This window comes from Pygocentrus nattereri, chromosome 11 (assembly GCF_015220715.1).
Source record: "Pygocentrus nattereri isolate fPygNat1 chromosome 11, fPygNat1.pri, whole genome shotgun sequence".
Classification (NCBI taxonomy): Eukaryota; Metazoa; Chordata; class Actinopteri; order Characiformes; family Serrasalmidae; genus Pygocentrus; species Pygocentrus nattereri.
In genome coordinates, this window is record NC_051221.1 from 6,098,586 (window position 1) to 6,242,764 (window position 144,179).

At 40.6% G+C, this 144,179-nt stretch overlaps 4 protein-coding genes and 1 non-coding gene across 7 annotated transcripts; 2 read left to right on the plus strand and 3 right to left on the minus strand.

Annotated features, from left to right (window-relative positions):
- Positions 1-9,935: 9,935 nt before the first annotated feature.
- On the minus strand, positions 9,936-12,292 carry LOC119264343. The gene is made up of 3 exons (XM_037542808.1): positions 11,762-12,292; positions 11,209-11,310; positions 9,936-10,862 (listed from the first exon to the last, which is right to left on the minus strand). Exons 1-3 carry the CDS (start codon positions 12,290-12,292, stop codon positions 9,936-9,938), a joined length of 1,560 nt encoding a protein of 519 aa, XP_037398705.1.
- On the plus strand, positions 12,124-17,434 carry LOC119264268. Its single transcript, XM_037542491.1, has 8 exons — positions 12,124-12,930; positions 13,424-13,548; positions 14,116-14,535; positions 14,971-15,199; positions 15,274-15,533; positions 15,632-15,779; positions 16,098-16,207; positions 16,573-17,434. The coding sequence occupies exons 1-8, from the start codon at positions 12,882-12,884 to the stop codon at positions 16,882-16,884; spliced, it is 1,653 nt and encodes a 550-aa protein (XP_037398388.1). The 5' UTR covers positions 12,124-12,881; the 3' UTR covers positions 16,885-17,434.
- A 27,321-nt stretch (positions 17,435-44,755) lies between these two features.
- LOC108412065 lies at positions 44,756-77,197 on the plus strand. Its single transcript, XM_037542809.1, has 14 exons — positions 44,756-44,847; positions 46,869-46,920; positions 47,001-47,360; positions 47,574-47,612; positions 49,136-49,186; positions 49,779-50,120; positions 64,284-64,361; positions 64,447-64,785; positions 65,508-65,549; positions 66,383-66,463; positions 72,977-73,045; positions 73,468-73,809; positions 74,447-74,491; positions 76,407-77,197. Exons 7-14 carry the CDS (start codon positions 64,292-64,294, stop codon positions 76,493-76,495), a joined length of 1,077 nt encoding a protein of 358 aa, XP_037398706.1. The 5' UTR covers positions 44,756-44,847; positions 46,869-46,920; positions 47,001-47,360; positions 47,574-47,612; positions 49,136-49,186; positions 49,779-50,120; positions 64,284-64,291; the 3' UTR covers positions 76,496-77,197.
- LOC119264510 lies at positions 72,650-72,784 on the minus strand. The gene has a single exon (XR_005131081.1). It is a non-coding gene; the product is annotated as a U11 spliceosomal RNA (small nuclear RNA).
- Positions 77,198-81,014: 3,817 nt separating the features above from the next.
- LOC108412066 lies at positions 81,015-98,249 on the minus strand. Of its 3 annotated transcripts, XM_017683935.2 has the most exons (8): positions 97,856-98,249; positions 97,514-97,752; positions 94,975-95,053; positions 94,541-94,668; positions 89,049-89,408; positions 86,625-86,780; positions 81,348-81,382; positions 81,015-81,216 (listed from the first exon to the last, which is right to left on the minus strand). In XM_017683935.2, the coding sequence occupies exons 3-8, from the start codon at positions 94,995-94,997 to the stop codon at positions 81,043-81,045; spliced, it is 876 nt and encodes a 291-aa protein (XP_017539424.2). In that variant the 5' UTR covers positions 94,998-95,053; positions 97,514-97,752; positions 97,856-98,249; the 3' UTR covers positions 81,015-81,042. The 3 variants fall into 3 exon arrangements, with proteins under 3 accessions (XP_017539424.2, XP_037398332.1, XP_037398331.1); XM_037542435.1 differs by having other exon boundaries at positions 81,319-81,382; positions 97,514-98,249; XM_037542434.1 differs by lacking the exons at positions 97,514-97,752; positions 97,856-98,249 and having other exon boundaries at positions 94,975-97,123.
- Between the last annotated feature and the right edge of the window lie 45,930 nt (positions 98,250-144,179).

The following is a 144,179-nucleotide window of genomic DNA, read 5'->3' on the forward strand; positions in this document are numbered from 1 at the left end:
CACCGTCCTTCTCATCCTGTTACTTGCTTGCTGTGCTGGTGAGTTGGACAAACTACTGACAGTTTCTATAAAATAATTACGTTCTAAAAGGAGCTAAAATTACTCCACATTGTCCTTTTTCCCACAGGCTCTCTCTCTGCACAGTCTAGGATCTACATATCTGTTAAAGCTGGTTCCTCAGCTGTTCTTCCGTGTGATTGGAGGAATAAAACCCAGTCGCCTGGTGAAAAACCCCACATTGAGTGGCGCACTCCTTCCGAAACTGTGTTTGAGCGACAGGGTGGGGATCAGTATGAGGGTGAGGGGTATGAACATCGTGTGGACGTTCCTGAAGATAAGCTGCTCGGTGGGGATTGTTCCCTGGTGTTGAAGGATGTCAGACTAAATGATTCAGGTCCATATGAGAGCTACCTGCTGGAGAGACGAAGGAGGAGGTCCCTCCACTCTAAACGGGTTTTCATCCAGGCTGTGGAGCTCTCAGTGGAGGGTAAGGAGATTTAACTACATCGGTCTCATCAACCGCTTCCCTGACCAGGTGTTTACAAAATTACACTGAACAAAAATATAAATGTACAATCAGCTTTTTCCTGAAAGATTTTACTGAACCCTGCACAGAGCAGGACCGTGAAACCAGGTGAAACCAAGAAAACAAGAGTTACCAGCATAGTATCTGGTGTGGCCTGTAGCATCGCTAGGAAAAAAGTCCTGATTTTTTGTGTTAAACTTTGCAAAGACGGAGCAAAACCACAAGTGAATTCAGAACCATCTCATCTAATAACTTTCTTTGAGGGAGCTTCGGGCAGTCGTGGGCTGGAGGTTAGGGATCCAGCCTCGTGACCGGAAGGTCACCGGTTCGATCCCCAGAGCCGACAGCACGTGACTGAGGTGTCCTTGAGCAAGACACCTAACCCCCAACTGCTCCCCAGGCGTCGTGGACAGGGCTGCCCACTGCTCCGGGCAAGTGTGCTCACTGCCCTGTAGTGTGTGTGTGGTGTTTCACTTCACGGATGGGTTAAATGCAGAGGTGGAATTTCCCCGTTGTGGGACTAAAAGGGTAACTTACTTTTAGAGGGGGACGTCTGGTTCCTGTCACCACCACTGTGAACAGCTCTGCCTCAGTAAGTTTCTCTAGAACAGAGGATATCACGCCAAACCGCTCTGAACGACTCTGTTTACATCTTAACCACTATTTATGGGAGTTTTTGTAAAAGTGGACATAAAAGTGTTATCATATGAAAATGCTGAGGAAAGTGGAAGCTGAAAGTTCTTTGAGATTAGATCAGCTCAGCTCAGCTCGTTGACTTTCCCTGGTATCAAAGGTGATTTCCCTATCAAACACTGTGGTTTAGCAGTCATGTGATTGGAAGATTATCATTTAGCCTGAAAGTGAAATTCAAAGAAAAGATCTTTTTTAAAGTTTTACATTTTTTCCCGTAGAATTACCAGCGTAGTATCTGGTGTGGCCTGTAGCGTCTTGGGAGCAAAACCAAAAGTGTCTCAGTAGTAAAAGATTATCCAATAAACCATTGAATAAAGAAATAGTCATTTTCACCTTTTTAAAATTTCCAATAAACTACAGCCCCTACATGAATGGATGTGCTTATCATTCAAGTTGAGGAACATTTTTCTGCTTCTGCTAGATAGACCTACTAAAAATGGTTGTGCTGGAACGAGTGGATCAGACATGGCAGTGCTGCTGGAGTTCTTAAACACTGTGTCCACTCACTGTCCACTCTATTCGACACTCCTACCTTGTCAGTCCACCCTGTAGATGTAAAGCCAGAGACGACAGCTCATCTGCTGCTGCACGGTTTGTGTTGGTCATCCTTCATCAGTGGTCACAGGATGTTGCCCACAGGACACTAACACACCACCACCATGTCAGTGTTACTGCAGTGCTGAGAATGATCTAACACCCAAACAGTACCTGCTCTGTGAGGGTCCATGGGGGTCCTGACCACTGAAGAACAGGGTAACAGAGTGTTATGCCTGATCAGTGTATATCTGAGTGTATTCAGATATATGCACACATATGAAGGTTAAACATATGAAATGGTGTCAGTTTTTAATACATATATGTCAGATATGTATAAATATATATCTGAATTATGTCGACACCTTTTATTAGCACACTTATTTTGAATATGGGGTTATTTGTTGATATTTCACCACAAATTAGGGTGTCTTTGAAAATGAAATGATCTTAAATCTGGTTGATAATTGTAATATTTCTCTTGTTGAGATGTTAAGATTATAAGCTTATTTAACTCATTTCTAGGTATTTTAACTAGTTTCAAGTAATTTTATCAAGTAAATTAATCTCACTATGTTGGCAGAAACTTTCTTTGTTCATAACAATCTCTAATTCACCTACAACAGTCTCATAACATCAGAAATATTAGATATATTGACTAGATTTAAGATCCTTTGACTTTCTGAAGCAGCATTCTCTGCAACAGTCTGTGTTTGGTATGTTTATTGTCAGTTAATGTCAAAATATAATGGCAAAATTTTCATCTCTACTGGTGACAGAATGTGCATCACACTCTGTAAGAGTGCACTGAGAGATCAGTTGTGATGTGAAAGCAGTGCACTGCTCTGAAGGGTCACTTCTTTTTTCTCTTCTGTCCAAAGACGCACCTGAGGAAGCTGCAGCAGCAGGTTAGTGACCATAGACCCACTAGTCTAGTCCAGTAGAGCCACTAGTCTAGTCTAATAGACCCACTAGTCTAGTCTAATAGAGCCACTAGTCTAGTCTAATAAAAGCCATTCTTCTTGTATTTTCCAATCCAACAGTTATTATAAACATTTTCTCTGGTTATAGTGCAGATTGTATGGATATTCATACAGATTCTTATTTCTAACTAATATTAAGAATCACTTCTTCTTTTCTACAGAATCAATAGAGGAGCTTTCACTTTTAAAGAAATCTGCATCCAGTAAGCAAACTCTTATTTATTTTCATAGAAAGTTTGAAACTTGAACCAGTTCTGTAAAAGTGAACCTGAAAGAGAACCTGCTGCAAAAGACCTCGCTGCTTCACAGTGTCAGCGAGTTTTTAAGAGGTTTTCTTTCTGGTCATTTATAGCACCAATGAGATCTCAGGCACTTCTTGTTTGATGCCATTGGGGCATGAAAGTGTAAAAGATCGTAAACAGGCTTTATCCTGTAGTACCTTAGATGATCTTTGGTGGTCGTTTATCCAGTGGTGTGCTGGAAGACGGTGGCTGTTTGAGCCTTAAGGTCTTTACCGTAAAGCAAAGCATCAAGGCTGTTTTCACAATGCAGGAATCAACTGGACCTCAAGACAAACTACGAACAAACCATACTGAGATCTGGCGATTTGGAGATATATTATTGCTACTGTTAGGGCTGCACGATATGGCTGTAACATGTGATGATCACAATGATGAAATGAGTTTTTCTCGGACTGAATGTGATGCAAGTAGTTTTTTTTTTTTTTTTTGGTTTTGTTATATAAACAGAAATCTAACTAAACTCTCCCTTAAGAAAATCGCAAGAAAATACAAGATCACCATTTAGTATTGTGCAAAATAAAAATAATAGTCTCGCTCCCTCTGTGTGTATATGTATATATATAATGGTAACTTTACAGGAGAAGAAAAAAACATACTGTACTTTTAATGTAAGTCAATAGAACAAGAGATTTTTCCAGGTCGTTTTGGGCCGTTTCTTTTGGTCCATCCTTCATGAAATTTAAACTCAATGTAAAGGACAACAGGCATTTTTAAATTACGCCAAAAACTGAAAAACAACAAAAATGGAGATATGAGGTTTTGTTTTCCGACAACTCATATACACTGCTCAAAAAAATAAAGGAAACCCTTAAACAACACAATATAACTCCAAGTAAATCAAACTTCTGTGAAATCAAACTGTCCACTTAGGAAGCAACACTGATTGACAATCAATTTCACAGCTGTTGTGCAAATGGAATAAACAACAGGTGGAAATTATTGGCAATTAGCAAGACACACTCAATAAAGGAGAGGTTCTGCAGGTGGGACCACAGACCACTTCTCACTACCTTTCTGCTTTCTGGCTGATGTTTTGGTCACTTTTGAATGTTGGTGGTGCTTTCACACTCGTGGTAGCATGAGACGGACTCTACAACCCACACAAGTGGCTCAGGTAGTGCAGCTCATCCAGGATAGCACATCAATGCGAGCTGTGGCAAGAAGGTTTGCTGTGTCTGTCAGCGTCGTGTCCAGAGCCTGGAGGCGCTACCAGGAGACAGGCCAGTACACCAGGAGACATGGAGGAGGCCGTAGGAGGGCAACAACCCAGCAGCAGGACCGCTACCTCCGCCTTTGCAAGTAGGAACAGGAGGAGCACTGCCAGAGCAAAATGACCTCCAGCAGGCCACAAATGTGCATGTGTCTGCACAAACGCTTAGAAACCGACTCCAGAGTCTGGAGACGCCCTGGAGAGCGATCTGCTGCCTGCAACATCCTTCAGCATGACCGGTTTGGCAGTGGGTCAGTAATGGTGTGGGGTGGCATTTCTTTGGAGGGACGCACAGCCCTCCATGTGCTCGCCAGAGGTAGCCTGACTGCCATTAGGTACCAAGATGAGATCCTCAGACCCCTTGTGAGACCATATGCTGGTACTGTTGGCCCTGGGTTCCTCCTAATGCAGGACAATGCTAGACCTCATGTGGCTGGAGTGTGTCAGCAGTTCCTGCAAGATAAAGGCATTGAAGCTATGGACCGGCCCGCCCGTTCCCCAGACCTGAATCCGATTGAGCACATCTGGGACATCATGTCTCGCTCCATCCACCCACGCCACGTTGCACCACAGACGGCGGATGCTTTAGTCCAGGTCTGGGAGGAGATCCCTCAGGAGACCATCCGCCACCTCATCAGGAGCTGCCCAGGCGTTGTAGGGAGGTCATACAGGCACGTGGAGGCCACACACAATACTGAGCCTTATTTTGACTTGTTTTAAGGACATCACATCAAAGTTGGATCAGCCTGTCGTGTGTTTTTCCACTTTAATTTTGTGTGTAACTCCAAATCCAGGCCTGCACTGGTTAATACATTTGATTTCCATTGAATTTTGTGTGATTTTGTTGTCAGCACATTCAACTTTGTACAGAACAAAGTATTCAATGAGAATATTTCATTCATTCAGATCTAGGATGTGTTATTTGAGTGTTCCCTTTATTTTTTTTGAGCAGTGTATATATATTTTATATATATATATATATATATATATATATAGCTCTGAGTAGTTTTAAGCTGTGCCTCTATGTGGGACAGATGTAATGATAAATAAGCATTTTGTTTATCTTCCTCTTTAGATGTAATCTCATACTGAGAGTACAGTTTGTTCAAATGTCATTTGTGGGAATAGCAGAAAATAAACAGGATTTCCTGTAAACCCCAACCCCATTTTCTAGAACTCTGTGCACTTTTAACATCCAGAGTATAACTACTTTTCAGCCATGCTGGCTTCCACTCATACCACTGAGGACAGGCTTGTTGACACTTGGACTACTTCCAGCTCTGGCTTCATGAGATGTTGGGTTGGCTTAGAAGTTTCAAACATCCAGCGTTTCAGACTATATTACTAACCAGTGTAAAAAAAAAATAATAATAATTTAATCTGAAAATTCCAGTTACGGGTTGGGTTCCTTTCTTATGTGGTACTCTAATATAATGTACACATGTTCAAAAAGGTCATATAGGTGTGATGGCTAGATGTCCACATAGCTTTGGTCGTAAAGTCTACATACTGATAAACTAAAGCTAACACGTCTTGTGCTATAGCTTCTGCACACACCAGACAATATATTTCTTTTTTATGCAATAACATTTTGTGCTAAACACAACAGAAGACATAACATTACACACAAAGCAACTCTGTAGATTATTATGCTGCACTAGAGGGGGAACTTCACTGGATTTCCGTGGGACCTGCCACAATACCCTGTGGAGCGTGACTAGTTTTCAGTGTTGTGCACAGGAGTGGGTGGGTAATCAGCCCACTGGAGGCAGGAGCGGGCTAAAGCATGCATGAAGAGAAATCTTGCAAATTACAGAATAAACAAATTAAAGTAGAACCATCACTAAATCATATATAAACAATATAAAATGATAAATTAAAGAACTGAAGGTATTCTAAAGAATTTTGAAGCAGCTGATCACATGAACAACATAGCCTTAGCTCCCAGGTACCCAGCAAAACACCAAAAAACCACCGCTCTGCGGTTTAGTTCCTGCTCTGTGTTTACAGGGAATAAGTGGTGTTTTGTGCAGTTGCTTCACAGTGGGCCTGCTGACCGATAATGTGTTTGACTGTGTCAGATATGTCAGTTCATCTTGTGCGGGTGGGAGCGGGACAAAACGTTTCAGTGGCAGGTGGGAGCAGGAAAAATGCTTCAGATTTTCTGCAGGGGAATGTTTAAGCTCCTGATTTCTGTTTACCAGTGCATGGGATGTAGTTTTTGAATACATCATTATTTTCCCCACTGTGAAAAACAACTGTGACTCATTCCTTGTAACTGTCTCCTCAAGGCTTTCTCTAGATATGTAGTCTTTAGGTGATCACATCTGGTCCCACAAGACTTTTATTTTATAGCACAAGAGTCACCAACTAAGAGAAAGAGAATGGGAGGTTCTGCCCACATAATGACAGCACAGCCAGTTAAACCCAGCTACAGAGAAACAGCCCACAAAGCTGCACAAACAACACATACTACAAAATAAAACTACTGTAAATCGCCAGATATCTCACTCACTGTAAAGAAAGAACAAGTGATGTATCACATGTAACGAATCTGTCCAACATGTAATTGTTTTATATTTGTCTTATAGGGTTCAAATCTCATTAAATTTCCTCTCTGTCTCTACAGGCAATGCCGAAGTGATCCATTCTCCCTTACTGATCATCATGTTTATCCTTCTTCCAAGCATATTCTTCGGAGGATAAAGGTTTGTACCTTCTTGAGAAATCCTGTCATGAACCAGTCATACCTGTTGAGAACCGGCAGCAGAGGAGTCAGGACGGGGGGAGTACAGAACAGATTAAGCTTGTTGGCCCCGTCCACGCTGACCTCTACTCCTGTGTTGTTACTGGACCTGAAGCTGGTGATGGTCCTCATTCCATTAAAGATCTCCCTCATGTTGTTCTGCAGGTGTTTCCACTCCAGCTTCCTCCTGTATTTGTCCTTCGCCTCCTTGATAGCTGTCTTCAGTTCTCTCTGGATCATTCTTACCTCCACTCTGTCTCCAGCTCTGAAGGCCTTCTTCTTCTTGTTGAGGAGAGCTTTAATGTCCTTTGTTACCCACGGCTTGTCGTGACCTTGTTCTGTCCTGGAGTTAATGATGTCTGTCTGTGTGTGTGTGTGTGTGTGTGTGTGTATGTATGTATGTATGTATGTATGTATGTGTGTGTGTGTATATATATATATATATATATATATATATATATATATATATATATATATATATATATATATGTGTGTGTGTAAGTCAATGTAATCAGAGATTTTTCTAAGAAATTTTGGACTATTCACCATGAAATTTAAATACAATGTGAAGAGCACCATTTTTCAGGCAAATTATACACTGCAAAAAATGAAATCTTAACAAGACAAAAAATCTTGAAAATCAATAATAAGTCTTGTTTTTTTCATTTAAGAATAATTTACTTGACTAGATTTGTATGTATAAGATACATTTTCTAGTTTTTAGAAACCTTGTCTATGATTATCTTATTAAGATTGTTTTTCTAGTTATAAGGACTTCCTAAAATGAAATAAGAAATTCTACTGATATTGCTGAAAGTGTTTGAGGCTCTCAGCTATAAAATAAGAATTTCAAGACAACTTTACTTAATTTAAGAATACAATGTTCTTAAAACTTGTACAAGACTAAAAATACTTAAGACTTAAAAAGATTTAGCATATTTTCCAATAAAACTGATGACACTTTATGTGACTGAAAAGTAATTTATTATTTTGTTTTCAATGCATTGCTTCTATAACAAACAGAGCAAATGACATTAGTACAGTGTAAAACAATTCTGTATAAACATATGTATTATCTTCAGAACATTTTTTACAAACATTGACCAGCCACTTCATTAAAAACCACCTCCTACACACACTTTATATCTTTTCAGCTCTACTGAGCATACAGAAGTACTTTGTAGATCAATAATTCCAGAGTGTAGTCTGGATCAGCACTGCAGTGACACTGACAGGGTGATATAGTATACAGAGCTGAAAATATAAACAATGAATGTAGAAATGAAATTTCATGTAAATTGGCCAGTCATTGTATTAAGGCTGTGTATTTGCAAGAACTTGTCGATACAAAACATCACATTACAGGGGCTACAATTCAATAAACTGCCATAGTATAAAAACACAACATCATATGTATAAAGTAAGGTTTTTATGCTGTCCTAGCAGTGGGATCTAACACGAGTACAACACTGCTATACAGTGGTCTGGGTTTAAACACAACACTAAATAAACCACTGTCTGACACCAATCTTCACGTGTAAACAATAAATTAAAAATGTAAACTGTATTTTTGGGCCCAACAACCCTACATTGTATCCCTTTATACAAAAGCACATACATACATTCTTTATGTAATGAAAAACTGGATGAAATAAATAATGCAACAGAACAGAATAGTTATTTTTTTTCAAAAACTCACTTGTTTTTTTCTCATAACTTACTTGCATTCAGTAGTGCATCTGTGTATGCCAATCACATCACAGAGATAATATTTCAGAGGAATGTAAGTGTGGTTCTTAAAGCCAATGGCGTAATAAGATGTGTAGTCAACAATCTTATCAGCATCAACAAACTCAGTAGCTTGAGCAAGATTTGGTACTTCAATTTCATAGCAAAGAAAATCACGGTTGAAAGCTACAGTGTCATACACTTGACATTCAAAGCAATACAATAAAGAATCTGCAATGAATATGTTTTTTATAAGTCCAAATACAGGGGAACCTTCTACTTCATTAATAATAATCACTGACTTCTGGCAGACAAACTTATTGCCGTTCAGCTCGAGCCATTTTACAGACACAATATGGTGCACCTTTTCTACACCCAAAAAATCCTTCAGTTTACCCTGTACATATTGTGCATCTGTCACACCAGACACTGGACCCATTACCGCCTCTTTTGAAAAAATTGGGTGTTCCATGCTGCTGACATTTTGACAGCTTTCATACATCTGGTTGTGCTTTACCAGAGACTTGCATACGTTCTTGAAATTTAATTTTGATGACCACTGTTTGAAAAAGCAGTGTTTGGATTCAAATCTCATGCACATATGTCTTATCATTGGACCTAAAGCTTTAATCTGTGCTGGAATGTGCACCAGATAATGCTGTTTTGGCGTTATATTGTTCTCAGGAAACAATTGCTTCATGTTAACTAAGTGCTGCTTGATAAGTGTTTTGAGGTTTGATATGGTTGCAAGAGAAATTACTGGTGCGAACAAAATTTGTACTATCTGTATTAATTCAGTAAGGGCTTGAATGTATGCACTTCTTTCACAATTGTCCAATACAAATGGTAAAATCTTGAGGAGGACAAGCATTTGACCAGAAGATTGCTTCAATTTGTTGTCATTTGATGACAGTGTTGTAACAGTTATAGGAGATGGTTTGTCTCTGACATCAAAAGAGTACGGGTATCCTAGTACAGCGCTATTGAATGTGTCTAGGTCAAGCTGTCCTAACAGGACCAGATGTTTCAACACACTTTTTATTTCAAGTGGTGCTACTCCCTCAAGTATTACATGCATGATATCTTGCGGAGTTTGCTTAATTAGATCAAATGATGGAAAATCTACTAATTTGCTTTTCCTGTTAATTCCATATGTGGTTTTCAAACTGTTTCTTAAAAAATCAGTAGGGGCCCTCTCAATTTCATTACATTGTCAGATGTGCCAACCTAATGTCCGTTGAACAAAGCTGTCCTCATCAAAGTAAAGCTGCATGTCTTCAAAACTGCACTCGCAGTGTCTGCATTTACAGAATGAAAATCCAACTCCCTCTTTAAACCCTGTAACCTCATGCTGAGCCAAGGTGTCACCGCAAAATGAGACTAATGCTCCATATACAACTCTCTCATCCGCCACTGTTTTGATTCTCACACCATTGTACAGCAAAATCAGATCTTCCAGTATTCTATTCAGTATCACATCAACGCTACACTGAGCAATATCCGTTGCTTTTGCAATAGCAAGTAGACGGATAGCAGCCAGCTTAGACCTATATTTAGGATGTATATTCCCTAAAGTATAGTACACCATTAGAAGTTTGTTTTTTGAGGCATGTGACCCCAGAGGATTACACAGTTCTATTTCGTCAGTATACAGTATCAGCTGTAGGGCATTGGGTCTAACAGAGAACAATGGATGTGATTTCAAAATATCACCATCAATGATGTCCTTTAAAAATCCAGCCCTACATGTCTCTACACCTTTGTCAAACATTGATAGAACCACAGGATGTGAAAGTAATTGTTCCAAACTTTTGATCAAAGGTATGTAGTAAATGCACTCAGATCTAATAGCAAGAGCACGAGAGGGTCCTTGTCCTTTATAACATGCAGACCGGGCAATCTCAATTTCTTGTGCTTCCACTACTCCAAACAGCTCCTTGACGGTTGAGTCATGCATATATGTAGTGGAAACTCTGGCAAATGGGTCTTCAAAACTATCAAAAATGTCCATTGACTCACTAAGCAGCTGATCTGTAACTTCTGAATGTCTCTGGAATACCCGTGCCATCTGATTTTTCAAACTGTCCAGCAGTGAAGCTTGGTAGTTCTGCACTCCAGCTACAATATCATTGACTGCACTCTGGGGGAAAAACAAAAAATGCCTTATTCATTATCAGCATCTGAAATTATTCAAATTGTGCAGTATCTGTATCAGTCAGTCCATAATTTAACTGTATGGTTGCTTCATTATGTATATGTAATGCTTGACATTAAATACACAACATAATTTAGTTGGTTCAAAAAATACCAAATTTGGTTGGTAACTTTCAATATAATAGCAATCATTAATTCAGTGAACCTAATAGCTTAAACACACATCTTTTCACACTTATTACTGCATAATTATATCACATTAACAGTAACGGACTGACAAGAGCCAGTTGCAGTGTTTATGTACAGTATATAGTTACAACACATTAACTTACCTGTGATAAACGGTGTTTCTCTTTAGCAGAGAGCACAAAGGCAGTGGCATGTTTCTTCAGTAGATCCACATTAGTCTCTTCATGTATAGCACTTTCTCCTAGCTAGAGATAAAAAGAGACATCTCATCTTTAATATTTAATCAATATTATGATATCAACATATTAACCATTTCACGAGTATATATGCTGAATACGGCAGTTAAATCCACTTCACTTGAACAACGAAAAAATATTAAATGATATAGCAGTGATTAAACTCTGTTGCGCGCATCCCACGCACCGTCAGATAAGCACCTGAGTGAACTTATCTGAAAGAACAACGAGTCGATTCCACGTCAACATGCAGTCATTGGTCGAATCGACACCGACTCATTTGAAGAATCGATTCAATATTAATCGACTCATTAGTAAAAGAGGACAGACTGGTACAGACAGCTGAAACTTACGGGCGAAGGTTGTTTTTTTGTTTGTTTTTTTTTTTTTTACTTGGACAGAATTAACAGATAAGCTGCACAGATACTCTGCTAGCTGAAACACTTTATAGGTAACTTACTTGTGTAGATTCGGGTAGTACTTCATCCTGTTCCGCCTGGGCTGTAAGCGCTGTGTCTTCAGTAGAAGCTGGCGGAGCGCCATCCGGAGCTGGAGCGGCGTGACCTCGGGCATTTTCGGTGGTGGAGCAGCCAACGTCACTAACAACACCTGTTGGTGTGCTTGCTGTAGTGGGTTCGTGTGCCTCTAGTGCTGACTGAATGCTAGGTACATCAAAATTCTCCAAACATCTTTCTCTCGGTTGCATTGGAACATATCTGGCTGTACACAGCCCTGCACTGTCCTCCGCGGCTTTACCCGCCGTTCGGTCTCCACTGGGCCTCATACACTTGCGGCTGAGGAGATGCGAGGCATGGCTCCGTTTGACGTGGTAGTAAAAAGAGTTGTACACTCTGTATTCCTGAGTGCAGCCGTCAATGCCGCAGATGACACGGAAATTCGGACTACGGCTGTGTACCGTATTGATGTGGTTCAGCAATGCTCTTAATGTCACTGCCACAAAAAGGCAGCAGATGAAACAACGCCAAATCATTTTACTGTGTAAAGACACCCTCATAACAGCCCTAACCGAGGCCTCGACCCCACAGCAGACCGCGAAAAGGATCGTTGTAGTGGCGGAAGGTTACATCAATAGGAAAGGGTGGTACGCTGTAAATCATTTGAAGTTGGTAATGCTTTAAATATATACAACTCAAAATAAGGTGTTTAGGATGTAAGACTATTGTAATTGTCTTAAATTTCAAAGTTTGTTAGTAATTTTTAATAAATGTTATAGCCCATTATTTGAACAGCGGATGTAGACACTACAGACGTAGTACTGCGGTTCGAGTAGCGCCCTTCTTCCTCCGAGAAAAGCGGGAACGGCTGTTAACAGACTGGAGAATGGAGCTGCACTGTTAGCTCACCGCTAGCTATCTGGATTGGCTAGCAGTTAGCTAACTAAAGTTTTTTTCTGTGTACCGTTAGCCTGAAGATGAACCTTGCTCACTAATATCAAATCTCCTTGTAAGCCCTGCTGCCTTTGTGAGCTAGCTAAAAGTAAGATATCTGACTTTTGCTGGGACACCCTTGGAGACCTTAGCTAGCTAACTAAGCTACATATCTGGAACCCACTCCCTCAGATGTCCGTTATGGAAAAACTGGACGCAGTATCAGCGGCTACCTTACAAGGTAAAATATCATTTAAGTTAAGCATGTGCTGCTGCCCCTTCGTGTAAATTGTGGTGAAAAATAACTGTTTCATATTCAGAGTTGAGCAGGTGTGTAGGTTATATCATATGTTTCTTACTGATTCTTACAGTAAGCTTATTTTTGCATGATTATTGTTTTCCTGTCTCACAATTATTATGAATTAAACACTGATGCATTTATATAGTATAATTTATAGAATGTGTCAAAAATAATTATATTAAGACCACAAAAGAGAAAACATGGGAATTAGGCTTATACATGACCCCTGGACAGTGTAAGCCTTTGTTAGTTGATTTATTATTTTTTTTATCTGTTGACATGCTTTGTGTAGCACTGCAAGTACTAGAAATGTACAAATAATGTTCAGGGAAAGTGAATGATAAGTTAAAAGTATTTGCATATATATATATATATATATATATATATATATATATATATATATATATATATATATATTTTTTTTTTTTTTTAGCTGCAAACATCAGTGAAGCCTTGTTACCAACCCTGTCCCGTGAAGACATACGTGATCTTTTTCCTGGACCTGAACATTTTCTTAGGAGAAAAGCCATATGGAACCTGTTTCACACAGATCAAGAGGTACAGAGTAATTTAAGTCACAAGTCACTCACGTTTGAATGCACATTCACGATCCGCATTCAGTCAGTTTTAACAACTAATTTAAATAAATTTTAATAAATAATCTTCTTTTAATTGATTCATCACTATATACAGATCTATATGTGTGTGTATATATATACATATATATATATATATATATATATGGGTGTGTCTCAAAACCTAGTGAGCTGTGTAAGTAGGCACTGACTACGTAGGCAGCTGCTTAAGTAGCAGCGTTCTATCTGACATCTCTCCTCATAAATCACATTATTGAGACGCTTTAGCTAGAGAGCAACTGCGTCACGGCTTGTTACCGCCCACTGCAGCACGCCACCAGTGTTTTAGCTGGTTGCTAAGTTACCAGCCAGCATCCAAAACAATAGCCCAAGGCTTAAAAATCCGCTAGCATAAATGCTAATGGCTTCAGTATAAAACTGCAAAATGATCAATATGAAAACTGTTGTAGTTAAAATTGCATGTTAAATTTGTGATTACCAGCCAAGTGTTTCAGTTTATGAATTGTAATATTAGCTTAATGTTCTTCAGCAGGGGCAGCAGGCAGCATCCCCCAATCAAGAGAATGGTTCGAATGGCAGAGGGCTGGCCACTGTACAAGTCAACCCTTGTGTTTCAGAAACTCCTCGGTCTCCTGATGTGCAAGAGACTCCGAGAACCTGGCAGCTACCCAACCCTGAGTATGTTGTGTATACTGACAGTGAGCTGGAACATATTAGAAAGCAGTATTTTGAAATGCAGCTTGTTGGCCAAGAAGGTGGATGCACTCTTTCAAAAGAACTTCGCTGCCGATTAGTGAGGAACACGGTGACCAACATGGTGTCCATCATCAGAGCAACTACTACTGAATTTATGTATCCATCCAAAAATGATTTCCAGGCTATGGCAAAGCGGCTTGTGGAGTATTATCCAATGCTTCGTGATAACTCTGTGAACTGCAGACACCCTTGGGTAAGTGTTTGTTCCATTTGTGAACCAACTTTTCATTAATATCACACTGTAAAGTTTCACTGATGAAAAACACAGTACACCATCCATGATAGATCATGAAAACTGAACTTATATTTTTGTAAATATAGTATAATGTATAAATGTCTGCATACTTTCCGGCAGGTAAAATATTTCATATTTTGATTTAGTGCTGGGCAGTACTGTAAAAATATGTGTAATTTAATCTCATTTAATTCTGTTTTCATGAAATCAGCCTCATGCTGGCTAAATTATTTATTAATTGTAGTTTTTTTTTACACAATTTGCACTAGTTAGGATCTAGAATACATGGTTTACAAAAATGACCCCATAGTAAAACAAAATGTGCAGTCTAAATATTTAGTTGTAAATTGTGAAATTAAATGAGTGCATTACTTTAATGTCTTTCACATACAGGAATTGCTTTTTAAGCAATTACTGAAAAGACTCCACAACATAAAGACACCAAAAAAGCGTCAGGGACCTACACCACAAAGACAGAGGAAACGAAGACGACTGAATTTGGAGTGTTCAGATGATTCAAGCACATCAGTCTCCGAGTCACCAGGAAGCACGGCATCAACTGTACTCTTAGACAGAACAAGAAGCAGCGCATCATCTTTGGATGGCATGAATTCACCTGCTGGTAAGTGTGATTTATTGTGATTCTTTTATTATAGATTATATTTGTAAAAAACTGACTGCTTTGTTTTTAAACAGAAATTGTTGACCAGAGAGGAGAAGCTACTGAAGATCTAGGAGTCCATTCTGGCACTGAAAGTCAGCAAAGTCAAGCAAGACATTACCATACCCTGCAAGAGATGTATAAAAGGCCGAAACCTAACAAGGAGGCAGTTGCTCAGCTGCTTGACCTTGAGTTTGATGCTCGTAGAGCCTTTATCAACTCTGACACCTTGAGAGACCAGGACAGGCCAGCTAACATACTACAAGCATACCCCTGTTTCAGAGAAGTAGATCATGTAAGCAAATGTATTTATTTCTTGTACGCCCCTAACTAGAACTTGAACATGTGTTAAATCTTTCTGTATGGTTGTGTGTTCTCATTTATTTGCACCAGGTTATGGACGAACTTCGCCGTATTCTTGACAGATCTAACCCTGACTTTATTTCTGACCTGAAGACCCGCTGGGAGAGCTTTAATAGCAAAGCTCAGTTCTATGGGGTATTTAAAAAGGTTCTGGGACCGCCAACAACACAGGACAAAGGTTAGAAACTTTTCAGGATTTTTTTAAACAGCTGCTTATACACTTAAGCTTAGACATCAGGGGCTGCAGATCTTCATATTGGGTGCTGGGAATTGAAACAGATCCAGAATGGTGTTGTGCTACTCCAGAACATATTGGAGGTCCTCTAGCTAGACCTGAGCTTGATGTTTAAAACAAAATGTGTGAACATTAATTTGTAAATTCATTAATACAGACTACACACTACCCTATCACACTGATTTAAACACAAATAATGGTAATCAAATGGTCAACACAAAAAAGTATATTAAATAATTAATCTATTTATGTCTGGAACAGTGACACGCTCTGTAGCCATGATGAAGGCTCTGCCTGAGATGTTCCCTTCACCTGTGGCCCTACCCAAGAAGTTGGGACATGCAAGTGAGGCGATGGTGCATGTTCTTGAGGTAAGAAATGCCTTGTATGTGAAATTTATCTAAGACAAAATTAGGAGATTGTGAATGCCTTTTGGAATACTTTTGTTTGTGGTCTGCAAATGATATAATAAAACTTGCCTTGCATGAGTAGTGCAATGAACCCTTGTGTGGAGGGCCAAGGTTGTGTGCTCTATCCTGTGTAACGGTGAATTCACCATTCCATTTCAATTTTTATTTTCATCATCAGGTTCCAGATTTCTCCTTGAAAGTAGTTTGATTGCAGTTTGTATTCTAAACTTCATAATCATTAGAAACCAAATTTAGATTATAACTTTGATTTAAATGAATGTTTCAGACAGCATATTCTATACTCATATTGATTTTCTTTGTTACAGCCCACAGAAAACCCAACCACCTACCTTCAGAGAAGACCAGTCTTCAGTCCAGTTCTGATCGTTTGTGATAACAACTGCATGCTGGCCATTGGGTCTACACCTGTGACAACTTTTCCAAAAGAAAACATAGACACAGGTGTGCTCTATCTTTTAGCGTACTACTACGCATTTCATCTGACTTATCCAAAGTGCATTGCAACACTCCTGTCAATACTTCAGACAGAAGTTCTGCAGGATGCCATTCATGATCGGGATGCAACTTCATCCTACAAAAAAACTTTGTCAGAGTGGAAAAAGTTCATTCGGGAGTAGAGAAAGTACCCTATGGCCATGCAGCAGTTGCTATCATTACGGGTATTTGTTACACCCCTACTGATAATGTGATTTGATTTGTATTACATACATCATTATTTGGTCAGTCAAACAATTCAGATGAAAAAATGTAATTGGGTTTATCCATATTTTTGCTATTAGTGGTGGTATGTGGTGCATGGCAGACTTTGGTTGAGGAAAAATCAGTTCTGATTGTTTAAGATGTTTGATGTGTAAATAATAGAGCTGGTTGTTTACTATGTTTGTGTTTAAATAACAAAGCTGCGTTAGGTATCTTAGTTCATAAAAATGCTCTTTCTCAGAGAAGTTTAATTGTTAAAAATAAAACACCATAACAAACTCAGGAACATGGTGTTCTTTTGTTTATCTAAGCCAAAAGAGACATGTGTCTTTTGTTGTAAGTTTTAAAATGAGGTTGAGTTACCACCACCATACTGCACACTTGTTAAATTCTATGTAGCCTCATTGGAACTATTTTTGTAAGTACATATTTCATGTCTCTGGAATTAATAAAAAAAGATTGACCATACTGGATGTGGTTGTTTTTACTGTTCTTCATTTAGAGTACAATATTACTGCATGTGTCTTATTATAAGAATTACAGTCTTAAATTAGAAAAAAATAAATTAATAAAGGATTCTAATTTTAAGATTTTTGTGACCAAATGAGGTTTTGTGAAAATTCTCAAAACAAGATTAATATGCTAGTTTTGGCATTTTATAGATCATTTTTATGATGTTTGATCAAGCGGGTCTTGCTTAAATCTAGTCATAATGTCTTATATTAGTTAATTTTTACTGTTTTTTGAGATTACAAGATAATTTACACTGCAAGATTTTTTTTCTTGTTTCAAGAATTCTTAACAAGCTAAATTTTCTCACTATACTGGCAGATAATTTTGCTTGATTCAAGATTTTTTTTCTTATTTTGTTTTTATTTTTCTTATTTTTTGACACTGATTTTTTGCAGTGTATGTAGAAAGAGAGCGAGAGTTTTTTTTATTATTATTATTTTGATTACACAATTTAACTCTCATTATATTAATGTAAATGAAATGTTTTTTTTTTCCATTCTCTTGTAGACTACCATTTCTGTGGGTGTGTATATAACCAACATTTTTTGCTATGTTTTGTATTATACATACATGTAATTTTTACATTACATATATTTGTCTTAATAAAATAAACATAATTAAGAGGCAAGATCACTCAAAGCAGAAGTTCAGCCTGAAGTCCAAGTCTGAAGTCCTAGAAAGATACATATACCATACAAATCTAAGTGCTTGTGTAAATGTGTATAATACATGTGTAATTCTGCGTGTCTGATTCTGTTTATTATGAAATAAAGAGCTTCTCGTCCATGTTTCTATGCTGGGCTTTGCTCTGTGATCTTGTTACTGGATTGTAGGCAGTTGGGAGCAGACTGGGTTCATTAGTACTCTAGTATTAGAACTCTGACCATCCAATCTGAGAGCAGACGCTTTTCTGAAGACACTGACGCTGAAATGATTGGACTTTATTGGCCAACCTGCCCACAGATCTATGAGAACTTATTCAAAGCACATTTTCTGAAAGAAAAATGTTTTAACCTATTCACTTTACCAGTTTTCTTACATAACTGTAATTTTCTCATGTAACAGTTTTGCTGTAGAATAAAGTGGCACATTATTTATTAAAAGAAAACATTATTTTCTACCTTGTGACCTGTAGCCTTGTTTTACAGCCGTCTGTGGACAGCTTAACAAAATGTTCAGCATTGGTCATTAATGATAAATCCCCATTATTGATAAATCCCCTATGTGCTGATTTCATGTTGTGGTGAAGACACAGCATTAGTGCTAATTCTTTGTACAGGTGGATCCAATAGGTGGTTTAACTAGTCTACAGACACCAAAGTGTAGAGGGAAGACAGCAGGATGGGTTACATTTCTTTGAGACTTCTGTAAACATATGTCAACAGGAAGGTTTGAGGCTTTTACACAAAGGAAGAGAGTGAAATTTTAGATGTTACACAACACAGCCGCTCGGTTACTGGCATCACACAGGAATGTACACAAACCTGGGCAAACACCCGTATTTCCTTATGTACACATGAGCTATTTGGATTCCTACACATGCACAAACTGTGTATAAGCTCTGTGGGACTCTGGGCCAGTCCTAAACCTTCAACATTAAAGCATTACATAGTGAAGAATGGAGCTTGGTGGAAGGCCTGAAGATGGTAAACCACCAACTTTACACACTTTAAAGGACAGATTTAAAAAGAAATTCTTCGATTTTCATCTATATTTCTGTCTTAGAAGAACTATGATACAAAAGTTGATTTTAAACTCTTTTTAAATCATAGAAAAATTGTATTTAAATTATGAATGAAAATTAAAGGTCATCACTGACCCACTTCTAAAGCATCAGTCTGAGTTCTGTGCAAATCTGGTGATCATTTAATCCTGGAATCAATGTAAAATGTCTTACTCCGACTAAGAAGACTGTTTCAAATGAAAGTAGTACACAGAATGCACTAACTAACTAACTTAAGTACATATGGACAAATACATTTGAAGATACAAGAAAAAGGGTCACTAATCCAAATGTTATGGTCTTAATTGTATGTAACACTTTTATGGATGAGTATCACTGAAATCTTCAACACTGATGGTTTTAGGTGATGCCTTACCTGTGAACTCATCAAACGATTGTATCTCCTTCACTGGCGGCCAAGAGAACAGCTTTACTTTTGTGAAAAGAGCCATTAATTCTTTGAACTGAGATCACACCCTAGAACGTACCTTGGGAGTTTCCTGGTGAGCAAAGTTCAAAGTACAGGACAATACAGAAGAGGAAACCAGGCGCCAGGAAAGACAAACGCAGGCATTGTTCTGGACAAGTTCAGGTACCAAGATACACCCAAAAACAAATGCTTTCCTACTGCACACTGATTCTCAGAAGCAGTGCTCCTGGATTATCCAGTACAGAATTCAAATGAGCGTAGAACTTTGGACTGTAAAGTATGGATGAGGGACGACACATGCAGTTCACCCTTGCTTCTTTATTGTTAACATGCCTCTCTCCGTACATGCGTGAGTTTCAAAACTACGGGTGCCCCTTAGGTACATAATATGTGACATCCCCACACTTGAAGTCTTTTTTTGCTTTGAACAGGCATATAACGTACTTTCTTTGGGCTGTACAGAACCAAACGTCGACAACGTTAATACAAACAATTTCAGAATAAAATGCTCTCCAAACATAATAAGGGAAGCATGAGATATGAAGTCTCTATGTTTGCTAATGTAGCCCTCTTTTGCTGCAGAGGGGGTGGATAATTACTTACCCCGAGTTCGTGGGTATGGTTCTCACCTGTTAAGTTCACTGTATGGCCAAGGAAACTTAACCACCCAACTCTAACTTGGTGTAATAAGCAGCAACAATATACCCAGTGAATGGAGCCAGACAACGAGTATGAAAAAGGTAGAAAATGCATTATAAAAATAAATGGGTTTTTAACTTGTACAACCGAGGAGAATGGCAAAACAGAAATCAACTTGTATTTTACGTGTAGTTTTAAAGTATTGACAATTACAGTTGGGACCACCTTTTTATATGCACAGATCAATTACTTTCCTTTTAAACCACTTAACACAATTTCTGAGATGACGCGTCACTCATTATAATAAAAATACCCCTTACACAGCCGGCAAACTCAAAAGAACAAAATAATAACATTGCAGGCCTGTTCAAACTTGTTGCTGCATAAAGTGGATCCGTATTTTTAAGGGAAAAGTTGGCTTACGGTTCCAGTTTTAATGTTGTGTGTCCAACTCTCACCAACGTTACCAGCGCGCGCTCACAGCCGTCCACAGGTCTCTCTCTCGAGATGCAGGCAGGTGCTCCCAGCGATGGCTAACCCGCGGAACCTCGAGCGACTCCGGCAGCGTAAATGTTCCTCGTACACAGACTTCACCACTGTGCAGTCCAGTACACACAAAACTCCTCTCTACTACTGACCCAGTAAAAGTGCTTAAGCTAGCGGCTAAAGCTAACGGGCATTTCCAGGATACGAGCACTGCAGCATACCGTAGTAGCTAACGGCTAATGCTAATTCTCCCACTTCTGAGCAGTGGTAATTTACACAATATATCACTCACGCAATTCTGCACTGTAACTGGTGACTTTACATGGTCCTACATGGTCCTGCATGGTCCTGCATGGTCCCCCCCCCTCATACCTGACCCCGCCTCCGGGCCATTCTAATAGGAGGAGAACAATGATAGACACTCTCTCTGTCCTATAGCATTTCCTTAAACGCTGACAATAAATCTGGGTTGTGCAAGCACATGGAATTCCAGAACGTTCCACTCAAACGCGGCATATTATAAGAGATAGCCGTTCATCTGCGCATGCGTGCACATTAATTAACACAGACTACCGTATTCACATTGAATTGGAAATGAAAAATATTTGAAAATATCAAAATAAGAGCAGTATTTTAGCCCAGGGCTACACTAACTACATGAACTGTACAAGAATAGCTTAACTTTGCATGATACCCTGAACAGTTCTGCGATGCATATATGACGGTAAGTTTCAATCCAGTCAGCTGATTGACAGTAACTTAAACTGTGTCCTGTGTATGTGTGTGTCTGAGATTCAGTCCTTGTATCTCGCTGGCGTTTTCACTTGTCTTCCAGACCTTGTGAAGTATTCCTCTCTTGAATGTTTCTCAGTTAAATCAGATTGTTCTGCAATACCGGCTTCAGCAGGTGAACCGGATTCAATGACCTGCGGCTCGAAACAGGAATCAACAACATTGGGTGAGGCTGATTCAGCTCTTTTGAGGAGGTGTTTTTGGTTTCTCCTATATGTTCTTCCATCTGGCGTCTAATTGAATGAATGATCTTGGCTGCTCTTGCTTGCCGATCACAATAGCAGGTTGCCAATGTTGCCTTCTCTGAATTCTCACCTTGTCTCCTGTGTATATGCTTGGCAGGCTCTTTGTCTGTCTGTCATAAAAGGTCTTCTGCTTGAGTTGTCTCCTCTCCAGCTTGTCCTGAATCTGAATTTTGCTGTCATGTGTTAATAGAACATTGGAGATAGGGAGTTTGGATTTCAATCGATGGCCCATCAGTAGCTGTGCTGGTGAGTAACATATGCCCTTTAGTGGCGTGTTATGATATTCCAACAGTGCAATGTGTGGATCACCTTTACCATCTTGAGCTGTCTTGGGTAGATTCCTGATGGTCTGCACGGTTCTTTCTGCTTGGCCGTTTGACTGTGCATGTCCCGGACTTGACGTTATGTATTTGAACTCCCAGTCTCTTGCAAAGTTGCTGAATTCTGCACTGGCATATTGTGGACCATTATGAGACACAACGTCTGGTATGCCATGCCTGGTGAACACTGATCTTAGAGACATGATGACGCCTTGAGCAGTTGTGTTGGAAAATTTGCTGATCTCAGGGAACTTGGAATAGTAATCTACACACAGGAGGTACTCTGCTCCATTGTAGTGGAACAGGTCAGTTCCTACCTTGGACCATGGTCTTCCTGGCAGTGAATGGGACAGTAGATGTTCTCTTGGATTGCTGTTTCTGTTGGCATTGCACACAGCACATTGTGGCACAAAGTCCTCTGTTTGAGCTGACATGCCAGGCCAGTACATCTCGTCTCTTTCTTTGCTGCAGTCTTGCAGATTTGCAGCCACAGAGAGCAGAGGTGATTCTCATAACCTTTGGGGACCCAAGGCTATCACCCTCAACCCCAGGCCTGTTCAAATAACTGTGCTAAGGCTAAGTTCTCAAAAGATGTCAAAAAGGAAAGTTTTCAGACGCTGAGTTTGTGGAAGATGAAAAAGGGCTTCTTCTTTATTTCAGCATCAAGTGACACAGGGTCTCGAGAGACCCCAACTGCGCAAGTACAGTGTGCCAAACAACAGTTTATACCATTTATCTGGGGTAGTTTGATATCCCCCCACCATCCTTCTCAAATTTAGATATTAGCTCATCCTATAATAAGTGCATCTCCTCCTCCATCAATTTGGCCATCACATGATGAACTCACTCCTAAAAACTGGCTTCAGTCGGTTTTTACCTTTCAAGGCAGACTTGCCTCTCTCTTCACTGGATCAGTAGGTACACACAGGCCTCTCTGTGTGTCTAGAATCTCCTGCACTGTAGCCTATGCAGACACACTAAGGCCTTCCCTCTGTGAGAGGATTAATATCCTGTTATTTGGTTATTGATTACAATCTGATTACTGATTAAGGGAATATTTATTAGAAATCTCTGCCACGACCCAGAACTGTTCAGTGGTGGTGATAGGAACCAGACATCCACCTCTAAAAGCTCCCTCACAGAAAGTCATTACAACTGGTTAGGAGTTCAACGACTGATATTGATTGTATCTATTGTTTTACAATAAGGTTTACAAGTATGAAGTATGAGGCCAATTTGAGATTCTAAAGTATGAGTCTGAAGTTTTTCCATCACCATCACTGTAAAAAAATAGCAAGAGAAAAGAGCTATGTGTAATTATACCTGTTACAGCCAGGGGAATATAAAGTGATCCACGGCGCAAAAGAGGCTCGTAATCACAGTGAAGATGACATCGTAATATGCCCACATTGTAAAATAAAGCAATATCTATGCCTTATGACCTAATTATAGTAATCAGTCTGAGCACTGTATGTTAGTGAACTTTCACTTTCACTTTTGTGCACCAGTTCACTGGTGTTTCCCCTGAAATGGGAATAAATAAATCTTTCAGGGAAAAAGAAAGAACTTTCCCATGTCAGGAAAGTCCCTCAGCATATGCTTGATGGACTACAGATACCAAATGGAAACATATTTAGGCTGCTATAAATATGTAAAATATAAATGTATTAAAATTAAATCAGCAAATAAACAGTATATCAAATCAATTCTGATTTAATCAAATCATTATTTTATTTCATTTTTGTTTATGATAGGAAGACCAGAGAAGCTACAGACTGATGACATTGCAGTGACCTATGTAAAAGCTACAAGTTTTTGCCAAACGTTTGTGGACAGCTGACCATCACACCTACATCAGCTTGTTAGACGTTCATTTCCAAAACCATGGGCATTACAGTTTTAACAGCCTCCACACTTCTGGAAAGCTTTAAACACGATTCTCTATTGTGTCTGTGGGAATTTGTGTCCATTCAGTCAAAAGTGCATTTGTGAGGTCAGACTCTGATGGATGGTTGGTTAGTGTAGTGGGTAACACCTTTGCCTTCTACACTGTAGACTGGGGTTCAATCCCCACCTGGGCAAACACCCTACACTGTACCAATAAGAGTCCTTGGGCAAGACTCCTAACATTTTTTTCCACCTGTTTTCAGACCTCAGTGTAAGACATTTTCCCTTCATTCCCACACACTCTTTCCAGCCCTATTAGCACAAAACCCCTGTATAAATAAATGAATAAATAATTAAATGAAAATGACAACTTTACACTTGTATAAGCTTTTATCTGATCACACAAGCAACCTCAACCCATACTGAAATCCCTCCTGAGTGATAAAGCAGCAGCATGTGACAAGAATATGACTCAGACATTTTATGAGCCTTCAAAGTTCAGTTGATTCGTTTAACAGTAGAAACTCCAGGAAGGAAGGAAATCAGAGCATAAAACTCTGATCATATCACTGTGTTCATCTGCTATATGATATATTTAACTGAAATTGCTGATCCGAACAACCAATGCTTTATAAAGGCAAATCATGAAAATTATCAGTGGTGCCCAAACTTTTGCATACCACTGTATATATATATATATATATATATATATATATATATATTGTTTTCTGAATAATGCAACATTTAAAAACTAAAGTGAAAGAAAAAGACAGAATTTCAAAATGAAAATAAAAGAAAAGAACAGAGTGAAAGTAAAAGAGTAGAGGAGATATAGTCTGATAAATGAGGGGACCTGTCTGATGCTATTTATAACTCCAGGCTCTGAGGTTCCAGCTGCTACTATATTTATATTTATATTTTATAGTTATATGATCTGCTTCTAAGGGTGGCACGGTGGCATGGTGGGTAGCGCTGTCGCCTCACAGTGAAGAGTGCCTGGTTTCGATTCGGCCGGGTTTTCCCCGTGTCTGCGTGGGTTTCCTCCGGGTTCTCCGGTTTCCTCCCACAGTCCAAACACATGCAGTCAGGCCAATTGGACATGCTACATTGCCCATGGGTGTGAGTGACTGTCTGTGTCTGTCTGTCTGCCCTGCGATGGACTGGCGACCTGTCCAGGGTGTATCCTGCCTTCCGCCCGAAGACTGCTGGGATAGGCTCCAGCACCCCCCCGCGACCCTGACGGAGAAGCGGCTTAGAGGATGGATGGATGGGATCTGCTTCTATCCACCTACATGAGTAAAGGCTAAACTGGCACAAGAACAAAAACTGAAACTGCTTCTGTACTGAAACGGGTCGGTTTTGGACTTTTTGCCAGAAAAGATCCAAACAAGCCTCAGGGGAGGGTCAGGGTCACTGGTCGAGGTAAACAAATTAATTCAGGTTTGATGTAAAAGCGTTTTAGCTTCTAAACTACTGTCATGCCTTCGACGGTCTCGGGGGAAAAGACGGAACTCAATCTCCCAGAATGCCATGGGAGATCACATGTCTGAGTCAGGAGTTTCTGATGCTGGCTCAGCAGACTCCAACCCCCAGAATCCTGCACCGGATCACATGACGCCACCACGGTCCTATCAGAGATCGCAATCCCCGGAATATTGAGGATTCACACCTGTACCTACTTTCTTTGATTAGGAAGTAGGATACAGGGGTGATAGTGGGAAAAATTCCTGAGCCTGAACTTTTTTTCTCTGCTCGGGAGGTGAGCTGGGTGGGGGTGCTATGTATGCGACACACTTAACACAGATATATATCTATGTATAACCCTGATCTTCATTACTGTCAGAATTTTTGCTTTTGAATTAGTCCCTTCAATGATAGATTGTGTTGAATTTTGTTGTAGGAATTAGTAGCCTAACCACTGACTAAATGACATGAACAAGGACACATTCATATCTGAATCGTAATATCACAAACGTCCGGTATTTAGGTTCGGTTCGCTTGACTGACATGTCGGCGTCGTCACCCCCCCCCCATTCACCAGAGTGAGACACGACGCAGACACGTTGGTACGCCGGAATTCCGGCGTGGCGCCTGAAAACTATCAGGCCTGAGGATATATAAACTCAGTCTGAACTCTCCTACTTCGCGAAGTATTGTTATGCAATCACTGAGCGTTCTTCTTATGATTTACTTGTCTCCCATGTATCGACCTGATTTCCTGTTTTTCTCTACTTGGATTTTTGCCTGACCCTTTTGTACCTTTCTTTATTCGAGCTTCACTGTGTTTGACTACTCTTGCCTGGAATTCAACTTTGATTTGTGGATTGCCCTTTCTGGATATTAAAACCTTTTTTTTTTTATCCGCAAGCGTCTGGTAGTCTGTCATTGCGTCAAAACTACATTGAATACAACAATTTTATATTTCTTGCAAACCAGTGAACTGTGTGTTATTGGAGTATTATAAATGTTATTAAGTAAACAGATAAACTATAAATACTGAAAAGTAAATTGAAAATATAAAAACACAGATAATGATCTACTGCGGTCACTCAGACTTTCAGTTTTGGTTTTGTGGGTTTCTGTCTGAGTGTCTGAGGTTTGGTGTCTGGTGGTACATTAAAGTGTCTGGTATCCACTTCCAAACTCTCACATTAATCACCTGCTGTTTGCTGAGTGATAATGAGAAACATGAGTGAACAAACAGCTGATTTCACAATTCTGAAAAAGCATTTCAACACAGAGCATCATGCTTTCATTCCATTCTTCACACATCAAACAGACCACAAGCAAAAGGAATTCCAAGCTCAGCAACAGTCATTTGGTATTCATTTCTATGCTTTTTCTGGACCACTACAGAGCAAAATGGGACAGACCACCAGCCTTGATTTAACCAGAAATTCTCTCATGTGATTGATTATTAGGAGATGTTTCTGAGGATGTAAGATACAATACAGCCCTCTTGGGTAGCACTTTATTTGGACAGTCCAGTTTAGGGGCTTTGTAGATACTTAATTTAATCTCAAGTTACATTCAACTAAATATCTACTAGATTGACCATCATTTCACCATTCCAGTCTGCTTTCCTGATAGTGGTTCTCTCAATATTCTCCTTCTCCTCGACTTATGTGCAGCATTTCATACTGTTAATCACGATGTTCTCATTTCTCGTTTTTTCTCTATTGGTATCACTGACACAGCCTTACAGTGGTTCAGGTCATATCATACAGACAGACACCAGTTTATTACACTAGGCCCACAGAAGTCCTCCGCCTCTCCTGTTGATGTGGTGTCCCACAGGGATCAGTTCTTGGACTCCTACTTTTCTTAATTTACATTTCACCACTTGGGCAGATTATTCCCAGCCATGGCCTAAACTTCCATTGTTATGCTGATGATATTCAGTTATATCTCAGTACACACACACCCTCAGATTCCCCTCCCAGTACACTAATTGATTATTTGATTTCTGATTTAAAGCTCTTGATGCTTAATAACTTTAGCATGCTAAACACTGCTAAAACTGAAGTCTTACAGGTTGGCCCTAAACCTCTACTATCAAAATCATCCAATTTTAAGTTAGTATTGATGGCCTGCTCATTAAGCCTGCACCTGTCGTTAGAAATCTTGGTGTTTTACTCGACTCATCACTCAGTTTTGATCTGCATATCAAACTCCTCACCAAGACTGCATTCTTTCACTTACGTAACATTGCTCGTCTCCGACTGTTCCTGACTGATTAAGATGCCAAAACTTTGGTTCATGCCTTCATTATGTCCCGTATGGACTACTGTAACTCCCTCTTTGTTGGTCTCCCTGGAAAGTCTATCCAAAAGCTACAGTACATTCAGAACTCTGCAGCTAGAGTTCTCACCTATACTCAGCGTTCAAATCAAATCAAATCAAATTTATTTGTGTAGCGCTTTTTACAATGGATGTTGTCACAAAGCAGCTTTACAGAATTTCGGAAAAGACAAAGTTTCAACAAGACTGTAAGAATGTACAGAAACTCCCGGTGGGCAAGCCAGGGGCAAGAGTGGCAAGGAAAAACTCCCTCAGAATTGAGAAAGAAACCTTGGGAGGAACCAGGCTCACCAGGGGGGACCCATCCTCCTCTGGTTCAGCTCATATCACCCCCGTTCTCTCACAGCTACACTGGCTACCAGTCCCGTCCTGTATAAAGTTTAAAATCTTACTTCTCACTTTCAAAGCTTTGCATAACCTTGCTCCCCCCCCCCCACCTCAGAGAACTGCTGACCTCTTACACTCCCTCTCGCTCTCTCAGGTCTTCTTGCAATAACTTATTTGCTGTTCCACGCACCAGACTTTCCACCTTGGGAGGGAGGTCCTTCAGTGCCCCAGACCCCAAACTCTGGAATTCTCTTCCTCAATCCTTCAGGGAGGCTCTTCTCTTTCCTCTTTTAAATCTGACTTAAAGACTTTTCTGTTTAATGCAGTTTAATGCACACTTCCTCCTGTGCATAGTTTTTTTTTCTCCTGCCCATGCTATGTGAAGAGACCTTGGGTTTGTGAAAGGCGCTATATAAATGTCATTTATTGTTATTATTATTATATCTCTGAAATGGGGACTTCACAGGAAACTGCCCGCTCAGTTTTAGTGCAAGGTAAAGTAAGAAGGTTGTATTGTAAGTCATTTTGGATCAATTCTGTTGGTTCTTTCATCATCAAATGTTCAGATGGTATAAAAACAGCAGCTGGAGTTTGAGATTAAACTGAGTGGGAGATTAAAACAATGAAATGTGAGGTTTTGATCTGACAGAGAGGAAATGTTTTCCTGCTTAATCGGAGCGACTCAGGAACCTCAGACCCTCAGCACAGTACAGTGTGTAATGAACACCATGCTGTTTCCACATTACTGTGGGCGTCGTTGATGTGAACTCCATACTGCAGTGATGTTAAACTGAATTGAACCTTGTGAAACTTGGGAGTCGGTCTGTTTTTAAAGCTAGTCTTAGTGCATTTCAGCGAAACAGAAAAATCTGAAACCACTGAAAAAAGTGCCCATGTTTAATAATTGCAGCATCATAACATAATAATACCATTAAAAGGCACATATAATGAAGTGGTTGGTTAGTGTAGTGGGTAACGTCTATGCTGTAGACTGAGGTTCAATCCCCACCTGGGTAAACCCCCTACACTACACCAGTCCTACAAGAGTCCTCTGGCAACAGTCCTAACACCACCTTCACCTCCTTGTGTAAGATGATCAAACTGTAAGTCGTTCTGGATAAGCGCATCAGCCAAATGCTGTAAAGGTAAATACATCCCCAATTCCAATGAAGTTGGGATGTTGTGTAAAACAGAATATGATGATTTGCAAGGCCTTTTCAACCTATATTCAATTGAATACACTTCTATAGTGTCATCCAATACCACATGTGGATTGCCTTCCATTTATAAACATATTACAATTCCAACAATCTGTGTTACCCACTTCTGCTTAAAATTGATTGACTGATTACAGCATCAGGAGACTCACTTTCAGTTCTCTAATAAACCTGTAGGGATGTTTTCCACACCAAAGTTCAGTCTTAGAAGCTGGTTGATGATTTTCTGAAGTAATCAAACCCATTCCGTGGTGCTGAGGTCTGGACTCTGCGGTGGTCAGTCCATTCTTCAGCTTCTTTGTTTGATGTGTCCGTCTCCTTTTCTCAGTGAGGTTCTTCTTGATCAGCTACACATCCTTTCAGACCCACAGCGCTGAGTGGTCTTCTCACAGTGGAAGGATGGACAGAAACCCCTGTGGATGTTTGAATCTGAAGCAGCTTGATTTTCTCCTCCCTCTCAAAGATGAAAGCTTTAAGTGCTGTTTATCTAATGGGGGCAGTGTTAATGTCTACCAGGTCTTCCTAGGAATTTTCTTTGTAGCTCTTAATCAGAACTCCAGTTTTGGAAATTCGTGACTTTCTCCTTCTTTATGCCAGTGGATTATCTTATATCTAAGCTCCTCTCTTACTTAATGGCTATTTTGCCGTGTACTCTGTGAGGAGGCTGTAGTGAGGCAATGACTTCCTGACTTTATATATATACACAACCCCAATTCCAGTGAAGTTGGGACGTTGTGTAAAACATAAATAAAAACTGAATACGATGATGTGCAAATCCTTTTCAACCTATATTCAACTGAATACACTACAAAGACGAGATATTTAATGTTCAAACGGATAAACTTTGTTGTTTTTTTGCAAATATTCAGTCATTTTGAATTTGATGTCTGCAACATGTTCCAAAGAAGTTGGGACAGGGGCAACAAAAGACTGGGAAAGTTCAGGAATGCTCAAAAAACACCTGTTTGGAACATTCACAGGTGAACAGGTTAACTGGAAACAGGTGAGTGTCATGATTGGGTATAAAGAGAGTGTAACGGGTGTGCATCTAAACTTTACAGTGGTCCGGAGTGTCCATCCGCACTCCCGTTAACCCATGAATACTCTGCGTTGTGTTCTGGGGGATGTGTGATGCATGAAGGAAAGACTCGCTATTCACAGAGTCAGTTAATTTAAATATTCTCTAAATTATATGGGCACACTTGCGTTTGTACAATAATGAGTTACACATGAAAATAAAATGAAAAGAAATATGAATTTGTCATAGTGACAAAAACCAGCTCTATGTAAATACAGTTATCAAAGACACTGTAACTTAATAAATGCATTTATTAAAACAGTGAACAGATATAACTGGGGAACTACATACCTGTATAAACAGATAGATAAGCTCTTAAAGCTCTGGAGTGAACATACAGCTCAGGAGTGAACACACAGCTCAGGAGTGAACACACACACTGCTCTCTCTCTCTCTCTCTCTCTCTCTCTCTCTCTCTCTCTCTCTCTCTCTCTCTCTCTCTCATACACGCAGGTTCTCAGCCTCCTGTTAGCAGAAACGCACATGGGGGCATGAAGCCATAGAGCACGTGTGTCAGTTATAACTCGGCATAGAAGACAATTTATAAAGTTCACTTTCAAGCTACTACACATTTACACGCTCTCAGCCCGTTTAACACTGATTACTGCCCATTTTATGTTGTTTTACACAGAACAATATGTGTTTTAAGCACGACCACCAGAGCTACGTACCTCCTCTCAGCGAGCTATTCACAGAGTGAGATAGCTACGGCGATGGCGCCAAGCAAAGCTGCGTCTCTTAAAGGGACAGTACACAATTAACCAACTCTTTAAAATAAAAGGTTCCCCAGTACAAATATGAAATACATAGAACACAAAAACAGATATTTATACAAAAATCAGGATTTGGTGGAATTTTAACAACAAAAACCAATAAGCATTTTTTAACCTTGTTACAAGAGCATCCCTCAAAGGCTCAGTCATTCACAAGCAATGATGGAGTGAGGTTCACCACTTAGTGAACAACTGCGTGAGCAAATAGTCCAACAGTTTAAGAACAACGTTTCTCAACATGCAATTGCAAGGAATTTAGGGATTTCATCATCTACAGTCCATAATATCATCAAAAGTTTCAGAGAATCTGGAGAAATCTCTGCAAGTAAGCAGCAAGGCAGAAAACCAACACTGAATGCCCGTGACCTTCATACTGTTTTTGGAAATCATGGACGTCGTTTCCTCCGGGAGTGTAACGTCTGGACCGCACGTGTAATTACCGGCCTTTCAAAGGAGGAATCTTGGTGGTGACTCCTGTCATGGGGTGACCGTGTGTGTTTGTTTTGGTCATCACGGTGACCTTGCATTAAAAACAAAGAAACAGAACTGACCCACAGGACCAAGACAAAGCTCCTGACTTTTCACAGTGCTTTTTACAAAAACTCCTTGCTTCATGTCTGAAAACTGAAAGAACAAATTCAATTCTGTTTGATTCCTGAGTCTTACAGGCATACTGGACCATATTAGTATTACAGGTAGGTATAAAACTATTTATATGTAATATGTCCCATATGGTGTCCATGTATTACATATGTATTTATATGTAATAACAATGTCACTTTCATATTAAAGATACACTTGATTATCTCTGTCATAATAATATTCCCTGTATATGTGTATACACACACACACACACACTCACACACACATATATATATATATATATATATATATATATATATATATATATATATATATATTATATCACTACTGTCTCAACAAAACAAATCAAAACTTTATAGGAGATTAAGAAACTTCATCTTGATATCTGCAGGTTTTCAAACTGTAGACCACCTAGCTCAAATCTTCCCTTCATAACAGACTCGGGAAAACACTGTGGCACAACAACTAAGTTCCTATTTGCATTGCATGGAAGAAGGGATTCCACCAGATGTCAGCAAGTTCTTGAAGCAGATATGACACAGTAATGAAACTGAAGCTATAAAGAGGCAAGATGCTACAGCATGACCACATTTTATTATATTATTATTTTAAATTTAATTGTCCTTCAAGTTAGTGTTTTTTGTGATTTAGTTTTTTTTTGCTTTCATACTCATATATATATAGAGTTGGATACAGAGGTTCTGCTTTGTTTTGGTTTCAGCTCTGCTAAAATGACACGTTTTGTTCTAAGTGAAAATAAGTAAACACGTTTGAATATACCAGCTTTCTGACTTAGTACAGCCCACAACATTTTATGTTATAAACATTTTATGTCCTCCAATATGTTAATTTCAGAAACTAAATACTGTGCATGCAAATGTACAGAGGTTTCTAGAGGATGCGTTATTTACACTTAGAAAATCAACACATGCACATTTTCAGATTTATTGTCATATTTCATTCAAATCTCAGTTTTTTCTCTTTATTTGCGTTTGTGTTTGTAACTGTTTATTGTTTTGCATTTGTTCATCTTCATTTCTGATGTACAACTTCAAAAATCACAGCGGTGAAAGGTCCACTGGTGCACTGTGGGTATGTTTGGGTCATGATGTCCAGAGCAGACTCTTTGGGTCCTTCAGAAGCTCCTGTGGTCACTGCTGTGTGGTGAGGACCAGACTGCAGGACTTCCTGAGGAGACAAAGACCATCAGAACAGCTACAGCAGTTTAAATGATGATGGAACTAATGGAGACCATAGAGAACAGCTCTGCTGCCACCTACTGGACCTCACCAGCAGCTTATCACTAGAGTTTCTGATACCTTCTCAGTGGAGGGCAGGTCACTGCAGCGCTCGCCTGAAAGAGAAGAAAATATTTCACAAAAACACACAGACACAGAAAAATATGCTAGAAATGCAATAAAGAGTAAAAAACAACATTTTTCTTTTCTACACTGTAAATTCACTATAAATGTACAGCAGCTTATAGGCAGAATTGCCAGATACTGTAATTAATATGTACAGCACTAATACTGTAATGTTTGTTTAGCTTAACAATATATTGTACTTTATTTTTAAAATGCAGCTTGTATTGACAACAGCACAGCAACGATTGGTGCATTTTTTATTTAAAGTAAGGAACCTGGTTGACTTTACATTTTGAGAGGAATAATTGTGTTTTACATGTGTTAACATATCATTAGGATTTCATGTAAGTTAACCAGGTGCATTCATTTACGTTTGTACTTTCGTTTTTTAATTGTAGAAACTACAGATGTCCTTTGCAGTGTAAACACAGTCTATGGCTCAGAACTGCACTGTAACCAAAAAACGTAAAGTCCAAAATTAACAAGAGGGTAAATACAGTAGTGTCCCTTATGACACATGGTAAAACGTGTTAGAGATCCTTGTGTGTGAATAAAAATAGTGTTACTGCAAAGTTTTATGCTCTTAATGTCACACTAAATCTGAATATGCGCTGTTGGAATCTGTCCCTCATCATTTGTTATGTCTGTTGGTAAAATGAGGGTATACAAATATATATACACACACACACACGCACACACACGCACACACACACACACACACGGATACATACATGTTGCGGCCTTTTGCTAAAATAAAAACAAATCTTTTTTCCCCATCATTCTGAACTGAGTACTGCATAACGAGTGAAAACATATATTTTTTATATTCGTTGCACATTTTTTGAAAAGGAAAAACTACAGTATTGCATAAGTATTCAGGTCCTTTACTTTGTGCTTAGTTAAAGCATCTCTGGCAGCCATTACAGCCTCCAGTCTTCTTGGGTTTGATTCCACAAGATTTGCACATCTGGATTGGTTTGGGGATTTTTGACATTCTTCTCTGCAGATCCTGTCAAGCTCTGTGAGGTTGGATGGCACCTGTGGGCAGACATTTTTAGGTCTCTTCAGAGATGTTTGATTGGGCTCAAGTCAGGGCTCTGGCTGGGCCACTCAAGGACATTCACAGAGTCGTCCCTAAGCCACTCCTGTGTTGACTTGGCTGTGGGCTTAGGGTCACTGTCTTGTTTGAATGTGAACCTTTGGTCCAGTCTGAGGTCCCAAACGCTCTGGATTGGGTTTTCATTAAGAATATATCTGTACTTTGCTGCGGTCTACTTTCCCTCAACCCTGACCAGTCTCCTGTCCCGGCTGCTGAAAAACCACCCCACAGCATGATGCTGCCACCATCATGCTTCACTGTAGGGATGGTATCAGGCAGGTGATGAGCACTGCCTGATTTTCTCCAGACATGATGCTTACAATTGTTCTGTCTTGGTTTTATCAGACCAGAGAATCTTGTAACTCACAGTCTGAGAGTCCTTAAGGAAAGGTAAGCTTTCATGTGTCTTTTCCTGAGGAGAGGCTTCTGTCTGGCCACTCTGCCATAAAGCCCAGATTGGTGGAGTGCTGCACTTGGGTTCTTTGTCACCTCTCCTACCAAGGTCCTGATTACTTAGTTTGGTGAGACGGTCAGCTCTAGCAGGAGTCCTGTTTGTTCCAAACTTCTTCCATTTAAGAATTCTGGAGGCCACTGAGCTCTTGGGAACGTTCAGTGCAGCAGAAATGATTTGTAATCTTCTCGAGATCTGTGCCTCCACACAATCCTGTCTCTGAGTTCTACAGACAGCTCTTTGTTCCTTACGGCTTGTTTTTTGCTCTGGCATGCATTGTCAGCTGTGAGACCTTATATAGACAGGTGTGTCTTTCCAAATCATGTCCAATCTGCTGAATTTACCACAGGTGGACTCCAATCAAGGTGTAGAAACATCTCAAAGATGATCACGAGAAACAGGAGGCCCCCAGAGCTAAACTTCAAGTGTCATAGCAAATGGTCTGAATACTCTGAAGTTTTTAATACATTTTCAAAACCACTTTCCTTTTATGGGCTATTGAGTGCAGAGTGATGGGGAAAAAAAAACTTGTACAGATTTACATATACACAATTTGTTAGTCTGAGGTAGATAAATGAGATGCAGGGTACACAGGAGATAGAATATTGATATTTATATTCTAGATTATATAATCTACCATACAAGATGTCAATCTATGTGTGCAGGGATATATTTGCTAGACTAAAGTTGCAGTAAGACCACAGTAAGTCTGTTTGAAGTGTGGATTGTCTATGGAGACTTTCGTGATGAAGATTCAGAGGTGTAGTGACGATATTTTGTGATGTAGTGATTAGTATTGGAACAACATGAGAAGCAAGAGTTTAACAGTCTTTTTCATCGTTGTCTATATCATTCTCTGTCTCATCAGTAAGATCAGTCATAACAATAAAACCAGCAGCTTAGAGATGAGAGGTTTGTTTTGACTGGCTCTCTGGGAGCTTAGTCCTTTGTAAATGAACCACAGTCAGTTCTGTTAAAGTGACCCAGCTGTAAATGACCTCAGTGCTTTTAGTTCATTGTGTAAGTCAGCTTTAAAGGGACTTGGTTCTCTTTCACTCTTTAGCACTGATAAGATCTCAGACCACAATCTCAGCCAGGGTAAAATAACCTGGGCTCTTGTGGCTTATAGCTTTAATAAGCTGGTGCTGCTGTCTCTCTCTGTGAAGCTGTGGCTGTGTTTGTGCAGTTAGTCTCGAGATTCTTTAACCATGAAACAAAACGTGAAGCGGACTGTTTTATTTCCACAGTGCACAAATCGGTCAGACCATAAAATGAACTATGAACAGTTGGCCCAGTTCTCACGTATGAACCGTGACTTGATGCTGTAAAACCACTTGAAATGGTTAAATAAAACCAAATCCTGCATGAAGCAGAATGTGAGTCATGTAAATTATATGTAAATGAGGGATATTGTGGTTTCTTTTTTATGCAGATATGTAAATAAGGTTAGCCTGGAGATTAGGGAACTGGCCCTGTGACTGGAAGGTTGCTGGTTCGATCCCCAGCACCAGGGACTAATAAGGATCACTTAACTTAAGCTGATTCGTCGTTGCCCTTAATGAACACTTGCTACAATATCAAATCAGTGTTTCATGTCATTGAATCTTCCTTGTGAAACCCGACTTGAACATCTGCCGATGTTTCACTTTAATCGTACACTGGCTGAGTGAAGAACTTTATGTGGAAGTTCTCACCTTTCACTCGGGGACAGCAGGCACATAAGAAGATGACGCTCATTTGGACCAAACAGACAGATGTCAGGACTATAATGATGATCCAGTGGAGCACAGGATCTGGAGGAGGATCAGAATCTGACTGTACTGAAGAGCCGTTACTCTGAAGATACCCATCTGAAACACAAACACAGCAGGACAGATCACTGGCCACTTCCATTACCCTCCCAAATCGCAGTGTACTGGGAGGAGATTATAATAATGTAGCATATATATATATATATATATATATATATATATAAAATATTTTACTTGGATTGTGCAACATTCAAATTTGAGGTTTTGACTAAATAATAATTATCCACAACATTTCCAAATGACTGTTCAAGGCACTTATTGAATGTACAGTGGTGCTGGAAAGTTTGAGAAACCTTTAGAATTTTCTATATTTCTGCATAAATATGACCGAAAACATCATCAAGTCCTAAAAGTAGATGAAGAGAACCCATTTAAGCAAATGACACAAAAATATTACATTTGGTCATTTGTTTATTGAGAAAAATGATCCAATATTACATATTTGTGAGTGGCAAAAGTCTGTGAACCTTTGCTTTCAGTATCTGGTCTGAATTTTAGCCCATTCCTCTGTACAGAACAGCTTCAACTCTGGGATGTTGGTGGGTTTCCTCACATTAACTGCTCGCCTCAGGTCCTTCCACAACATTTCGATGGGATTAAGGTCAGGACTTTGACTTGGCCATCCCAAAACATTAACTTTATTGCTCTTTAACCTTCTTTGGTAGAACGACTTGTGTGCTTAGGGTTGTTGTCTTGCTGCATGACCCACCTTCTCTTGAGATTCAGGTTGTGTACATTCATCCAATAGCCTTCTGGCTTGTCCACATGATCTTTAGCAAACTGCAGATGAGCAGCAATGTTCTTTTTGGAGAGCAGTGGCTTCTCCCTGCAACCCTGCCATGCACACCAGTGTTGTTCAGTGTTCTCCTGATGGTGGACTCATGAACATTAACATTAGCCGATGTGAGAGAGGCCTTCAGTTGCTCAGAAGTCACCCTGGGGTCTTTTGTGACCTCGCTGACTATCACACACCTTGCTCTTGGAGTGATCTTTGTTGGTCAACCACTGCTGGGGAGGGAACAATGGTCTTGAATTTCCTCCATTTGTACACAATCTGTCTGACTGTGTTTGGTGGAGTCCAAACTCTTTAGAGATGGTTCTGTAACCTTTTCCAGCCTGATGAGCATCAACATCTCTTTTTCTGAGGTCCCCAGAAATCTCCTTTGTTCGGGCCATGATACACTTCCATAAACATGTTGTGAAGAGCAGACATTGATAGATCCCTGTTCTTTAAATAAAACAGGGTGGACACTCACACCTGATTGTCATCCTATTGATTGAAAACACCTGACTAGTTTCACCTTCAAATTAACTGCTAATCCTACAGGTTCACAGACGTTTGCCACTCACAAATATATAATATTGGATCATTTTCCTCAATAAACAAAAGACCAAGTATAATATTTTAGTGTCATCTGTTTAACTGGGTTCTCTTTAGCAACTTTTAGGACTTGTGTGAAAATCTAATCATGTTTTAGGTCATATTTATGCAGAAATATAGAAAATTCTAAAGGGTTCACAAACTTTCAAGCACCACTGCATTTGGCTCCTGTAATCTCTGCTTTATTGAAGCTTGAAAGCACTGAAATACTTCAGAGAAATGTCATATTAAATTGTGTTCTCTGTAGAGGTGTTAACGGATTTTCACTTAGAAAACCAACAAAACGTCATTTCACCAGGGACATACACATTTTTGCACATGGCTGTGAACACATAAGCGTGAAGTTTCCTAAAATAAACAAAGTATTAGTCCTAACCTGCAAAGGTCAGCCTGGTGGCTTTTCCAAACTGCAGGAATGATTTTCGTCCTCGGCCTCCGCAGTAATACAGCCCCAAATCAGTCTCGTTAACACCAATAATCACTAAACTGACTGAACTGGTGTTTTCAGTTCCCTCATAGTGATCTTCATCCACATTATGATTGAGTGACAATGATTTATTCAGTTTATCTTTTCCAGCAGAAATCAGCAGCTTCATCTTCTCTGAGCTCTGGTGATACCATGATATCTCATAATCCACAGTGATGTCACAGTGCAGGGTGATGTTTTCTCCAGGATGGACGGATCTGAGGTCAGATGAAGTTCTCTGAAGGAGACACAGTCTGAAGGTTCCTGAAAGAATAAGAGAACAACAAGGTAGTTCCTTCTAAAACAAAGAGGTCAAAAACAAGTCCTCCACCTAATGCCTCCTTTTTATTTGTGGACATGAGCTCAGCATTGGCAGCATGGTGGTGTGGTGGGTAACGTTGTTCCCTCACAGCAAGTAGGGCCTGGATTCGATTCCCAGGATGGATGACCAGGGTCCTCTCTGTGTGGAGTTTGCATGTTCTCCCCATGTCTGTGTGGGTTTCCTCCAGGTTCTCTGGTTTCCTCCCACAGTCCTAATTAGGCTAACTGGACATGCTACATGGCCCCTAGGTGTGAGTGACTGTGTGTGTCTGTCTGCCCTGTCCAGGGTGTATCCTGCCTTCTGCCCGATGAATGCTGGGATAGGCTCCAGCTCCCCTCCGCGACCCAAACGGAGAATCGGCTTAGAAAACGTGTGTGTGTGTGACTTCAGCATCTCCCTCATGCAGAACCCGCTGTCTTATTGAAGAGGTGGATAATGTAAAAGTATTTTAAAGCTACATAGTATACAACCTTTTCATTACTGAGTGAGGAGAATAAAACCAGGCTAAAATATGGTGAGCATGTTCTGCTGTGAAGACGTCTACGTCTTTATGTATTAATGTCAGACACACAGACTCGAAAAGAAGGTCCAGCTTGATGTTCAGGTCTTAAATGATCTCAAAATCAGCATTATACTGATGAAAATATGATGACAATAGTTTTGACTTCTCTTTGAATTCTCTTTCCAAGCACTTGTAATAATCAGATTCATTCTTTTGGGGAAGGGGTCCAACGCACAAACCCACATTACAAAATGGGATTCTGCACATTACACACAATTACATGGCAATTTTCATAAAGCGAGCTCATTTCAGGCCTGGAAACTTTTTAAAAATTATGTTTTTATTTCATGATTTTGATTATTGAGTTTTTCTCTGTAAATAAGAAAATAGCAATTTTTCCTGTATGAAGTAATTTTAAATAATAACTATTATTACCATATTGGCACTTCTGATAACTGATAACTACTGAATTAAATGTTTTCAAATTATTTACCACTACTTCAGCACTGACGTGGCTTTTGTGGCTTATGCTGAAAGGAAACCCACACCAGCAGGATCTCATGAATGCAGTTATAGATTGTGTGGATATGATGTAAAAAGCCTGAAAGCAAACTAAACACCGCCTACATAAAATTATGCTTATGTTTTTTTTAAAAGGTAAATAATCTGGTTGTTGTAATGTTATGGCACATGGAATGCATGTTCTTCAGTATGGCAATTCAATAAAACAAATTTAACAGATCATAAGATGCTAAAAGAAGTCTGTAAGATCCCCAAAATTTCCTCACAGGAAGGTGTTTTGGTCAAAAAACCAAAGGCAACATTTGATTAGAAGAAACTCACACCAGCTGCAAAGCAGGGTGGTGGAAATGTTGTGGTTTGTGGCTGCTTTGCTGCCTCAGGGTCTGTCCAAGTTGTAATCATAAAATCAACTATGAACTCTCTTTCATACCAGAGACTGCTTGAGGAGACTGTTAGGCAATTAGTAAGAAAGAACGGATAATGATCCCAAACATACAAGTAAATCCACCAAGGAATGGCTTGAGAGGAAGAAACTGAGTCTTATGAAATGGCCTGGTTAAAGCACAGATCTCAATACCTGTGAAATGCTCATTTGAAACAGGCTGCCTGTGCAAGAAGCCCCTCAAACAAAACATTGTTAAAATAATTCTACATGAAGTTTTTAAATGAATGACTGCGGTGGCATTTTCATTGTTTTTTGTTCTATGACATAAGATAAAACTATATATATATATTGCTGTTGTCAGAACAAAACCTTGTATCTCCATTTTTGTCAATTTTCAGATTTTGATATAATTTGAAAACACATGTTTTCTTTTATATTGTATGCAAATTTCAAGAAGGATAGACCAAAGTAAATGACCAAAATGACTTGGGAAAAAAAGTCTGGTTCCACTGACTTACATTAAAAGTGAAATAGTTTTTTTTCTGTCTCCTGTAAAGTTACCATTTTGGAGATACAAGGCTGTGTATTCTCCAGACCTTCATACTTTCTTTTTCCATATAGTAGGCGTATCTATGAACGAGCACCCGAACGAGAACCCGTGTTTTAGGCCGCAATGTCCTTTAAAATTCGACACCACCAGGAACATTTATTTCTACTTTATATCAATTAATATACTAAACATTGTAAACTCACCAAGCAGCAGCTGCAGGATAAACACAGTCTGGAGTTCAGCCATTTCCCACAGAGCTCCTGCACTAGACTCTGTCTTATTTAATCGCAAACGTTGATATGCTGACCTATACCACAGTGCTATATATATATATATACAAGGGGAGCATGGCAGAGTATATTGTTAGTCTGTTTACCACATCCTGTTTTTTCAGCTGTCTGCAACACGCTGCCAAAGCCACAATGCAGCCACACCAGCTGCATTCAAAGGTGAACATATAGATCTGAAGTAAACAGACAAGATGTTGTAAGGATCATGCTTATCCATGAGACATCGCAGAGAAACACTAAATTCACAATCTCAGGAGCAAATCTGCATAGAATCAGACACTAACTACAGCCAGTCTCTTATAACCACTTACTTTCACACCGCAGAGGTTTTTAGAATAGCAAGGACTGATATTTACTGTGACCGACTAACTGTCCTACGAACTCACCTTTTTTTTGGGACTATCTGCCTCAAAGCTGCAACACAGGAATGTTTTGTTAAAGATTATAGAAGTAACATAACTGAGTCAGTAGAAATATACTGTAACACAGTGTCACCGAGTAAATCCTAATATATTTTCATTTTTATGGATAGAAGTCACAAGGCTCAAAGAAAATCTGGCCACTGTATAATAACCAATGCCAATAATAATGGCAATAATGAAAAGTGTAATTGTTTATATTATATTTTGTTGTTCTTGTTTTATTTTATAGCAATCATTAATATAAAACATGTTGAGGCAGCACGGTAGTGCTTCGATTCCCCGGCTGGGTGACCGGGGTGCTCTCTGTGTGGAGCTTGCATGTTCTCCCCGTGTCTGCGTGGGTTTCCTCTGGGTTCTCCGGTTTCCTCCCACAGTCCAAAGACATGCAGTCAGGCCAACCGGACATACTACATTGTCCCTAGGGGTGATTGTGTGTGTCTGTCTCTTCGCGCATCCTGCGATGGACTGGCAACCTGTCCAGGGTGTGTCCTGCCTTCCGCATGATGACAGCTGGGATAGGCTCCAGCACTCATCTCTAAATCTACAACATAACCATCTAATGATGAAGGAAGTAGTAACTGAAATTCATTATGGTGCTAGTGCACTGTGTCACGCTGAATGGTTGTAGCAATCTCTGTTCTCTTCAACGTGTCTGGGTTCCGACAAACACTTCAAGTTTAAATGCTTTCGCCGATTTAACCTGATTTCTATCCCGCACTCTCAGAAATGAAGGCATGAAACTGCCGCTGTGCCCCTCGACTGGGGTGGGACCCTCAGTCCCTTCAGTCAGGGAACATAACTGAACCATAATCCGCTGAAATGATGTTCTAAGCTGTACTGTCTCCACACCCCGTCTGGCCTCCAGGCTTTTATTCTACCTTTCTGTTTTGAAACATTCGGTTATGAAAAGGAACAAATACCAACTTTTCACCTGGAGAAACTGATTTAAGCTTCTCAATCAGCCCTTAAAACCCCTGTAGAACCTTTGAGGGAACACAGTTTGTACCTTGATGGACAAAAATTGTACCTGCACAGAACTTTATTTCTAACGGTGTATGGCCTCACTAAATACAGCCGTATCCAAAAGTTTGGCCACTCCTGGTCAAATTCCATGTTGACCTAAGTGTAAATAAGTGAACTCGTCCTCCACAGATAACAGCAAAAATATGAACTATAAAACTATAAAAACTGGCCTGTGCATGAGTCACCCATTATGTCACACTTCATACTTCATGTTTACTTTCACGTTAAACTCAGTTATAAACTGAAACTGTGCACTAAAATTAGCAGAAAATGTCATGTGTGTTCCCTCTAAAGGATGTGTACCTTCACAAGTCAACAGAACGTCTTCTGACCAGTTCCGACTTTTGAATGCGGCTGTACATTGGAACAACTGGACCCACATGGTGAACAATATCAGGAAAACCAACTTACACGCGAAAGGATGTTTCATTCAACTATTTGAGTCTTAATCTCTTCCCCCTTCTCGTTCCTCTCCTCAAACACTGAGTTCCTCTGCTAACCACTCCCCATATCATGCATTTTTCAAATGTACTGAGAGGGCGTGGGTTCAGTGGAGCTGGACGGTGTGTGTTCTGTTCAAGAAGAAACAGTTTATCATCTCTTCCCCCTCATTTTAAACGTCCTTTAGATACATAATGCATTAAATGTTTGATGGCCTTCAGTATGAAAAATATCTTGAAATAGCAATTTGTTAATATACCACTGTTTGTGTCCTTCGTCCTCTTCATGTCCTTTTATCAGTGGTCAGTTTCTGACCTCAGTCACTAGCGTTCTTGTTTTCAGACCCAACAATTAATTCAGATTAAATCCAACCAATCCAGGCTGATTAAATGATTTGTTTTCTGTCTATATATAATCATTCAACACTGTATTTCTTTATTTGCATATTTATTAGACTAGATTTCATTTCATGTTTACCTTTTCATTCGTTTTCTGTTTGCCTTTTTTTGTGAAAGGTCAGAAACAGAGATGCAGTTTAAATAAAGACATCTGTGCAGTTTGACTGTAGTCATGCAGGAACTGCTTTTCTTCTCTGAAGTAATTTTCTGGCACGTTTAGCCTTTGCAAACACCCAACACATGGCCCCGAGGTCATAGCTGGCACGTAGCCAAAAACCCTTCATGAGGAATTCAACCTCATTTTTCCGTCATAGTGTGAGTTAAGACCCAGTAGCATATGGTGCATTTGTATATATTTGGAAAGCAGGCGGTGCACATTTATGGCATTAATGCTGATCTCAGGTTGATCTGGAGTGTTTCAGCTGTGGTTTTGTGAGGGTGGCATGTTCAGAGGAATGCGTGCATCCACTTTATGCTCTGAAGTCAGCTCATCCTGAGATGATGTGGTAACTGTTTACATTGCTTTTCTTTAGTTTACTCAACTCTAGGATAGCAGAGTCAAACGTTCAAACGTCAAACGTTCTCCCAACTCCCAGTCCTGTGCAAAAGTCCAAGACACATTTTCAAAATCTATTTATTTGTGTAGTTTGTGTTTATTTGCTGAGAAAAGTGTTAATATTTCAATAAACAAAATGTTTAGAATATTAATTAATAATGATTATACATATATATATATATCCCACAGTCCAAAGACATGCAGTCAGGCCAAGTGGACATGCTACATTGGCCCTAGGTGTGATTGTGTCTGTCTGCCTGTCTGCCCTGCTGCCCTGCGATGGACCCCACCCCCACCCCCCACCCACCACGTGAGCCTGAGGGAGTGTGTGTGTGTGTGTGTGTGATTACATATATATAAATAATAAATAGTAATTTTCTGGATGTTAGTTCCGCGACCCTGACGGAGAGGCGGCTTAGAAAATGGATGGATGGATGGATGTTAGTTTGTTTGTTTAACCATCTCCAAGCCGCTCCTCGAGGAAGTCCAGTATTATATGTAGTTAAAAAGCAGCTCCTGGTTTGACCAATCAGTGCTCAGTAAATTGAGCTCATGATGTCATTGATGATATTAACGAGTCTCTGTGGCGGCTGTGAAGGTGTCCAGGAAAAATATGGACCCGAGAAATTCTTGTTACTTTATATTGTTTTTCTGTTTATTTGAATTATGAATACGACTTTATTCTAATGTATATTGTGATAAACTCACTGCTGAGGGAAACGAGATGCCTGAAACATTTGCGCAGTACTGTACTTTCCCCTCTAGCTGGGACTCTTTCCATCAGACAGTCCCACCAGGCACTTTCTCCTCTTGGTCTTCCATATATAGACAGCTGCAGGACCGCCGGGGTTCAGACTCAGTCTCTCCACACTGGAATGAATTATCAGATCATTGCCGCACGTGACCTCTTTACGCAGTGATTATGAAGCCATGTTCACATACTATTTGAAGTGCTGTGCACTCTTGAGAGGTGTAAGCCCACTCCGGCTATACTTTTGGTTTCATTGGGCTGCAAACTGTTTCAGACACGTTTAGTGGGACATACCGGGCTGCACCTGTTTTATGTAAGTTTGTACTTAAGTTTGTGTGTAAAGCCTTGACTAAGCTTTTCAGTTTAGACAGCTGTGAGTGTTTAGCTTCAGGTTCAACATCAAAAGCAGGGTAATAATTAGAGCTGTAGGTAAAATCACAGCATATAACATTCAGTGTTTGTCAATGTCAAGGTATTTGTTGGCCATTTCTTAATCTTTGTGCTTTCCATATGGTCTTTACGAATGTGCTTTAGGGCCACAGTTAATAAAAATAAAAATAGTTTGAGAATAAAGTCCTAATATTTTGAGAAAAAAGGATAAAGTGGGCTAATTGTAGGGGGCTGCCACAACGCGCTGGGCTCTGGGTTGCTGTACAAGTGTGGTTCCACTCACTCCTGTCTCTCTGTGGATCGTTTTGATCTTCATTCTCACTGTCTGTGAAACTTCATGCCCTCGTTGAATGGGGGGAGACGTAGCCCCCGATAGCCGTGTAGACAACCCTGCCTGAGATTCTCCTTCAACGACACAGACAGATGGTTTCCTCCGAGTCCGCCTGGCTCTTTATTCTAGATAAACAGTTTCCCACCCAGCCGTTTCCACCGGTCCTTTAGCCCTGTTTTACTGCATCTTTAAAACTGCTATAAGTAAATGATTGGCTCTTTTAAAAAAAACAACACAGGATGAAACACGTCTCCTGTGAGTGGGTGGGGCTAAACTGCTGTAGGCTGCATAGGTGGATGTATGTAAATGTGCTGTTTTTTGTGACATCACAGAAACTGTGAATTCAAAAAAGGCAGTTTTCGCTGCTATGTACTATTTACTGTATGTACTGGAGAGTACACAGTACATCTGAAAGAATGAATAGTATGAATAGTATGACACTTAATAGATTTATTTATTCTTACACATGCGTTTTTTCACATTTTGAGAGTATCTGGATTATAGACGGAGAGGATAGCAACTGCCATCACTTGTCACTCTGTAGATCCACCCCTGCCAAGCACTATATTAGTGCTTTAAAGATTACAACAGAATTCATTTTCTTAAGCTTTATTCACAGTGTAGAAGTCGGGATGTTCTAAAACTGTTTCACTGAGCGATGCTGCAAGGGCGTAGACGGTTTTAGCAATGCTCTTTCACCCAAACTCGAGAGCTATTAAGGTCACAGTGTATTTTAGTAGGAATATTAATACTCCAGCTCTATTAATACTGCACTGTTTCTGCCTGCAAGCCTTTTCCTTCAAATAGCTGGCTGATGTTCTGTATCAGGTCATATCTGCTCAATACGTTTTCATGTCGACTACATCAAATGGCAAATCTTGCAGAGTAGCACAAGTTAACAATGGTATTCATAATCAAATGTTTCTGATGGGTGTTTATAGATAAAAAGTCATCTCAGCCAACAGACGGATTGACTGGAATCCTATCCAGTGTCTTTACCTGCTCATCCAGTGTTTCTTCTGAAATGATGGGTATAAATAGTGAGTTTGCTGGACGTCCGTCCCACTGCCGTCTTTTAAAGATCAGAGCATGAACTTCGTCTCCTCTGCAGACCAGTTTCTGCTTTGCCGTGTTGAACGGTATAAACTCTCACTGTGATGCGACGCACATGCAGAACGAACTTAAAATTTCCGATAGGGAATGTAATCAGATACAGGCGTTTACACGGATATTTTTCTTCTATTTAACAGATTATTTACAGGATTTCCCAACTTGTTCAATCAGATAGAAACTGTATTCCGAATAGCCTCAATCAGACTAGACTATTCCGATTGAGGTGGACAGATGGATGTATTCTATTCTGACTGAGCTATTAGTCTGATTATTAAAAGATTATTAGGCTGCATGTAAACGTGGCTGTTTTCTATTTGCTTCAAGGAATGAAATCCTCACTGTCTATTTTAGCACACTATTATATTAAGGCAGGCATCGTGTCATGGAGCACTGTTTATATAAGGCCACTACTGGACGTGGTGTTGAATGCCTGTAACAGTCAACAGCTCGTCGTGTTCATGCTACATTTTTCTTATGACTTTTGTCTGATAATCCCATAGATAATGGATATCTTCCTTCAGGCTTTCTTCTTGTGGCTTGTCACCTGCACAGGTAACTAACCAACTAGTGACCACTTACACATAGTAGCCTACATTTTAAAAGGTCCTACATCATGTCTTTTCCTCCCCCAGGGTCTCTCTCTGCACAGTCTAGGATCTACGTATCTGTTACAGCTGGTTCCTCAGCTGTTCTTCCATGTGATTTTAGGAATAAAACACAGTCGTCTGGTGAAAGACCCCACACTGAGTGGCGCACTGTGTCTGAAACTGTGTTTGAGCGACAGGGTGGGGATCAGTATGAGGGTGAGGGGTATGAACATCGTGTGGATGTTCCTGAAGATAAGCTGGTCAGTGGGGATTGTTCCCTGGTGTTGAAGGATGTCAGACTAAATGATTCAGGTCCATATGAGAGCTACCTGCTGGAGAGACGAAGGAGGAGGTCCCTCCACTCTAAACGGGTTTTCATCCAGGCTGTGGAGCTCTCAGTGGAGGGTAAGGGGATTAAACTACAGTACATCAAGCCAGAAGTGTGCAAAATTATGCAGCAAATTATCTGTGCATCAGTGGAATTACCCATCTAGTTTGAGATTAACCTAATTTTAATATGAGTTTAGTTAACTGATATAATTTATATCACAGTACAAGAGTAAAGATGTTGTGAAAATGATTTTAAAGCATAATTACTTTTTTCTTAATCTTCCAAAGAATCGCCTAAAGAGATTTATGAAAATGTCGCAGAAACACGTAAGTCAATACATTGACTAATTCATAATTTCATGTACAACCCCATTTACAAAAAAGTTGGGACACATTTTAATAACATTCAATGATGTGTAAATTATTTAAACTGTACATTTCATTGTAAATACTACAAAGACAACATATCAAATGTTAAACTGAGAAATTTCATTGGTTTTTGAAAAATATTTGCCCATTTTGAATTTGATACCAACAACATGTTCCAAAAACGTTGGGATGGGGGCCTGTTTACCGCTGAGTTTCATCACCTCTTCTTTAACAGCACTCTGTAAGTGTTTGGGAACTGAGGAGACGCTGCTGTAGTTTTGAAAGTGAAATATTCTCCTCTTCTTTTTTGATACAGGATTTCAGATGATAGGCAACTTGGGGTCTCCTTTGTTGTTTCATTTTATAATGGGCCAAATGTTATCAGTGGTGACAGGTCTGGACTGCAGGCAGGTCAGTTTAGCACCTGGACTCTTTTAATACAGAGCAATGCTGCTGTAATACGTGTAGAATGTGGTTTGACACTGTCTTGCTGAAATAATCAAGGCCTTCCCTGAAAAAGACGTCATCTGGATGGCAGCATATGTTGCTCAGAAACATGTAAATATCATTCAGCATTAATGGTGCCTTCACGTCACCCATGCCATGGGTGCCCCCCTAAACCATCATGAACACTGGCTTTTGAACTGTGCACTGATAACAAGCTGAGTGGTCTTCAGCCCGGAGGACACAGTGTCCATGATTTCTAAAAAAGACTTTAAAATGTTGATTCATCGGACCACAGGACACTTTTCCACTTCCCCTCAGTCCATTTTAAATTAGGTCGGGCCCAGAGAAGGTGGCAGCATTTCTGGATCCTGTTTTTATTTAATTTCTTCTTTGTGTTTTAGAGTTTTAACTTGCATTTGTGGATGCAGTGATGAATTGTGTTCACAGACAGTGGGTTTCAGAAGTGTTTCTGAGCCCATGCAGTGATTTCCACTACAGAATCATATCTGTTTTTAATGCAGTGCTGCATAAGGGCCCAAAGATCACTGCCAGCAAATACTGGTTTTTGGTCCTATCACCACAGCGATTTCTCCAGATTTTTTTTATGATATTATGTACCATAGATGATGAAATCCCCATGTTGAGAAACGTTCTTCTTGAATTGTTGTTTTTTTGATGGTGCAGTCTTTCACAGAGTGGTGAACCCCTCATCTTTACTTCTGAAAGACCCGTTACAGACCTGCTGCCAGTCAACCACCAGTTTTTTTTTTTTTTAAGAATTATACAACTTTACCAGCCTTTTGTTTCCCCCGTCCCAACTTTTGTGGAACATTTTTGGAACCCTTTTCAATTAAATATAGGGTTTAAATGATTTGCACCTCATTCCATTTTGTTTTAATTGACATTTTTTACAGCATCCCAACATTTTTTGGAAATTGGGCTGTAATACACCCACAAGTTATTCTAAACATTTTGTTTATTGAATGAATAAAAATGGAATAAAATGTTAATTACTTGCATGTTTTCTTTCACAGGAATAATTGAAGAGATTTCCAATTTAAGGCGAGCTGTAATAGCTGTGTCAAGTGAGTGAACATAACTAACCCACATTAAGTATTATTTTATTAACATGAACACACAGAGTCATTGATGAAAAGTACCACTCTCACATCACACTAAAAGTTACCTGGGTGCTAAAAGTTTTCCTTATATCTTCAAATTGCTGTATGTGAGTGAGTGAAGTAGTGAGCCAATTAATGAGTTAGTATAAACTTGTAGGTTTAGGAGTAGGGGTAGGTTTAGTGTTGAATTTAAGGTTAGGGTTAGGTTTAGGAGTAGGTGTAGGTTTAGTGTTGAAGATAAGCTTAGGGTTAGGTTTAGGAATAGGTGTAGGTTTAGTGTTAAAGTTAAGTTTAGGGTTAGGTTTAGGAGTAAGACTAGGTTTAATGCTTAAGTTAGGCTTACGTTTAGGAGTCAGTGTAGGTTTAGGGAATGTTACTCAAAGCCAGCAATTTGTGAACCATCAAAATCAAGGATTACCAATGTATTTATTAGTTAGCAAATCATGAGCAAGGATGGGAAACACTGGGATATATTGAATCTGTCCAACATATAAACTACTTATCTCCATATCAAATTATTCAAAACCATTGATCACTTCTCTCTCTGTCTCTACAGGTAATGCAGGAATGATCCAGACTTCCTCACAGATCACAGTGTTCATCCTCCTTACAAACATCTTCTGTCATAGCATCTGAAGAAATACAAAGCATGGATGCTTTTATAGAAATGCTGTCTGATTCTTCCTGTTCTGTTACAAGTTCAATGTAACCTTTAATGCCTTTGAATTAGTGTAGAGCCCCACCTTGTGGTGTATCGTAGAATCTGTCTATGCTTCTGTTTCCTGTTAAAACTGAGGTTATACAGGAAGTGAATTGCTATAACACATGGAGAGGAGGCAGCCAGTACTAGTTCATGTGCTTCAATCTGCTTTCATCCTGCTCTTTGATGGCATTCTCTGTATGTATATACATATATATTATGTTCTTACTAATTCTGCATCAGTATAAGCTAGTATTTTTATGCTTCAAGATGTTATTGTTAGCTAGAGTGATGCATGTCTGCTTTAAATTGGTGGTTGGATAGTGTAGTGGTGGTGGTTGGTTAGTGTAGTGGGTAACACCTTTGCCTTCTACGCTGTAGACTGGGGTTCAATCCCAGGGCAAACACCCTACACTATACCAATAAGGGTCCTTGGGCAAGATTCCTAACACCACCTTGGCCTCCCTGTGTAAAATGATCAAACTGTTAGTCGCTCTGGATAAGAGTATCAGCCAAATGCCATATAATAAATGTTAATTCATAGGATGCTGGTCTCTGTAATGTGAGAGAATCATTAATCCTGTGGACAAACAGACATCATCCCTTATGTGAATAGAGGACAGTCCACTTCCAGTAGAAAGAGATATAAACAGAAACAGTTTTAAGATAGATGAACACTGCCATTAGACAGTGCTACAAAGAAATACTATCAAAGCTACAGATCAGTTCTAATCAGGTCCAAGGCTCTGTTTATTATAGGTCAAATAGTAAACCCTAGCAGGACGGTTTGTAGTGAAGGGCTCAGTTACTTTTAACGGGATGCCACCTCTGCCACAGGTCAGTTTGTGAAAATTCTTTCCTGCTAGATCTGCCCCTGTAAACTGCAAGTGCTATGGAAGCAATGTGAAATGGAAGCATCTAGGAACAACATTAGCTCAGCCATGAAGTGTTAGACCAGAGCAGGGCTGGTGAGTGCTGAAGCAAACAGTAACTATCCTCTCTTGAATCATCACTAATGAGTTCCAAAACTGCCTCTGAAATAATCAGCGAAAGAACTGCACACTCGGAGATTCACGAAATGGGTTTGCATTGCCAAACAGCTACACACACGAACAGATCATGTTCAATGCACAAAGCGTCGGATGGAGTGGTGTAAAGGGCGTTTTCACTGGACTCGTGAACAGTGTAAACGTATTCTGTGGAGTGATGAATCATGCTTCTCTATCTCTCAGTCTCATGAACAAGTCTGGGTTGGTGAATGCCAGGAGAACATGACTGCATTGTGTCAACTGTAGTTTGGTGGAGGAGGGATGATGCTGTGGGGTTGTTTTCAGGGGTTGGTCTAGACCCCTTAGTTCCAGGGAAGGGAAATTTTGATGCTTCAGCAGAACAAGACATTCTGCACAATTGAGGCTGTTAGAGCTCCAAAGGGGGACGAACTCCATATTTATGCCTATGGATTTAGAGTGGCATTCAGAAAAGCTCCCGAAAGTGTAATGGGTAGGTGACCCTCACAGAGCAGACACTGTTGGCTGGATATTCTTGTTTGGTGGACTATTCTCAGTCCAGCAGTGACACTGATGTGTTTAAAAACTCCAGCAGCACTGCTGTGTCTGATCCACTCAAACCAGCGCAACACACACTAACACACCACCAGTGTTACTGCAGTGCTGAGAATGATCCAACACCCAAATAGTACCTGACTATTGAATATATATAGAAACACGGAGGTGGTCAGAATGTTATGCCTGATTTGAAAAAAATAACTATTTAAAAAACAATGAAATATTCAGAGCTTAGATATTTACAGGAATTACATTCTTATCTTTTTAAACCTAAGACACTTATAGAGATAGTAATAAGCTAAATATATGCAAAATCGTCATTTATAGAGCCCTTTCTATTAGGAGGTCTCTGTCTCAAACCCAGACCCCCACATTTACACTTGGGAAAATAATTATTTGTGTTTTTTCCAGTGTGTTTTTAAAAAAATCTTCATGATTTCTTTTAAAGTGAAGTTGAAAGATTCAGATTTATCATAGTGAAACTTCCTGTCCTATGTTTTAATGTCACTATTGCTTTTTAGAGCAGGAGGTGAGGCTACATCCCTGTCCCTCATGGCCACATGGTGAGCAGTTAAATCTCATTGTTTTAAAGTAAATGTGTCCCAAAGTCTGAAAATCAGTGTGGAACATTAAGAATTGTACCGAAACACACGTTCTGACTTCCTGTTGAGACATGGACGGAGTAGTAGTGTGAGTGGAGAGCTCCTGGTCTAACTTGAGGACAAATCCCCACTTCCCTTAAAAATTCAAGGCACTCGAGCTCGAAAAGTCTTTGAGGATGAGTGGGACGAAACCTAAGAAAGGTCTACCCAAAGATAAACAGGCAGAAGAGAAGGAGACCGAAGAACAGGACCGCATCGCGAAGTCTGAAAACGGCAGCAATGACGTTGCAATGAATGACGCAGCCCGAGCAATGCTAGAGGTTAGCAAGCAAATCTCTGAGCTGAGTTCAGAGCTCAAACAAAGCCTGTCGGACCTCCGAGAAGAGGTTAGAAAGGATGTTAAAGCCGAATTCGAAGGCCTGAAGAAATCTTTCAGAAACTCCAACAAACAAATGAAGAAGTGCAGACACAAGGGGCTAAACTCGCTGAGGCTGAAAAGCGCATCCAAGAGCCGAAGTGGCTAATACGGAGCTGAGGGAGGCGGTCGCAGCGGAGATAGATCGACATGAGGCTATGCAGGCAAAGATCTCCGACCTGGAAGGGCGCTCCCGTCGGAATAATATCCGCATCTACGGTGTGAGAGAAGGCTTGGAAGGTACCTCAATGATGCGCTTTGTAGAGGGGTTTTTCAAGACACACCTAGACCTCGGTGATACGGACTTTCAGATTCAAAGAGCGCACAGCTCACTTGCTACTAAACCGCTGAACGACGAGGCCCCACCGAGATCTATTGTAGTCAACTTCTTACAGCTCAGAGTGAAAGAGCTTGTGTTAAAAGCGGCCTGGGCTAAAGAGCTCACTCTACAGGGCAGACGCATCTCAGTGGCTCAGGACTACCCAACTGAAGTGATGTTGAAGAGGCGGGAATACATGGACATTAAAAAAGTTCTCAAAGTCACAACATTCGTTTTCAAACCCCCTACCCAGCCAGACTGAGAATACAGTGGGATGGAGGAGCCCAGCTGAGGTATAACAGTACCGAGCTTCCAAGCAGCACCACCGGAACCGCCTGCGCTGAGAAGCCTCAGCGAGATTCATATTGGCGGTCAACAGCTCGGAGAGGTGGGATGGTCAGTGTGAGAGAGAGGTTATGGGGTTTTTGCCGTCAACACACAAGTCCAGTGTGAGACTCTCACTTCCACTTAGGGAACGATCTTCTGCTAATTGATGACATGCGTGGTGAGATGACAGTAATGTGTACTTCTAATGTATAGTGAACACCTACTTAGATATGAGTGCCTTCTGGTCCTGTGTTTAGTAATATATTATCACAAGTAGACCATAATGTTTAATGTTATAATAGACCGGGAAATATCAATGTTATGTGCATAGGCGGTTTGGAAGCGTGCACAAGAGGGGTCCCCTTTAGAAGTGGGAAATCCCCCTCATGGCCAGAGGATTGGTTGGGTCAAAACAGGTCGTTAAGATACCCCAAAGTTGGAGGTCACTGTTCATTTTTCTTTGTTCAGAGTTATATGTTCATATGTTGTTTAAGCTAGCATGGTAAAATTTACACCGTTACGGAATATGGCTGTGTCTTATGATTTAAAGGTAGTTACTTTGAATGTAAATGGGTTGAATAGCCCTATTAAAAGAGAGAGAGTGCTGAGGGGATTAAAGAGGGAAAAGGCACAAATAATCTTTCTACAGGAAACACATTTATCCCCAGCTGAGCATGAAAAATTGAAAAAAATTGGCTATAAGCAGATATACTATTCGTCTTTTAAAGGTACAAAAATAGAAGAGGGGTAGCAATTATTTTTCAAAACTCTTTAAATTTTGAATTGACTAAAGAGATTAATGACAAAGAGGGTCGATTTGTTTTGTTACAAGGCAGGCTTCAACAAATGCCAATAACTTTGTTCAACATATATGTCCCACCTAATAGCAATAAGGCCTTTTTTCATATCATTCTTGACCTCCTTGCTTCTAAGAGCAAAGCAACATTGATCTGTGGGGGAGACTTTAATTTAGTACTCAGCCATAGATTGGACACTACTAGCATCAAAAGGCTCCAGTCCAGGGAGACCAGAATAATGAACAATATTTTGGTAGAATTAGGACTATTGGATGTATGGCGAGAGCTGCATAATGGGGATAGGGTCTATACATATTATTCAGTTCCACATAAAGTCCATTCAAGACTCGATTGTGAAAGATAGACACAAAGTGTATGATTGCACTATAGGAGACCCAAATCTTTCACATCACTCAGCTGTATATCTTAAAATACAATTGAATACTCTTCCCAAAAGTTCAGTTTGGCGACTGAATACAGGCCTTTTAAATAATCCTACTATTGTTCAACAGATTAGGGATGAAATAAAGCAGTATTGTGAACTCAATGATAATGGAGAGGTAAGCCCTACCATACTGTGGGATGCTGCTAAGGTAGTTCTAAGAAGGAAATTAATTGCAATCACGACAGCTCATAAAAGGATAAAAGAACATGCACTTAAAACCCTTGAAAAAGAACTTGAACAACCGAGGAAGGCACACAAGGACAATGAAGATCCACTGATTTATAAAAATATTGTTGACATTAAAAAGAAGAGAAATTAAGGTTTCTAAGACAAACATACTACGAATCAGGCATGAGAGCCACAAGGGCTTTAGCTAGGAAATTACGAAAACAACAAACTTTAAATATAATTCATAAGGTTAAGTGCCCACAAACAGGAACAGTCTCAAGTAACCTGTTAGATATAGAAGGAGCTTTTTTAAATTACTATAAAAAATTATACACACAACCTCCCTTAAAGGACCCGCAGGAAATTAAGGCTTTCCTTCAGAGGCTGGATCTACCCTCAATTGGAACAAATCAAAATGTACTAATAGGTAAGGAAATTACACAGGAAGAGCTTGATAATGCAATTGGTCAATTAAAAAATAATAAAACTCCGGGAAGTGATGGATATCCAGCGGATCGGTACAAAATGTTTAGAATGGACATCTCATCAGTATTGTTGGCCTCCCTTAATTCAACTCTCAAAGAGGCAGTGACCCCTCCATCATGGAGGGAGGCACTAATCTCACTAATAGCAAAAGATGGCAAAGATAAAGAACTATGCAGCTCCTATAGACCAATTTCTGTCTTAAATGTGGACTATAAAATATTTACATCCATAATTGCGAACCGGATTAAAAATTTAGTATCTGACTTAATCGACCCAGATCAGACAGTCTTTGTACAAGGTCGCCAAACACATCATAATATAAGAAGAACGTTACATATAATTAAATACATTAATAATAGAAAGCTAAATGCAGCCTTACTTAGTTTAGACACAGAGAAAGCGTTTGATCGTGTCAGCTGGCAATTTCTGTTTTTGACATTGGGTTTTTCAGAAAATGTCATCAAGTGTATAAAAGGTCTGTATTCATAACCCTCAGCTAGGATTAAAGTGAATGGGCGGCTGACAGAAAGCTTCCTTTTGGAGAGAGGGTGTCGCCAAGGTTGTCCACTGTCGCCGACAATTTTCTCAATCTTTATAGAGCCGCTAGCTCAGGCAATACGAGAATCTTTAGATATAAGCGGTATCAGCATTGCAGGAGAGGAGCACAAGGTGGCGCTCTTTGCTGATGATGTACTGATATACCTAAAGGACCCAGACACCACTCTCCTAGCTTTATTTGACCTTCTAGATACTTTTGGGTCTTATTCTGGTTATAAATTGAAACTTGACAAAACACAAGTCTTGGCTTTTGGAGATGTGCCAACATCTAATACCAGGCAACTTTTTGGCCTTAAATGGGAAGCACACTCGATCAAATACTTGGGCATAAGGTTAACTAAAGATCTGAATAGTATGTACAATGCAAACTACCCCCTTATAATTACCAAAATTAAAAACGACCTAGCGAGATGGTCACTACTTCCATTAGATCTACGTTCTTGCATTGAAACCATAAACCATGCTACCTAGGTTGCTATATCTCTTCCTAGCTATTCCTCTACAAATTCCTTCCAGTCAGTGGATTGAGTGGGACAGACAATTATCTCGATTGGTGTGGAATGGGAAGAAACCTAGAGTCAGGTTTGCAACACTGCAACTACGTAAAGAAAAAGGAGGATTGGCTCTTCCAAATCTTAAAGAATACCATCAGTCGGCCCAACTTAAATACTTGATTCTCTGGTGTGATACTAATGTAACAGCCAAATGGAAGAACATTGAGCTCTCCACAACACCCTTTCCAATACAGACCTTGATAGGGGACCAGGCCAGACTAATTGACTCGGAAAATTGATCCTATTGTCTTACACACCCTTAAAATTTGGTTCAGATTAGTTAAACGGTTCACATTACAGACTCAGATTAAGCAACTAAGATGGTTAGCATATGACCTTTCATTCCAACCAGGATTACTAGACCACCAATTTAAACTATGGGCACACAAAGGCCTGACAGCTTTTTATACAATGATACATAAGGGAAAAATGCTGTCCTTCCAAGAGCTGAAAGAGAAGTTTAGACTTAATAATCAAGATTTCTTTAGATATTTGCAGCTCCGGGATTACTATTTGAAAGAAATCAAAGGCATAAACACACAGTTGGAAGAGAACCCTATAATCCTTCAAGTGGTCTAGACTTATTCTGTGGGGTCAGAGAAAATAGTCTCAAACCTGTACAATGGAATTATTAACTCGAAAAATGAGTCACCTGACTATGTCAAAAGGGTGTGGGAGAAAGAATTAAATACTATAATGCCCAATCTGGATTGGGGGAATATTTGGAAAACACAATTTTCATCTACTTGTTCAAGGATGTGGCGTGAATTCTGTTGGAAAAACCTAATCTGTTTTTTCTATACCCCTAAAGTCAAATCAATGCACCTAGGTATGTCACAACCATGCTGGAGGCACTGTGGTTGCTCTGATGTAGGACAGTTTCATATTTTTTGCGAATGCTTTAAAATCCATCTCTATTGGAATGAAGTTTGGGGCCATATTACCAAAATCTTTGGAAATTCCTAAAGAGTTTCTAGTGATTTATATGGGGAACCTCCCTGATTGGGTGGTTGGGCAGATAGATACCTGCTGCAGATCTTTCTAGCAGCCAGCAAGAAAGTCATCACTCGAAAATGGCTGGAGATGGACCCCCCTACAATAGACCTGTGGAAGACTATTGTCAATGAGATATACAAGATGGAATCGCTATCCTTTGTCCTGAGATTACACAAATATAAAATTAAAAAGAAATGGGAAAAATGGTTAAGATACATTAATAATTGATTGCGTTTAAATACAAGAATACTATACCAGCCTAAATCTCTTTTATATGTGTGTATACGTATGTATCTATCTTTTTATTTCTTCAGATTACTATATGTATCTAAATTGAACTATATTTGTATAATATGTTGTTATTATGATACATTTCGTATGAAGATTGTAATCATTTGGACCCAGGCAGCTTGTTTTTGTTTTCTTATTTTGTTTTCATTTATTAATTTGCGTTATCATAATTTTCGTTTAGTGTTTGTAATATCCTGTAAAGTCAAGTATTGGAAATCAATAAAAATGTAAGTTAAAAAAAAAAGAGAGAAAGAAATACACGTTCTGCAATTGAGTAAATTCTTTAGCGTTTTAGTGAAATATATGATCATTTTATCTGAGTACAGCCATTTAAATCTGTTTACCATTCATGTACTGGCTGGGTTTTTGAGCTCTGAGTCACAACTAACCACCTGAAATACAGGTTATGTTGCTGTAAAAATGTGTAAACAGGAAGTGTTTTGACTTTGAGAGGGGACTGAGTGAAGTCTAAAACTTGATGCAGATGTAAATTAAGCGATTGCCGTCATTACCTGGAAACTTTCTACTCTATTTTACCACGCAGTGGATCATTTCATCCTGCAAGTGACCAGGCTCGACAGGTAAGTAAGCTAAATTTGCTTAAGAGAGTCTGGGTTCCAGATGCAGCAGGAGGCTCTCTTTCCAGACACATTCCAGATTATTATGACCCATTTCATTTCCGTATATATCGCACTGACCGCTTGTATCCGTGCATCTTCCATGACATGACTTGAGAAGTGGTTTACTGTACATACTTATTTCTTTTTAAATGAAAGCTACTGTTTAATAGGCATTCACCTACTGTAGTGTAAAGATAAAGGAGGGATCAAAAATGAGAAGATCCGTTCATATCCTAGAATGTTTTTGTTTTCTCTTTGGAAGATTTCAAGGGTCAAACTCCAGGGAATTCCAGGAAAACTTGTAACTTTCAGTATGTTCTACTACTTTTTTTGTAGTCTCTGTTTGGTTGGTTGTCTATCATTAGCTAGATTTGCTATGTAAGCCAGTAGCAAAATCATTACACAGATATCATTAATATCTTAAGATGCTATCTTACAAATGACCTAAAACGGCCACTAGTGACCATTTCATAAAACAGTGGAAGCAAACAATGTAGTTAGTTCATGTTAAGCAAGCAAATTCAACAGTCTCACAATTGACTCGTAATTAATTCTCATGAATTAATCTTTATTGGTTTTATTTAAAGCTGTGTATGGTTGTTTTGTTAAAACTGAAAGAACTATCATTACTGAGTGAGGAGAATTAGAAACAGGCTGAAATCTGGTGCGCCTCTTGCCTTGTAAAGCCTATGTTGAGAATTTGTTAGGTAGAGAATTTACTTAGAACACATGATTTAAAATACTAGTTAAAGCAACATTCATAAGTTAGTGTTAAGATTAACAGTTCATGTGTCAGATATGTTAATAGATTAAAAGGAGACTGTAGGTCAGTTTATTTGGGAATATACATAGGAAATGGGCTTAAAATGGACTTCATTACCCACGGGACATTGCGCGTGTTACGTTATACACACAGTGATTCTTGAGGGGCGGCGGCTATATTTTCTGTTGTTAAGGATGCAGACATTTCAGGCCAACCTCCCGCTGTAAATATGTTAAGTCCATCATTTCAGTAAACAGCTGAAATGGAATGACGTCTCACTTCATTATTCCAGTCGCCAACATGATTAGTTAGAACAGCCTACAATAATCATTTAGAGGTCAGATGCCCCCAAAAGGAAATGCTGTAGCCAACTTTACGTAAGTACGCAAGAGGAGAAAAGGCCTGATAGTCTGGTTTGTCTGTCATGTCTGCCCCCCGATCTCTCCGTGTTGGATCTGTGACCCTGGACTGTCTCGACCCTGATTTTGGATTTGCCCTTAATAAATCTCGCTTATCTCCGCATATGCGTCCGCCTCCTCGCTCCCCATTACAACCTAACTGACGAGCAAACTAAAAAAATAAGAAAACTTTGCACTAAGAAGTTTCAGTTGGCTGAAGTCTGGTGTGTAAACTCATGAAAAAGACTGTAGTGAATTTCTTTATCATTTTAAGTTGAGTTAAAACTTAGAACCCTAGAATTTTGGGCATTTTGGGTGAATTACAATTGATTTTATAATGTATTCACATGTGACAGTTACACATGCCATACGTTGTTATTTTAATGAGACCATGGGCTGCCGTTGTTTGACATGGAAATGCCAACAGAAATTTGAGATCTTTATGAATTTGGGAATTTTTTTATTTAAAAATGACCTAGTGCCTGCTAAATTTTGTTATTTTTTTCCTTAAATCTTCATCTTCTTTCTGCTGCTCCCTTTAGGGGTCGCCACAGTGGATCATCTGCCTCCATCTTGCCCTATCCACTGCCTCCTCTACCTTTACACCAACCATCTCCATGTCCACCTTCACTACATCCATAAACCTTCTCTGAGGTCTACCTCTTCTCCTTCTACCTGGCAGCTCCATCTCCAACATTCTTTGACCAATATATCCACTATTCCTCCTCAACACATGTCCAAACCATCTCAACCTGGCCTCTCTGGCTTTATCTCCAAACTGCTCCACCTTCACTGTCCCTCTGATCTGCTCATTTCTAATCTTGTCCAGCCTTGTCACTCCCAACGAAAATCTCAGCATCTTCATCTCCGTCACCTCCAGCTCAGCCTCCTGTCTTTTAGACAGAGCCACAGTCTCCAAACCAAACATAGCAGGACGCACTGCTGTCTTGTAGACCTTCCCTTTCACTCTTGCTGCTATCCTTCTGTCACCCATCAGCCTTGACTTCCATCTCCACCCACTCCATCCTGCCTGCACCCTCTTCTTCACCTCTTCTCTACACTGTCCATTGCTCTGGATGGTTGACCCAAGATATTTGAAGTCATCCACCTTTACGACCTCTACTCCTTGCATCTTCACCTTTCCACCTGCCTCCCTCTCATTCACACACATGTATTCCGTCTTGTCTCTACTGACCTTCATTCCTCTCCTCTCCAGTGCAAACCTCCACCTCTCTAGATTCTCTTCCACCTGCTCTCTACTCTCACCACAGATTACAATGTCATCTGCAAACATCATGGTCCATGGAGCCTCCTGCCTGACCTCATCTGTCAACATTTCCATCACCATTGCAAACAAGAAGGGGCTCAAAGCTGATCCCTGATGTAACCCTACCTTCACCTTGAAACCATTTGTCACTCCAACTGCACACCTCACCACTGTCTCACTATCCTCATACACGTCCTGCACCACCCTAACATACTTTTCAGCTACACCTGACTTCCTCATACAGTACCACAGTTCCTGTCTTGGCACCCTATCATATGCCTTCTCTAGATCCACAAAGACACAATGCAGCTCCTTCTGACCTTCTCTGTACTTCTCTACCAACACTCTCAACGCAAAAATTCCATCTGTGGTGCTCTTTCTGGGCATGAAACCAAACTGCTGCTCACTGATCTGAACCTCTCGCCTTAGCCTTGCTTCAACAACTCTTTCCCATACCTTCATGGTGTGGCTCATCAACTTTATACCTCTGTAGTTACTGCAGCTCTGCACATCACCCTTGTTCTTAAAAATGGGGACCAGTACACTGCTTCTCCACTCATCAGGCATCCTCTCACTCTCCAGGATTTTGTTAAACAACCTGGTTAAAAAGTCCACTGCCTTCTCTCCTAAACATCTCCATACCTCCACAGGTATGTCATCTGGACCAACTGCCTTTCCATTCTTCATCCTTTTTAAAGCTGCCCTCACTTCCACCTTACTAATTCTCTGAACTTCCTGATCCACTATCTCTCCCCTATCTCTATCTCTCATTCTACAGCCAACCACCCTATGCTGCCTTGATACACTTTCCCCTGGCACCACTTTACAATCTCCAATCTCCTTTAGGTGGCATCTCCTGCTAAGGATATAATCCACATGTGTGCACCTCCCTCCACTCTTGTATGTCACCCTGTGTTCTTCCCTCTTCTGAAAATACGTGTTCACCACAGCCATTTCCATTCTCTCTGCAAAATCTACAACCATCTGACCTTCCGCATTTCTGTCTTTCACACCATACATACCCAGCACCTCTTCATCCCCTCTGTTCCCTTCACCAACATGTCCATTGAAGTCTGCACCAATCACCAATCTCTCCTCTCTAGGGACACCATCTACCACTTCATCCATCTCTCCTCTCTAACTGACAACCAACCTGTGGTGCATATGAACTGACCACTTTCAAAATTACACCATCAACCTCCAATTTCAGGCTCATGATCCTGTCTGACACTCTCTTTACATCCAGAACACTTTTCCCAAGCTGTTCCTTTAGGATTATCCCTACTCTGTTTCTCTTCCTCTCTACACCATGATAGAACAGTTTGAATCCACCTCCAATGTTCCTGGCCTTGCTTCCATTCAATCTGGTCTCCTGGACACACAGATTATCTAGCTTCCTTCTCTCCATCATGTCTGCAAGCTCTCTGCCTTTACCAGTCATTGTCCCTATGTTCAGAGTCCCTACTCTAACCTCCACACTCCTGCCTTTCCTTCTCTCTCGCTGCCTTCTAACCTGCCTTCCTCCTCTCCTCTTTGATGGTCTTCTACCTACAGTAGTCCAATTTCCACCGGCACCCTGCTGGTCAACAGCACCGGAGGTGGTCGTTGTTAACCCGGGCCTCGACTGATCCGGTATGGCAATCATATCTGTGATCCGCATGATAGTTTTGGCACAAGTTTTACGCCGGACGCCCTTCCTGACGCAACCCTCACCATTTATCCGGCTTGGGACCGGCACCAGAAGTACACAAAGTACACCCCTAATGGCTGGTTTTAATTATTTTTTTTTTTTGCTTAAATAAATCTTATAAACAAGTCGCACCTCAGATACCTTTTCAGAGAGTGTTAGTCTGGAGTGACTGTGAGCTGAAAGTGCAATAGCTTTGATGATGATTCATTCTGTTGGTTGTTATGAGTAAAAATAAACAATTAGCGTAAGGCTAATTATCAGTTAGTGAGAGCGCCAATATTTCAGTCGCCGACAAGCTGACAAATAAACCACGAACTTCAGCTCCCACATCTTTAATGGCATCCTGGACAACTCATATTTGAAGTTGTCCCTTCAGACAGTTTCTCAAACAGTTAATCAATCTTTGGACATATCGAGCAGCTTTGCTCAGCATTTGGCACTGGAAAAAGTGGGCAGTTCCAACTTTATTAGCATCGCAACCCCAATCACAACCTGTAAGTAGCCGCTGTGTGATTTTATCCACTTTTTGATGGTGGGAGCAGGTCCTCTTAAATTGAAAGTTTTACAGTGAGAACTTTAATTTACTTTGTGTTGTTGTCGAGATTGAAGGCATGTTTAAGCAGTAGCATAAGTATAGTTAATAATTAGCAATGTCTAAGAAATTAGCATGGCTAACTAAACAGTACAACAACCGAACTTATTTACACAGTTGTTCATTTTATTTTCCTGCCTGTGTTTATTTTGACATGTTGCTACTGTGTGAGCAATCACGCTGCCTTGCTGTAAAGCAGGAAAGCTCATCAGATTATTCATGAGCCCCCACAAAAAAGGCAATTTACGGCACTTTTCTATGTTCAAATTCACTACATATAACAGATCCTTGCTTTTCTTACTGTTTGTGGTATAATGCTCATGCAGGGATGGGGGAGCAGCGAAGTCGTGTGCTATGTTTGTAGTTAGCTACAAATATTAGTAGTTAGTAGCTGTAGCCACTACAGTTTTATGAAATATAGCTAGTAGCTCTAGCGTCTACAAATATTTCTCTACAGGCTTCAGACTATCTGTGCAATTTTGCCACAGACTTCAGACAATCTCTGCAAAATTCGAGCAACAGAATGCAGTCGTTCACTGGGCTGGTGGCATCTGAGCCGCAGACAGTTCGAGCAGACGGGCACGCACCCCTTACTAGTAGGCTTAGCTCAGGGTTCACAACCGAAATGTTAAGAAGAGCCGTTTTGTCCTTTCAGCAACAATAAAACCACCTCGGGAGGCACGACATCTTATGTCCGTTTTACCATCTTGGCTGCAACTATATCTCAGTGTGAGCTGATATACAGGCTGAAACATAAACACAAACTCAGACTCACTTTGCTCTGCTTCAACCTTGAGCTCAACTGTAGCCGCTTTTCTCGCACCTCAGGAAACTTCTCCGCGGGTTTCTTGTAAAATGTCTCTCAATGTTTGCCTTTTTATGAGGCTGAAGCCACTTCTCATCCTCCAGCTTCTCATTTGAATGGTCCCGTTCCACCTTAAATATACTGCTGCGCCATTTAAGGTGGAACTGGAAAATTCGAATGAGAAGTGACTTCAGCACTGTGAATGATTCACCACCCAAATAGTACCTGCTCTGTGAGGATCCATGGGGGTCCTGACCACTGACGAACAGGGTATCAGAGAAACAGATGGACTACAGTCTGTAACTGTAGAACTACAGAGTGCAGCTATACAGTAAGTGGAGCTGATAAAGTGGACAGTGAGCAAAGAAGTATGTTATAATAAAGTTATGCCTGATTGGTGAATCTTGCGGTTTTATTTCAACAGTTAACAACACTTTGCACAAAATTAGCTAAAAAGTAGCCACTACTGTTTCTGGAAAAAGTAGCTAAATTGTAGCTGCTACAAATTTTAAGAAAGTAGCTGCAAAGTAGCAAACTACAAATGTTTTAGTAGCTATCCCAACTCAGTGCTTATGAATGATTTTAAAGTATTGAGGACCTACTCAATGACCGCTCAAAAAAATTAAAAACCTTTCATTAACGATTAATGAGAGTCTTATTGCAAAGCGGTATCTTGTCACAGACTTCATGCGTTTGCTTACAGAATCTACAATGATTCCAGCGACGATGATCAAGAACTTCATCTTTTGGAGTTTCCTCCTGTGTTTTTTCACCAGTGCTGGTGAGTGGTCAACCTAAATGTCATCAACCATCACCTAAAAGTTGATAAAATTCATCTGTACTCATCCTTCCCCTGACTTTTCTAGACTGTCCCACATCATCTCTGTCCGTGTCTGCTCGAGTGGGCTCCTCCGCTGTCCTGCCTTGTGACAGGAAAAGCACATCCTGCAATTCACCATCTCCGCAAGAATCACTCATCGGGTGGAATATTTTATCTGAGTTTGTGTTTGAGAGAGACGGCACACGCACAGATCAGGGAGAGCGATATAAAGGCCGTGTGGACATCCCTGAAGATGAGCTGCGCAATGGAAACTGTTCACTGGTGTTGAAGGACGTGAGAAAGTCAGATGAAGGAAACTATCAGAGCCAAATGATCTGCAGAAACCAGTGGTTAGATATTCAGGGAGTCAGGTTGTTAGTAGAAGGTAAGGAATTTAGGTTCTGTGGAACCAGCCAGACATCAGAACTCCATATCACGTATAAGATCTTTCCATAGAGGCTTGTTGGTAAGATTGTAGATCTTGAATGTACCGCTCCAATATAATGAGACTTTTATTTGACTTCCGACTTTTTGTACATTTTTTTATTTGGGCAAAAGGATATACTGTCTGACAGAGGGGCAAGACAAATAGAGCCATATGCAAAAGTTTGGGCACCCCTGGTCAGATTCCATGTTTTGTCGATTTTGTGAATAAGTTAACACATCCTTACTTCTGCACATTTTAATGCACGACTACTGTTTGTTTGCTGATTTAAACACATTGCGGAAAAACATCAAATTTGGCCTGTGCAAATTTACTGTGTTAAACCTTATGTTTCATTTTTTATTAATTTATTTATTGCCAATCTTACTTTAATAATATGTTAAGCTGAGCTCTACTAAGCTCTAGTATGCTGTTAAATCAATGTTTTATACCACTTTTAAAAATTCTTTCTTTTAACAATTTTAAATATATTTATATTTTAAATAATGTATTTAAAAACAGAGCAATGAAAAGTGTCAGCTAAGCTTAAAGGTGCTCCTTGTATCCTTTTCCGAGATGGTATAAAAGGTTCTATTTCCTAACCATCATGTTAAGAAATGCTAAAAACTAATGATAAAATGTAAACATTGAAACTTTTTTGTATTTCTTTTCATGCCCCACAGAATTAGCTGAACAGAATTCCAATGAACCACAAAGTAAATCAAGTAAGTCAATATCTGACCACTTTACATCTTTTCATATATACAGTAATTACGTTTTTCTTATGCTTGTAATGTTCACAGAAAAAAAAGAAAATGAATTGTATTTATAAAGGACTACCACCAATATTTCATTTTTTCTCCATAATTCCATGGAGAATTATGTATTATCCAAAACCACAAGTGAACCTTCATGTGTCTTTAATGTTTTTATGGAATGCTGATGATAGTAAAAAAGTGGAATAACCTGAAAAAGTTTTTTTTTTTTTTTTTTTTATGGGGACTATTTTTGGCCTCACAACACCCTGCATGTATCCCTCCACCATGAAGGGATTTTAGGCTGAAACCTTCTTAAAAACTCACCAGTGTCTCAGTCATCAGGCAGTGAATTCATATAGTGAATTTCATGTAATAACTTTTTTTTTATTTAATTTTTGTGAGGGAGCTTTTAGAGGTGGACGTTTGGTTCCTATCACCACCACTGTGTACAATTCTGACTCTGTTTCTCTAGAACAGAGCATTTCACACCAAACTGCTCTGAATCGCTTAATCATTTAAGTATGCAATTTAAAATAAAAGGTGTAATTCACCTTTATAACAGACATACGGTATAAAGACGAGCTCTGTTCCGAGTTATTGTTATTAATTGACTGTGGTTAATCGTTACAGAACTATTTTTTTGGTATATTGTGAAATGTTTCTACCAAATGTGTAATTCTGCAATGATGGTGTACTTACTCGGACCCTTACACTCTGACATATCTTACAAATTCAGGTATGTTGTATCACAGGAACCAGACCGATTTTTAAATTACACTCTTTTCTCACACTCTCTCCAGGTGATGCAGGAGTGAACCGCCCTTTTCCAGGGATTGTAGCACTTGTCCTCCTGTCAGTCTTAGTCTTCCACCAGTCTTACTGAGTCTGGTGCTCACCACCTGTGGTTGGTCCAGGTAAACTGAAAAGCTAAACAGTCTGGAGCTCCTGGAACAGTGAGCCAACAGGAACAACCCAGGATCACTGACTGATAGTGGATAAAGAGTGCAGCAGAGTGAACTCCACGGTCATTTAGTCTACATTCCCATTGCAATGGGATAGTCATTCAGTCTTCACAAGCCTCTCTCTGTCTCCCTCTCTTTCTCTAGAAAGCACTAGAAAGCTTAGGAAGATTAGGAACCTTCTTAAGATGTTTCGCTCATTTCTCCTCATTCATGCTCTTGTGTTTAGCTCTGCTTCAGCGCCGTAGCAGGCTGGGAGTGTTGGACGGAGAGATGCCTATTAGGTGTTCTCATTACAGTGTCAGGCCATGCTCCGACATCAGCTGTCACGTCAGTCTGATCTACATTTATTACGCCATGGTTTATCAAATATTACATCATTTTTTAAAGCCTTGTTTGAGATTTAATAGAAGAATTTTAGTATCATACAAAGTATTTTTAAACAGTGCTCACTGCTGTATCAGGAACTGCTAAGATCTCACCCAGCAGCTATTTTTTTGTCCGTATTGTTCTCTGAAGGTAGGTATACGAGATGTATGCATTCATGAATACCCTGTTCTCATGGTTTGAACAATGACTGCACTGTATGAGACATTCTGGATTCGAGTATTCGGTTTACAACAAACACTATGGTCATTTTATGACAGTAAGGTATTTACGACAGGATCCAAATCTCCCAGTCTGCTCTGTACGACTTGGGGTGGGAAGGGTTAGGGTTAAAAGCACTGGGCCCAACCAGGTTTTTCAGACTAGGGTAGGTGGCAGACTGGACAGAGCTCTTCAAATAAAACCATCATTTCTGCAAACCCGGGTCTCCTGACTCTCTGTGTGTTGCAAGATCAAAGATTTACATCAGTACAAAGCAGCAGAACACAGAAAAATATTGCTAACTTATTCTTATAATATACTAACAGTAAGGACTGCATGTTGAATGTAAATGTAAAATAAGATTAGAAGACTAAGTATATATTTTTTATTTTTGTTCAATTGGGTTCGCCAAAGCCAAGTATATGGCCTCTGAGCGCCATCTAGTGGTCAGCCTAAAGTACTATATGCATTAAATGTTAAATCATGTAAGTCAGAGTGAGTCTGTTGGTGTGGATGAGGTTTTAGATTGTCCTTGGAGATCATCATCATGATGACTCAAGAGTTGCAGTGACAGGCCTATAGACCGATACACCAGCACTACTGGCTGTTCAGCAGCCTGATGGCCCGGGGGAGAAACTGTCTCAGAACCAGCTTTTTCGTTATTGTAGAGTGCAGAACTTTTACTGGTATGAAGTAATAAAGTGAAATAGGCAGGTTTGGGGTTGCTTTGTGGCGAGAACGGATGCCAGGTTGGAACAAGGCGGTGGGACAAGAAATGGTGGGAATGGCAAACAAAAGGGAAATTTAAGACCAGCATAGCAAAAAGAAGGATCTACTTTAAAAAAGGGAAACTAAAAAGAACAAAAAAACACCCTGAAGAGTGTATTTTCCGTTCAATATCATTTGTTTCTGTTCATTTGTTTTCTTATCTTCTCTTTTATTTGCTGTTCTTTTCTGTTGCCTGCATTGGTGCTCTTTACTAGTTTCTTTCTTTCTTTCTTTTTCTTTCTTTCTTTCTTTCTTTCTTTCTTTCTACCCACCTGTTACCCCTCTACAAATATGTAATGCCGAGCAGCCATTTGTGGGAGTTTTCATGCAGTGTTCTTCAGGTGCAACCAGTCAGCTCCTGGTATGTCACTCCCCCGCAACCCTGATGGAGAAGTGGCTTGGAAAATGGATGGATGGATGGTATGTCACTCCGGCCCCCTAGGCTGACATTATAGCCTGACCCCTTACAGAGGATACGGGGGTTCATGCCAAACCTCTGGAAGAGGCGTTGTTGTGCCTTCTTTAGCACCCATGTGGTGTGTTCGCTCCATGTCAGTTCCTCTGAGATGTGAACACTGAGGAACTTGAAGCTGCTTGACCCTCTCTACCTTGGCTCTGTTGATGGTGATGGGGGTGTGCACTCTCTCTTGCTTCCCGTAGTCCACTATGAACACCTCCTCTTTGTCATTGGAGATCAGGCCTTCAATTGTGGTGTCATCTACAAATTTGATGATGACATTGGAGCTGTGTCTGGCTGAGCAGTCGTGGGTGTACAGGGAGTACAAGAGAGGGCTGGGCACACAGTTCTGAGGAGCTGTTAAGGGTCAGTGAAGAGGAGGTGATGTTGCCCATCTTTACCACCTGGTAAAGAGTACAACCAGAGAACTGTTCAGACCCAGATCCCAAAGATTAATGTTAAGCCTTGAGGGCACGATGGTGTTGAATGATGAGCTGCAGTCCACAAACGGCACAAACAGCTTTCTCACATACGTGTTCTTCTTGTCCAGGTGGGAGAGGGCGGTGTGTAGAGTCTCACAATCAGTGGATCTGTTCTGCCTGTAGAACACAGACGTGCCACAAAGTATTTCCTGCTTTTGTCCTGCAGCTGAAACATGAACTACTTAGACCGACTTGACAGTTTTGATGGGAAATAAATGAAGGTGGTCTCTGACTTTACTGGACACGTTTCGCTGTTTTAAAACTGATATTAAAAAACATTTCAACAGGTTTGTGTGTACATCCGTATGTAATGTGGTCTGGTGTCCAGCGCTCCCGGTTTCTGAGGGTCGGATGCTCTAGATGTTCATCTCCAGGATGAGCTCAAATCTCGGCCACAGCATCTCCAGCACGGCCTCCCAGTACCTACGAACACAGAGATCCACATCTGCATATCAGAGCTGTTGGAACAAAATCTCACATCTCTGTGAGCAGCTGGAGTTTTCAAACAGAATGAAATATGAGGTTTCCATCTGACAGACTGATTAATCTGAGAAACTCAGATAAACCTGAGATGACCCTCAGACACTCAGAACAGAGCGATGTGTAATTAACACCTAGCGGTGAAAGAGGTGAGCCATCAACCAGAAGGTTGTGGGCTCAAATCCCATGACTGACCAGGCATACTTGGCTGTGCCCTTGGGAAAGGCACTTAACACCCCATTTCCCCAGGTGGCACTGTGCTGCATCAGGATTGGGCATAATCAAACAGCAAAATGACAAATTTCCTATAAAGTACATAATGTTCTACAACTGATTTCACAAAACTGAACCCAACAGTGCTGTCCTTTCATCTCTGCCTACAAACTTACATTTGGAGTTTCTGCTTGGGCAGATTAGAGGCATCACTGAGCTTTAATTTAATGTGTCCAAGTATTTAAAGTATTTAAAATCGTGTGTAATGTAGCATCTGACTGACCTGATTGTTGCTGTCATATTTCACGTATGGATATAATACTTAAGTGGGCTATTTGGTATCACATGATACATTTAGAAAGCTTAACAGTTTGGAATCACTACTTATTGTAAATAGAAATTATATTATAACGTACATATTTCTCAGACGTCTGAGAAAACAATCTGTGAAGCCATTTATGTGGGTAATGTTTATCTGTTCCATTTGTGATTGTGATCTGATGTGCGTTAGTTTAACCTTTTCCTAAATCTGCCCTGGATGAAGTCCAGAATTTATATATAATCCAAAAATCCTAGTTTATCTACATTTATGGCATTTGGCAGACGCTCTTACCCAGAGCGATTTACAATCTCATCATTTTACACAGGTAGGCGAAGGTGGTGTTAGGAGTCTTGCACAAGGACTCTTATTGGTATAGTGTAGGGTGTTTACCCAGGTGGGGATTGAACCCCAGTCTACAGTGTAGAAGGCAAAGGTGTTACCCACTACACTAACCAACCACTAACCAACCATATCTAATCAGTGCTTCATTGCAAATGAAATCAGGTGATCTGTCAATTGAACTGAACTAAATCCATGGATCAGGAACCAGACCTGTGATCTTCTAACTACATTCATCAGCGTTACACTGACAAGTAATAAGTAGCAATCCAAACAGGTAGCTTAGTAAACATGTAGCATTAGATATGAGTGGCTGGAATGGCGTGCCTTCATCAATCAAGACAGTCGATCTATCCTAATGTCAGCTTTATTAGTGTTTCTGTGCTCTGACCGACAGAGTATGGTATATTATAAGAACACTAGCCTCACTGTTCAGACTGAATGAGTTTATTTTGAGGTGTTTCTGCAGTGATTTTATAGCTGTCGAGCATTTTAGTGTACGAACTGTTGCGCTGAGCTGCACATTTCAGCAGAGAAGAGGGTGTGAGGTTTTTGGAAAAAAGTGAAAAATGCTTCTAAGCGATTGTAAAGAACTGTAAACTGACGTTAGCACATGGTTGAGGTTTATCCTGAACTGTTATTCTGCCCCGGCTTCTGTTAAGAAGCCTCTGTCATCTTGTTCTCTTATCTAAGGCCGGGATATGATTATGAACTTTGGGACCGTTCACAAAAGAGTTGGGACGTTTTGGCGGCCTTCGTTTTATACCTAAAACGTGCTCCGGCAGCCAGATCACAGTGTAAGATGAATGGCATGCAAACACATTTTTGTTCTGTGCTACAAGCAAAAAAATAAATAAATAAATATACCTGCAGTTCATTTGATCCCACCCCACTGAAGTGTAACCGCTGAGCGGAAGGTATTTGTCGTCACGCCTTGAAGGCGGGCCATTGGGCACTTGTTAAGGAAGAGCCAGAGCAGGTAAGAGGAGTTTCATATCTGCTGAGGTATATATGAGTGTATAAATGTATATAACCAGTCCAGTTATACAGCAAAAACAGAGCTCGTGTATTTTAACCACCCGCAGTCTTTATCGCTTTAGAAGACCTGCGTTTGGCCCGTTTGGTGGCGTGTAGCGACACACCGAAGCCGCCGAAGCACAAAAACAGCTAAACACAGCGGCTACAGCCGCAGGTCAAAATCTCAGACACATTTACTTGCTTCGGGGAGGCCAGCTGAGCGAGGATGGGCTGCTTATTGTCTGTTTTAGACTGTCATGAAACTGGCACGTGTTCCCATGCGGGTGGCCATTTTCAGTGACGGTGGCCATCGACCCAAAAATGACCTCATCAGATCACGTTAACCCTTTAAATCCTGTCTGCACGGCTGCAACTCACTGCTGGCATCTTTTTATAGTACATGGACATCCGCACAGAGGCTAACAGACCAGCATGTCAAATGTGCAAACAGATAGAGAGCCAGTGACGTGGAAGGTGGAGGTACTGAGGGGGCTGCAGAACCCCCCCCCCCCCCCCCCCATTTCTGGGTTAAAGTGATATTATAGAAGCAATAAAATCGATCACATCGGCCAGATCGCTTCCCTTGCCAACTGTTGGCTGCTCTGTCTTTTGGTTTGGTGACATGAGCATGATAAAGTTTCATAATGCTGTTCATGTGCCAGTCCAGTCCATACAGTTCATATATGGAAACTGAAGCATAACAACGCCCTGTTTAGAATTCTTTGTTCCAGTGCTCAGATTTTGAACAGCGTAAAATGTTTCAGAAACGTTAAAAAACAGAGCTTTCCTTGCTTTTACGGAGTGAAGAGTTTGATGTAGCCTGTAAACACTGGTACAGCTTCATGACATTTACATTTATGGCATTTGGCTGACGCTCTTATCCAGAGCGACTTACAATTTGCTCATTTTACACAAGTAGGCGAAGGTGGTGTTAGGAGTCTTGCCCAAGGACTCTTATTGGTATAGTGTAGGGTGTTTACCCAGGTGGGGGATTGAACCCCAGTCTACAGCGTAGGAGGCAGAGGTGTTACCCACTACACTGACCAACCACATTTTACTTCTATGAAGTAAAATCAAAGGAATGTACAAATAAACAGTAAACACTGTGCATCTACACATGGGATTTGACCAAGGGGACCAAAACCTTTGCATATGACCATGTTAGAGTAATGAAGTTAAGTGATACTTTTTTTATCCCACAAACGGAGAAATTCCACCTCCACATTTAACCCATCCATGAAGTGAAACATCACATACACACTAGTGAATACTCACACACTAGGGGGCAGTGAGCACACTTGCCCGGAGCGCAGGGCAGCCCTATCCACGGCGCCCGGGGAGCAATTGGGGGGTTAGGTGTCTTGCTCAAGGACACCTCAGTCATGGACTCTCAGCACTGGGGATCGAACCGGCAACCTCCAGCCCACGACTGCCCCAAACATTGGGGCGCCAAGACAGGCGGTCATTAGCAGCCCCGGCTTATAAAAATTGTGCATCCGAAATCTCTTGATAGCGATTCTGCAGCAGGATCAGAGAGACCCTCTCCTGCTGTGTCAGTCACAACAGATGCCCTTTTTCACTCGAGTTTTTTCGATAAAAATTTTAATTAAATACTTTTTATTATTATCTGTAGAGTCTGATATGGTGGGAGCAAAGAAATTAATAAAATATGCACTGCAGATGGAGTCCAGGACACTAAACTAGGAGGGACACCAAACTAGGGGCTGAATCTACAAAGGTCTTCTTATGTTGTTTGTTTTTCTTCATAGATTCTACAAAAATGATGATCAAGAAGATCTTCCTTCAGCTTTCCCTCATCTGGGCCATCATCCCTACCGGTCAGTAGGCAGCTAGATGACTTAAATGTAAAGATTTCTGAATGTTGCTTGGCTTGGATGCACGTTTCTAGAGAGTGAGACGTGTGATTGGTACAGAACCTTTACATGAAGCGGAGGTCTAAACTTTAAAAAGGTTCTTCACAGTTACATCTCCTCTACAGAACTGACCATATACTGAAAGGTTCTTTATGACGTTGCTTCAAAGGACTCTTTTTGTACCTGTATTTTTAAGGGTGTACATTAGTCTTAAGTCTTCTAGCTTGAGCTCTTACAGCACCAATCATTACCTAAACATTGCTTAATACAGACTTAATCTATTGTTCCCCCCACCCGACAGCCCCCAGCCCATTCCTCCAGACGATGACTTGACTCTATAATCGACTGTCTATAAAGTGCTAAAATGCCTTCATTTTCTCCTCTAGTCTCTGCAAAGCCTCAGATCAACATATCTGCTAAAGTGGGTTCCTTGGTGCTTCTGCCGTGTGATTTTTCCAGCAAACTGTCATCCATCCAAAAGCCACACATCGAGTGGAGCATCTCTTCTGAGACAGTGTTTGAGCGAGGGGGTAATGAGTCCTTTCAGGGTTACAGCTATGAAGACCGTGTGGATGTTCCTGAAGATAAGCTGAGTCATGGAAATGGTTCCCTGGTGTTGAAGGATGTCAGACATGCAGATGAAAGAATTTATAAATGCAAACTTAAGATGAAAACAGGCCGCCAAAATAAATGGGTTTTCATTCAGGCTGTCAGCCTCTCAGTTGAAGGTAAGGATGTTATGCTCAGAGGAACAGATATCAGAAGCAGTGTTTATGTTGGGCTGTACTGTTATGGACTGTCTTGTACAGAAAACTGCCCTCCATATAAATAAGCAGTGGTCACACTCTTTACTCTTTATTGTCTCTTTTGATCACATGTTGGGGCTGAATGTCCACACATTTACTGAATGGCTGTGGTCTAATTGCTTCTGAAATTTGATCTGGATCACTTCTTGCCTGGTATTTACAGCCCCGGAAATGTTGACCTAATTTATTGTCACTGGATATTAGCGGATCAGTGATTTTCCTTTCTGTCTGCTGTTTCTTCATCATCATTCTGAACCTGGTAAAGTCACATTAGTGGCGTCATGTAAAGTCAATTTAGCGCAGATGTTTCAGAAAAAAACTGTTTTTGATACATAAAAATAAATAAAAACAGAATTCACTGCTATGAAAATCATGTAAACCCTATATTTCATCGAAAATAACACAAATACAACAACTGAGAAACTGAGAAATTTGACTGTTTTGATAAATGTATGCCCAGTTTTAACTGGATGCCACCTGAATAACAGGCTACACAAACAGCAGTAAGTGTGTGGAGTGTGAACAGTACAGTAATGTCACATTTATTTTCTTTGTTCAGAATTTTCAGCTCCCCCAGAACCAACTAAGGAGAGTCTCCATTTGAGTAAGTAAACGTTTGTCTTACTTATATACAAAATACAGTACTGTGTGAAAGTCTTAGGCACCCAAGACACATTTTCAAAATCTATTTATTTGTGTATGTTGTTGAGAAATTATTGGTACTTTTTATTGTTTTGATGTTTATTTGAATTATGAATATGACTATTCTAATGTATATTGTGATAAACTCACTGCTTAACATCTCGCTGCTGTTGGAACAAAGCCTCATATCTCCATTTTTGTCGTTTTTCAGTTTTTCACAGTGTTTGAAAATACCTGTTGTCCTTTGCATTGTGTGTAAATTTCACAATGAATGGACTAAAGAAAATTACCCAAAATGACTTGGAAAAACGTCTGGTTCCATTGACTTACATTAAAAGTAAATCAGGTTTTTTTCCTTTTCCTGTAAAGTTACCATTTTGGTGCTATGAGTTTTTGTTCCGACAGCAGCGATATATGTGTGTGTGTGTGTGTGTGTGTGTGTGTGTTTGTGTGTGTGTGTGTGTGTGTGTTTGTGTGTGTGTATATATATATTAGTCTTTCAGCAGCTTAGCTCTGCTCTGACGTTACGAGGAGTGTTTCAGCTGTGAGTGCTATTTGAATGAGCCACAATACAGGACAGATAATCAGAGCAGAGCTCGGTGACATTCTGGTTAATCTGAGGATTTTGTAAACTGGCTGACTCGTTGGCCGTCAGGTGACCTTGTGCAACCATTTAAAATAAGAAATAAAAAGGATAATGTGACTTTATTTTGACACAATTATAATTATTCAGCTATTAAATCGCAGAGCACCAGTGACACATAGAAGTTATGAACTGCCTGATAAACACAATTAATAATAAATGAATGCTTCTCATGCCTTGAGATGCTTCCTCTCTGATGTGCCTCGACCTAAAGAGGCAGTTTAATAGAGCTGAAAAAACTGTGTTAAAATGTAACATAAGAGTCCTTATAACACCAGTGTCAAATGGATTCTTTAAATAAAATACATATTTTTAAATGTTGTATAACAATAATGACATAAAAAGTAAACATGAATCTGTTTTATGCAAATTTGTAAGTTAAACCTCTTAAAAATGTTGAAAATTGGTTGATTGATTAATTGATTGATAGTGTAGTGGGTAACATCTCTGCCTTCTATGCTGTAAACTGGGGTTCAATCCCCTCCTGGGTAAATACCCTATACTATACTAATAAGAGTCCTTGGGCAAGACTCCCAACACCACCTTCACCTACCTGTGTAAAATGATCAAATTGTAAGACGCTCTGGGTAAGAACATCTGCCAAGTGTAAAAATTGGTTTTGTGGCGAGATGTTTTACAGATCCAGAGCGACTATGAAACAGGATAAAAGAGAAAAATCAGAGAATCATTAGAGAAAAGTGATCTTAGGTCAACTGTGTAAATGGTCTTACCGACTTCTGGACCGATATCTTTTTAAGCCCTGCAAACTTGTGACATGGTTTTCCCTCCAAATGGAGAACAGCCTGATCTTTGTTGGCTTTGCCTTTAAGAGCCCTATTTAACAGCTGTATATTTAGTTTATGTGACCCACTGAAGTGTCTAATGTCACAGTTGGTGCTAGATTTCAGTCACTGAAATGGTCTAAATGGTGGCATTGTGCCTTCAGACCCAATAAGCTGTGAGTCTTATACTGACAAATTCCCTTAATACCATCTTAGTACCATGTGGTTAATCATTACAGAGCAATAACTGTGCTTCGTAGATCAGTTAGACTTTGTAGTTGTGACTCTCACACTGTAGCACTACCAGGAGGCTCACATCTCCTGATTTAAAGGATTTTTCAGTCTTAATTGATCCTTATCACTGGATAAGAGCATCTACCAAATGCTATATATGTATTTAATACATAATCAGGCTGATGGTTCAATTATACTCTTCTTCACATCCTCTACAGGGAATGCTGGGGTGAACTGTCCTTCTCCATGGATTCTAGCACTTTGTCTCCTCTCATACTTCCTCTTCCATAGAACCTTTGGATGTTGAGGTGCATCTTTAAGGAGCAACACTACTGTGAACTGAAGGGATAAGATGTCTAGAGCTCCTGGAAGACTGAAGACTTTTTTGGCAGATGTTGACAAAATGGACAACATCTACGGGGCAATACTCAAGAGCAGCTTTAGCCACCTGCTAATTCTCCCAGGTTGCCATGGGAGCTCCTCTGCCAGCTACTATTAGCTCCTCAATGCTTCTGTCCAGGGTGTTACCTCATGACTTGTCTCTCAGAGTGGACAGTAGGACAAAATTTTCCTGACAAATATGAAGTCACTTATCATACATGGGACTCTTTGCTCATATTTTAGCTAAATGGTTTTATTTATTTATTTATTTTTTTAAAACACTTTAATGTTTAATGTTGTAGTTTACATCATATAGTCAAAGGTCTAATTTTCAGTTGCAGTCCCTGGTCAGGTTGATGATATGAAGTTTAAACAATGCACCTTAATTAGGCAAAAAAAGACCATTAAGGACTTTAAAATTTATACTATGTTTGAGAATTTAACAGGATTTACCCATCTTAAGAAAACAAACTTACAGTGATGATGTTGATTTGACTTTTTATCTGACTTTTAAGGCTTGTTTACACACTATCTCAGTCACCTCAAGAACAGTCTTGTATCCAGCTTGTTTGATGATAAGTAATATGACAAAAGATCATGACATTCATAAACAATTTTGCTGCTTGGATTTGTCAATCTCTAAATCCAAAAGTAGTAAAATTAAATTTGACCATATTTCCAATATATTTCACATGCTTTTTAAAAGGCGGCCATGAATCCAGATATTCAAACTTACATACAACCTCAATGTTCTTTCTTCTGTGCCATCTGGGTAGATCTGACAAGTAAGAGCAAGAGGACAGATGTTTTTTGGAAGGTCAATTAACATAAAAACTAAATAACGAAGGTCCTAAAATTGACCCTTGTGGAACTCCAACCTCATAATCTGAGAACTTAGATGTTCTATATAGCCACACACATTGTTTTCTATTCTCTAAATTAGACTCAATTCATGATAATATATTAATAGTAACAACTTTTCAAATAAAATTTTAGGATTCACTGAATTAAATTGTTCCTTTAAAACAAGAAAAATGCACTAACCCTATCAAAATTTAAAAAACGAAGCAGAAATAACCGAGTAACTGTTGTCAAAATATGAAATCAGCTGTTCTGCTGTCTTCTACTTCTTCACAGTGGTAGTGCACCAACTGTTAGCCACTTTGTGGGTGTGCTGCTTAAATACATCCAGGTTCTGTCCAGGCAGAGTGCCAGGATAGTGTATTGATCTGATGAAACACGGGTGATAAAAGGCCCTATATTCTTCTTTAATGATAAACTAATGCAACCTCAGTTTGCAGTTTGAATGCAGATCTAGGACACCATGGCACTTTTTAATGAAAACCTTTACAACCTCTTGTTCCACTTCTTAAGCTGCTTTTCCCACAACCCCTCATGCACAACTGCCATCTGTCTGCACAGAAATAAATTAAAGGCAAAACAAAAATCAACTTATTGTGCATGATCAGCCCTGCCCAGAGGACTGGAATTCATATTGCCCAAGAGAAAATGACAAGGCCCAGTGGACAAGGGCTTCTCAAAGCCAGTATTGAAGTGGCTGTTAGAATGTGAGTTGTGTATTTTGTGTGTCTGTGAATGTGAGTTGTGAGCTACATAACAAAATGTTTTATATTTGTTTTTTTTAATGAATTTATGTGGTATTAAGCATAATATAGCACTGATATATCTATATATGTATGAAGGCATACAAATAATTTAGATTTAAAAAAATGATGGAAAAAATGAATTTGGAATATAACCCTTCACACAAACATAAGCATGTATAGTGACCCCTGGTGAAAATCTACTTTGCTTTCTTTTCTAATTTTATTGTTTTTTTATTACAAATGATATTATCAGCAGAACACGTGAATTATGAACACTTGAATGAACATTGAATTATAAGCTGCATTTGTATTGTATTGCACTGTGTATTGTAGTTTACTGTATAGTATTTTATTGTATTTTATTGAATGGCACAGAGTTTTGTGTTCAACCCTGCTCCTTTTCTCTCTGCATCAACAGTGACTTTTTGTTTCTAGCAGTATCTGAGCTCAGGACCGTCTTTCTCGCTAACCTACTGGTAACTAGGAAAGATACTTTCTCTGGATAAGAGCGTCTGCTAAATACTGTAAATGTAAATGTAAACACTGAGTGAAAGTAGAATCTTTAGTATATTTACATGAATTTCAGAATTTAGCATTTAAGTGGCACCTTTTTGATTTAACCACACTAGAGCTGCATGGACTCCTCAAGTTTGTGTAAAAGCCTCTGATGAGCAGATCCACCTGAGAACATAGGTTTCAGTAGAAGAGGCAAGATTAAAAGTCTGACCTTTTTGGCCTTAACATGGTCAATTTCATAAAAGTTTGTCAATTGAAAGAGTTGCTTTTTTATTCTAAAAAAAACTTTTATTTCCAGGTTTAAATGAAACACATCCCAGATTTTCAATGTGGTCTCAGACTTTTGGACAACACCATGTATAATAATACATATATACAACCTTACTTTAATTATTATATATATATTTTGCTGAAGATAGTTACACTGATGATAATATTATTATATTGTTATTATTACAGTCATTATTATCAATAATAAGGCTGGGTGTGCTCGGAGGCAGTGAGTGAGGCAAGCCACCAGGGAGGACAGGATGCTGCAGAGAGCCAGGCCCAGCTTTTAAACATGGAGCAGTGTTTAGCTTCTATGCTGCTCTTAAAGGAAGAGCCCTGACACTGGACACTTTAAATCCAGGCTCAAAACATTCCTGTTTGAGCAGCTTTCAGCTCAGTTTAAACACTGTTAGCATTTCTAGACCCTTATCCTCTTTAACAGAACTTTTTATTTTATCTGAATCTAACTTTTAGTATTCAATTTGATGATTTAATTGTCATAATTTAATTTCTAATTAGATTTTTATTTAATCATTTTTTTCTCTTTTAAATTTATTGTTTTAATTATGTTTTTAATGTTGCTTTTAATTAGGTTTTTGACTCTGAATTTGCTCTTTGTGAAGCAGTTTGAATGACAGCAGTGTTTGAAAGCTGCTATATAAATAAACTTGCCTTGCCTTGTTGTGCCTTGTATACCTCATCCCTAATAATGCAGGGGAGGGGAATCAGGACCCCTGTAGAGCTCGCTTTTTACTGCCCTCCAGACATTCTACCAGACCAGCAGGCTCAGAGTACGCCTGGCTGCTCCAAGATCACAAAGACACAACATGTGCATATGCTAGGAAGCAACTGATGAGGTCCAGCATGCGACAGAAAAGGAACTATGACCTACAGCAGCAGGGGAGCCCATGTGGGTTTACAGCCCAAAGAAAAAAAGTGTAGGTGCCCTAAATCAGACAGCCACTGGGTAGGACTGTCTGGGTCCTAGGAAAGTTAGGAGAAAAGAGTACAGAGTGCAGCTCCCACCCCACAGGTGCAAAGTGGCACTATAACAGGCTGGCCCCATACAGGGGCTGCATCAAAACACAGGGGGACCATGCTGTGAAAGACCTGTCTTAGGCCCCTTTAGCAGCACCGGAGTCAGGCCTGGGCGGGACGGCTGATGGAGCACTGGCAACCCCTGATTTCCCTTCCAAAGCTTCCCCTCAACCCCAGTCAGTGTGGACTACTCCCCAGCCTAGGGGTCCCCACCCCAGCATGCCCCAGAAGGAGGGAGGCTACCAGCTCAGTTTAAGGACTTTGTAATTCCTCAGGGATGAGGACTTTTGTAAGCATCTTTAGGAAATGTTTTTCCTTTTAGTTTTGGAGTGGTTCTTCTACATTTATTCTTTTGTTCTACAGTAACTCTTATTGTAAGGCACGTCTAGCCTGCCAGATGTGTTTTGGAGTGGAGAGGGAAGTTTGGGAGAGGCAAGGCTGGTGTCAGAGACAGCCTATAGTAATGTCTACAGTTGTGGAAAAGCTGTGTGCCCCCTTCTGTAGCGATGTAACGTTATAGTATGGCACTAGTTTAGAGCTGTAATGGTTTTGTACATGATAGTGGACGGCATGAGTAGATGGAAGAAGGGATTCCACTAGATATCAGCAAATTCTGGAGGTAAACATACCACACTAAAGAAACTGAAGCTGAAAAGAGGCAAGATACTACAGCATGACCACATTTGATTACTGTTAAATTTAATTTCAGTATCTTTAAACTTCATGTTTTTACTTTCATACATTTGTACATGCAGTTGAATACAAAAATTCTGCTTTGTTTTGGTTTCAGCTCTGACCGGATTACCTGTTTTGTTGATGGTCTGTGAAAATAAGTTAGCCCACCCTCTGTGGAGAGCACAATTGACTATGCCAGCTTTCTGACTGATAGCTTTAGTACAGCCCAGAACATTTATGTTATGCTCCAATATGTTAATTTCAGAAAATAAATAGTGTGCATGTAAATGTACAGAGGTTTCTAGAGGATGCGTTATTTACACTTAGAAAATCAACATCTGCATATTTTCAGATTTATTGTCATATTTCATTCAAATCTCAGTTTATTCTTTTTATTTGTGTTTGTAAAAATCACAGTGGTGAAAGGTCCACTGGTGCACTGTGGGTATGTTTGGGTCATGATGTCCAGAGCAGATTCTGTGGCTCCTTCAGAAGCTCCTGTGGTCACTGCTGTGTGGTGAGGACCAGACTGCAGGACTTCCTGAGGAGACAAAGACCATCAGAACAGCTACAGCAGTTTAAATGATTATGGAACTAATGGAGACCATAGAGAACAGCTCTGCTGCCACCTATTGGACCTCACCAGCAGCTTATCACTAGAGTTTCTGATACCTTCTCAGTGGAGGGCAGGTCACTGCAGCGCTCGCCTGAAAGAGAAGAAAATATTTCACACGCAACACACACACACAAAATATGCATAGAAATTAAATGAAGAGGACCAAAATAATATTATTCTTTTATACACCCTAAAAATCACTAAATATACAGTAGCTCATTGGTAGAGTTGGCAAGTAGTTACTGCAACTAATGTTCACAGCACCTATACTGTAATGCCTGTTTAGACCAATGACATTGTCAAGTATTTTTATAAAGCAGTGTGTAATGCACCTGCCACTTTATTAGGTACACCTTGCTAGTAAAAGGTTGGACCTACTTTTGCCTTCAGAACTGCCTTAATTCTTCATGGCAGACTTTCAACAAGGTGTTGGAAACGTTCCTCAGAGATTTTGGTTGGTTATTTGAGTTCCTGTTGCCTTTCTATCATCTGGAACCAGTCTGCCCATTCACCTCTGACCTATATACATATATATATACACACACCACATTCCAAATTATTATGCAAATTGGATTGAAGTGTCATAAAAATTAATTTTTCTGTTTCTCAATTAAACTCATGGATGGTATTGTGTCTCAGGGCTCTTTGGATCACTGAAATCAATATCAGACTCCTGTGATAATTAGTTTGCCAGGGGAGCCCAATTAAAGGAAAACTACTTAAGAAGGATGTTCCGCATTATTAAGCAGGCCACAGGTTTCAAGTAACATGGGAAAGAAAAAGGATCTCTCTGCTGCTGAAAAGCGTCAAATAGTGCAATGCCTTGGACAAGGTATGAAAGCATTAGATATTTCACGAAAACTTAAGCGTGATCATCGCACTGTGAAGAGATTTGTGGCTGATTCAGAGCACAGATGGGTACGTACAGATAAAGGCAGAATGAGGAAGGCCATAAAATGCCATTACAAACCAGCAAACAGGTATTTGAAGCTGCTGGTGCCTCTGGAGTCCCGCAAACCTCAAGGTGTAGGATCCTTCAAAGGCTTGCTGTGGTGCATAAACCTACTATTCGGCCACCCCTAACCAGTGCTCACAAGCAGAAACTGTTGCAGTGGGCCCAGACATACATAAAGACTAATTTCCAAAAAGTCTTGTTTACTGATGAGTGCCGTGCAACCCTGGATGGTCCAGATGGATGGAGTAGTGGATGGTTGGTGGACGGCCACCATGTCCCAACAAGGCTGTGACGTCAGCAAGGAGGTGGCGGAGTCGTGTTTTGGGCCAGAATCATGGGGAGAGAGCTGGTAGGCCCCTTTAGGGTCCCTGAAGCAACCTCGGCAAAGTATATAGAGTTTCTGACTGACCACTTTCTTCCATGGTACAAAAAGAAGAACCATGCCTTCCGGAGCAAAATCATCTTTGTGCATGACACTGCACCATCTCATGCTGCAAAGAATACCTCTGTGTCATTGGCTGCTATGGGTATAAAAGGAGAGAAACTCATGGTATGGTCACCATCTTCCCCTGACCTCAACCCTATAGAGAACCTTTGGAGTATCATGTTAACATGTAACTTGGCCTGTTAGGATGTTGTTGATTGAAATAGCTTTTGATTTCAGTGAATGTGATGTCCTAATGCTGCAAATTCAACAAATGAACATTTTCAGTTCTTTACAACCTATAAAATGTTTTGAAACTCCGCTGTGCATAATAATTTGGAACAGCGCATTTTGAGTTTTTTTTTTTTTTGAAGAATATACTGTTATCATTGGGAGGTTTGTTCAATAAAATTCAATTTAATTTCAACGGGTGATGAATTTTATTACACTGACTCATTTGCATCGACCATTTAGGAAAATCAGGGAAACATATAATTTGCATAATAATTTGGAACGCGGTGTATATATATATATATATATATATATATATATATATATATATATATATATCCATCCATCCATCCATCCATTATCTTCCGCTTCTCCGGGGTTCGGGTCGCAGGGGCAGCATCCTAAGCAATGAGGCCCAGACCTCCCTTTCCCCAGCCACTTCCACTAGCTCTCTAAGGGGGATTCCGAGGCGCTCCCAGGCCAGCTGGGCGATATAGTCACGCCAGCGTGTCCTGGGTCTTCCCCGGGGTCTCCTCCCAGGTGGACTTGCCTGTGACACCTCCCGATGGAGGCGTCCAGAAGGCATCCTAACCAGATGCCCGAACCACCTCAGCTGGCTCCTCTCGACGTGAAAAAGCAGCGGCTCTACTCCGAGTCCCCTACGGATGATCGAACTTCTCACCCTGTCTCTAAGGGAGAGTCCAGACACCCTGCGGAGGAAACTCATTTCGGCCGCTTGTATTCGCGATCTTATTCTTTCGGTCATTACCCAAAGCTCATGACCATAGGTGAGGGTGGGAACGTAGATCGACCAGTAAATCGAGAGCCTTGCCTTATGGCTCAGCTCTTTCTTTACCACAACAGACCGGTAAAGAGCCCGCATCACTGCTGACCCAGCACCAATCTGCCTGTTAATCTCCCGCTCCCTTGTACCATCACTCGTGAACAAGACCCCGAGATACTTGAACTCCTCCACTTGAGGCAAGAGCCTATCCCCGACCCAGAGAGGGCTCTCCACCCTTTTCCGCCTGAGAACCATGGTCTCTGATTTAGAGGTACTGAATCTCATCCCGGCCACTTCAAACTCGGCTGCAAACCGATCCAGCGAAAGCTGAAGTTCGCGGCCTGATGTCCCCAATAGGACCACATCATCTGCCAAAATCAGTGATGTGACCCTGAGGTCACCAAACCGGACACCCTCCATCCCCTGACTGCGCCTAGAAAGTCTATCCATAAAAATTATGAATAGAATCGGTGACAAAGGGCAGCCCTGACGGAGTCCAACTCTCACTGGGAACGAGTCTGACTTACTGCCGGCCATGCGAACCAAACTCCAGCTTTGTTTGTACAGGGCCTGAATGGCTTGTAGCAAAGAGCCATGTCCCCCTTACTCCCGAAGCACCTCCCACAGAATACCCCGGGGAACACAGTCGAATGCCTTCTCCAGATCCACAAAGCACATGTGGACTGGTTGGGCAAACTCCCATGAACCCTCTAGAATCCTGGAGAGGGTGAAGAGTTGGTCCAGTGTTCCACGACCAGGGCGGAACCTGCACTGCTCCTCCTGGATCCGAGGTTCGACTATAAGCCGGACTCTCCTCTCCAGTACCCCTGCATAGACCTTACCAGGGAGGCTGAGGAGTGTGATTCCCCTGTAGTTGGAACACACCCTCCGGTCTCCTTTTTTAAAAAGAGGCACCACCACCCCAGTCTGCCAATCCAGTGGCACCGCCCCAGCCTCCTCACTGGAGAACGTGTTGGTGGGATTGAGAAGGTCCTCAAAGTACTCCTTCCATCGCCCAATGACGTCTTCAGTCGAATTCAGCAGCACACCATCTCCAATATATACAGTGCTAGTGGCACACTGCTTTCCCCTTCTGAGTCGCCTGACGGTTTGCCAGAATCTTTTCGGAGCCGACTTAAAGTGATTTTCCAAGGCCTCACCAAACTCCTCCCATACACAGGTTTTTGCCTTGGCGACGACTGAAGCCGCAGATCGCTTGGCCTGTCGATACCTGCCAGCTGCCTCTGGTGTCCCACAGGCCAACCATGCCCGGTAGGACTCCTTCTTCAGCTTGACGGCATCTCTCACCTGGAGTGTCCACCACCGGGTTCAAGGATTACCGCCCCGACAGGCACCAACGACCTTACGGCCACAGCTACAGTCAGCCGCTTCAACAATGGAGGAACGGAACATGGCCCATTCTAAGGGAATGTCCCCCACCTCCCCCGATATCTGGTCAAAGTTCTGACGGAGGTGTGAGTTGAAGATCAATCTGACAGGTTCTTCTGCCAGATGTTCCCAGCAAACCCTCACTATACGTTTGGGCTTGCCTGGTCTGACCAGCATCTTCCCCACCACCTGATCCAACTCACCACCAGGTGGTGATCAGTTGACAGCTCAGCTCCTCTCTTTACCCGAGGGTCCAAAACACATGGCCGCAAGTCCGATGACACGACTACAAAGTCAATCATTGAACTGCGGCCTAGGGTGTCCTGGTGCCATGTGCACTTATGGACATCCTTGTGTTCAAACATGGTGTTCGTGACAAACTCTGGTTTGCACAGAAGTCCAAAAACTGAACACCACTCAGGTTCAGATCAGAGAGGCCATTCCTCCCAATCACACCCCTCCAGGTCTTACTGTCATTGCCCACATGAGTGTTGAAGTCCCCCAGTAGGACAATAGAGTCTCCAGGAGGAGCACTTTCAAGCACCCCTTCCAAGGACTCTATGAAGGCTGGGTATTCTGAACTGCTGTTCGGTGCATAAGCACAGACAGCAGTCAGGACCCATTCCCCAACCTGAAGGCGTAGGGAACTTACCCTCTCGTCCACCGGACAAAACTCCAACATACAGGCACCGAGTCGAGGGGCTATGAGAAAGCCCACACCTGCCCGCCGCCTCTCATCATGGGCAACTCCAGAAAAGAATAACGTCCAGCCCCTCTCAAGGACATGCTGAGCCTGACTATATCTAGCCGGTATCTCTCAACCTCACGCACCAACTCAGGCTCCTTCCCCGCCAGTGAGCTGAGCCTGACTATATCTAGCCGGTATCTCTCAACCTCACGCACCAACTCAGGCTCCTTCCCCGCCAGTGAGGTAACGTTCCAAGTTCCAAAAGCCAGTTTCAGCAACCGAGGATCAGAACGCCAAGGCCCACGCCTTCGGACACTGCCCGATCCACAAAGCACCAAACCCCTACTACTGCCCCTCCCATTGGTGGTGGGTCGATGGGAGGGGGGACTCATGTATCTCCTTCGGGCTGGGCTCGACCCGGCACCATGAGTATATGCCCGGCCACCAGACGCTCGCTGGCGAGCCCCTCCCCCAGGCCTGGCTCCAGGGTGGGGCCCCGGTAACCCTGTTCCGGGCAGGGTACACAAGTCCTGTTTTTGTGTTTTCATAGGGGTTATTATGGGTCTATATATATATAGGTCAGAGGTGAATGGGCAGACTGGTTCTAATATATAACCTATATATATATATATGTGTGTGTGTGTGTGTGTGTGTGTGTGTGTGTGGGTGGGTTGGTGTAGAAGATTAACACACACACTCACTAGGAAATGAAATAGTTGCAGATAAAAAGTCAAAATTAAAAAGTCTTGACCATAGATAATGCAAAACATTGCAATTGAAAGTATCAAGAAACATGGTCCAATGAATGTTTCACTTTAATTGTACACTGGCTGAGTGAAGATCTTCATGTGGAAGTTCTCACCTTTCACTCGGTGACAGAAGGCACATAAGAAGATGACGCTCATTTGGACCAAACACACAGACGTCAGGACTATAATGATGATCCAGTGGAGCACAGGATCTGGAGGAGGATCAGAATCTGACTGTACTGAAGAGCCGTTTCTCTGAAGATACCCATCTGAAACACACAAACACAGCAGGACAGTTACCTGCTGTTAGCACTTCCGTTACCCTCCCAAATCACAGTGTACTGGGAGGAGATGATTATAATGTAGCACTTATTCTGATTTACCAAGACTTAGAAACACTGCCAAAAGTGAATATTTCATAACAAATATTTTAAAATGATACATTTCTGACATATTATGTCAAAATAATGTCTAATTTTCTCAAAATCCATCCATCCATCTTCTAAGCCACTTCTCCTTCAGGGTCGGGTCGCAGAGGGTGCTGGAGCCTATCCCAGTGGTCATCCAGAACGCAGGATACAGCCTGGACAGGTCACCAGTCCATCGCAGGGCAGACAGAGACAGTTGCTCACACCTAGGGACAATGTAGCATGTCCAGTTGGCATGACGGAGGAAACCCACGCAGACATGGGGAGAACATGCAAACTCCACACAGAGAGGACCCCGGTCACCCGGCCAGGGAATCGAACCCAGGGGAATCATTGTGAGGCAACAGCGCTACCCATCACGCCACTGTGCCGCCCTTATAATCACAAGTCATTTTTCTGACTATTTCTGTTATTTTGTCTTACTAAGACACCACCTTGAGCAGTGGAGGGCACCGACTTGTGGTGGGCTGGGGGCTGAGCTGTTTTAGAAGGGCATTTTGTCGGGGCGCTTCTGGAAAAGTTAATTTCACAAGGTTTTCAGTACATGAAAATACCTTATATTATTCTGTATGCAGGATCTGATCTAATTGATTAGATTAAGATCTAATTGAAATGATACAAACTTGAAGTATCATCTATTTTTCTTGCTCCAAAAACAGACCTAGTTCTAATAATTGTCCCACTATTCAAACACTTTATTGACCCAGTTATCAGTAAAAAGTATATGTTTTTATTATTATTATTATTTATTAAGAAACTGAAAAATATGCAGTCTAATTTCATCTTCTTTTATTCACACATGTACTTTCTTATTAAAGTTTCATTTTCTGGCACAGACAGATTTTGATATTGACTCAAATTTTGATATTAGATTATAAAGGAAATTTGTTCAATCGAGTGTGTCTGTGGTCACCAATTAAGCATATAAGCAGGTGTGTGTCCAAAACCCTAGCCCCTAAATTTACACTCTAAAATTATATTTATTTTTTTTCTGAATTTTTTAAAAGATCTTGTTGATTTATTTTAAAGTGAGTCTGAAAGATTTGAATTGATCAACAGCTTAATTTTTAAATGAAAAACTCCATTTAAAAAATTCTGTGAAAGAATCACCCCGCAGGCTTGTTAATGCCAGGTGTGAACCCAGACTCTGTCCTGTGTGGACCTGGACCTATAACCGAAAAAACTATGGAGAATTATTTAATTTTGACGGGGTGGTGCTGTTTCAAATCAGTGTAACTTCCCTAAGCTTTACAGTAGCTTTAGCGGCCGGAGACTCACAGACCAATGGCATGCGTCATAAATATCACCCGTGACACAACTCAGCAAATCAGATATGTGCATTACGATGAGCTCCGAGACTCAAGTGAGCAACGCTCACACAGGGAAAGGATGAGGCAAGAAACAGCAGTCAGAGAAGAAAGTGAGTTAGAGGGAAGTTATTCCACATGATGTAATCTAAAAAGAGAAAACAATGTTGTGGAAATTTGACTGAATTGGACTTTATTTGATCTGATATTCAGTTGTTGACTGTATAAGATGTTGATATTCCTACTCGGCTACTTCAGTAAACAGTATATGGCACTGAGTCACGATGCAAGTTAGACGTTATGATGTTCTGGACCTTCGCTTGAGGAAATTTTCTTTAACTGGACCTTATTGAATTTTAATTAAATACCCCTCTTCTACAGGGAACAGACCTTAATATGGCATTTTTCTCCAGATTGAATGCAGTTTCTACTTATTTACTGAGTTTACCATTCTGGAAAATAGTAAGTCATAAAATATAAAATGTGTCATAAATTGTGGTGGTACAAAAGTCATGTTTTCTTTTTTAACATGTTAAATTCAGCAAATAAAATGTGCAGACATTTGATGTTTGATGTTTTACATAAAATGTGGGCTGTGAAAACATGAAACATTTTATATTTTATGTATTATTATTATTATTATTATTGTTGTTTTTAGTCTCTTTCTGAAACTCAGTAAATAAACAGAAATTGTGCACTAATTTGCAGTTAAAGTCCATATTTAAATCAGGACATTTGAATGTTTTGCAAATGAACCAATAACAGTAAGATATCCTAAATTAAATAAAGTATTAGCACCAACCTGGAAAGGTCAGTCTGACAGCTTTTCCAAACTGAATGGGCTTTGTGTTGTTTCGACCTCCACAGTAATAGAGACCCAAATCAGACTCATCAACACCAATAATCATTAAATGTACTGAACCGGTGTTTATAGTTCCATCATAGTGACTCCCATTCACATTATAGCTGAGGAAAAAAGAGCCATCCAGTTTGCTTTTTCTGGCAATTATCAACAGCTTCAGCTTCATCTCCTCTGAGCTCTGGTGGTACCACAATATCTCATAATCTGCGGTGATGTCACAGTGCAGGGTGATGTTTTCTCCAGGAGGGCCAGATCTGAGGTCAGCTGAAGCTCTCTGAAGAAGACATAATCTACAAGTTCCTGAAAGAGGGAGAAGAACAAGAAGGTAGTTTGTTTAAATAAACAGATCAAAAACAAAAAAAATCTAAATTTCGAACAGATGAAGAATGCAAAAGCATTTGTGACTCCACTGATAAAAATGTGGTGTTTAACATATAGTGAGCACATCCTGCTGTCATGTAAATTTACAGATTCAAAAAAGAAGGTCCAGCTTGATGTTTAGATCTCAAATGATCTTAAAATCAACACTATACTAATGAAGATGTGATGATAACAGGAGATAAATCGCTGATGTCCTTCACCAAGTTTTGACCAAGTTTTCTTTGAATTCTCCGTCCATCATTGGATTCATCCGCTCAGGGACCAAAGCACAACCCACATTACAGAATTTTTTTTGGGCATTGAGTGCAGTAACTCATTTCCAACAGAGAGGGCTCCAAATTCCCAAATCTTACACAGTGTAGCTTTAAGTAATTCAAATAATAACCAATAATGACTTTTTTGTTATATTTCTGGTTACGTTTCAGTGCCTGGGGCAGTCTGACTGGCATAGGCCAATACAAGTTCAAATGTCCTGAGCTATCAATGCCCCCATTAGCTCTTCAGAATCATTTGTACAGCGAAGTTAGGAAAATGTCACAATATGAGCAAATGTGTGCACCACTCATTCAGCATGACAGGGAGTGTTAGAGTCATCTGAATGGGAATGTGGTGTAGTGTGGAGCTCCCCCCAAGTGCACTCCCTGTTTATGCAGTAGAAATGAGGATACGGGTCACTGTGGTGCCATTTCTAACACTGCATGGGCAGTCATCACGCCTGTTTTCTCAGGAACATTTGACTGGTAATCGAAGTTCAGAGGTGACAGAAGTACACAAGTCTCTTACTTGAGTAAAAGTGCTAGTAATCTATTAAAAAGGTTAACATATGACTTTTTTACTCAAGTAAAATTGTAAAAGTACATGCTCTTACCTTTACTTAAATAAAAAACAAAAATATTTCTTTAAAAATCATTTAAATTATACATTTTTTAAACAGGATTTTTTTTAAATAAAGATTTTTTATTGAGGGTGAGAGGTACACGTCCATGAAATTGAGCACATATAATTGTTTATACTAGATTTGTATGCATTATCATCCACAAAACTGCATTCGTCTAGAGCACCCACCTCGTTTACATAATTGATTTCCTTTACAATAATTTCAGATGGACATTGCTGGAATCTCTAAGGAAAAAATTCATTTTTATTTTAGCAGTTGATACTAAACACCAGATTTTAATTTCTGTAAATATGGGCAAGGCCAGAGTGGGACATGTTTTGAGACCAGGAGTTACATTATGCAGACCAGCCAACCCAAAACTACACACACAAAGCATTAATGTCCTGCGATGTCATTACACCAGGCTATAGGCTACACCTAACAGCAATGCAGTCACCTCTCTGCATATTCCAACACTTCAGCTCTGAACATAGGTTACTGCCAGTCAGACGCAATGAAGACGACAAGTTAAAAATCAACACCTGAAGTGGGAAAAAGAGGAAAAACATCACTGCAGTCTTAAAAATCTATTCAGCATATTGCCAAAGCGGGCATGAAGCATTTATATGGTCGAATTATGTCTTACCTGTGAAGACTCGATGCGCTAGAGTAGCATTAGATGTTTGCTTTGACATTTTCAAACCCTTGCCAGCTTTTGTAGTAGAAGATTATTCGATAAATACCAAATTCGCGGAAAACTGACAGCAATTTTGACATTCATGCATTTTTTTTTGACATACTTTAAAACACTTTAAGGCACAGATGTACTTTTGAACATCATTACTTAATCTTTTAACCACATTCAAACACCGACACACTGATAATGAATTGCGGGTTTGAAGCAAATGTAATAAGCTCTGTAGAGCTGCCTGTTTTGTTGAGCCAGTACTAAATTGGGTAACTTTGTGACCAGAATCTCAAAGTCACGCTCATCTCTTTTGGCTTTGGTTAGCTTGTTATTTAAATTACACCATTCCACTTTAAAAAGTCCTGCTAGTGCCTGTACAGGCATCTGATTAGTGACATCAGTCACACTGGGAGAGCACACATTTCTGACACAATGACCTCACTGAGGGAGTTAATGGTCATTATATGGGCGGCCTACTCTTTGCTTTGCAACAGGGGCACACAAATGACCCATAACTGTAGCATGCACCCCTCATCTAAGTCCAGCCAGGCAAGATTGTTCAGCCCAGTAGAAGAGCCTGAGTGGACTCAAACTTTGAAACACATGTTGCCATGTCACTGGCCCCAGCCTAAAGGTTAAAGACATAGGGCCCTATGAGGCCAGCATTTGTTTACTTATAGCACAAGAGTTTACATAATTGTTGCATTTTTGTTTCTTATTCAATGGTTTTTCCTTTATTTTTTTTACCCAATTGGGATGGTGTGGGACTCGAGTTGGACCAGAGTGATGGAAAAGCAGCCAACAAGTGCTCAGCACCTCTGGGAACTCCTTCAAGTCTGTAAGAAACCCATTCCTCATGAAGCTGATTGAGAGAATGCCAAGAGTGTGCAAAGCTGTCATCAAAAGGCAAAATGTGGCTACATTGAAGAGTCTAAATTGTGAAACATATTCTGGTTTGTTTACTTTATCTTTCCATATGTGTTCCCTCATAGTTTTGATGTCTTCAATATTCTACAATGTAGAAAATAGTAAAGAAAAACATTGAACGAGAAGGTGTATCCAGTCTGTATTAGCCAGTTTAACAGTAGCCCCTGGGTCTAGTATGGAGACCTTCCATCACCCCTCATACATACGATGTAGGCCTTTCACACCCACATCATGACCGTCTACTTCACTGGTATATGCTGAAACATTTTGGCCTATCTTTGAAGAAGCTGACATCTGAGCCTCACATCAGCAACAGCCCGTTTCCATGACAGGTGCTGCACTGGTTTGGGTGCAGTGACAGAAAACATGCTACACCTCTTTTGTTCATCCCACTGCTGCCACCAGTGCAACAGAGCTTTTGTTTTTTTTTTTTTTTCCTTTTTTCTTCATAAAACAAGAAACGAACATGGACACAGGAATAGCCTGTAAACAACTCTCTTTACTTTTCTTTCCCACCTCTTTTCAGCACATCTCTGCCCTACAGCACCACAAGAAGGATATTCACCATTCACAACCACTTCATAAAAGAGATTTATGCATTTATAAATTATAAATTTATGCAGTTCAGTGTCTCAAAACTGAAATTAAAGCATAAAGAAAATTAACATTTGGATAAAAAAAAGAGATGGAATCATTTTAACAACGTTTCATCTAAATCAAAGTAACTACCCATTTCACTGCGAAACGCTATGGTAGCCCTTTTGGTTCGGGATGTCAGTCAAATTGCTCAATGAGAGCAGAAGACTGGAAGAAGTAGTCCACTGGTGGTGCTGCCCTGCTCAGGTGGGCCTCTTTTTCTTATCTTGCCTTTCTTTCTGCCACTCAACCCGTCAAAGCTGCAGCCCCAAGTCTTCACAGCTGAAATTGAGGTTTGCTTACTTCAGCCGCTGTGATGCTATGCTTGAATCTGTTGTCCTGTGAGCTGCCGACTCTCAGAACTGCGTCTTCTGATGCTGTGGGGGCTTGGGGTCTGCCAGACCACTTCCTGTCAGAGTGACTTTTGATGGTGTTGGAAGCTTTTCACAGACATGCTGTGTTTTAGCTTCTCCAAAAGAAAGACTTTCAGGGGTTATAGTGATCTGTCTGTTTTCCTTTGTTAATTGCCTTTTTCTCAAGATCACAACAGCAAAATCTACGACATTCCGCAGCGCAGTACTGCCCAGTTACTGCCCCAGAGGGTTTAGTCTGCTCCAACACTGCTTTTATACACAGAGGGTTAGTAAGTGGTCAGTGAAAACGGGGCACCTGTAGAAGTTGTTTGCATCGTCTTTCAGTGATGGATGTACTTCGATTGCTGCAGAACAGCTTTAAGTTGTTAACCGATGGCGCATTCCTTTTCACTGTTTTTCAGTTTATTGTTCAGATCATGAAACAACAGTGAGATCTAAGGACTGGAAAAAAGAACTGCAGCCATTTTAAACAATAATGATCATCTCAAATAAATGTGTGATTACATAATTGTGACAGGCTTAGCCACAGTGTAGATACACCAGTGTTCATGGAATGCTAGCAGGACCCAGCAAATCTAGTTAGGAGTTGTTTAAAGTTGTCGGTGCTGAAAATTTCAACAGCATATAGGTGACATCACTGATGACATCACACAAAAATACAAAAAAATAAAGTTTGCATCACACAGAACCTGTCATACAGTGCTATAACGAAGTGATGATGAGTGATGATGACCGCTGTGTCACATCCAGTAACACAGTAAGAGAAACGCCCACCGAGTGGGAGAGATAACGGTTGATCAGTTATCATTAAGTAGGTTATTTTTATGTTTGAGTACAATATTAGGCCACTTTGGGGCTCAGAACTGACCTGTAACTCATAAACCTTCCGTCTTTGACTCTCAAAATGTGTGTGTTTGAGTGACACGGCACCAAAGCAGCCAACAGTTTTAGGGTGTTCACTTTAACATAAATTGCTACTGCAGATATGAAAAACACTCCATTTTTTCATTTTCAAATTTTCTAAATTCTAGTTTTGCGGCCCCCTCAGCACCCCTACTTCCCGGCGTGTGCTGAATCATGTAGAACTGAATACCAGACACTCAATTTTTGTCTTTAAACCATGTTCAATATCTATGAAAGTCACTGTAAAAATATGATGTATGATATGATTGTGGATAAATCTTCCATTCTCACTCAATTTAGTCTCGCTGAATTCCTAAAAAGTATTTTGAAATATTCATACATGGAATTTGCTCGAGTCCTTCATATACTAAGTGTGTGTTTGTGTGAATGTGGCCATAATCGTACAAGAAAAAACACTGACTTGTGTGTAACGTATTGAAAAATAGAATATAGCTCTATATGACTTAGGTAAAGAAAACGCTTACTGACCGTATGACATAACATTAAACACTAGTTTTAGGCCGGCGTGCCCCTGAAACTCAACGATACGAGATAGCCCCTTCTAATTACCATCGAAGGGTACTGGAGTGTCTGGGGACATTTATTTCTATTTTATATCAATTGATGTGTGAATAGATGAACTTACCAAACAGCAGCTGCAGAATGAACCCAGTCAGGAGTTGAAGCATTTCTCTCTGAGGTCCTGCACTTATCAAGAACGAAGCAAGACTAGCACATCCCCCGCATCCTGTTTCTTCTGCAGCCTGCAACACCCTACAAATGCAGCAAAGCGCTAGGTACGTTCAAAAAGTGAAACAATAGAAATAAGTAGGCAGGATGTTGATTTTGATCAAATATAGAAATAAAATAGAAATGTGAAAAAGAATGAATTTTTTAATTTCAATTTTTGCGTATTTGTCACACAGTGAATGTTTCAGATCATGAGACTACCTTCAATATTAGACAATGCTAACCCAAGTAAACACAAAATGCTGTTTTTAAAAAACGATTCCATTTATTGAAGGAAAAATATCATTATCCTACCTGGCCCTGTGTGAAAAAGTAAGTGCTCATACATACTGCACCAAAGAAATGAAGTGCATCTCTGGGGTTCACCATCTCGACGAACAGTAAGGTCAACAGGAACAATCCAGGACCACTAAAGAAAAGTGAATGAAGAGGGCCAGAAGAGAGGACTGTACAGTATTTAAGGCTACTTTCAGATTATAAGCCTTATTGCTCAGTACTGCTTTTATGCTCTGATCCAATTTCTCCGACTTCACTGTTCACATCCGTGCGGGAAGGTGGAGCCAACCACTTCATTAAGTACATCACCATGTTTCTATACTCACTATTTTATCAGCTCAAACTGGCAATACCCATGTTAGAAACCCAGGGAGCTATGGGACAAGCCTCTCAGTAAGCCTGCTGAGCACTTACAGTTGACTGGGGCAGACCTAGCAGGACAGAGAATTCACAAACTGACTTGTGGCAGACGTGGCATCCTAAGACAGCGCCATGTTTAAAGTCACCGAGCTCATCAGTATGACCTGCTCTACTGCCAACGTTTGTCTAAGAAGACTACAAGACTATTTTAATGAATTCTGGATTTAGGTGCTCTGTAAGGGGAAAAAATAAGGTCTTACTCCAGTTGATAGTGTAACCAGAGATGGTGCAAAATAATGCAACAACCCTGCCTTGTTCCATGCTGGAGTGGAAATTAAACAGATTTGTCACTGATAGTGAGAACTGCTGATTTGGGAGAGGTATATAACAGAAATAATCAACCAATATCAAGACCTTTACTTAACTAGCTCTATTTAACACATATTATCTTATCCATACCATGGAAGCTGACGAGTGGAAAACTGCTTTTTACAACGGATTTTGTCACAAAGCAGCTTTACAGAATTTCGGAAAAGACAAAGTTTTAACAGGACTGTCAAAGCTGTTACAAACTGGCCTGTTCCCACTACCATTAAAGAACAGCAATTTTTAGGATTTGCCAACTTCCACAGAAGATTCATTAGAAACGATAGTACCTTAGCTGCCCCACTTGCATCACTCCTTAAAGGAGGCCCCAAAAATTTTGTTTGGATCCCTCAAGCTGAACTTGCTTTTCAAAGACTGACAGATGTGTACATTTGGCATCCCTTTACTTCACCCTGACCCAGAAAACCATTTTCTGTTGAAGTCGAAGCTTCTGATGTAGAAGTAGGAACCATTCTTTCTCAAATCTCAGGTAATTGTAATAAACTACATCTGGTCACTTTTTACTCTCATAAGCTGACTTCTGCTAAATGGAATTATGGTATTGGAGAGAGAGTACTTCACTATCAAATTACACTGGCTTGAGGGTGCTAAGTTTCTATTCCTGGTCCTGATTGACCACAAAAATCTTGAATATTTACATAGTGCCAAACAACTGAACCCCCACCAAGCCCAATGGTCCTTATTCGTTTCCCATTTTCAATTTACTATTATTTATAGACAGTTCCTGCAACACTGAAATGGATATCACGTAAGTTTCAAAACAAAACTGAGAAAGAAACAAAGGATCCACCTTCTAACATTATGGCTCTGAGTGCATAGTGGCCGCTGTTAGGTGGGAAGTAGACAATGAATAGATCAAGCCCTAGAATATTCACCTAGCCCCCCACAATGTCCTCAAAACAAGAAATATGTCCCAGTTGAATTTAGGGATCAAATAATTACCTGGGCCTATTCAACTCTCACCTCTGGTCACCCTAGAGAAACACGTACACAACACTTACTGAGCACTTGATAGTGGTGGGAGAATATGGTAAATGTAAAACTCTGAAGACTCTACCTGCCAGGAAATTGGCTTCTTTACCTGTTTCTGTCCATCCTTGGTCACATATAGCCATAGACAGACCTACCACAGTCACAAGGAATGACAACCATCATGACAACAATCGACAGGTTTTGTTGAGTGGTTTGATTCATTCCATTAAATAAGCTACCATCAGCCTTTGAAACTGCTGAAACTATGTTTGATCATGTTTTTAGATATTTCAGAATATCTGAGGACATTGTATATTACAGAGGCCCTCAGTTGGCCTGTGAAAGGGGTAATCATAAATTGGGAAAATATCTTAGACTTACAGCCATGAAAACCAATCTGAGTGAACCTGATTTTTACCTATGACCTAAAACGTTCCTATTAGCTTAATTAAAAGGAGAGAACCAGAAGGACACACAGACACGGCAGCACTCTGAAACAGTTTGGCATCCCTCCGCTCCACCGTCCACAAACCTGAGTGACTGCGTGCGAGCAGCGGGACGACAGCACCAGTGTCTCAGTTTACTATAATTCCCTGTGTCCATGGACCCCTGGATCTGCTGCCTTTATCTAAGGGGGAACATTAGCTACCAAAAGCTGAACTGAACAAGTGAGTTTTCAGCCTAGTCTTAAAGATTGAGACTGTGTCTGAGTCCCGAACAGTTTCTGGAAGATCATTCCAGAGTTTGGGGGCTTTATAAGAAAAAGCTCTTCCCCCAGCTGCAGCTTTCTGAATTCTGAGGACTATTAATAAGCCAGTGCTCTGTGATCTGAGCAGTCGTGATGGCTCATAATGAGAAAATAAAGTCTTGTCACCTTCAGTAATCTTCATTCCTCTGCCACACCAGATTCCTTGGGGGTTACTGTCACACCTCCTGTCAAGGATGCCTCCTTTCTCTGTTCTCTTTCTCCAGCGGGATCAACTGAGTTCATGGACTATTTACATGGACGTTTCACTTCCCTGAGGTCTCTTTGGTTATGGATGTTAAGCTCTCGTTTGACCTTGGACTGTTACGACTACCCTCCTCGTGTTTCTCCTCTAGGTGATTTGATTCCTAACACAGAGAAGAAATGTCTCAATATCAGAGTCCAGTAAGTGGCATCTGGTGGAATAAAGATGTGTCCTATTGATTAGTTAATATATTTCCACAGTCTGACCTTATTTTATAGATTGCCTAGCTTGCCTGTAACTCCTTTAGTGACCTGGCTAAAAGTTTACTTTTTGCAATATCTAATTTGCACGTAGCCACCAAGCTCACTAAGTTTTATATGAGTGTCCTTTAAGAATATAACATCTACCGAAAAAGACTAAATGTGCAAGGACTCAACTTAGTTTTATTTGGTGTCCCATTGTCAGATGTAATACCTGCCTTTGTCACCAGAGGTCAGCCTCAGCTGAGTACTGACCTGCTTCCTAGAGACACCTTAACCTCTCTCACGTGCAGCTCATTAACCTCCATTTATAAGGACCCTGGATCTCTGTGAAGTATTGCCAGTTCATCTGTGAACTCCCTTTGGTACCTTTTCTGTGTTGTGATCTATTCTGGTTTTTTTTTTTTTTTTTTTTTTTGTTTGCTTGTTTGGGTTTTTTTTTACCTTTTGGACTGTCTCTGTTTTTTATTATTTTGATACTGTGTTTTTGTAAGGGGGAGCGAGGAGGCGGACGCACACGCTGAGATATGCGAGATTTATTACGGGCAAATCCAGGGTCGTGGTCATAACAGTCCAGGGTCAAAGAGCCGATACGTATAGATTGGGGGACAGACATGACAAAGAACCAGAATCCACATCAAACAAAGACCAGATACAATGAAACAACGATACAAAGACTGGCAAACACAGGGCTTAAATACACAGAACAATGAGCGACAGGTGAAAACAATCAGGGGCGGAGTTACAAACCAAAACAAGAACACATGGACAGGACTGGGAGGGGCCAACCGTGACAGTTTTGAGTAAACAGGAATTATGGGGTTCAAGCCCATCTGTAGAGCCTTCATTACACCCATACACTTAACATTCAAGCAGGCAAATGTGATATTCCCATTCCCGATAACTTAAATGGTTTAGTGGCATGATTGAAAGAAGACATTATTAAACAGACTGGACTGTAATCCCTGTAATAGCGAACAAACCAATAAATTCCTACATATTCACGGAGACAGCTGGGCAAATCAGCAACACCACCCTAACCTACTTTAAGCTCCAAATATAAAGTCTTCACACCCCTAGATCGCGTGGAGTTTTGATCACACTGTGAAAAAGCCTGATGTTTTTCCATCACCTCAGAAGTATAGGTGGGGAAGATGTAGACCACATGAAGAAAGAGAAGTGAAGAGTTATTAGCCAAATAACATAAAGCTAAGTGCCCTGTCTCCACATATGTTTTAAAGCTTCCTATTCTGGCAGCAGGGAGTGGATGGAAAGAATGAGTTTTACTTGTAGCTTTTCGCAGTGGACTGAATTCCAAAGTTCTCACAGAACTAGCCTGGGAAGATGAAGGACTTTCTCTAGATCGACTCATTGCTCTCACCATGTGTTTGAATCAGCTTTTAGATAAGCTTAAACATTCTAACATGGCCAGCTCATTGTTTTCTACACACAAACCAGCCAAGCTCAGCTCCAGGGATCTACAGGATCTGACATGTAGATATCACCCTCAAACCAATGGACAACGTGAAAGAGTAAAGTTTTGAGAATATTCTGTCTTCACGCTCCTTCTGACTAGTTGAAACTCTCTTGTGAGTTTAGCCACAGGGCCGACTTCTTTCCAGCATATCATTAAGTTATTAACTACAAGTGGCTCAGGGCACAGCTATACCCAGTATTACCCACTGACGCCTTGCAGTCGATGATTAGATACTACATAGTAAAAGAGATTTGGGAGGAGACTCACCAATGTGTGTAAGAGCTACTGCAGTGGAACCAAGCTCTGTTCAGATCATTGTTGGGGAGCTACTCCTTCCTACCAACCTGAGGACGGGGTATGGCTTTTGACCAGGGATTTCAGGTTTGGGGAGGGATGCAGGAAGCTCGCTCCTAAACACACTGGTCCATTTAGAATTCTAAAGAAAATCAATATTGTTACTTACCAGTAACTTTATGTGCCTCCTCCTTAGATGATCTTATTGGGCAAGAAAAAAGAAGAAACAGAGTAAATGACTAGCAAAGCATATCTAATTTGTTTACTTAGTGATCTGAAGATAATTTACACCTGTACACCAACAGGTGGCGCCATGAACTTGCTAAAGGCGTCTGAAGGGTTCTTTTGAGTGATGCTGTAGATCAGTGGTCATCAGCCAAGCTCCTGCTCCTTGAGATCTACGTTCAAATGCTGAAACACTGTGTTTAGTTTTCTCAAGCATGACGTTGTGGACTACAGGAAGAACAGGGGTTCATCCTCCTCAGCCGCCTGAGGTAAAAGAGGCACTATTGTGCCTTCTTTAACACCCATGTGGGGTGTTCGGTCCATGTCAGATCCTCTGGGGCTGACCCTCTCTACAGTGGCTCCATCGATGCTCTTTCTATGTTTGAAATAATGAAATATTAATTAGCTCTAGTAAAGCAGTGACTGCACGCAAAAGATTTGCAATATGTGCTTTTAAGAGAAATTAGGAAAAGAAAACTTATTTGAAAACGCTTGTAAAATATACCAAAGTGCTGATAAACGGATGAAATATCTGTTTAACCTCAGTACGGTCAGTATTTACTATTAGCCTTGATAAATAAGTGTTTTATTAATTCCTGCTATATTGTGCTTTTAGAAGGAAAATGTGTTTGATGTGAGGCAGAAATGAAAAAGAGCAGTGACTGCCCCTTTTATCTTACTTTGACCACTAAAAGACTCTTAATCTTATTTAGTACATTTCTATTCTCTTCTAATGCCAAAACAGGGCTTTAGAAAATCTGACATTAACTAGTCTTTTTAAATTCCAGTATTACTTTAATTTTAATTGCTTTATAGTCTTATAAACTTAGTCTTACCATCTACTGAAAGCTCCACACTCTTTTAGTACGGATGGATCTCTTTGTTCGTCTCACCTGCAGGAAGCTTTCATAGACGCCTTCATCAGCAGGTCAACTCCAGTGAACATTCCCCCTCAGCAGGTGATCTTCAGGAACGTCTACACGTTGTTCATACCCTCACTCTGATAATAGATCTCCACCCCTTTGCTCTAACACTGTCTCAGAAATGGTTTGTTACTCAATGTGAGGATTTTGGGTGGACACATTTCTCCAGTCACATGGCAGAACAGCTGAGGAACCCATTTAAACCTCATTTAGCCAGATAACTGCCAGATAAGCCCAAATTTGAAAAGTGTACAATAAGAAATTCCCTCAGTTTTTGTCCTATTGGCAGGCTTGAATTTGAGCTTAAGTTGTCTGGATAAGCTAAGAAGTTCTGTTTTGTGAAATACTTCCTTGCAATGTCATATCATTGTTTTTGTTGTTCATCAGGAGACAAATTCCCAGTGGTAATATTGTTTGCCTTTTAGTTAAGTATCATTTAAAATGTATCTAGTTCCAATGCGGAGTTCATAATGTTTGCACAAGGTATTCGTTCTGTCAGTGGTGGTTGGTTAGTGTAGTGGTTAACACCTCTGCCTTATACACTGTACATTAGGGTTCAATTCCCCACCAGGGCAGCACCCTACACTGTACCAATAAGAGTCCTTGGGCAAGACTCCTAACACCACCTTCGCCTACTTGTGTAAAAATGATCAAATTGTAAGTTGCTCTGGATAAGAGTGTCAGCCAAATGCTGTAAATGTCAGCACGTTTGCATTTGTTTCTTCAGAATGCACATGAACTTATGAAGCATACTGTAAAATATTAATTACCTAATTACTGATTATTTTCAAGTTATGATCAAAACCCCAGACATTTGTGTGGAACTACAGAAATACAAACAATGGTAAACTGTAGACATTTATTAACCATAATTTTACCTCATGCTGTAGCTCAATGTAAGAAACAAATTTTCAAGTATAAATTATTAATGTTGATACATGACTAAAACAGAAGATATGTTATGATTTGAATGTGATGATTGTTGTGTGTATAGTATTGTGTAACGAGAAATATCCTTAAATATACATTTTTGCAATCCCATTGTTTGACATTAAAACACATGAAAAAAAGTCAGAAATGCAGAAATGTAAATCAAATATATTGTTGCTGTCAGAAGAAAACCTTCCAAAATGGTATGTCCATTTTTATCGTTTTTTGACAATCTGAAAATGCCTGTTTACTTTTACATTATATGTAAATTTCATGATGAATGGACCAAAAGAAAAGACCCAAAATGACCCAAGAAATGACCAAAAAGTCTGGTTCCATTGACTTACATTAAAAGTAAAGTAAGTTTTTTCCTTCTCCTGTAAAGTTACCATTTTGGAGATACAAGGATTTGTTCTGACAACAACAATAAATCTGATTTCTCCATAAGTACACCATATAATTTTATAAGAACATTTAAATAGGAAAAAAAAACATAAACAAGCAAGTTACTTGAACATCAGTAACTTCTTAATGTTAACTTTAGAATGATCTGCTCTTTGTGTGTAAACTTTACTCACATTCTTTGACTAAAGGTCCATTCTGGTAGTTCACCAGTAGACAGGCAACAGTGTAAAGCCCATGATGCTTAGAGGGATCTCTGTATCAAAGAGTTTGTGCTCTTTCACTCTGCATATCGGTCTCTCCACGTGAACCCAAAGTCGGGCAATTGACTTTGTCTCCCCGACCTCGGAGGATGGCACCTGGGATCTCCTGGACAAGAAAGTAGGTCTGTGGACATTGCATGGCACACAGTCATCCACAAGAAAGCCTTTGTCCACCACTGTGGCCATCCCTGGTGTTAACATCTGCACAGTCCCTGACTCCTTCAGAATTTGCTTGTCGCTGATAGAACCTGCGTACAAGATCAAGTTGATTACACCATGAGGTGCCAATCAAGCAAGTGTAGTAAAGCAGAAGAAGATGAGAAGATGGTGTTTGACAGCATTGCTCTGTGCAATCAATGATGACTTGTGTATTTGCATAGTCCTTGAATTCATCAGGGAGGTGAGCCTTGACTGCATTCTCAGTCATCTATATGCACACAGATCCAAGCACTGTGTACAGGTAATTTGCCCATGTTATCAGAAATCGACTGACAGTGGACTGACTGATGTTAAATCTGTAGGCCAGGTCCCTCTGGTTCAGTCCCAGGGAGAGGTAGGTCATAAATAAAAAAAAAATCATCTGTGGGTTGCAGGGATTGTGACTGAAAGAGAATAAAAACTAATTCAATGCATAAATCACATGAATATGAGCAAAATCCTTTTTTCACTGCCCTTGCTCTGGTGACACATAATATGTTGCTAGTCGATGGTGCTATAAGGCTCCAAAATGCCATAAGATGTTTGTATGTTGCAAACCTGAGTGATGCAGAAAATCTTACTTATAATGATTTGTTAGTGTCATGTTAGTATGATAAGCAAGAAAAGTGAATAAGAGCAAGTTATCAGACCCTGTGGTGAGTTCAGATGTTTTTACCTAGTCCAGAAGGATGTTTAGTTTGACTAAGACCAGCTTAGACCAGTGGTTCTCCAACCTGGTCCAGGAGGCCAATTGTCCTGCATTTTTTCATGTTTTCCCTGCTCCCAACAAACCTGATACAAGTAATTAACTTATTACCAGCCCATTATTGAGATAAAGGAGCTGTGCTACAGCAGGAAAAGCACTGAAATGTGCAAGGCAGTGGGCATCCAGGACCAGGTTTGAGAAAAACTAGCTTAGATCATCTGCAAAGCAGCTATTAGCACTAATACTTCTTCATACCTCTGCACCAACATGCTATATATGAATAAAAACTTCATTATCTTTAACCTACTTTATATAAAGCATATTTCTACATCAAAAGATGCATATCCCCTCAAACAGAAGTGTTTTTTCACCAATAAATCTTAAATTTGAGACCTAGACTTCTCCACGTCTTTACGCAGCTCATTGGCCTGCTGGAGTGCTAGATCGAGGGCTGCGGGATTGAGGACGGTGCAATAATCGTGGTCAGCCAGGTGATTCTCTTCCACTGGTTCCTCATCACCCACAGACGGCCGCTTTCTCCTTTCCCAAACGCTTGGCCTCTGTACTGGGACATTGTAGTTGATCCATTGAAATAGAACTGTAACAGCTCCCTTGCGAAGTCTCTGACATCCGTCAGCATTCAGTGGTTCAATGAGATCCTCTTGGAGGAAATGTCGGCTGCACACCCTTTTATGTTTGGTAACAACAAACTTTTCAAGATGAATATTTAAAATCCACTTCTTACACTGTGATGGACGTGGTGATGACCTACTCTGTGATGGCTGAGTAGAACCACACCATCAGCTCCTGGGGCAGGTTGAACTTCCTCAGCTGATGCAGGAAGTAGATCTTCTGCTGGGCTCGCTTGATGATGGAGCTGATGTTGCTGTCCCACTTCAGGTCCCTGGTGATTGTTGTGCCCAGGAACTTGCAGTACTGTTCTGTCCAGGATGGTGAGCGCTGGCAGGGCTGGAGGGCTCTTCTTGAAGTCCACTGTCATCTCCACTGTTTTTGCTGTGTTCAGCACCAGGTTATTGTGGCTGCTCCAAAGGACCACCTGATCAACTACCCGTCTGTAAGCAGACTTGTCACCATCTCGGATGAGACCAATGACTGTAGTGTCGTCTGCATACTTCAAGATTTTGACTGTGGGGTCCATGGAGGTACAGTCATTCGTGTACAGAGAGAAGAGCAATGGTGAGACGACGCAGCCCTGTGGAGCACCTGTACTGATGGTCTGGGTGTTTGAGGTGAACGTTCCCAACCTCACCTGCTGCTCTTTGCAAGTGAGGAAGTTGGTGATCCACTGGCAGGTGGGGTTGGCACGCTGAGTTGGAGTAGTTTATTGTGTAGCTGTCCTAGGGGGACTGTATTAAAGGCTGAGCTGAAGTCCAAGAACAAAATGTTTGCATATGTTCCTGAGTGTTCAAGCTGTTGAAGAATAAGCTGGAGTCCCATGTTCACTGCGTCGTCCACCAACCTGTTTGCCCGGTATGCAGGGGGTCTAGCAGGGGATCTGTGATGTTCTTCAGATGGGAGAGCACCAGTCTCTCAAAGGATTTCATGACTACAGAGGTCAATGCAACGGGTCTATAGTCATTCAGTCCTGTGATGGTTGCTTTCTTGGGAACTGGTACTATGGTGGAACATTTGAAGCAGGAAGGTACGACACACAGCTCCAGTTATTTATTAAAGAGCGCTGTAAAGATTTGTGCGAGCTGGTCAGCGCAGACCCTCAGACAGGAGGGTGAAACATCATCTGGTCCTGGTGCTTTTCCTTTTTATCTCCTGAAGAGTCGATGCACATCCTTCTCGCAGATCTTCAGGTGGTGTTAGATATTTAATGTTCAAATGGATAAACTTTAGCGTTTGGGAACTGAGGACACTAGCGTTTTTTAGCGTTTGGGAACTGAGGACACAATGTTGGAGCTTTGTAGGTGGAATTCTTTCCCATTCTTGCTTGATGTACAGCTTCAGTTGCTCAGCAGTCCGGGGTCTCCGCTGTCGTATTGTGCACTTCATAACACGCCACACATTTTCAATGGGAGACGGTCTGGACTGCAGGCAGGCCAGTCTAGTACCTGCACTCTTTTACTACGAAGCCACGCTGTTGTAACACGTGCAGAATGTGACTTGGCATCGTCTTGCTGAAATAAGCAGGACGTCCCTGAAAAAGACGCTGCTTGGATGGCAGCAGATGTTGCTCCAAAACCTGTATGTACCTTTCAGCATTAATGGGGCCTTCACAGATGTGCCAGTTACCCCTGCCATGGGCACTAACACACCCCACACCATCAGAGATGCTGGCTTTTGAACTTTGCACTGATAACAAGAGTCAACAACAGTCCTTTTCCTCTTTGGCCCGGAGGACACGACGTCCATGATTTCCAAAAACAGTGTGAAATGTGGACGCGTCAGACCACAGGACACTTTTCCACTTTGCGTCAGTCCATCTCAGATGAGCTCGGGCCCAGAGAAGCCGGCGGCGTTTCTGGGTGGTGTTGATATGTGGCTTCGCTTTGCATGGCAGAACTTGCACTTGTAGATGGAGCGATGAACTGAGTTCACTGACAGTGGTTTTCTGAAGTGTTCCTGAGCCCATGTGGGAATATCCGTTACAGAATGATGTGGGTTTTTAATGCAGTGCCGCCTGAGGGATCGAAGGTCACGGGCATTCAATGTTGGTTTTCTGCCTCGCCGCTTACTTGCAGAGATTTCTCCAGATTCTCTGAATCTTTTGATGATATTATGGACTGTAGATGATGAAATCCTTAAATTCCTTGCAATTGCACGTTGAGAAACGTTGTTCTTAAACTGTTGGACTATTTGCTCACGCAGTTGTTCACTAAGTGGTGAACCTCGCCCGTCCTTGCTTGTGAACGACTGAGCCTTTCAGGGATGCTCCCTTTATACCCAATCATGACACTCACCTGTTTCCAATTAACCTGTTCACCTGTGGAATGTTCCAAACAGGTGTTTTTTGAGCATTCCTCAACTTTCCCAGTCTTTTGTTGCCCCTGTCCCAACTTCTTTGGAACGTGTTGCATCAAATTCAAAATGAGTGAATATTTGCAAAATTGCAAAATAAAGTTTATCTGTTTGAACATTAAATATCTCGTCTTTGTAGCGTATTCAATTGAATGTAGGTTGAAAAGTATTTGCAAATCATCGTATTCTGTTTTTATTTATGTTTTACACAACATCCCAACTTCAATGGAATTGGGGTTCTACATAAACAATAGCTATTGTTTACACATTTTCCTACACATTTAGGTTTAAATTTAAACACTAAAATACATAATGATAATGGATAGAATAATATCAGTAAGTGATGAACTGAAATTGTGTTATGAAAGAGTTTTGAAATTTTGTGTGATTATAATATTTCATATGTTAATTATGGACACTTATTTTATTCACCCTCTTCATACTCTCAGAATCCATTATGCTGCTTAGACACTATTTTAATATGCTGCAAGTGAAAGACTCTCTGTACTACACACCAGAACATTTGTGCCTTGTTGTGCACTGCTTGTTTACTGTGCTATTACATGTGGCTATCCCAGTGGTCACTGGGTGGATGGAAGGCAGGAAACACCCTGGACAGGTCATCAGGCCAACGCAGGGCGACACACACAGTTACACACACATACACACACACACGGGCAATTGAGCATGTGCCGGTGGCCTGATTGCGTGTCTTTGGACTGTAGGAGGAAACCCACGCAGACAGGGTGAGAACATACAAACTCTGGTCACCCAGCCAGGGAATCGAACCCAGGCCCTTTTTGCTGTGAGGTGGCGCTACCCACTGCATCATGTGCCACCCAGAACAACAGCTCTATATTATGAAATGTATCCATAAGTGAATATATACACTGACCAGCCACTTCATTAAGTCCACCTCCTTCTTTTTACACTCATTGTCCATCTTATCAGCTCCACTTACTCTATAGCTGCATTTTGTAGTTCTACAGTTACAGACTGTAGTCCATCTGTTTCTCTGATACTTTGTTACCCTGTTCTTCAATGGCCAGGAAAATAGGTACTATTTGGGTGGTGGATCATTCTCAGTACTGCAGTAACACTGATATGGTTGTGGTGTGTTAGTGTGTGTTACATGTGGATCAGACAACAGCAGTGCATAATGTGCCCTCAGTAAGTGTGACGACTACAACCGAGTCACCTTCACCAGACAAGCTTTCCATGTTTGAAGCTGTAAAGTGTTATGTTTTCAGCTTAATACTGCTTTAGTTTACCAAACTATGTCTCTGTATTAATTTATCACTATAAGTTAGAAAGCAAACTACACAGAGAACAGGCAGAGAAGTGGTCACACTTCTTCTAGTGGGGTTTATTGCAGCAATCAGGGAGTAATAACTCTCAGGGAAAACAGTGCCCCACGCAGTCTAATAATAGGAACAATGACTGACTGCACATACATCACAACTGCCCCCCTCTTATTGAATATACATTTTTTTTCTACACTAAGGCTGGGGGTAGACTGCCCCAAACCTTGAGTGGGGTCAAGGTTTATTTTGCCTTGTGTTGGGACCCGACTCACTAGCTAACTTTGTAGATAAAAATGTCCAGGTTTCCACCATATACATTTGCCTTACAAGTTAAGTCTATCAGGTGGTTTACGAACTCTGAATGGACATCTTCTTATGACCTGTGTCGGGGAATCTTGTGGTTTTGCAGGTGTAGCTTCAATGTGTTCTGAAGTATTTGCAACAGACCTGCTAACCAGTTTATTGTACACAGTCCGTGTCAGAAGGTGATGGTCTTTCACTTGGCTGAATTTGTTCTGGCTGTTTGGAGATTTCTGGATGACAAGCCAACATCTGCTCTGTGTGTCGTTTCCAGAGCTGAGAAGATCCAACTTCAACCATGTATGATACTGGACCTGTTTTAGATGACACGTTGCTAGGTGTCCACTTTTCCTCCCTGCGCTGATAATCACGGACCAACACTGGATCGCCTACTTTGAATTTGCGATCTTTGGAATGCTTAGCCCTGTAGCTGCACTGATTTTCCTGAGCATGACTCACGACAGCTGCTAAGCTCGGTTTCAGAAGATCCAGACATGTTCGGAGTCTTCGGTGTAAAAAAAGCATGGCAGGTGTCTCTTTTGTGGTGGCATGTGGCGAATTTCGGTAGTGCAGAAGGAAAGCATCTAGCCTTTCTTGAAGAGATGTGGATCCCTTAGATGACTTTAGGGAGTGCTTAAATGTCTGCACAAAATGCTCCGCGAGGCCATTTGTGGCAGGATGAAATGGAGCAGAACGCATATGTTTCACCCCATTGGCTTTGAGGAACCTAGAGAACTCATCCGAAACAAACTGTGGACCATTGTCGCTCACCAGAACTTCAGGTTAGCCATAGTGACTGAACATGTTTCTCAGTACTTGGATGGTTTTGGATGCCATTGTTGACTCCATCAAACAAACCTCTGGCCATTTTGAATGGGCATCCACTGCCACAAAGAACATGCATTCTTCGAAAGGCCCTGCAAAATCTACATGAATCCGCTGCCAGGGTGCTCCTGGCCATGGCCAAGGATGTAGCGGTGACAGACTTGGAGACCTCGGATTGTGCTGGCATGATGTACAGGTTTTAGATTTTTCTTCAATTTGGGCATCGATGCCCGGCCACCAAACATAACTTCGTGCTACAGCCTTCATCTTAACCACACCAGGATGCCCTGTGTGTAACACTTCCAAAACTATTTGTCTCAGTTTGGGTGGTATAATTACTCGGTTGCCCCACATCAGGCAGCCTTGCAGGGTTGTAAGCTTGTTCTGTCGGTGTTAGATTGCTATCAGCACCTTTGGTGGTGGGAAAACATCCAGTTGACACCATCTCCAAGACCTTAGCAAGGGTAGGGTCAGACCTAGTCTCCTTACAGATGTCTGAGCTGCCTACCGGCAATAATGCCAAATGATGGATAAGATAGGCATCAACTGTTCCTATTTTCTCTTTGTGTTGTACTGGGAGTGGTAGACAAGACAATCCATCAGCATTACTATGGTCAGCAGCGCTTCTATACTGAATTGTATAATTATGGGCAGCAAGTATAAGAGCCCACATCTTTGAAGTCTGGCTGCGGCCATGGATGGAGTTGCTTTGTTGGGGCTCAGGATCGTTGTCAATGGACGGTGGTCAGTGAGCAGGGTAAAATGCCGTCCATAGAGATAAGCATGAAACTTTCTGACACCAAAGATAATCCCCAGTGCCTCCCGTTCTATCTGGGCATAATTTTGCTCTGCCTTACTTAATGTCCTCGAGGCGAAAGCTATGGGTTTCTCCTGCCCATCAGACAGCACCTGAGAAATCACGGCTCCGTCGCCGTATGGTGATGCGTCACACGCTAACCTGATTGGAAGTCGTGGGTCATAATGAGTGAGTACACTCTTGCTTGTCAACTGACTTTTGGCTTCTTGGAATGCCTTTTCACATTCTACTGACCAATTCCACTTCACACTTTTATTGCAACAATGTATTCAGTATGGTAGCTAGGTTAGGGACAAATCTGGCATAGTAGTTGATTAGTCCTAAAAATGACCTTAGTTGACTCACATTAATTGGAGCTGGAGCATTTACAATTGCTTGTATTTTGTCTGGAGACTTGTGAAGTCCTGCCGCATCAATGGTGTGTCCCAAGTACTCCAATGAACTTTTGAAGAACTCACATCTCACAACTCACAGATGCTGAACATCATCAGTGCCCGTGACTAAGATGTCATCTAAGAAACAATGCACTTTAGGGATTCCTTGCAGAACTTGATCCATCACTCTTTGGAAGATAGAGGGTGCTGAGGTAATCCCAAAGGGTAGCCTATTATAAACAAACAGACCCTTATGAGTGGTGATTGTGAGGTAGTGACGGGACTTCTCACTGACTGGTACCTGCAAGTAGGCATGTGAAAGATCCAGCTTGCTAAAACGCTGTCCACCGGCAAGTGATGCAAACAAATCCTCTATACGTGGTAAGGGATAATATTCTGCACACAGAGCTGGGTTCACTGTTACTTTAAAGTCTCTACAAATTCTTACTCCTCCACTCTTCTTAGTCACTGGTACAATTGGGTTCGCCCACTCACTGAACTTGACGGGTGAAATCACTCCTTGCTTTTGAAGGCGCTCTAGCTCAGCTTCCACTTTTGATCGGAGTGCATACGGTACCACGAATGCTTTCAGAAATTTAGGCTGCTGGTCAGGTTTCAGAGCCAGAATCCCTTGAAAATCTTTGACTGTTCCCAGGCCTTCTTTAAAGACATTAGCATGCCTTTTTAGCAAAGTGTCTAGTGTCTCAACATCAGTCTGATACACATATCTAACTGTTTTGATCTCACTCCAGTTAAGTCTGATTCTGCGTAGCCACTCATGGCCGAAAAGTGCAGGTCCATTTCTTTTTACTACATAAAGAGGGAGTCAAACTCTCTGTTTGTTCAACTTGACTCTCACTTTGATGACTCCTTCTGGTGACATCATTTCACCCGTGTAAGTCTTCAGGACCATGCTGGTGTTACGCAGACGGACATGAGCTAGTTTGTCTCTGTACAGCTCTTCAGAGATCAGAGATACTGCTGCACCTGTATCTAGTTCCATGCTAATTGGTAGTCCTTCCACCTCTGGCCTTACTAAAATCACTGACAGCATCGAGTTAGTATTCTTTGTCACACTCACCCCTGCGGTGTCATTCTGGACAGCTGTGACTTTGTGTAATGCGAGTTCTGAATCTGTGTCGGTAGTTGAATCCTTTTCACTTGTGTTGTTAGTTTCCACCTTGTGTATGTGTCCTTTCTTAGGTTTGTCTCTCCACTTTTTGTGTTGATTTTTACTTTCAGGCTTTGCTGCATTTTTCACCGTCTTTTTGTTTCTGCACATACGAGAAATGTGTCCTTTCTTGTTACAATTATGGCAATGCTGTTCCTTGTAAAAACATTCACTTTCCTTGTGATTCGTCTTGCCACATCTGATACATTGGCATGTGGGGATGGCCATTGCATTGACTTTCAGTGAATTACTGAGATGCTGGGATTCTCTTGCTACTGTGTCCATGGACATGGCTATATCCACCGCTTTTTTGTACGTGAGTGTAGTTTCTGTCAAGAGTTTTCTCTGTATGGCTTCATTGTTTAGACTGCACACCAATCTATCACGTAGCGATTCTTGTAAATAATCTACAAATTCGTAAGGCAGCTTCTTTAAAACAGCCACATATTGTGCAATACTTTCCCCTTCTTGTTGGTTGCGTTTATGGAAACGGTAACGCTCTGCATTCACTATGGGCTTTGGGGAAAAGTGAGCCAGCAACACATCCACTATTTCTTTGTAAGTTTTCTCTCCCAGTTTTTCTGGTGCGATAAGGCTACGGAGAAAGCCATAAGTAGTAACTCCCTTTACACTCAAAGACACTGCCACTTTTTTTTCCTCAGTAATGCCATTAGCTTTAGAACAAAATGCTCAAACCTCTCCACGTAGGTAGACCACTGCTCTCTTGCTTCGTCGAAGGTCTCAATCTGTCCGATAATGTGCGCCATTGTACTCTGTGGGCTTCGTCTTGGCTTGTGTGGAGTAAATCCTCGGCTGCACGTCTCTTGCTACATGTAGTTAGCCTGTTAGAGTTAGCCTGCTCAGTCAATACTGGCTCCTGCCAGTAAAACAGCGCGCCACACAGTCTAATAATAGGAACAATGACTGACTGCACATACATCACAGAAAGGGGTGGACTGAGTCTTCCTTAAGAGTCCTGCAGACAACCAGCATCTGCTGTGAGAGGACAGAATCTATGGACTAAAGCCAGAATGTATTGCTATCAAGTAAGTCGTGGGGATAAATAACTTATATAAAGGTTGCACTTAGCCTCGTTTATTATATATATATATATGTGTGTGTGTGTGTGTGTGTGTGTGTGTGTGTGTGTGTGTGTGTGTGTGTGTGTGTTATGGCAAGCCAAACAGGAAATATTTAATGATCATTGATATATATGAAATGAACATTGATATATATGGAATGAACATTGATATATATGGAATGAACACTGATATATATGGAATGAACATTGATATATATGGAATGAACATTGATATATATAGAATGAACACTGATATATATGGAATGAACACTGATATATATGGAATGAACATATTAAATATTAACATTATAAATATAAACATGAAAGGCACATTTATATATACAATGAACGCTGACATATCTATGGAATTAATCATAAAATTATCTTCTCATGTGTATGTGCATAGCATAATTTATATTTATTCATAAAGTCAATTCACACAGTTTTCAGCGCTAATAGTTACTGGAAATAAATTAAACATTAATTTTACACTAGGCACTGTTTTGGTCAACATTGTTGGGTCCTCTGCTTAAACGCGCGAATTTGCTCGCACGGTTGTGGGAGGGAGAATCCTTAACAAGCCATGGCAGAAAGAGCTCGGGAGTTGGTAGCGTCTCTTCTCAACGACAAAAGGCTCATAGACACTATAGCAAATGCTTGTAGTAGTAGTGCTCCTAGCGCACAGCCGTCATTTGACCATGTAGAAGGTGAAGTTCGTTCACTTTTCAATAGAGGCCCACAAATCAGAGCACCCCAACCGAATGCATGCAACGTTATTCACACCAACAGCGATTTCAACCTGCACGTGAGTGGCATGTCATACCCACCGCCATTGCCTTCCCAGTCATATAATTTGAGACGTCTTCCAAGGGTTAACTTCAGAAGACAAACAAGGTACAAACATAACATTTGTTTTATGCAGAAGGTTCACTAGGATTTGACAGACTTTCAGGATACTAATGACCTTGACCCTATATGCCTGATCAAGTTGCTGCCCCAAATTAAACAAATAATGATGCCTGTTGTGTATCTGTTTGGGAAATCATAGCTCAGCAAGATACCACATATCAGCAAGTGTCACACATCCTGATAGATCAGCAGTCACAAGACAGATGCAGATTGATGTCTGATCTCCCAGAGGAAGAAAGAGATGTGACATTGATCTCTCAAACAGGTCCAAGTGAGACAGTCAGAACAAGCACATTATACAGGTGTGTATAAGCATATTAATACTTCTAGAGGGTATACAACTGCATTTTCATCAGCACACTGCTTACTTTGCACTTTCATACCTGTATTAAAAAAAAGGTGTAGTTTATCACATTGACCTTTAGGCTAGATTTATACTGTTATGTACAGTAATAACTTGTGTTGTTACTGGTGTGGTCCTTTATCATGATAAAATATCAAAATAGTGTGTATTTGTATCTAGAAGTAGTGTTGGAGAAGAAAGGCCATATTCCAACAGAATATATTAATTCATCTAGGAAATACATTATGTGATGCTCTTTAGCTTGATTTGTTGGATTGTTGCAAGATGAATATACACCGATTTGCCATAGCATTGAAACAACCTCCTTGGTTCTACACACATTGTCTATTTTATCAGCTCCACTGACAATATAGGAGCTACAGACTGTAGTTAATCTGATTCTCTGTATACTTTATTACCCTGTTGTTCAATGGTCAGGACCACCAAAGAGCAGGTACTATTAGGGAGGTGGGTCATTCTCAGCACTGCAGTGACACTGACGTGGTGGTGGTGTGTTAGTGTATGTTGTGCTGGTGTGAGTGGATCAGACACAGCAGCGCTGCTGGAGTGTTTAAACACCTCAGTGTCACTGCTGGACTGAGAATTGTCCACCAACCAAAACTATCCAGCCAACAGTGTCCTGTGGGCGGCGTCTTGTGACCACTGATGAAAGACTAGAGAATGACCAACACAAACTGTCCAGCAGCAGATAAGCTGTCATCTTTGACTTCACATCATGCTGGACCAGCAAGGTAGGAGTGTCTAATAGAGTGGACAGTGAGTGGACACGGCGTTTAAAAACTCCAGCAGCACTGCTGTGTCTGATCCACTCACACCAGCGTAACAGTGCCATCAGTGTCGCTGCAGTGCTCAGAATGAGTCTCCACCCAATTAATACCTGCTCTGTGGTGGTCCTGAGGGGGGGTCATGACTATTAAAGAACAGGGTGAAAGGGGGCTAACAAAGTGTGCAGAGAAACAGATGAACTACAGTCCATAATTGTAGTTCCTATATGGTCAGTGGAGCTAATAAAATGGACAGGGTGTTTAGATATAAGGAGGTGGTTTTATTGTTATGGCTGATAGGTGTATAATAATCAGTATAAGAAAAATACTGATAATTTTTTCCCCCTCCTGTTTTGGCATTAAATTTAGGTTCCGTGGTGGTCTTCAAAGCTTGGGCGTTTTGGATGCACTACAGAAATACCCAGAAAGGTTTAAAGAGGTATTTATGAAGACTGCCATTCCACTGACGGCTTCAGCTGTTGAAGTTCTCTTCAAGTGCAAGCTGGCTGAGAGAGGTAGCAACAGGTTTGAGTCACAGTGTCGCACCTTGGGTTATTGGCGAGACTACCTCCAAGATGCTGAGGGTAAGGGTTCTCCAAATATTGTTGATCTTTATGAGCAACCATTGTATTTTCTGTAATTCTAAACATTTGATGTATATTTTAGTTGACATAGAGGCAATCACCTTGGAAGAAATCATTGTCTTTACGACTGGATGTGACTCCATTCCTCCTCTGGGCTTTTCCCCTCTACCGTCTCTGGAGTTTGAAATCCAGCGGCCAATACTTGCGACAACATCCTCAGGGTACCCATTAAAACTACACTGCTCAAAAAAATAAAGGGACACTTAAACAACACAATATAACTCCAAGTAAATCAAACTTCTGTGAAATCAAACTGTCCACTTAGGAAGCAACACTGACAATCAATTTTACAGCTGTTGTGCAAATGGAACAGACAGCAGGTGGAAATCATTGGCGATTAGCAAGACACACTCAATAAAGGGGTGGTTCTGCAGGTGGGGACCACAGACCACTTCTCAGTACCTTTCTGCTTTCTGGCTGATGTTTTGGTCACTTTTGAATGTTGGTGGTGCTTTCACACTCGTGGTAGCAGGAGACGGACTCTACAACCCACACAAGTGGCTCAGGTAGTGCAGCTCATCCAGGATGGCACATCAATGTGAGCTGTGGCAAGAAGGTTTGCTGTGTCTGTCAGCGTAGTGTCCAGAGACTGGAGGCGCTACCAGGAGACAGGCCAGTACACTAGGAGACATGGAGGAGGCCGTAGGAGGGCAACAACCCAGCAGCAGGACCGCTACCTCCGCCTTTGAGCAAGGAGGAACAGGAGGAGCACTGCCAGAGCCCTGCAGAATGACCTCCAGCAGGCCACAAATGTGCATGTGTCTGCACAAACGGTTAGAAACCGACTCCATGAGGATGGTATGAGGGCCCGACGTCCACAGATGGGGTTGTGCTCACAGCCCAACACCGTGCAGGACGCTTGGCATTTGCCAGAGAACACCAGGATTGGCAAATTCTCCACTGGCGCCCTGTGATCTTCACAGATGAAAGCAGGTTCACACTGAGCACATGTGACAGACATGACAGAGTCTGGAGACGCTGTGGAGAGCGATCTGCTGCCTGCAACATCCTTCAGCATGACCGGTTTGGCAGTGGGTCAGTAATGGTGTGGGGTGGCATTTCTTTGGAGGGCCGCACAGCCCTCCATGTGCTCGCCAGAGGGAGCCTGACTGCCATTAGGTACTGAGATGAGATCCTCAGACCCCTTGTGAGACCATATGCTGGTGCGGTTGGCCCTGGGTTCCTCCTAATGCAGGACAATGCTAGACCTCATGTGGCTGGAGTGTGTCAGCAGTTCCTGCAAGATGAAGGCATTGAAGCTATGGACCGGCCCGCCCGTTCCCCAGACCTGAATCCGATTGAGCACATCTAGGACATCATGTCTCGCTCCATCCACCAACGCCACGTTGCACCACAGACTGTCCAGGAGTTGGCAGATGCTTTAGTCCAGGTCTGGGAGGAGATCCCTCAGGAGACCATCCGCCGCCTCATCAGGAGCTGCCCAGGCGTTGTAGAGAGGTCATACAGGCACGTGGAGGCCACACACAACACTGAGCCTCATTCTGACTTGTTTTAAGGACATTACATCAAAGTTGGATCAGCCTGTCGTGTGTTTTTCCACTTTAATTTTGTGTGTGACTCCAAATCCAGGCCTCCACTGGTTAATAAATCTGATTTCCATTGATGATGTTTGTGTGATTTTGTTGTCAGCACATTCAACTTTGTACAGAACAAAGTGTTCAATGAGAATATTTCATTCATTCAGATCTAGGATGTGTTATTGGAGTGTTCCCTTTATTTTTGAGCAGTGTATATCGATGTTCATTCCATATATATCAATGTTCGTTAAATATTTCCTGTGCCATAGTGTGTGTGTGTGTGTGTGTGTGTATATGTATATATATATATATATATATATATATACACACATAAGTGCATACATAATAAATGTGTGCATTTCAGTTTTATTTGCTCTTTTTGGATTTTACTTTAATCACTTACAATTATTGCACTTATTTGGTGCTTTCATAGAACTAATAAAAGACATGGCTATTAACCTAGAACTCCTATTGTCCTGGCTTACCTAGCACGTCCCATTGTGCACTATGACCAAAAAGTACCCCAGTAATATTATATTAAAATTACCAGTGCAAACTCAGCAACTAATACTAATTCTATACTAATTCTAGTATAGATATCTGAGACAAAATGTCTGAAATCTACTGATTTTGTGTACACCTGGTACAAAATGTGTTGCAAGGCCTGTATTTTTCCTCATAAAGCTTGTAATAGGTAATACTAATAAAGTAACAGTAAAACAGTATTTCTCAGCCACACCAGGGGTGAGTATGGACCTTAGTCCCACAGTCAGAAACCCACAATTTTCTATTTTGATATAAAATATGGTGCCAGTGCTCCAAGGCCAAATTTTCAAAATATATCTGTTCTTAAAATCATATTAATGAAGGCTGAAAACTGTTTTTCCTGAGCACAACAGTATAAAGTAAAATCCCTTCTTCCAAAATATCAGAAACCCTTCATTTTCTTGGTCTACTATAAACCAAAATTGCATTCAGGTTAAAAAAAAAAAAACAGCATTGCTAAAACGCTTTCATTCTTCAACAACTTTTTTTTTGGCTTAAGGCTGGAACCAAACAGATCAAGTCTGCAGTTAACAACTGTTTTTATACATTTCTGTAGCTCATTTCACAAAGTTCTGGTCATGTGACAATGATGCGTTGACCACGTGTGAAACAGGATCATCAGCCTAAATGTTTGAGTCTCAGCAGCTCGAAATTATGGCTACATTCACCCAGCGGGTAAAAGTGGCCCAAATCCGATCTTTTTTTTTTCACCTTTGTGAACAATATTTGAGAGAAAAAGGCCTTTTGTGTACATAGAAACAGTATTAGATCTTCGAGTTCAGCTCATGAAAAATGGGAGTAAAAACAAAAGTGTTGCATTTACATTTTTGTTCGGTGTAATAATCAAGAAACCACATTTATTACTACCCACATGAACCGTTCACATGAAAACAGAACTACTTACTAAGCTTTAACGGCGAAGCCAGTTGCTCTGTGGTATCTAAAACTGTGCCTAGGAGCTCCATGGAAGACCAAACAAATAAGCGAGGCTGGAAACCTGCTTATAACTCCTGACGCTGTTCACTTCAAATTCGGTCACACACACCTATAGGTAGAAAATCACAACCTTCCAACATTTTACCTATTGAATAAAAGCCGACCAAGCCAAGAAAGACATCTATAAACCTACCAGACTCAGCTCCCACAGAGGCTACGCTGGAACATGCGGAGCATGCCAAACCAAACGGCTCCCTGTTGTCTGCCAAACACAGAAGTGAATGCTGCTGATGACCCCTGAACATTTGTACAATAATAAAGCGCTTTATGGAGTTAGAGACACAACAGATGACTCAAACTCTCGAACTGCCCTCCTTTATTTCACTGGAAAATGAGGACTGAATGTTACATGACTAAAGCCCTGATCCTGTGAAAAGTGTCTAAAGCAATCCGATGCAAACTGTGGCGCACAAGCTCTGGAAAGCACATCTGCCATTGCAGTGTTTTTGCCGGACACATGTGAACACATCGTGTATGAGAATCTCAGTCTCATTCTGAGGCGCTGTATCCGTGGTGGGAGTGCATCTGATGTTTTCGACCCCAACAAAGGGACCAAGTGTTTGTGGGCCGTCTCTGTTTGGAAATTTTTCCCTGTGAGAAACTGCAAACTTCTCACAGGCCCATGTGGAGGCCTGCGCCTCCCTCTCTATCTGTGCATACCTCTGCTCAGTGTTGGTGAGGGCCCGTGAGACTTACGCTAATGGTTTTCATTCTTGATCTGGTTACTTTTGGAGGAAAACAGCACCAAGTCCACATGATGAAGCGTCAGCAGAATCCAGTGTTTCAGCATTTGGATCATACAGTGCCAACCCCGGCTATGTAGTTTGTGTCCATTTTAATTCTGTCAAAGGCCTCCTGCTGTTGGGAACCCCAAGCCCACATATTTGACTTCCTTAATGGTTCTCTGAGTGGATGGGATTTTTCGGCCAGATGGGGTAAAAATTTACCCAGATGATTTATCTTTCCAAGCAGTTCTCTCACCTCACTGACGTCATGTCCTTTACCGCTTTCAATTTTTCAGGGTCAGCGCTCACCACTGATGCCTCATTGACCTGCCCCAGGAACAGGAGTGTGACTCCAGCCTCCTCGAGTCGTGACAGTGCCACACATAGCCACTCATCATGCTGCTGTTGGGTGGCTCCCCAGATGAGCACATCATCCATCTGACACAAAACCCCCTCCAGACCCTCGAGGATTTGTGTCATGTGCTTCTGGAAGTGAAGAGATTCCAAAGCACAAGCAGATTATAACAACACCATCCAAACAGTGAAATGAAGGTAAGCAGCAAAGACTCTTTAGAAAGTGGAACCTGTCAGAACCCAGAGTTTGCATCTAGTTTTGAAAATATTCTGGCTCCTGCCAGCTGTCCCTGTGTGTGCTCTACTGAGGGAAGTGGGTGCCTTTTTCTCATGACTGAATTGTTCAGTTCTGTGAGGTCAGTGCATATTCTCACTTTGCCTGTTCGCTTGAGCACCACCACCATAGGTGCGCACTATTCGGTTGGCTGTTCCACTTTTGAGATGACTCCTTGTTGATCCATGTGGTTCAATTCTTCTTTGACCTTTGAGGAAGAGGGAGGGAAATGCATCTAGGGCTGGAGAGAGAGCCACTTTGGGAATTCTGCTTTTACTGCTTCTTCTGAGTCTAGGTTGACAACATCCATTATGGCTACCAACTGCAGTGCTGTGGCAGCTGAACGACCCAATAATGGTGTGGTCAGTCCCACCACAACATAGACTTCCTGTAGTGTGCACTTCTGTCCTTTCTTCAGTGTGGCTGTGAATGTACCTTTTACTGACAGTGGTCTCCCTCTTGGGCCTTTTAGGACCTTTGATGAACTTTCTAGTCTACTGAGCTGTTCCTGGTTGCACAGCGTCTCTAGCACTGCTGTTACATCTGCCCATGTGTCTATTTTACACACAATGTTTCAGCGATCCATTTTTATTTCTGTCATCTAAGGACCTTCATCTGCACTGACTGTGTGAACCCAGGAAAACAGCCTCATCCTCTCCATTTTTAGCCAGTATTGCAACATTCCCCTCATTGAACTTTTTAGTTCAGCATACTCTGGCATAATACCCCTTTTCCTGCAATGATTGTACACCACCTCCTTAGCTGGGCACTGCTGCAGGCTATGACATTTCATGTCTCCACACCTTTTTAGGGCTTAGATGTAAAGATGTCAAGATGTTTGCTTCTTCCCCCATCGCGTATATCAGCGCATTCACCTGGTTTTCGTCTGCTTGCGTTTGTAGACGTGACACAATTCGAAACCTCTCAAAACACTTTACCCATTTGGGCCAGTCTTCAGCCTTGAACATGAATTTTCCGGTGGTGGAAACCACCATATTCAGCACCGTAGCATTCACTCAGCCACAGTTCTGCTCTCAGGAACTCTTTAATGAAGTTGGAAAAAACTGCTAGTCGGTCAGGAAAAAGATCCCACTTCTGACACAATGTTCTATTGTTTGGTAGAATAATAAATCACTTTTATGGAGCTAGAGACACAATAAATAACACACATGCTCTACTCTAGAACTGCCCTCCTGTATTGTCCCCCTCCCCCCGCACACAAATCACCGGATACTACAATTACAACCTTTTATTTTTCCCATGCAGTGCATTCACACTAATAAGTTATACACACTTGTGCAAGCACATTATGTAACTTTTCAAGACAATATAAAATAAATAAATAAACACACGTGAATCACTAGGTGGTGACAATGCATCACCTTCTAGTATTATTAATCATCCATACCACACTCTCATTGCTTTCCTCTCTGCCCCACTCTCTCACTCTCTTTCTTTCTGTATCTCTCTCTTGCTCTCTTCGTCTCTGTATCTCTCTCTCACTCTCTTTTCGGTAAAAATGTGGTAAATAGTCGCCGAGTATGCAGCATACTTGAGGAATCTAAGAATTGAGACGGTCTTCTTGTCAGGAGCACGCATTTCATGGCGTTTTAAGTCTCTCTAGGTTTAAGGCTCTCTAGGTTTTAAGACGCACCCAAAGTGCTGAGGACAAACATTGCTGCCATTTTCCCCTTCGTTTTCCACCAAAAGCTGAATGCTGTCCGTGTCCTGCCTGTTCTGATTGTTCTGCTGTGAGGTGAGTACAAACCGCTGCACTTCAGAATATTCTTGTCCAGCTACTGTAGAGTTTAAAATAGTCGTCTGCAGTGTTTCAGAAATGTCATTTTGTCTGCGCTGCGTGGACAGTAATAACTGAGTCACAGCCGATAAAGTTTTTATATGTACCACTGTACGATCTACAGTCAGGCTGAGCTGCCCAGTCTGCACTGTTAGAGCAGAGCTTTGTCTCCTAAATTACAAAAAGCTGCTGGTTCATCGTGGCATGGAGTAGACCTGTGCTCAGAGCACTCCTCGGAGCCAAGTCTTTCTTATACAAGTTATTTTTTTATTTATTTGATTTTTAGTATCAGGTTAACCTACAGGTTCCTAACAGGTTACTACCGCAAAGTTGAGCCACTGCTGTTGTCCTCATGTCTAGGTGACTTTTTTGGGTTAAAATGTTGGGTTGGGTGGTTGTGTTGGTTTGTGTGAGTGTGTGTGTGTGTAAACCACTCCCGTGCCCATTATTTATCTCTGCCGGCACTGCTTTATTTTTTCTTCTTTGTGCTTTTTATATTACACATGGCCTGAATGATGAATTTCAGTCTCCATAATGTGGACAATGGAGCTTGTGTAAGATTTTTGTCTAGGAATGTAAAAGGCCTGAACATTAAACATTCAAAAATCTTTGCTCACTTGAAACGCTTGAAGGCTGATGTAGTTTGTAACATTTGAGGACTAGTGATCATTTCAGGCTAAAATTTCCTTGGGGGGGGGGGGGGTGTTGGCATTTCCTTACTCAACATTCAATACCAAAACCAGACAAAGGACAAGATAATCCTTGAAAATGTTACCGCAGATGCACGTGGTAGATATCTTATTGTTCATGGTACTTTGATCAACCATTTCCTCCTTAAACTCCCATCACCTGATAATGGGTGGAGATGTGAACCGTACCATTGACCCGGCTCTGGATCGATCGGATTCCCGTTCACAGCCCCTCGCTCCTTGATACCCCAGTCAGTTTCTGAATTTATGACTAGATGTGGTATTATTGGAGATTCTACAACCGGTGTTACTCATCATTTAACATCAAACCTCTTATTTTTTGAATTTCCTCTTCCAAGTACTACCCAACAGTTATCTGTGATCATGCATCACTTTCTATAAATATTAGGTTTTCAAAATGAGATTTAGCTGATTATTAGCAGAGGATTCATTTAGCAATTTCATCTTATCCTTGATTGCCGATTTAATTGCTAAATAAGAATGATAACACTTCTTTTTCCCTCTTATGGGAATCTCTCAAGGCTTGTCCACATGGTCAGATTATTTCCTTCACAGCACACAGAAGTAGATCACATGAACGTGAGATGCAAGATCTATTGAGAAAAAAAAACCCTGCTGATTTAGATAAGCTTAACTCGGTTAATCCCACACCTGCTCAAACATCGACTTGATTTACAGTCTGAATTTGATCTTCCCTTTTTCTAGACTGCGCCCGCCTTCCTAGCAAACAACCTCTGGATAACATTTTAACTCTTGGTGCCTCTCAGAAATGTCTATAGATGTTTTCTCCCTTAAAAGATCAAAAGTGTGTGGGAACACGAGCTGGGCTCTGTTTTTACGGAGCAGTGTTGGGACAGAGCCGTAAGTAAAGTAGGTTCAAGTGTTCCTTGCTTAAGGCTGCAGCTGATCCAGTAGATGAGTCCCACTTATCAAAATTTCATCCAAATGTCAGCGATCATTGTAATAAATGTGATGCTACCCCATGTAATCCAAGTCATGTGGTTTTTTTTTGTCCTACTCTACATACATTTTGGTCTATTTTCAGATAGTCTGTTGCAATGTTTGGATTTTCCTCACTCACAGCCGGATATCTTTGGATTCACATCCTTATTAGCAAGACGTTGTCCTCAAAACTATCTTCAGTTACATTATGGCTCTGTGATGTCAAGCATTTTCTTAAAGTGGAGAAGATTAGATTCACGATAAAAGGTAGCACTGCTGCATTTTGTGCTTAATGGAATTCTTTGTGTTTTGATGCAGTCTAAGTTTTGCCAACGGATCAAAAATATCTTATTTTTAAATTATTTTCCTTCTTCCCCTTCAAATATAAGTTGGTGTGTAAGTTGTGTGTGTGTGTGTGTGTGTGGTGTTGTAGGGTAAACGTAAATGTAAAACAGCTATTGGAGGCTATTCATTGTTTTGTCTACTGTTCATCATCCTGTTTTTCTCCATTTGTCTGATGTCTGTTTGGTTCCTCAAATAAAAAAGAAAGAAAAAAAAATGTCCATGGTCTTTCCGGGACCATGCATAACCAAAAAAAAGCTGCTGATTAAACTGAGTTATATAAACACAGCAGCTCTGCAAGAGTACGGAGAGGGAGGGGTTCACAAATTAGTTTAGCCAGGTAACGCGAGCCCAAAGTGAAGCCTGTAGAATAGAAAAGAGCTGAGGGACGTACCTATTGGACGATCCTCATCTTTGGGTTTAAGTGATCTGACTGAGAGATCCTACTTTGTGAAACACTCCGTTTATTTCTTATTTTCTTGTCTTGTTTTTGCTGCTGCAGCTCCGACTCACCCTGTGATGGATGACTGACCTATCTAAGCTATTTCCTGTTTCCTGGCCCATGACTGCTGGATTGCTGGGATACAAACCGACACCACCCCTCCCCCCGCAAAAGCATAAGTGGCTTTAAAATGTGAGTGTGTGTGTGTTGTGCATGAGTGTGTGTGTGTGCGTGTGTTGTGCATGAGTGTGTGTGTTGTGCATGAGTGTGTGTGTGCTTGTGTTGTGCATGAGTGTGTGTGTGTTGTGCATGAGTGTGTGTGTGTGCGTGTGTTGTGCATGAGTGTGTGTATTGTGCACACGTGGATGTATGTGTGTGTGTATTGTGCGTGTGTGTGTTGTGCATGAGTGTGCGTGTGTATTGTGCGTGTGTATTGTGTGTGGGTATTTGCATGTGTGTGTGTGGGTAGTGTGCGTGTGTGTAGTGTGCGTGTATTGTGCATGTGTGTGTGTGTATTGTGCATGAGTGTGCGTGTGTATTGTGTGTGTGTATTGTGTGTGTGTGTATTGTGCATGAGTGTGCGTGTGTATTGTGCGTGTGTATTGTGTGTGTCTGTATTGTGCATGAGTGTGCGTGTGTATTGTGTGTGGGTATTGTGCATGTGTGTGTGTGTATTGTGCATGTGTGTGCGTGTGTATTGTGTGTGTGTATTGTGCATGTGTATTGTGCATGAGTGTGCGTGTGTATTGTGCGTGGGTATTGTGCATGTGTGTGTATTGTGTGTGTGTGTGTGTGTGTGTATTGTGCATGAGTGTGTGTGTATTGTGTGTGGGTATTGTGCATGTGTGTGTGTGTATTGTGTGTGTATTGTGCGTGGGTATTGTGCATGTGTGTGTATTGTGTGTGTGTGTGTGTGTGTGTGTATTGTGCATGAGTGTGCGTGTGTGTGTGCATGTGTATTGTGCATGTGTTTTTGTGTATTGTGTATGAGTGTTGTGGACAAAACCAGTCCTGCGTGTTCGTTGATGCAAAACAAATGAGACGAGTAGATCAGACTGAAGTGAAACAAACAGAGTTTTATTACAGAATTCTGGTTACAAACAGAGAACATGCATTATGTATCTCCCAAGTAAGCTCTGACCTCCCAATGTGTTCTGACTCCTTTTATACCCTGAAGCTAAATATGTGTGTGCGTATAAGCTAAACTTAAATGTGTACATGTTCCTGTTTAGTGGGTGCAATGGACATATGGTTTACCATATATGGATGTGAAAACCTCATGTTCTGACGAAAACCTCACGTTTTAACGGTTAAGCGCAGATCTACCTCAGTTTGTGGTCTTGGCCAGTTTCCTGTTGCGTACATCTCTGCATGTTTGTCACAAACTGCCTGTTGTAGCTGCCCTGCCATGTGAATGTCATAACTCTTTAATGCTAAGCGCGAGTTAATGCCTTCTGATATTAATACTCAAAAGTACACTACTACAAATATTAATACTCAAAAGTATTCTACTAAAGATGTAAAAATCCACAGTGTGTGTATTGTGCACAACTGTGCATGTGTATCGTGCATGAGTGTGTGTATTGTGCACAAGTATGTGTATGTGTGTGTGTGTGTATTGTTTGTGTATTGTGCATGTGTGTGTGTGCGTGTGTGTTGTGCATGAGTGTTTGTATTGTGTGTGTGTGTGTGCGTGTGTATTGTGCATGTGTCTGTGTGTATTGTGCATGAGTGTGCATGTGTGTGTAACGTGCATGTGTGTGTGTGTGTGTGTGTATGGTTCATGTGTGTATATCGTGCATGTGTGTGTTGTGCATGAGTGTGTGTACTGTGTGTGTGTGTGTGTGTGTGTGTGTGTGTGTTGTGCATGAGTGTATATTGTGTGCAGAGGTAGACGAAGTACACATATCATGTACCTGAGTTAAAGTCGAGGCACCCAAGGTAAAATATTCCTCCAGTAAAAGTAGAAGTCCTTACTCTAGACCTCAACTTGAGTAAAAGTACTAAAGTATTTACCTGTACTTAAGTATAAAGTAAAAGTACTAAAAGAGTAATTCTGGCTCTGATGTCCTGTTATCATTTTTATAACCAGACTGGCTTCATCAACTCATTTCAGGTGAAAGAAATGGCTCTGGCTGGCTCTGAAATCACTTTTTACACACAAGCAAAGTTTCAGTTTCAGATTACTTTGTAAATTAGTTACAAGTTGAATAAAAACTGGCTTTAAACTCAGGATCACAGATGAGCTCCTTTACTATGTTGATCTGTAGGCGTCTGTTCATAAACATAAACCAGCCCAAACTCATTTACTATAAAATGAAATGGTGTTTGTAGAAGTTCAGAAAAAAGCCGCGTCAGTCTCGACTGCATATGTGGACATATTTCTATATTGAGCTCTATTTACACAAAGTTAGGTTAGTTCATCATTTATGTTGAACAGACTCTCCCAAAGTTTTACGCTGCTGCGCTGACGTTGAACCGCGTGCTGCACTGGATCGGTATGACCAACAGGTCAAAACCAGCTCTAAACAAAGTGACCGCTGGGCCCTGATTGGTGCTCTGGCTTTGCGCTTCTTTCGTTTTGACATGTTACGTTTTTATACACACAGAAACCAAAAGGAACGACAGATTTCTCAGAATGTAGGAGGAGAAAGTCGGATATTAGACTCTGAAATGTAGTGGAGTGAAAGGAAAAAGACGCCTGAATGGAAAAACTTCAGTACAGATACACAAAAAATACTAAAGTACAGAAACTCATTACATTTACTCAGTTACTCAGTTACTGTCCACCACTGCTTGTGTGTGTATTGTGCATGTCTGTGTGTGTATTATGTGTGTGTGTGTATTGTGTATGCGTGTGTCTGTGTGTGTGTATTGTGCATGCGTGTGTGTGTATTGTGTATGCGTGTGTCTGTGTGTGTATGTGTGTGTGTGTGTGTGTGTGTTTTGTGCATGCGTGTGTGAATTATTTGTGTGTGTGTGTGTATTGTGCATGCTTGTGTGTGTATTATGTGTGTGTGTGTGTGTATTGTGCATGCGTGTGTGTGTATTATGTGTGTGTGTGTGTGTATTGTGCATGCGTGTGTGTGTATTATGTGTGTGTGTGTGTGTATTGTGCATGCGTGTGTGTGTATTATGTGTGTATTTTTTACTCCACTGTGCTTATTGGTTGCATTTGGTGGAGCAAAGTTCATTATTACCATCTTTTCTTATTACTTTTTCAATAAGAGTGGATTACAGTCTGTTAAAGAAACGATTAATCAAGAAAGTCTTCCTCCTGTGATGGGAAACCACCAGACTGTGATGAATCGTTATAACAGTTAATGACTCATCATTTTTATTTTGTCTTCATCAGTGAATCCTCCAGTTTTCATCATGATCACCTACATTCAGATTTTCGTCCTGTCACTCATCATCTGTGCAGGTGAGTGACCACCAAGTGGCCGTTCTATAAAACAGAGTTTAAAAATTCTGTACTTTGTTCTTCCATATAGTTATTTAAAAAAATATTCACCAGTTCAAAAGTCAGATACCACCATTCGTTTGATTGATTCCAGGTTAAAAACAGCCAATAAGTACAAGTTATTCCTTTTCCAGCATCACAAAAAGCAGAAAATACATTTTTATTAGAAAATTACACAGAAACCTCAACAAGCATATCTAACATATTTGTTCAGGGAGGCACTCTTTACCTTCATTCCAGCGTCCCTTCCTTACAGGAGACTCACTTTCAGTTCCTCAAAGAACCTGCAGGGATATTTTTCACACCTCCAAAGTTCAGTCTTAGAAGCCGGTTGATCATTTTTAGATCATTAGATTTTTCAGATCTGAAGCAGCTTGATTTTCTCCTCTCTCTCAAAGATCAAAGCTTTCAGTACTGTTTATCTTATGGGGGCAGTTTTGGTGTCCACCAGGTCTTCCAGGTGGTTGTTAGGAGCCACATTTTCTCTGGAGCTTTTAATCATTTTTAAAACTCCAGTTTTGGAAGCTCCTCTAACCTTCTTCAGAAATATCTCCTTTAGCCATTGTAGATGCTCATGAGAGAGAAGGTGAGGTGAGTACAGGTAGCTGTTTGTGTGAATATTAGTATGAAGGAAGGTATAATGTCAGCGAGATCTTTGGGAGCAGCTTTGGTTGATGGACACAGCTGGTACTCGTTGGTTTTGAGACTGGAAGGATGGAGGAGTTAAAGTGGCAGTAGAGCAAAAAGGAGTGAATAAGTCAAATACTGATAGATTTAACATTGTACTCAGCACTGGAGGCGTCTGTGTAGTTTTCATGACACTGAATCACTTGACGTCAGTGGTCTCTGACTTGGCACAGTACTTTATATACTGACTTCATGTTTTATATGTTATGTGTTTTCCAGACTCTCCATCTGCACAATCTAGAACAAGCATATCTGTCACAGTGGGTTCCACAGCTGTTCTTCCCTGTGACTGGAGAAACAGCACACAGTCATCAAGCCAAAGCCCTCATGTTGAGTGGTGCACTTTTGCTGGGACGGTGTTTGAGCGAAGGGGTGGGGAGGTGTATCAGGGTGAGGGGTATGAAGACCGTGTGGATGTTCCTGAAGATCACCTGCTGAAGGGGGACTGTTCACTGGAGTTGAAGGACGTCAGACCTGAAGATGCAGGATTTTATGAAAGCTACCTGCTGGTGAGAAGAACAAAGACTCTCATTTCTAAAAGGGTCTTTCTCCAGAGTGTGGAGCTCTCAGTAGAAGGTAAGGAGATTAAACTACAGACCATCAGATATATACAGAGAAAGAGTAAATCTTTCAGATTAAGCAAATCTTTAATTAGAGTCTTTTTCAAAATGGTCATTTCAATTGTTTTTCCTTATTCATCAAAGATGCATCAGAGGACACCAACAGTGGAAAAAAGGCAGCAGAACGTGAGTAAAAACCTAGTTTGATTGACACATTCATCATTAGACCTCCCTGTACTTTAATGCGTTTTATAAAGCTTTATATAAAGCTATATGTTTTTAGAAAACAATTTGTAATTTTCAACCTGGAAAATTGTTATTTGTGCATTTTGGAATAATTTTCATTGTATGTATGTAGATATTTTTTATTTATTTATTTGGCCTACATACATATTGTTAAAAATAACCAGGCTGTTAGCCATCTGGTTTCAGCAAAACCATAGTCTATTGTTACTTAACAATTTCTTGGCTTGTTTAGTAACACATGGCATTTCCCAACTATTTTGCAGTACAGACTAACACATGATTCCCACACGTGTAATATAAAGCAGCCTAATGCTGCATTTGCATGTTTGTGTTGCAAAAAATGTTCCATGATTCAGTGCAATGCTCAGTAAACGGTGACATGCAGCCATGTAAACACTGCTAATACAGCATTGGCATTTCTGGTTGTGCGTAGTGAAAAATATATCTAGTATTCTGTCCTGCGAACTGTTTTGAACACACAGGAATTTTTCCCAGTATATCCAATAGTGGACTTTCAGGCTGTGTTGTAAGTGACCAGGAAGGCCCTCAGTGTCCGTTTCCAGAGCATTCTGATTTATTCCACAGCTGCAGCATCTGCAATAAGTAGTGGCAATTTTAACTGGAAAGAAATTCCCGTTCCAATTAAGCCAAACATCACCATAACTGTCACGATTAGCCCCTCCCAGTCCTCCATGTGCTTTTGTTTACCTTCTAGTCCTGTCCATTTGCTCTTTTTTTCATTGAGTTCTTCCCGGTCCTGCCCCCTTGTTTTCAGACTCCACCCTGGATTGTTCTCACCCGTGTCTTGTTAATGCTCATGATCCCCGTTTAAGCCCTGTGTTTTCCCCTGTGAGTGTGCTGGTCTTTGTATTGTATTCTCATGCTGTTTGAAGTGGACAGGATTGTTAGGGTTAGGGTTATTGTGGGGGGGGGGGGCTTTATGTTCTTATTTTTGTTGCTGTTAGCCTTTATCATGGTAACTAGTAAGCTATCAAAGTGGAAGTTAGTTAGTATTTTATTGCAGTGGCTTGTAGAGGTTTGTCTGCCATCTGATTAGAGAACTGATGTCAATGAAACATGTCAGGCTGAAGTCAACACTGGTGTTCATTTGGTACCTCATCCCTCTGAGGACTCATCTACTGGACTTCAGCTGTGCTAATGTGATGGATCAGCTCCTAACATGTTGTCAGGGATTCCTCTGAGGGGATATAGATATAGATATAGAGGGGATATATAGCCCAAAACATTGATTGTGTATTATGAATCTTTCCACCGTATAAAATATCTACCTCCTTATCAAATGACACATAACCATTATTCATGTTTTTTTCTTTCTACAGGTAATGCAGGAACGATCCAAACTTCCTCACAGATCATGTTCATCCTCCTTCCATGCATATTCTTCCATTTCAACTGAGGAAACGTGAGGCATGGCCGCCCCGTCTGTCTGGAAAAAAGGGGGAAAAAAAACAAACCAAAGCCGTCACCAAATCCTGAAGCATTGTTTTCCCCCTTTATCCCAGATGGACGGGTTGGTGTCGTCTGGGGATAAAGGGGGAAAAACGATGCAAAATTGTGTAGTGCTGTCGATGCGTGCAGCACTTGGATGCACTCCATCTCCGGGACACTAAGTGGCCCACATGGTACTCAGGTGTTTGCTTGGACACTGAACAGCGCTGGCACCGCTGTTTTATTATTTATTATGAATATTGTGAGTGTGACCCCTACTGCCTGCAGTGTCTGTGATTTTTAAAATGTCGTTAAAATTTTTTTTTTTTCTGTGTAACATTGCTAGTTAGGATGTTTGTCTAATACTGTTTTCTTATCTGTAGATAATGATAAGATTATGAAGTTAACGGATTCATTCTGTATCAGAATCCTTTGTACAGGTAGCAGAACTCTTTGCACAGTTTTATCATGTCTTATATAATACTCCTCTCTGGTGATCGCCACCTTGACGTGGTGGAGAGGCTTGCGTGGTCCGAAAAACCCAAGAGCTAAACTGTCTGGAGCTCAGGCTCCTGGTAGAGTTTCTCATGACAGACAGGTCGAGGGGGAGGATCCAGACGAAGTGCGATCTGTTTTTATTTTTATACAAATTAATGTACATATTTACATTTTGAAAATTCCTGGAACAATATCAGTGAAATGGCTGGAGTCATATAACTGTTTCAAAATAACTGAGTGAGAATGAATGAATGAGAATGTATAGCTGGGTCGTTAATGCGCCACCATGAGGTTTCTCACCTTACTGAAACGCTGTATAAGAAGCTCCCAATTCAGTAAATCTGGGGAAAAAGGAACTGTTAATGCAATTGATTGGAACACAGTATGGGGAAATATATTTCATGCATAAAAGAACCCCAATAATCAACTCATCCATTTTAAATATTGTTAAATAAAGTTATATTGGACACCACAAAAACGCTTTCTTATAAAAACTGCATTAAATCCTTATTGCAACCATTCTCCACAACAACCAATGGGAACTGTTTTGCAAATGGTGTGGGAATGTGGGGATGTTAATGACTTCTGGAAAGGTTATGACCATATTACATGCCCTGGTTGGATAAGAAATTCCCGTGGATCCAGCTCCATTATTGCTAAAGTGTAGGACATTGGCTGTTCCAACTGTATGATGTAGTTATGTTAGAATTGGCCACAGCTAGGATTAATAAAGTTAAAACATTTGCTCCTGAGATATGGAAACTTTTGTTGTGATGTGACAAAAAGATTGGAACAAATGCTATGAGTTATGTCTTGTAAGTGAACATTCTTTTCTCTTTTTCATTTTAAAATGATCACAATAAAAACAGAAATAAAGGAAAAGTCTGCATCTCTCAGTCTCTTTCTCTGATATGCTTTTAGGACAAAATTGAGTTCTGGTGAAATGATGGTTCCTGATTGTTTCTTGCATTGTAGGCAGTTGTGTTCATGCATTTACTCTGACAATCTGATCTGAGTCTCAATCAGAAGATGTTCTCTAAAGATGGACAAAGATACTGGAGTATGTGTTGACTTTACCTTGAACAGCCTGCCTGCAGATCCATGAGAAACTGTTCAGTTTCAGTAATTTATGTTATAGTTTTGTTTTTTTTTTTATGAAAGGAAGTCTTACACTGAGTCTTACACTTAAAGAGCCTGACTGAACTGTTCAGCGTTTCTCATAAATGGTAAACCCCCAATACACTGGGCTGTAGTGAGGTGAACATGTAGCTTTGTGCCATTTCTTTCTGCAGGTGGACCCATTAGGTAACACATTCCTGTTTAGTCTACAGAGAGAAAGCGTTTGAGGTGAAATAGCAGCTCTGAGGTTATAGACTGAGGCCAGATGAAGCTCAACAGGCTGCATTTCTTGTAAGCTACTGTAAAAATGTGCAAGCAGGACATCATTGAAGCTGATGCATGAAGGAACTGAGCGAGATCTAGAACACACTCATTCAAATTTACAAACATTTCACAAGCCACATTCCCACTTGACTACGCAATGGAGCCACTATGGAAACACTGATTCATTTAGTTGAATTTTCAGTTTTTCTGAAAATATGTAATCAGCTGAGCAAAGAAAGAGAAACCCTCCATTTCCATTGTAATGGTAGAGGTGGTGCCTAGTGCCTTTGGTTTCCAGCAGCACTACTGCTAACACAGGGTTATTTCCGGTCACTGTTGCCTTCCCTCCAGCCGTTGACGCTTAAAGTCCCCACTATTTTGCCCTTACTGTGTTAAATCAAACCCAGAATGAGTTTTTCCTATACAGACAAATGATAAGACACAAGCTATAGTTTCTTGGCATTCTTAGCTTTAAGCTCCTGGAGCGAGGGAGCGGTCAGCACTTTTTCTTTCACTGGGACTAAGAGCAGAAACAACTCTCTATCTTCTCTCCTATCCCAGGTCAGCATTTTAGCCACAGCCGACTTTAACACATTCCCACAACTCGGACAATAATTCATGCAGTCTTCACGTAACTGTCCACGTCTCTCCACCAACCGAGCAGAAAAGAGCTGTCACCTCTAGTCCAGAATAAACAAGATCTCATTCAGTAACGAAAAGCCTGTCATATGACAATAAGATTTAAGGTTGTCTGGAATTTACAGGAGTCTGAAGCTGCACAGTACCTGGTGAATATAATTCAAACGGTCCCAGCTGCTGTCTGAAGTTGAGTGTCTATGACAAGGACTTATGAACCCCATGTGACGCCAACTGAAAGTGACATATGTGATAATTTATCCAAAAATAATCAATTTAAAGTGTGTTAGAAAAAAAGAAATGCTGGATTAACTTGTTGTTCTTTTACATGATTCCACACAAACAGGTTAAGTAGCTCCTTTGCGTCATACGTTGCTTTCCACAGTGGGTGACCTGTAATTACAGCCAACAGGAAGGATAACCACAGAGTATGACTCAAAGCTCAAAGGTGGGTCAGGGTTTAGAGACGAAGGGGCTTTAAGAAATACACTTCTTAGTAAAGTAGTGAGATTCAATATTGCAGGAAATGATCAATAACACTATCTCTTTATGTTCTGAAGTAATTAGTCATTTCTGAGTAATTAACACTGAACGATCTCAGCCAGCCTTCTGCAATACTGAAACTAACACTAGCGTTATGTAGGCCTGCTGAGCCTGTGCAGCACTCTGCTGTCTGAGGAAGTCTGAGGGGTGTTTCCACAAAACTTTAGCTTTCCTCCCTCTTTTTACTTTTCTCTGCTAACCTAAACCTAACCAATCTAGGCTAAAGCATACTGACACAGCGAGCATGAAAAATGTTTATGGACCATTAATGTCTTACCTTCAGTGGTTTGTTGCATTTTAAGTTTGCAGTAAAAGAGCACTGTACGTACCAAAATTAGCTTTGTATGGATAGAAAATGACATATTCTACTCAATTGGGGTCAGGAGCTCACTTTTCCAGCTTCCTGAGGCAATTTTACATGTTTTCACCACAGCTGGAGCTTCAAATTGAGACATTTGGGTGCTCATAATTAATGAAAGTCTTGAGGCAACGGTTGCTAGAAAATAGAGAAAATAGTTGGATACCATCAACTAGACTCTATCAGAATGAGCAGCTACCCAGGAATTTAAGAATCTAAGGATCCTGCATACAGAGCTGCGCACAGGTTGCCCTGGTGTTGTGAGAAAGAAGGCCGTTGCCTGCAGAACTGTATGGTGCTCTGCTCTTATAGTTTTAACACAAAACTAAAGGCAAGACTGTCTATTTGCCACTGAAGAGGAGTGAATATAAATGTGTGGAAAATCCTCACCTCTACGATAATGCTAACTTCAGCTAAAATCACGATAGGATGGTAAGAGCTTATTAGCACTAAGCTAACAAATTTGCATGAATATTGTTTGGCAATTGTAGATTAAACACAGACATCTGGAGATTCAAAACCACAGTAAGTGTTTTACTTGAAGCTTGTGATACAGATCAGCAGAAAGTTTATTGGTCAGTAGAGAGGCCTGGTATGGGGCTGCTGCTGTTTTCCATTACTAATGACACAGTTAGGCCTTTTGTTTCCACCAAAAACTTGTGAAATAAGAGCAGTACTGTAGTACTTGCAGAGTTTAAACACAAGAATAATTCTGTTAAATAAAAATGAATTAAAAGTTACAAACATTGATTTTTAGTTCTCAGAAATCAAGGTCACGAGGCTTGACCTCTGCTATCCACTGACCTAGTTAAATACAGCTAGAGGTGAATGAATGAGTAGATGAATGATATTTTTGTGTGTATTCACATCATAAACTCATTTGAAACTGGGAAGTGAAAGCTTCTATCGGACTAAGTATTAGGCCGAGTTCCTGTTTGTGTGTCTCACAGAGCTTCTGTTTAGTGAGTATTTAGGAACTAGGAGATAGTACATCTGAAGAGAAGTCTCACACTGAACAAGTAATAAAAAAGTTTGTATTTCTGAGAAACCTCACTAATGTTGTTACTGCGTCATGCTGAGAAGTTGCCTCGTGCTTTAGTTTTTTTACTGTTTGGATGCTGCCAGAGAACACCAGGATTGGCAAATTCTCCACTGGCGCCCTGTGATCTTCACAGATGAAAGCAGGTTCACACTGAGCACATGTGACAGACGTGACAGAGTCTGGAGACGCCGTGGAGAGCGAGCTGCTGAAGGTGTGGGGATGTATTTCTTTTGAGGACCACACAGCCCTCCATGTGCTCGCCAGAGGTAGCCTGACTGCCATTAGGTACTGAGATGAGATCCTCAGACCCCTTGTGAGACCACATACTGGTGCTGTTGGCCCTGGGTTCCTCCTAATGCAGGACAATGCTAGACCTCATGTGGCTGGAGTGTGTCAGCAGCTCCTGCAAGATGAAGGCATTGAAGCTATGGACTGGCCCGCCCGTTCCCCAGACCTGAATCCGATTGAGCACATCTGGAACATCATGTCTCGCTCCATCCACCAACGCCACGTTGCCCCACAGACTGTCCAGGAGTTGGCGGATGCTTTAGTCCAGGTCTGGGAGGAGATCCCTCAGGAGACCATCCGCCACCTCATCAGGAGCTGCCCAGGCGTTGTAGGGAGGTCATACAGGCACGTGGAGGCCACACACAACACTGAGCCTCATTTTGACTTGTTTTAAGGACATTATATCAAAGTTGGATCAGCCTGTCGTGTGTTTTTCCACTTTAATTTTGTGTGTGACTCCAAATCCAGACCTCCACTGGTTAATAAATTTGATTTCCATTGAGGATTTTTGTGATTTTGTTGTCAGCACATTCAACTTTGTACAGAACAAAGTCTTCAATGAGAATATTTCATTCATTCAGATCTAGGATGTGTATTTGAGTGTTCCCTTTATTTTTTGAGCAGTGTATTAGCTGATAATATCTTGCTGATAATATAATAGCTGATTATATCTTCATAATATAGTAGCTGATAATATAGTAGCTGATAATATCTTGATAATATAATAGCTGATAAAAAAATAGCTGGTAATATCTTGGTGATAATATAATAGCTGGTAATATATTGATGACAATATGGTAGCTGATAACATCTTGATGATAATATAACAGCTGGTAATATCTTGATGATAATTTAATAGCTGATCATTTCTTGGTGATAATTTAATAGCTTATAATATCTTTTTAATATGGTCACTGATATCTTCATTTTAATATAATAGCTGATAATATGTTGATGATAATATAACAGCTGATAATATCTTGGTGATAATATAATAGCTGATAATATCTTCATAATATAATAGGTGATTAATAAAATTGCTGATATCTTGATGATAATATAATAGCTGATCATTTCTTGGTGATAATTTAATAGCTTATAATATCTTTTTAATATAGTCATATATAATCTTTTAATATAGTCACTGATATCTTCATTTTAATATAATAGCTGATAATATGTTGATGATAATATAACAGCTGATAATATCTTGGTGATAATGTAATAGCTGATGATATTTTGATAATAATATGGTAGCTGATAATATCTTGAGGAAAATATAATAGCTGATAACATCTTGATGATAGTATAATATCTGATAATATCTTGGTGATGATATAATAGCTGATTATATCTTGGTGATAATATAATAGGTGATTAATAAAGTTGCTGATATCTTGACGATAATATAATAAGTGGTAATATCTTGAAGATAATGTAATAGCTGATCATTTCTTGGTGATAATTTAATAGCTGATAATATCTTCTTGTTAATATAGTCACTGATATCTTCATTTTAATATTCTAGCTGATCATATCTTGATGATAATATAACAACTGATAATATTTTGGTGATAATATAATAGCAGGTAATATTTTGGTGATAATATAAACGCTGATAATATTTTGGTGATAATATAATAGCTGATAATATCTTGGTGACAATACAATAGCTGATAATATCTTGGTGATAATATAATAGCAGGTAATATTTTGGTGATAATATAAACGCTGATAATATCTTGGTGATTATTTAATAGCTGATATCTTCTTGATAATATAGTCACTGATATCTTCATTTTAATATAATAGCTGATAATATCTTGATGACAATATAATAACTGATAACTTGGTGATAATATAATAGCTGATAATATCTTGGTGATAATTTAATAGCTGATAATATCTTCTTGATAATACAGTCGCTGATATCTTCATAATATAATAGCTGATAATATCTTAGTGATAATTTAATAGCTGATAATATCTTGGTGATAATTTAATAGCTGATAATATCTTCTTCATAATATAGTCACTGATATCTTCATGATCATATAATAGCTGATAATATGGTAGCTGATCATATCTTGATAATAGCTGGTAATATCTTGATAATAGCTGGTAATATCTTGATAATAGCTGGTAATATCTTGATAATATGGTAGCTGATCCTATCTTGATAATAGCTGGTAATATCTTGATAATATGGTAGCTGATCATATCTTGATAATAGCTGGTAATATCTTGATAATATGGTAGCTGATCATATCTTGATAATAGCTGGTAATATCTTGATAATATGGTAGCTGATCCTATCTTGATAATAGCTGGTAATATCTTGATAATATGGTAGCTGATCATATCTTCCATATCAGTTGCATCTCTTCACGTGAGGAAACTCAGGTCAAATTTTGCAGATGACAGTAACAGGATCGTAGGCGTCTTGACAAAAGCCACCAGTATGTTTTCACAGACATCAAAAGGATAATCGTCATGGAGATCAAAGGTGTGTAAGAGTTTCAGTTCTTGATTCAGATGGACAAACTCTCCACACCACTTTCACTGATCCTCAAAGAGAAAGTGGCCTGCACCATCGTCATCGTTTGAGCATTTGCAGATGTTTTATCTGTCTCTCTAGTCGCCCATCCTCCCCATCCATCCCCTCTGTCCTGCATGTGATACAATAATCACTCATATGAGAAAATATCTTAAATACATCACGTACATTTTTATTTCTATACAACTTTACATTGGAGAAAACACATTACACAGACTCAGAGCTGCCAACTAACAAACATCAACAATACAGTCATTTCAGGACATCAATATGAGTCATCAGTGCATCACATCTCAAAGGATCCCTGATCCAATAACAGTGCGTCTTTCATGGTCATTTACATAAAACATGGTTACAGCATGTATCTGTTTATTTAAAGCTGTAAATCTGCAGTAATTTATATCATCTGTTAAACTGTAGCTACATTTATTCATTCTTACTGAAAAGATTTCACAGATGATTTAAGCACAAGAACACAAGAAAAAGGTAGGAGTGAAACAGTGCAAGCTTTCATAAAGGACTACAAAAATAACAAAACAATACTACTAATATGAACAAGACTGATCTCAGATCAGGTTCATACTGTTTTCATGACTGTAATGACCAAGAAAGCTAGAATAAGGTCAACTCTTCTACTCCAAGGGTGGTCTGTGAATGCAACTCAGACACTGGACACACCTGTCCATCCTGAGTGTAGCTAAAAATTTGAACATTAAAAATGAGTAAATGCTGGATTCATTTGACACTGATAAGTCGAATGGGTGTCTCAGATTTACTGAACCGTCCACCCAGTTCCAGCTATGAGGTTACCATGACATAGTTGTGCATTAGTGTGGCTTCCGTCACAAAGCCATGTTTCATATACAGTTCATTCAGTAAATTGTAAACAATCCTTTTCTCTCAATAAAGGTTCTCTTTACTGTCTCCTGTTTCACTTTAACCTGAAGAGTGCAAAGCTGTCTCTGAATCTTCTGCTCCCTCTTACAGAGAGTCGGATATTTCAGTCCCTGAACGTTTTAATCTGAAAACACTGAAAACCTCCTGAAAACACGACGCACAGAACACAATAAACAACAGAAGCAGAGCAGAAAGTCCCGTTGACGCCACCTCAGTACATCTATGACTACCAGACAATGGAAACATTCACAGTCGACAGAAAACAGAACAACAGAAAACAACGGGACTCAATCCCTTAGATGATCAACCGTTCTCTGTTACTGAGGAACGCCTGATATGTAGAACACAATCAACAGAAGCAAAGCGGAAAGTCCCTGCTTCTAATCTCTGATTATTAAACGATGGAAACATTCACAGACGACAGAAAACAGAAAAATATTTAGAAAAATCTGAAGTTACAGAATCAAACTGAAAAAATCCACTTGGTGCTTTTTCAAGGGTTCTTTAGTAAAGACAGTGGTTCTATATACAACCATGAACGCTCAAAGAACCCTTTGTATGATTAAAGCGCTCTTCAGATTGATAGAGAACGTGATGTAAATGATTCCAGAGAAGCTTCTTGAAAAATGTTCTTCAGTTCTTAAGCTTGTCACAACAGAAGAACTTCTACATGATTAAAGGGTTCTCTGTATCGTGAACGGGTTCTTAAGATTGATTGAACCCTTTAATCCTGCAGATGTTTCTTTGAGTGTTCATGGTTCTATATACAAGTATTTTCTTTACTAAAGAACCCTTGAAGAACCATCTTTTAAAGAGTGGATTGGAGGTTATTAGATGAGCGACTGTTCTCTGATGGTCAGGGTGATGAATTTTACAGGCACAAACTCTAAACATGTTACGTTAACATATAATACATAATAAAAGTCCCTGTTACTCTGCAGTTCTTTGAGCTTTTCTGAGTCGTTGGTTCAGTTTCAGTAAAGAACTTTCGTTTCATCAGTGCGTCACACCGAGAGACTACAATCCTACGTTAACCTAAACTGTGTTCCTGACACAGCATCCCTTACAAATCATCACAGAGTCCACTGTGTCCAGCACATTTCTCTGAAGCTAAGCAGCTCCTTCACTGAAATGAAGCTGCCCAGATTTATTTGACATCTGTTTAATTCAGGTGGTCAAACTGTCCACCACTTTCACTTTTCCACAAAGGGAAAGTGTTCATGTTTCTCTACTCACTGTGGTCAGTAAAACACCCTGTCCCATAATGTATCACGATAATCATCATCATACTGACCAGCCATAAATCAGTTCCCACTTCCCATGAACTACAACCATCTTCAACACAGACTGTCAGATCGCTCTTCGTCAGAATCCCCCACACAGGACCACACAAGCCTCTCTACCACGTCAAGGTGGCGATCTTCAGAGAGGTCACTATAGAGGTCACCATAGAGGTCACTATAGAGGTCACTATAGAGGTCCAAAGTTTACAGACAGAACTCCCAATCAGTGTTCAGTTACCGTAAGGTCACTTATTGCTGATACAGTTTGTTTAATCTCCACCGTAAAGCACTGACCAATAGAATGGGATGCTCTAGATCAGCTGCATGTAAGCGTAAGGTCACGGTTCCCAGTGCTTCAGGGGTATAAAGCCCCCCAGTGTTGGGCTGTGGAGCAGAGGAACTGTGTTCTCTGGAAAGATGGAGCTCCATTCAGGACCTCTGCGATGTATTGGAGTGTCTAGAACTGACCATCCAACATCAGTACCGCAGTCAAATCCTCATGTACAGCCATCCCAGACTCCCTGTTAATGACCTTGATTTCAGAAGAAATTCTGGTGTCTATGAACTTTTGGACATACAGTGCTGGTTTCCCAGATCCAGATTAAGCCCAAGTGTAGTCTAACCTGGACTTTCACTTGTGTAACAACAATGGCCGTGCAGTTTAGTCCATCACTACACTCTTACAAATAAATGAGTGTAAAGAACTTTTCTGAAGGTTAAAGAAGCTCCATACTATGTAAAAGTTCTATCAAGTGCTGAAAATTTGATATTGAACTTTTATATTAAGTGGATGTTTTTTACACCTTTAAAGGCACTAATCTCGTCTTAATCTTTTAAACTCTTCTGTTGTTTTTCCTCTAAAAGAGATGGAAAAGTGAGCTTGAAAGGATGGAAAGCGCAATGATCTGTGGGTAATGACAGTTCACTCCAGCGTCATCTGTAGAGGGAGAGAAAGAGAGAATGTAATCGCTGATCTGAGTGGAAGGAAAATCCTGATTTAAGACTCTGAGAAAACTGGAGCTCCAGAAGATTTAATTCAGTTCCAGCTGCTTAGAAAGAACCACAGAACCTTAGTATGTTAATCTGTTCAGAGCCCTGTGGCAACATTAGAAGATCATCAGCGGTTCTTATGAATATGGATACTTTAATAAGATCTTCACATCAACATCATTTAGATCAGAATCCCATCCTTCAGATCCTTCTTCATGACTTCCACCCACAAAGATATAAAGATTACACCCTGTTTGTCTTCACAGCCGGTCAGATTAACTATATTACTATGTCACTGTAGGTCACTGAGTGTTTGAGAAATGCTGAAGGCTTGATATTCACTCACCTGCTACAGCTATCCTGTCACTGACGTCTTCCTCAGGTGTTTCTTTGGGGGGAAAATAAAAAGAAATAAATGTTATCATTCTGTTCAGCAGCATGAGAACCTGTTCTTCACAGAGGGGTTACAAGTGATCTAGTCCGGTGGTCCTGCCCTGGTCTGGTAGCTCCTGCTGTTCTCCTGCTCTAAAACGTCCATTTCAGCTAAAGAAGGGCTAATTAAAGAGCTGATTAAGTGGAATTACAGCAGAAGCCATCGTTTCTACATGCTAGTGCTAAACTCAACCAACTGGGCTTATATAAACAACATTTACCAAGTGACAGATTTACTATGACAGGCGGTAATTACTGACAGTTTACCGACACTTTGTGCTGGTGGGTGCAGCCAATTTGGTAAGTTAACTACTTAATACAGAACTAATTTTGCAATTAAAACATGATCAGTGCAATATAACCACATGTTTAATTCACATGCTTTTGGTCTAAAAGTCTGTTTTCTCCAGATATGGAGACTTTTTATCCATCTTTGAGGTTCAATCTGCTATCATTAGATCAAAGTATGGGCTTATTTACTCACGATTTCTACACAGTAAGTCAATATAATGGCAAAATCAGAAAAATTAGTTAATACTTGCTGATATTATGAGCTGAACTTGAGTTCTGTGCCAGGTGCACCTGGAAACTGTGTGAAAGTGTAAAATCTCTATTTAATTTTAAAGACCACATCTTTGTAGCTTAGGAACTGTGTGATTTTGATCTTGGAGTGAATGTAACCTCTCAGCTATGTGCAATATATTAATGACTGTGAAACAATGCTTACCTTCTACTGAGAGCTCCACACTCTGGATAAAAACACTTTTAGGAAGAGACAATTTGTTCTTTCCTCCCACCAGCAGGAAGCTTTCATAAACTCCTGCATCCTCAGGTCTGACATTCTTCAACTCCAGTGAACAGTCCCCCTTCAGCAGGTGATCTTCAGGAACGTCCTCACGGTCTTTATACCCCTCACCCTGATAGAGCTCCCCACCCCTTCGCTCAAACATCGTCTCAGTATACTTTCGCCACTCAACATGAGGACTTTGGCAGGACATGTTTCTCAAGGCACACGGCAGAACAGCTGAGGAACCCACTCTGGCAGATATGAAGATCCGGGTGTGTGCAGAGGGGGAGCCTGGAGGAAGGGGGGGGGGGTATTAAAACACTGAATTCTAGCACTTTGTAGAAGCGGTTGATGTTATTAGAAGATGTGTAGAGTTTAGTCAGACACTCACCAGCACAGGCGGCGATGCACAAAATGACTGTAGTGTAAAGAAGTGAGGTCCTGGTGTTCAAGGTCATCTCTGGAGAACTATGTGCTGGTTTTCTGGAAAAAAAAAGGCAGCATGTTGTAACGACTGCCTACATGAGCCTCCGGTCTGCTGTAGCTATACTCTGAGCTATCTGGACAGTGATGGTGAGATAAGGGGGTGACCTGTCATTAAATACGTCTCCTACCCCGCATGGAGTGTGTTCCTGTCTGTGGGCCTCCAAGGACGCCCAGAATCCTGTCTAGCTCTTCCTCACCCTCTCCCCCTTTTTCACCATTACAATGTAACTGAAACGGTGAATTACAGATGACAGTGTAATATCCAGCTAGCAGAGCTACTCATGTGAAAACTCATACAGATATGACCAGAAGGTTCCAGTGTAGAGCTAATTTAACTTGCCTTGCCTCACCAGTGAGTCATCTCTCATCAGCACTCCACCTCCACCCCAATATTCACTGCCTGCCAAGTATATTTTATATATATATTTCCAAATGATGTCGCCTCATTCAAATAAATTCCTATTCAGTGCTAAACTCAGTAAAATATTGCGCTCCCTCTAAAACCCACAGACGATTTGAGCGTGCTCTCCCTGGAGGATGTGAACTTGAGCAGAGGTGTTGAAATGACTTGCATTTGAATTTGATTATTCATATATATTTGAATAACAACCGCACGTGTATTCTGATGCCTCCCCCAGGGTTATTTTTAGACCTGTTGTCGTTTCATCTCGACTTCAGAAGTTCACCAGAAGTGTTCAGACCTCTGAGTGTGTTCTCAGAGACTTATAATGACGCCATTTTCTGTAACTTGCTTACCACTTCCTGTCTTGTCATCAGTTACTTCCCACCGTGAGCGATGCTAGAAGCAAAGTCCTAAGTAAAATTCATCGTTAAGTTAAATAATTGATAGAATAAGTTAAGTTTAAAGTTGAAAGAGAAGGTAATAAATAGTTTAAAAGATCGTTTTTATTTACATGTATTTACAAGGATATTTCATGAGACTTCATGTGAAGCTGAACTTTATGTTAAAAACAGTCAAACCTTGTTTGTTGCAGTTTTCACTCTGCCATGTAATACTGGATTCTTCAGTAAACAACAGTGAAATGTTAACTACAGTACAGACTCCTAGTTTTTGCATCAGAGTTTAACTTGTTGGATAGCTTCAGTCGCTACACTGCAGTGAGGACAACACAGTGAAAAGACTGAGAAGTTAGCATTGAACATCGAGTCAAGATGGAAACTAGATCTAATAAATCAGGAAAAAGTAGAAGCAGCTTTCATTCATCTGCCTCATCAACCAATGCTTTACTTCACGCACGAGCAAAAGCAGCAGCTGCTAAAGTGCGTGCTGAATATGCTGAGCAAGAAACTGGAGCTCCAGAAGATTTAATTCAGTTCCAGCTGCTTAGAAAGAACCACAGAACCTTATTATGTTAATCTGTTCAGAGCCCTGTGGCAACATTAGAAGATCATCAGTGGTTCTTATGAATATGGATACTTTAATAAGATCTTCACATCAACGTCATTTAGATCAGAATCCGATCCTTCAGATCCTTCTTCATGACTTCCACCCACAAAGATATAAAGATTACACCCTGTTTGTCTTCACAGCCGGTCAGATTAACTATATTACTATGCCACTGTAGGTCACTGAGTGTTTGAGAAATGCTGAAGGCTTGATATTCACTCACCTGCTACAGCTACCCTGTCACTGACGTCTTCCTCAGCTGTTTCTTTGGGGGAAAATAAAAAGAAATAAATGTTATCATTCTGTTCAGCAGCATGAGAACCTGTTCTTCACAGAGGGGCTACATGCGATCTAGTCCGGTGGTCCTGCCCTGGTCTGGTGGATAGAAGAAAATAAACCTGTCATTTTTCTGGTTTAAATGGTGTCCAGTGTCTGGTCTGGCAGCAGGTCTGGGGAGAGAGCCCACTCTCATTGGCTCTCATGGCCTGACCCTTGTAACAGAATTGGTGGCTCATCCGGGATTTGAACCTCAGGACCTCTTCAAATCCCGGACGAGCCCCCAATTCTGTTATGGCCTGGTCTAGGGTCTGGCCATAACAGGCAATGAGAGTGGGCTCTCTCCCCAGACCTGCTGCCAGTAAGAGCAAATCGCATTACACCCACCTTTTTGTATCATCACATCTTGCAGCATTCAAGCTCAAAACCTGAACT

Bases quoted from the DNA above. Each gene is read 5' to 3' on its own strand.
- LOC119264343 (XM_037542808.1), bottom strand. From the start codon at position 12,292: ATGATTTGGCGTTGTTTCATCTGCTGCCTTTTTGTGGCAGTGACATTA. The intron at 11,311-11,761 runs GTAAGTTACCTA...TTTTATCTCTAG, and splicing joins TACTACCCGAATCTACACAA to CTAGGAGAAAGTGCTATACA. The intron at 10,863-11,208 runs GTAAGTTAATGT...TTTTTCCCCCAG, and splicing joins AGAAACACCGTTTATCACAG to AGTGCAGTCAATGATATTGT.
- LOC108412065 (XM_037542809.1), top strand. From the start codon at position 64,292: ATGATTCCAGCGACGATGATCAAGAACTTCATCTTTTGGAGTTTCCTC. The intron at 64,786-65,507 runs GTAAGGAATTTA...CATGCCCCACAG, and splicing joins AGTCAGGTTGTTAGTAGAAG to AATTAGCTGAACAGAATTCC. The intron at 65,550-66,382 runs GTAAGTCAATAT...CACTCTCTCCAG, and splicing joins TGAACCACAAAGTAAATCAA to GTGATGCAGGAGTGAACCGC.
- LOC108412066 (XM_017683935.2), bottom strand. From the start codon at position 94,997: ATGCACTTCATTTCTTTGGTGCA. The intron at 94,669-94,974 runs GTATGTATGAGC...CTGCATTTGTAG, and splicing joins CACTTCATTTCTTTGGTGCA to GGTGTTGCAGGCTGCAGAAG. The intron at 89,409-94,540 runs GTAAGTTCATCT...TCCCTCTTTCAG, and splicing joins CATTCTGCAGCTGCTGTTTG to GAACTTGTAGATTATGTCTT.
- LOC119264268 (XM_037542491.1), top strand. From the start codon at position 12,882: ATGTCCGTTATGGAAAAACTGGACGCAGTATCAGCGGCTACCTTACAA. The intron at 14,536-14,970 runs GTAAGTGTTTGT...TTTCACATACAG, and splicing joins TGAACTGCAGACACCCTTGG to GAATTGCTTTTTAAGCAATT. The intron at 16,208-16,572 runs GTAAGAAATGCC...TCTTTGTTACAG, and splicing joins CGATGGTGCATGTTCTTGAG to CCCACAGAAAACCCAACCAC.